The 130427-nt window shown below is 42.8% G+C and overlaps 4 protein-coding genes across 10 annotated transcripts; 1 reads left to right on the forward strand and 3 right to left on the reverse strand.

The window, feature by feature from the left end:
* Nucleotides 1–228: 228 nt before the first annotated feature.
* Nucleotides 229–5125, forward strand: NDUFAF3 (NADH:ubiquinone oxidoreductase complex assembly factor 3). 2 transcript variants are annotated; one of them, XM_081935969.1, is made up of 5 exons: nucleotides 229–348; nucleotides 2445–2643; nucleotides 3535–3601; nucleotides 3719–3819; nucleotides 4661–5125. In XM_081935969.1, exons 1-5 carry the CDS (start codon nucleotides 281–283, stop codon nucleotides 4754–4756), a joined length of 531 nt encoding a protein of 176 aa, XP_081792095.1. In that variant the 5' UTR covers nucleotides 229–280; the 3' UTR covers nucleotides 4757–5125. The 2 variants fall into 2 exon arrangements, with proteins under 2 accessions (XP_081792095.1, XP_081792096.1); XM_081935970.1 differs by having other exon boundaries at nucleotides 251–348; nucleotides 2451–2643.
* A 2999-nt stretch (nucleotides 5126–8124) lies between these two features.
* On the reverse strand, nucleotides 8125–36310 carry IMPDH2 (inosine monophosphate dehydrogenase 2). Of its 2 annotated transcripts, XM_081956750.1 has the most exons (15): nucleotides 36107–36310; nucleotides 31163–31211; nucleotides 30826–30927; nucleotides 27910–27984; nucleotides 26522–26728; nucleotides 23989–24076; nucleotides 20444–20643; nucleotides 20038–20128; nucleotides 18383–18478; nucleotides 17890–17961; nucleotides 11744–11887; nucleotides 10573–10717; nucleotides 9940–10083; nucleotides 9621–9704; nucleotides 8125–8406 (listed from the first exon to the last, which is right to left on the reverse strand). In XM_081956750.1, the coding sequence occupies exons 1-15, from the start codon at nucleotides 36202–36204 to the stop codon at nucleotides 8385–8387; spliced, it is 1617 nt and encodes a 538-aa protein (XP_081812876.1). In that variant the 5' UTR covers nucleotides 36205–36310; the 3' UTR covers nucleotides 8125–8384. The 2 variants fall into 2 exon arrangements, with proteins under 2 accessions (XP_081812876.1, XP_081812877.1); XM_081956751.1 differs by lacking the exon at nucleotides 17890–17961 and having other exon boundaries at nucleotides 36107–36308.
* A 6563-nt stretch (nucleotides 36311–42873) lies between these two features.
* QRICH1 (glutamine rich 1) lies at nucleotides 42874–70170 on the reverse strand. 5 transcript variants are annotated; one of them, XM_081938841.1, is made up of 10 exons: nucleotides 70047–70170; nucleotides 61142–61474; nucleotides 58656–59693; nucleotides 54796–54973; nucleotides 53665–53819; nucleotides 49788–49902; nucleotides 49476–49584; nucleotides 48521–48672; nucleotides 46634–46724; nucleotides 42874–45231 (listed from the first exon to the last, which is right to left on the reverse strand). In XM_081938841.1, the coding sequence occupies exons 2-10, from the start codon at nucleotides 61451–61453 to the stop codon at nucleotides 45039–45041; spliced, it is 2343 nt and encodes a 780-aa protein (XP_081794967.1). In that variant the 5' UTR covers nucleotides 61454–61474; nucleotides 70047–70170; the 3' UTR covers nucleotides 42874–45038. The 5 variants fall into 5 exon arrangements, with proteins under 5 accessions (XP_081794967.1, XP_081794966.1, XP_081794965.1 ...); XM_081938840.1 differs by having other exon boundaries at nucleotides 69963–70058; XM_081938839.1 differs by lacking the exon at nucleotides 70047–70170 and adding an exon at nucleotides 69857–69974.
* Nucleotides 70171–76471: 6301 nt separating this feature from the next.
* QARS1 (glutaminyl-tRNA synthetase 1) lies at nucleotides 76472–116731 on the reverse strand. The gene is made up of 24 exons (XM_081968849.1): nucleotides 116505–116731; nucleotides 112374–112521; nucleotides 110747–110856; nucleotides 109347–109422; nucleotides 107335–107399; nucleotides 106914–106967; nucleotides 103230–103287; nucleotides 101031–101102; nucleotides 98649–98734; nucleotides 95672–95758; nucleotides 93542–93641; nucleotides 92569–92647; nucleotides 92019–92127; nucleotides 90610–90740; nucleotides 89681–89773; nucleotides 88129–88266; nucleotides 87936–88023; nucleotides 84778–84924; nucleotides 84523–84627; nucleotides 81160–81252; nucleotides 79563–79690; nucleotides 78944–79010; nucleotides 78217–78342; nucleotides 76472–77033 (listed from the first exon to the last, which is right to left on the reverse strand). The coding sequence occupies exons 1-24, from the start codon at nucleotides 116646–116648 to the stop codon at nucleotides 76983–76985; spliced, it is 2355 nt and encodes a 784-aa protein (XP_081824975.1). The 5' UTR covers nucleotides 116649–116731; the 3' UTR covers nucleotides 76472–76982.
* Between the last annotated feature and the right edge of the window lie 13696 nt (nucleotides 116732–130427).

A 130427-nucleotide genomic window follows, 5' to 3' on the forward strand; every position in this document is an offset into this window, starting at 1 on the left:
GGACTATCCCTAAGTGTTGTATCTTCATTTATGCTTGATAAATCTATTTTATTCTCCTTATGTACACTGAGAGCATATACACCAAAGACAAATTCCTTGTGCGTCCAATCACACTTGGCCAATAAAATTCGATTCTATTCCTATTTCTATTCCAGCTCTATTCTGACTGACAGATTGACTGATTGGACAAATTGAGCGTGGCGGCATGGACAGCTGCGCGCCCTCGCTCCGCTAGAGGGCGGTCGTCTGCAAGGCCCCGCCCACTCTTCCCGCCGCTCTCATGGCTGCCCTCCGGTCGCTGGGCTCGTCACTCGTCTGGCGAGCAAGGCCGGCTTTTTTCGCCCGCAGGTCAGTGTAGCCCTGTGGCTGCAGCCGAATAGCGCCCGTCGCCCCTTCTTGCACCCGGGCGGCTGCGTTTCGGCTCGCGCTGGGGAGGCTCCGCTCCTCGCCTCTCCGCCCGGGATCCAGCCTGGTGCTGAGGTCCCCACCGTGCCCGCAAAAGAGACGCCCGGGGCTCTGTGCGTATGTGTGTGGCTCCGGGGTGCTGACCTTGGCTGAAGCTCAGCACGCCGGGTTTCTTTAGGGCCGCTCGGGAGAAGCCGCGTCGATCCTGGGAAGAGCGGAAGGAGCCTGTCCCGAGAAGGCGGGAGGGCACCTTTCCGTGCTTGACGGGGGCTGAGTAAACTCTTTGCACGTGTGGCTGTGAAATCCACCCCCATAGTAGAAGCTTGGCTTGCACGGGGAATCAAATCTCTCTTTTTTTCCTCTGGGGAGGTGCAGGGATCCCAAAAAAGAAAAAGGAAACTCGCTTGGTTTAGTTGCGGCTTAGAAAGTTGCCCGGCAACCGTTCTGGTTAGATTTGGACATTATGTTGGGAGTCTGAATTTAAATCGGATTTGATGCTGGAGATCTGCCGCCTGTCAGGATGCAAAGGAATCCACTGGGAAGGGAAAGGAAAGGCGCTTTCCTCGCCCAGTGCAGGAGTCAGTTGGGAGTTTGGGTGTGTGGGAGCGTTACACTTTTTTACCTGCACACACATTTTCAAAGCCATTTGTAATGACGGGTAGCCCTCAATTTACCACCACAATTGACACGGTTGCTAAGCGGGTACCATTTTTAAATGAGTTTTGCCCTGTTTTATGACTTCTCCTGCCATGGTTGTTAAGTGAATCAGCGCTGTTAGTAAATTAAGTGACACAGTTGTTTACTGAATCTGGCTTTCTCCCTTGACTTTGCTTGTCAGAAGGTTGCAAAAGGGGACCAAGTCACACACACACACACACACACACCCCGCCGGGACACTGCAGTTGTCATAAATTATGAACCCGTTGCCAAGCATCTGAATTTTGATCCCGTCATCCTGGGGATGCTGTCATGGTCGCAGGTGTGAAACCTGGTCATAAACCACATATGTCATTTTTTTTTCAGTGCTATAATTTTGAACAGTCACTAAATGAATTGTTGTAAGTTGAGGACTACCTGTACCTTGAAAAGCTAAAACCTTGCTTGATAGGTCCTTCGTGTCACTCGTTTCAAGAGCTTTAAACCCATTGAGAAACCAGGAGTATCAACCATAATAGGGTAGTTGAACCTTACAGAAGGGAGAGTGCCAAAATTATTTAATTATGCCATTCTGTCCAGAGGAGCATTTACCCTCATAAAAATTGGCTGGCGTATTCTGGCGGTTGAAGTCCACGCATTTTAAAATGGCTGAGGTTGGGAAAACTACAATAAAGGGATGTAAATTATTCTGGATTAAAATAAGAAGGCAAGGCGAATAATCTTCTGCCTACTGTACTTGAAATGCAATTTTTTCACACTGTCGCTAGAAGTACTGATAGTCCTCGACTTACAGCATTATTCGATTAGTGACCATTTGAAGTTACAATGGCACTAAAAGAAAGGTGACTTATGACCATCTTTCACACTTAACGACCATTGCAGCATCCCCAGGGTCACACGAGGACAATTCAGGCGCTTGGCAACTGACTCATATTTATGACGGTTCCAGTGTCCCGGGGTCACATGATCCTGTTTTGCAATCGCCTGACAAGCAAAGTCAATGGGGAAGCCTGATTTACTTAACAACTATGTTACTAACTTAACAGCTTCAATGGTTCAGTTAACAACTATGGTAAGAAAGGTCGTAAAATGGTGCAAAACTCAATGAATGTCACACTTAGCAACTGAAACTGGGCTCAATTATGGTTGCAAGTTGAGGACTACTTGTAACTGGGCCACAATTTTACTCCTCTATCAAGCACAGATCTTTAACCAATGTTCGAGGTTATTGTTTGGATATGGGTCAATCCCAGATGGCAGCCTTTCAGGTTTCCATTTAGTTAGAGTGGTTCATGTAACATCCAGTAAACGTGTATTGGTTAACTGGCGTCTTGACTTACTGGTCAGGCCTACTCCCATTATCTCACGCTCTCTGTGTTCAGTTTCAGGCAGCCTCAGCGAAATCATCGCCTCACACCTTCCGATGATGAGCAGCTCCAGAAAACAACACTCCATCGTTTGGAGAGAGACTCACCAAACACTCTGTTTATTGAAAATTACACTAATTATGGTTTCTCCATCAATGGGAACACAGTGGTAGGCCCTTGCGCTATTTTGCCACAAGCCATCCTTCAGTGGAATGTAAGTTTTTTGACTCCTTAATAGAGATACAGAATCTCTTCAGTTCAGGATGCACGTATTTTTTATAATTTTAATATATTTTTCCTCACATCCATTTACAGTGAGTCCTTGCTTAAGGATGGGAACTTGCATTACTAAGCAATATTTTTGTAATGGGCAATGTACATGATGACACCGCTTTGTGATGGCAGTTCCAGCAGTTCCGTCATTAAGCAAGAGGCTCATGAACTGACTTCCTGCTGGCTTCCCCAATGACTTTGCTTGTGGGAAGCTGCCAAGTATGTTCATGTGCTAGCGGGACACTGATAGTCAGAAATCTGGGCTGGTTGCTGAACACCTGGATCGTGATCATGTGACCACAAGGTCACTGCAACAATGAGATTTTCTACAATCAGTCATAGCTACCACTCATTTAGTGCCATCACAGGTTGCCGAATGAGTATTATTTAATAAGAAGCACCCATACATGCCAGTTTGCGATTCACATAAAATAATGTTTTTAATGGAAACTTGTCTGTATTTTAATGCATAAAACTCCCGCTCACCTTCAGAGATCATGTAGTCCATCTAAAACAGTGTTTCTTGTTGGATAATAGAGGTAGAGATTAGGGACTGTTATGTAAGCAAATTGATTCAGACAATGCATTGTTCACAAAGCACTTATGTATGTAAAGAGAAAATGTATAAATAAACTGTTAAAAAATAAATAAAGCAATGCTTCTCAATCTTGGCCACTTGAGATATGTGGACTTCAACACGCCGCTGGAGAATTCTGGCCATTGAAGTCCACACATCTTCAAGTGGTCAAGGTTGAGAAACACTGCTTTTTTGTTATGCTGTGTATTCCCAATCGGAAGAGTTTGTCTTTTATTATTTTGTTTCAAATTCCAGGTTGGCACGTACAAAGATATTATTTCGGACAGTCTTGCTCTGTTCTATATGCTGGAGCCCAAAATAGGTACAAAATAACTGTGAATCTTGGGCTGGGTTTTAAGAGGGTTTTTGTAAATTTCGGCCTTAAGGAGGAAACGTCATCTCACCATCCTTTCCTGCCTTCCCCTGTTGGTTGTCCTAGAAATTGTGGTCCTGGGAACTGGAGCCAAGGTAGAGAGGCTGGATCCTGATGTCCTGAAATGTTTGCAGCAACGCGGGATTGCTGTGGAAATACAAAGCACGGTAAGAGATGGTGTGGTTAAGGACAGGAAGAAGCAGATAGCAAAAGGATTCTTCTTCGCTCAGGCAGCATGAAATCTTGCTGCCTGCTGCAGTGTTCGGCATGCTTAGCATTCTAGTCCTCATGATTAGTTTCCTTAAAGTGCACACAAATGCACATGGAGCTTTTTTTTTTATCTCCAGAAGTCTTTGCTTGGATTGTATGCTCCAGAAAATTTGGCAGTGATGCCTTTGGCATTTTGCAATGGAACTTGTATTGCTCTTTTCTTTCCTGACAGTTAGAACAATTAATCAGTGGAACAACTTGTCTCCAACACGGGAAGTTTTTAAGAAGAGATTGGATAACCATTTGTCTGAAATAGCATAGAGTTTCCTGCCTAAGCAGCGGGTTAGATTAGAAGACCGCCAAGGTCTCTTTCAATTCTGTTATTCTATTCTATCCTATCCTATTTTCCTCCATATGCATTGGTTGATTCACTATGATTCCCTAAAGCATGAACTAGCAATAAAAATAGACTCTCATCTTTTTCTCCTCATTGGTTCCTTTGGTTGGCTTTGAACTTGGACCCAGGTGCTCAGCTGTATATATACCTCCTTATGGATGGAAACTAATCAAGGAAAGAACCAACCTAGAAATGAGAAATTTCCCGAGAGTTAGAACAATTAATCAATGGAAGGAGTTGCCTCCAGAGGTTCTTGGCGCTCCAACACTGGAGGTTTTGAAGAAGAGATTGGACAACCATATAGGGTTTCCTACTTGAGCAGTGGGTTGGAGTAGAAGACCTCCAAGGTTCTTTCCAACTGTGCTATTCTTTTATCCTTTCTCATCTCTTTGGCTCCACAGCCTAATGCTTGTGCTACTTTCAACTTCCTGGTAAGCGAACGACGTGTGACAGCTGCTGGACTCATACCTCCTCCTCCTGCTAGCATGTTTGAATAAGCCTTTAAGGGTAAGAAGAGACGAGAGGCATTCTAAACAGGCTAGAGAAAGAGACTCTACTGTCATGGCTGCCCGCCCCTTCAGGGATCTATCCGCTGCTTCTCCCAGTCACAGACAAGCATCGGCTGTTAAGACGTCGCCAAAAGAGCTGGATTTTCCCCCCCCAGGCTTACAGCTAGATCTGAGGCAGGCAGCTCTTCCTTGCAGTGCGGCATGAGCCCAGCGTGGAAAAGAAGGCCTGGAAATGATTACCATGCACCAGTCTTGTATCTAGTTGATATCTGAAACAACTGCAGGCTGCTAGCGAAGTTCTGTCCTCGGAGGAAACCTGTTGGGTGGACTGAAATAAAATGATTTGTCCAAAATTGATTTATAGTCTTTTGAGATGGAGTTTTTAAAGTGGGCTTCTCTACCCACTCTTGTGATTTAATTTCATATCTCTGCGTGTGTGCATGCGCGCACACATACATACATACCTCGGAAAGGTAGAAGTCAACCATGAGTCAGTCGGGACCGAATTCCAGCCCTTGGGCAGAATTAGCCTGCAATAACTGCATTCTAACTACATATTCTCTTCTGCCACCCTGCAGAACAAAGCGCTGGTATACCATATTGCTTAGCTGAAGCATATCCCAACCCCCAAAGTTTTAAGGAACATGTTATACGGGGTAGTCCTTGACTTACAACAGTTCATTTCGTGACTGCTCCCAAGTTACAATGGCAGTGAAATAAGTGACTTACAACAGTTTTTCATACAACTGTTGCAGCATCAAGATTCAGATGCTTGACAACTGATTCATAGTTATGACGGCTGCAGTGTCCAGGCTGGGGTCACATGATCAGCTTTTGCGACCTTCTGACAAGTAAAGTCAAAGGGAAATCCAGATTCAATTAACAACCGTGTTACTAACTTAATAAACTGCAGTGATTCACTTAACCACGTGTGGCAAGAAAGGTGGTAAAACGGGGCAAAATTCACTGAACAAATGTTTCAGTTAGCAACATATTTTGGGCTCTGTGGTCGTAAGCCAAGGACTACCCGTATTGCACACATGTGCCTCTGACAAAGCTGAGTGAACTCTGAACTTTTGAGGTGGTATTATTTAAACAAATGCACCAAGGACAGGGCTGCCCTTTGCCAGGACTCGTGGAAGAGTCAACAGACGAGACACGATATAGCTAAGCGGATCCCAAATATTTGACAGTAATGGAAACATTTAAGGGCTCCAGGAAAACTAACTGGTCTTTTAAACCTATTTCATAGCCTTATTACTGTGGACCTGTGTTTATTTCCATTGAGGAAAGATAGGAAATGGAGTTTTTACTGGAACAGTTTAGTTAAGGTAGTTTGATTGAAGACAAAAATGGCTGCACTTAGATGCGCAAACTGCAACTGTTTTAAAAACCAAATGTATATTTTTATAGGAATGCCCAGCAGAGGGCAGTCATGTGATACCAGAATACCTGTTTTAGGGAGTTGGGGACAGGTGCTGTGGCTACACAAGAGCCATTGCAAGTGTCTGGGCAGCTAATTTGTCTTTGAATGTGAGGTCATTTAAGTCCTATCGATTGGCATTTTGTGTACAATTACTTGTGTAAGTCAAGGAAACTGAACAAGTAACTAATGCATCTTTCCCAAAAATATTTTTTACAGAACGCTTCGCTATGATATGGCATAAACCAGTGATGGCGAATCTATGGCATGCATGCCACATGTGGCACGCGGAGCCATTTGTCAGGGCACGCGGCTGAGTTCACCCTTTTTTAAAGCCATTTTTCACCCTCCCTAGGCTCCAGAGGCTTTATAGGAGCCTGGGGAGGGTGAAAACAGCCTCCCCCCCCCCACCCAGAGGCCCTCTGGAGGCTTCATGAGCTTCATGGAAGCCTCCGGAGCGTAAAAAACCGGCCATATGGGCAAACCGGAAGTTTGAGAACAGGACCTTCAGGAGGCTTCCCTGACACCTTTGGAGCGCTCAAAACGACCTCCGAGAAAACCGGAAGTGACTTTCGGAAGAGAAAAGGGTCGTTTGAGCACTCCGAAGGCTTCAGGGAGCTTCAGGAGGCTTCCCTGAAGTCTTTGGAACGCTTAAAACGACCCTCCGAGCAAACCGGAAGTCACTTCCGGTTTGCTCGGAGGGTTGTTTTGAGCGCTCCAAAGGCGTCAGGGAAGCCTCCTGAAGGTCCCTGACCTTTTACCAACATTTGTGAAAGAATGGGTGGCTCTCAGGAGCTCAATGAATTCCAGCGTGGAACTGTGATAGGATGCCACCTGTGCAACAAATCCAGTCGTGAAATTTCCTCGCTCCTAAATATTCCACAGTCACCTGTCAGCTGTATTATAAGAACGTGGAGGAAGTGTTTGGGAACGACAGCAACTCAGCCACGAAGTGGTAGGCCACGTAAACCCGTCCAACATCAGTGTGTGACCTCACAAATGCTCTTCTGGAAGAATGGTCAAAAATTCCCATAAACACACTCCTGAACCTTGTGGACAGCCTTCCCAGAAGAGTTGAAGCTGTTATAGCTGTAAAGGGTGGACCCTATGGATTAGGAATGGGGTGTCACTTACAGTAAGTTCATATGCGAGTAAAGGCAGGTGAGCAAATACTTTTGGCAATATAGTGTATGTTTAAAAAAAAACCATATTCACACAATGTTAAGGAATGCTGTCCTGCATAACAACAATGATCTGCATAAATTGCATTTTAAAGTGTAAACATCACGTTTCCCTACAAAGGTTTCGTGCCCCTTGATGTCACGATTCCTAGTTATGTAAATTTGTAATTTTGCTAATGCTTCCTTGTTTATTTATACCTGCCAGTAGGCGTGTTTGAAGTTACATAAAAGTGTGAGATCTTACCCACACAAGCAGATAACTAGACCTATGAATGCAGCATAACCAACAATCCTCCCACTCATGTTGATCTTGGGTGATGGTAAATCTGTCTGTTTTGAAACTAGAAAAGAATTGTGTTCTACTTCAAACCTGAACATTGGGCTAGAGCACCAACAGATGCCTTTTTTCATGCAATTCTGAGTATCCACTAAGAATTAATTCTTTAAGACATAGTTTGGGGTGGATAAAACAATCTCTGGAAGCTGGGAACTCTTGCTTCCAAAAAATAATCTCTGAAATGAAGCAAAGCAACAGCCTGAAATGACTTTAAGAAGAATGTGACATTCTTCTTAAACATGTGTGCATGTTGCAACATTTGCACTGAGGATGGGTGAGGATCCTTTTTAGGAAGTAAAATGGATGGCTGTACGCATATGTGAATGTACGTTGGAGCGTAGCTGATCAAATTCTCCTTTAGAAGATGCCAACAGAAAAGACAAGCTGAACGGATCCCCAGATGTGTTGGAAAACATTAAGACTCGTTCCTCACGTTTTATTGTAAAAATAGTGCAAGAACACACATCTGCAAGGTTTCTGTCATACAGCATACAGCACCATCTCTGGAATTAAGTTCTCTTCAGCCTTGGTCAGAGCAGCTGATGATTTGGGAAATGGCACGTAGCTCTGAGCCTTTAGCAAAATGGCACTTCTGTGAAGGGAGCAGTTCATGATCGTGGCTGCACGAGCCCCACGAGACAAAAGAGGCTCTGGAAATGCACAAGGGACCCATCATCAGAAAAGACGCTTCTCATATCTAGGAAATGAAAGGAATTGTGTTAAGCAACAACAAAATGTGGTGGAGGGAGGGAGGGAGGGAGGGAAGGGAAAAAAGGAAAGGGAGGGGTGGAAGGAAAGGGAGGGAGGGATGGAAGGAAGGAAAAAAATGAAAGGGAGGGGAAGGAAGGAAGGAAAGGAAGGAAATAAGTGAAGTGACAGCTGACTACTTGGAAATCATCTATCTCTTGTCTTGTTAGTTCATATACAGTTTATATTGACTTTTCTAACCGAGCCTCCTTGGGCAGCAAGAGTTAGGGCTTAAAAAACCCCATGACGATGGAGAGTAAGTAGTCTTAATAGGGCGCCACCTCCTTTTTTTGGGGGGGGGAAGAGGGGGTGAAGAGTGGCTGGTAAGACTGAGGAGAGTGCTATGGAAGGTGACTACTACTAGTAATAGATGCCTGATGATGGTGGTTCCAGCACTTTTGTCCCCTGCGTGATGGGTGTTCACTCATCTTGGGCCTGAATCCAAACAAGGTGTGGGCTGACTGGGATTCCTGTAGATTTCCCTGGAGGTCTATTGGGAAGTGGAAGGCTGGTAGGGATATGGGAGGGAGCCAGCCAAGGAGATCCTACTGAACAGAAGCTGGGCTCTCGTTCCCTACAGTACTCATCTCTACTGCCTGCCCCAGAGAAACAGCAATGGCTGCCTCAGAATGAGGACTCAAAAAGGTAAGCTGGCTTAAGCCCTAGGCATCAGAGAAGGCTTCTGATTCATTTACAGCAGTGCATGGCTGCTGTCAGCTTGCGAGTCAGCCAAGAAAACCCACGGAGCTTATGTAACACAAAGACGCAGCAAAATAAACCACAACAAAAAGGAAACTTGGGGCTGTGCCATAATTAGGAAGAGTCCTTGGCAGATGGGCAGGCTTGCTTGCTCTTTGGAAGAAGACGAAGGAAGAAGGAAGAAGAAGAAGGAAGGAAGAAGAAAGAAGAAGAAGGAAGGAAGGAAGGAAGGAAGGAAGGAAGAAGAAGAAGAAGAAGAAGAAGAAGAAGAAGAAGAAGAAGAAGAAGAAGAAGAAGAAGAAGAAGAAGAAGAAGAAGAAGAAGAAGAAGAAGCCAGGAAAGGGAAAGGTGTTCTCTTCTGCCACAGACAGCAAGGCAAGAGCCTTTCTAAGTGCCGCTTCAGAACAATCGGAAGGGAGAGAGCTCCAGTTATTCAAAATGAAAGGTTGCACAAAACAAGCTTACGAGTGAAGGCCGTGAACCCCTCCTTCCACCTGAGCAGACGTTGTTCTCTTCTCGAATTTCAGCTCTCCGGAATACATCATGGCCCTGGCGGTCAAAGGGAAGTAAAAAGCAACATTCCCCACCTGCCACAGCACAGCACAGCACAGGCACTAAAACTGAGGAGTTGTACGAACGACCCAAATCAATCTTTACCAGGAATTGAAGTCTTGCTTCATAGATTTCCAAACACGCAGGCATACAGCCCATGGCAACAGCAGCTCCAAAACTGCCCTTGAGCTACAGATCAGGGTAATGACGGAAAAACTGTTCCTGCTCTCACCTCAGCTGTGTTAAACTCTTCGAACCGATATCTTGGCAGGAATGCTGGATGCCAGCAATCAGGTATGGCACAAACTTGTGGATGGAGCCCTTGTCCTGCACAGCCCCGGAGACCCCCTGGGCCACCTTAATTTTATCCGTCTCACTGAGAAGAAACAAATCATGGAGAAGCCTGTGAGAACTGCAGAACTGTGACCGTTCAATCCACTAATAGTCATGAAAAAAGAGGAGAAATGTTTGAAAGGAGAAAAAAAATATTAACTACCTGTCCAAAGGTATTAATCTATTCAGAATTGCCATCTAGAGGAAGGTAATCCTGATAAGGTGAAAAAGCCCTGAAACTTTACCTAAACGTTCTCTTTTTTTGCATGGATTTGTTTGTTGGCACACTATAGAGAGCCGAGGTGGCGCAGTGGTTAGAGTGTAGTACTGCAGGCTGCTTCAGCTGACTGCTAGCTGCAGTTTGGCAGTTCAAATCCCACCGGCTGAAGGTTGACTCAGCCTCCCATCCTTCCGAGGTGGGTAAAATGAGGAGCCAGATTGTTGGGGGCAATAGGGTAACTCTGTAAACCGCTTACAGAGGGCTGCAAAGCACTATGAAGCGTTATATAAGTCTAAGTGCTATTGTTCTTACCTGAAATATCTGTTCTGGCTGCCCAGGTTCTTGTCCATTGCATCAAGAGATCCCATGCCACGATATTTCTTCAGCCTGATCCCATCAGAGAAAAAATACTCCCCTGGGGCTTCTGAGGTAGCAGCTAGAAGGGACCCCATCATCACTAGAACCAGGGAAAACAAATGCAAGCATCAGTGTGTGAGGGGATGTGGAAAGAAACACAACAGGAAATAGGACAGGAATTTGGGGGAAGCAGGTTAAATCTGATATCAGTTACTTGGATGAAGCTAATTGCGTTCGTGTGCTGAATATGCCCATAAACTAACCAAGGAGAGAAATTCTAAGGAGGAATTTCCTGACAGGTAGAAGCATTAATTAGTGGAATGACTTGCCTCCATAAGTTATGGTGGCTCCATCACTGGAGATTTTTAAGAAGATGTTGGACAAGCATTTGTCTGAAATGGTATAGAGCTTCTTACCTGAGCAGGGGGTTGGACTAGAAGACCTCCAAGGTCTCTTCCAACTCTGACGCTATAATTATTCTGAAGCTATAATTATATACAAGTGCTTTCTATCTATCCTCTCTCCCTCCCTCCCACCCTCCCTCTATTATCTCTCTCTCTCTCTGTATATATATGTGTGTGTGTGTGTTGTATTTGTGCTGATAAATAAATAAAGGGAGACTAGTATAGATCTATTTCAAGTTATTTAGCTCTCATCGGCTTGAAATAGATCTACACTAATCTCCCTTTATTTATTTATCAACACAAATACAACACAAATATAACAAAGGCAACATTAAAAATATGGTTTTCTGCCTGGATGGTCTCCTGGAGTGAGCCGAAGGACAGAAAGGGGAAGCAGTGTGTTCCTTCCCATATTTGGGCATACCAGGGGTTGTGACACAATACATATGTATGTATGTATGTATGTATGTATGTATGTATGTATGTATGTATGTATGTATGTATGTATGTATCTGTATCTTAACTTCCTGGCAAGTTCCTCAATATAGGCATGGTTCCTAGCCATGCATTTGAGCCACAAACATGATATATACTACAATACAAGACATCTCTATGGTCTTATGTTAGCAAACAATTCCCTTCCAAAGGCTGTGCCTGGAAATGATCATGATCCCATGAGTCAAAAGTACGTGTTAGTAAGTCATTTGTGGTTCTAATCTCACCCGTGGAAGCGCCCAGGGCAAGGGCTTTGGCAATGTGTCCAACCGTCTGGATGCCTCCATCAGCAATCACTGGCACACCAAATCTTCGAGCATACTCAGACACTTTGTAGACGGCTGTGGCTTGGGGCCTGCCACACGCTAAGACTAAACGGGACAGACGAAGACAACAAGAAGCAAAAAAAGTAGTCAATGTTATTCTACGGCAGAACTCCTAACATATAAGGGTCCTCAAAGCGCATGGCATTTTCAGCATGAGACACCGCCCCCTCCAAAAAAAAAGCAAATCTATTTTCAGAAAAGGCATCCTTTTCAGCCATTTCTTCCCAGAGTGTATCAAGGGAGTTGCATGTCTTTCCAATTGCGGCAAACCTCAGAGGGGATCTTCCCCCAGAGGCATATATAAATCCATGCAAGTCTGATGATTAGTAGTTGGTTCCAGTCAACCTACTTGTGGGTAGCATTCTCCAGCCATAGTAACAGTCACTATCTGTAATTAAAAACTTGGTGTTTACTGGCTGATCAGAATCCAGCATCTCGCACTGAAGTTTTCATCAAGCTACTGTGTTTCCCTGAAAATAAGACCCAGTCTTTTTTTTTTTGCCTCCCAAAGAGGCATCAAGTCTTATTTTGGGGAGGGGGATGTCTTTTCCACTGTCTCACCTCACAGCGGTGGCACTGACTGCCCTGGCCAGCAGGAGCCCATGTGGCTGCTGCTGGCCTACTTCTGCGGTCACTTGCCGCTGCTCGCGCATGACACACCCCAGCCTCCGTTTTGCCATCAGAGGCAGGGGCCAGGGTGTGGGAGGCCTGGCTGCAACTGTCCTAAGGTAAGCGGGTGCGGGGCACGAGGGGGCAGTTCTCCCCCTTCCCCACCCTAGCTTGATTTTTACCCGTGGGTCTCATCCTACCTCGTGCAATGGTCTGGGCGGGGTCTTAACTAGGGCTTATTTTGGAGGTATGGCTTATACTGGGTGCATATATAAAAATCAATGTAGGTCTTATTTTCTAGATAGATCTTATTTTCAGGGAAACACGGTAGCTACCGCTGGAACACAGGGTGACTGAAACCAAAGCAAAATGTCATCTGCTTACAGCTCATAATGAGTCGGGAACTGAAACAAATATATCTCCAAAATATATCAACAAGGGGCTCTTTTATGCTTTGCATCAAATTGTGTGGCCTAGACCTGCAATTGATAGCCAAGGCCATGCACAGAGATTGACGTCAATAACACCCCTCCCTCCCACTAAATAGGACAATCTCCCCAATGGACTTTTAATTCAGAAATCTTTTTCACCATGAGTTAGAATAGGGATTCGGATTCGTTCAGAACCGTGCAAGATTAGAGTACAAACTTCCTGTTAAATGCAGAGTTTCAGTACTGTCTGCACTGCCCAAGTCAACTCAGTGCTTCTCCAAGAAACTGGTTCCCACACAAATCACTTTTACGCCAACTCAGCCGTTGTGTTTCCTTTCAATTTCTAGGACAGTGGTCGCGAACCTATGGCATGCATGCCAGAAGTAGCACTCGGAGCCCCCGCTGTGGGCATGTGCGCCGTCACCCCAGGTCAGCTCTACCATGTTTCTCCGTGGCGTTTCTCACCATTGTTTGCAGGGGAAACAGAAGCTCGTGAAAGAAAAAGATCTTGCCTCTTGTAGAGCTGCAGGTGTTGGAATGCCCCGCCTCCTGCCAGCCAGCTGGTCTTTAGGTCGCTGCTGCGCATGCGCGCGCCAGAGAGAGAGAGAGAGGCTTGCAGTTTGGGCACTCGGTCTCTAAAAGGTTCGCCATCACTGCTCTAGGGCCATGTACAGGCAACCCCACCAGTTTGAATTTAACTAACAGCAACTGCATTGAACTGGAATTCAAATCAACCATGAAATGGGCTGCCAGCGAAATCAAAAACAGCGTTAGTCCTAAAGAGATGGTCTCATGTCTGCAAAGAAAAACATCAAAGCTAAAACAGAAACGTTTTTTTTAAAAAAAAGGATTTTTCTATGTTAAGAACTTTAAAACCTATCGAGCGATGTGCACAAACCCACACTTCAAAAATGGTTTGGAAAAATGGCTTTGGGCCTTGCTTGAGGTTCAGCACACGCCTGCTATTCTCTAAACTTCGTTCAAGCTTCCATAAGAGCACGAAAAATGACCCAGCTGCTTGAATAAATAGCAGAGAGACATCAGGTCATGCAAGAGCCAAAACAGGTTTTTTTTTCCAAACAATTTTTAAAGCACGCAGTTCTGCTCTGAAATAGAAAAGCAATCTCCAAGTAGCTGAGTTTTGCAAGCTGATGCCTATACAATTGTACACTGAGACCAACCCTTTAAAGATTAGCATTTGGTGCCACAGAGTGAGAGAATTCAGTTCTCGGCTTCACGATTTCACACAGGTGGCATTGGGTTTTAAAGCAGGGTTTGAAATTTGCTATAGTAATTTGATAGGAAACTGTTTTAACCATTTTAACATTTCTAAAAATAAGAGATACAAAATAGGTAGATGTAGTATTTTATTGAACGTAGTTGTCTAAAAGGCGACAACATTCTCCTTTCAACGTGAGGTACAGCAATATGTAAATAGAACTTTGCTTAATTGGGAAAACAATGGCTTCAACACAACATTATTGTGTTCTTGGGTCTACACTCAAACCCTTGCTGGAAATTTAGCCATTTTAATAATGGGTGTGCAGATGTTTCATCCCAAAATATTCCAATCCTGTAATAGGGCTGCTCCAGCTGTTCTGGAAGTAGTCCATTTCTAATGGCCTGTTTTAATTTTGACATCTCCAAAACACCGGTAACAGCCATGCCAAGATGGTAATAGTTTATTTGGGGGTCAGAATTTTTAATAATATCTAAGGATGGAAGCACTTTCTGACACCAAGCAAGGTACTGCTACCCAAGTGACCCCCTTGGTTAGACTGGCAGTGATTTGCCAGGAATTCAGGAAAAATATTTTCCCCCACTCACTCTCATAACATTCAGGCCTATTCACAGATCATGCTGAACCGTAAAGTAATTAAGTGGCAGACATGTTATGCGTCGTTCACATGGCCTCCAGTTTCTCCCGAGAGAGGGTGACTGGACCAGATTCACCCAGCCAGCTTTCATGCCTAAAACGGGACTAGAACTCACAATCTCCTGGTTTACTAGGCCAGCACCTTAATCATTATACCAAACTGGCGCTCCAGTTTGAATAATGAATAATGAGCAATTATTATTGTAGAATGTAATGCTATGGCTCTGAAGCACAACTGAGGTACTGCTACCCAAGTCACCCCCTTGGTTGTCCAATAGAGACTGGCAGTGATTTGCCAGGAATTCAGGAAAAATATTTCCCCCCACTCTCATAACATTTAGGACTATCCACAGATCGTGCTGAACCGTAAAGTAATTAAGTGGCAAACATCTTATGCACGTGTCATTCACACGGCCTCCAGTTTCTCCTGCGCAAGCTTTTGCAATCCCAGTTTGTGGTTTGGCAATGATTAAATATGTAATCAGAACCCAAGATGATAGTACGTATAATGTAAAACAAATGTTTCAAACCAGAACAACTCCTGATTTGTGGCACGCTTCCTCTATTCCCGTTTAACCATTGTCAAAGCATGGCTAGAGGTTTGGAAACTGTCTCTCCACCCATTCGGAGGATGAGCCAATGGCCCTTCAGACGCAGAACACGTTAACTCAGTTTAAATCAGCGGTTTCGTAAATAAGGATAATATGTGCAGATAATTCAATGGGAGATGGTTGAGTCATACTTTGAATTTGTGGGATCTTTAGATACTATTAAGTAGAGCTTTGAAGTATGTGGGGGGGGGGGGATCTGGTACCTGCCTGCAACTTCTTAAACCAAACACATCCCAATTGGCTTAATATACATCTGACATTAAATTCAAAACTAAAAAAAAAATACAGTGCCAAGTTAAAGAAAAACAACCCAACTGCACCTATTTTACATCACAAGAATCTACAACATTAAAAAACAACTGAACAAGAGGAAGATACATAATTCAGCAATTTGAGAGTTCTTCCCTCCTTGAATTAATACTAGCATTCTTCAGGGTAGATTTCCAAAATCGGGGGAAAAAAATATGATGCCAGGGTTTAAGAGAAGCCATAATTTCAGCTGTCATCACTCAAACAACATCACAATCTTTCTACGTGTTTTTTTTTTTAATCTACAAACAGGCTGGGAAATTCTGGGAGTTGCAGTCCACACATGTGGACTGGATTTTTATTTAGAAAAATTTACATGAGTTAGTAGAGTCACTCAAGTTTGTCAATCAGAAGAAAAATGCCATATTTATCTGGGGAATATCTAGCAAACAGCTATCTCAGACAAAGGATCAGGAAGCCTTGGAGAAACAAGCGATTACTTCTTCGTTCAAGAAGTCATTGATCAATAAGAAACATCTAGGAGGTGATACAGTTCCACAGCAAAATATGCTGAAACCTTCTTTCACACTGGAAAATAATTTCTTCCAGGAAAAAGCATCCTGAATGGGCAACACAAATTACCGTATTTTTCAGACTATAAATCCGGTGCATAAGACGCACCAAGATTAAGAAAAGGTAAGTAAGAAAAAAAAGGCTTTCTCCTCCATGGCCCCCAGAAGCACACTGCAGGCTTCAGCAGGGCTGGGGGGAAAGCAAAAACACCATTTTTTCACCAAAATGGGGGCATTTTTCCCTTCCCCCAACCCTGCTGAACCCTGCAATGTGTTTCGGGAGGGGGGGGCAAAAACAGCCCATTTTTCACAAAAATGGGATGTGGGGGCGGGGCTTCAGGAGGACAAAAATGGCTGTATTCGGTGTATAAGAAGCATCAACATTTCCACGCTCTTTGAAGGGGGGGGGGAAAGGTGGGTCTTATACTCTGAAAAATCTGATATGTTTACAGCATTTCAAATCCCGAAGACACTGCCTACAAAGGATTACTTAACTGAATAAGTGCTCACTTTAAATTACACAGGTAGAGATTTAATTAAAACATTTAAATGACTTGCCTAGAGCTCGCGTGTCATAAGCGGGGCGAGTGCAGGTGGGTCATGCGCGGGCATGCCACACCCACAATGCAATGCGCGACCCCTCCTCAGCACGCATGCGTGCATGACAAGCACTTCCCCCCATTTTTGCATGCTTTTTTCGCCCTCCCTAGGCTCCAGGGGCTTTATAGCCCCCCCCCTCCAGGCCCTCCGGAGGCTTCAGGAGGCTTCCCTAAAGCCTCCGGAGGGCAAAAAAAACGACCCTATGAGCAAACCAGAAGTGACTTCTAGGTTGCTTGTAGGGCCGATTTTAGCCCTCCGGAGTGTTCAGGAGCCCTCAGGAGGCTTCCCTGAAGGCTCCAGAAAACAAAAAACGAAGTGACTTCCGGTTTGCTCCTAAGGTCATTTTTTGCCCTCCGGAGGCTTCAACGCCTCATGTGCCCTGACAATGGCTCCACATGCCACCTGTGGCATGCGTGCCATAGGTTCACCATCCCGGGCCTAGAGCAATCATTCATCAGAGTACAAATACCCTTCCTGGCAGGCATAAAACACCACCTGTATACATAGCTCTAAAAGAAATGGGGTCACTTTTTCCCTTTGGAACTGGCCTGCATTAACATAATACGTATCCAATAACCCTAACAGTATGTCTATAAATCACATTTTAAACCTAAACCTTAGTAGTTGGAGAATTTAGACCAACTCATACTATAGCCAAATTTAACATCTGAAAGAGAAAGCACATTACCTATTTTGCATTTCATACAATGAAAATTTAACCAATTTAACTTTTGGTGTTACAGAGATTCAAATTATAGCTTAACGGTGTGCAAGTAATTACAGAATTTGGGTCTATAAAGAAGAAAAGGAAGAGAGGAAAAAGGAGCCTTTTAAAATTTCAGTTACGGATTTGAGGAAGGGAAACCTTCATTTGATAGCAACAGCATTAGAACCCTGCTTTTGGAAAAACTCAGAAGACAACAACAACAACAACAACTCCGTTTTAACACCCCCGTGTCTAAAGCCGTAAAACCTCCAGTGTGTCTCTAACCAGATTATGCTCAAACAAGCAAGAGGGTAGGAGGAGATAATGGGCAGCCAATCAGAGCCGTCCTCCAAGCCACAGAATTAAGGGGCAGGGAAGGGGGCAATGACTTACTATAGGTGCCAGTGACCGCGGAAGGGCATTTGGGGCTGTGGGACTTTAGGTCTGGAGGGACCTTTGGAGCAGCTGAACAAGACAAAAACACACAACAGTTTAGAGATAAAAAGAGGGGAGGAACAAGCAATACTCTCCTGAAGAGTGACACTGGGCAGACAGGCCACACTCCAATCCCTGCAGGAAGCGGGGAGGAAACGCCTCCAGCTATGAAACTGCTCTGGCTTTAGGAAGCCACAAGCCTCTCTTTGTTGTTTTCGATGCTGATTCGATACACAACTCAACATGTTCACGGGATCTTCTGACCTCGGTTGCTCCAGAGTAACACCTCGGCCACTCCGCTCAGAATTTGGGACAGATCAAAAGGGATCTAATCACCCACTAGACTACCCTCCCCACCCCGCCCACTCCCTTCCCAAAATGCTGTATATATTTTTCTCCAGCAATCCACTGGGTCGAATCCGGCTGATGGCCATGCAACGCTACCCTTTACCTTCTTGTGTGATGCAGATAGAGCCGCTGCCCATGCCAACCCTCAGGGCGTCAGACCCAGCGTCAATCAGGTTCTTTGCCTGGGCCGCTGTCACCACTGAGAAAAGGGAGAAAAAAAAAGACGTGTCAGGAAACTGGACGCCCTTCACGCAGCGGCGGCTGTCGTCACTCCAACACAAAGGACGCGGCTCCTCCTTCCAAATCAACAGGACAGTTTTGTACAAGACCGTTTTTCAGGCTGCAGGTGGTTCCTTGACTTATGACTGCTCGTTTAACGACACTTCAAAGTTACGACAGCTTCAGAAAACGGGACTTACAACCTGGGCTTTCACTTACAATTTTTGCGGCTCCTCAGCGGTTAAAAGATTGCAAATTAGGTGCCTGGCAACCGGCTTACATCTACGACTGGTTGTCACATTCCCAGCGGTCACATTATTTGTAAATTATTATTTTTTTTGCCAATTTCCAGCAAAAAATCCCCAACAACCACCCATTGGGATAGTTGGATTCACTTAACAACCATGGTGATTTGCTTAACAACTGACCTAAAATTGTCATAAAGTCAAGTCCGGCTCAACTTACAACTGCAGTGACTTACATTCCAGTCTCCATTGTGGCCATAAGTTAAGGACTACTTGTACAGAGGAAGCCATTATATCATGAGTTGAAAATGTAGGGTCAAATTCCGATTCTTGCTGGACTGTGTTGGACAAATCTGCTCTGACCATTGAAAATTGGGGTGATTGTTACTGGGACAGAGAACTACAACACAGCCCAGAATTTTGGTCATCAGTCATTGGGGTACGCAATTTGAGGTGCCATGTGACCAGACCCGATTTTACAATGGTCATCAAGTCAGTTATTGCTGTTGTAAAGCAAACCTGCATGTCCTTAAGTAAATCCATTCTTCTAGAAACTGGCAAAAAAAAAATCAAAAACCATTGCAAATCGTGATCATGTGACTGTGGGACCCTGCAACTATTTATGAATGAAACCAGTAATCTAGGACCTGAAATGTGATCCCATGACCATGGGGGCGGGGGTTAGCAGTTGTAATTTCGAGAATGGGTCGTAAGCCGTTTATTAAAAAATCGCTTGTCACTTTGAATGGTTAAGCAACTGGTGGTAAGTGTAGGACTTCCTGTACACTAATGAAGAAGAAATAGTTGATCTTTATTACAGTTATCCCTCAAGATACTGCTAATTTCGATATTTCATTGATCACATTTGAGTGATTTTACGATATAAAGGGTATCAATGCACCTGTCTCCTCATCCATAGCACAGTGGTGGGTTGCAGGCGGTATGCCTCGGTATGGGTGTATTGGAGCCTGCCTGGAGCACCGGATACCGTTCCGGTATGGTGCTCCGGAGGGCCCCACCCACCCGCCCGAGCTCCTTACCGGTCTTTTAAGTCTTCGGTGCTTCAGCGCACGATGCATACAGCGCCTGCGCAATGCTCCGCTGAGCAGCTGGAGCATTACGGAGGCTCGTGGAGGCGCTAAGACACATGCGTGCACTGCGTATGTGTGCGTGCTGCACGCATCTATGAGGACGCCGCCGGACCCGGAACCCACCATTGCCATAGCACATTTTATGAACTCAGCCAAACGTTCATCAAACACATACCAGCTGCATTACAAAGCTGAATAGTTACCATTGCCTCCAATGACTTGCAGATGAGGATATTTCTCCTTGATGTATTTGATCATGTTGATTTGAAAAATGGAGTTGCCCTGAGATGAATCCTAAGAAGAAAAAGAAGATTCCTGTACTGCTCTTTAAAAAAAAAAAATTCAAACCATTTGAGTTGGAATCTAACATCCTGTAAAAGTCCTTGCCAAATTCTTCTTTCCAGCTACTCGTTGGTACTGAATTTAAACGGAAGCAACTCAATAGCTAATTGAATCGATCAGAAAGTTTCAACAATACGAGCCCTAATCCCTCAGAACGCCTTCAACAATTACAATTTCACCTAATTATCAAAGCATGTCTAGCATGAAGTTCAGCCATTATCTCCCTTGCTACTCTTCATGGGGGCTCCCATTGTCTCCAAGACTTACCAATACGATGACATCAACTCCAGCTTGTGCCAGCAGATCGAGACGGTACCTATCGTCTTCATGAGTCCCAATGGCTGCCCCACAGAGCAACTGTTTTTTGGCATCCTTTGATGCCAGAGGATAGTCCCGATTCTTCTTCAGATCTGTGCGAGCAATTATGGCCACCAACTCTCCCTTTTCATTAACAATTGGCAATTTTCCTTGAAATTAAAAAAACAAAACAAAAGTGTGCTGTTATTTACGAGGAACAATTTTGGCTCCCCCCCCCCCTCTTCATTATTTATATAGATGGAAAATTCCAGTTCCCTTTTCAGTTTAATTGGCTATATTAGCATTTTTGACAACATGGCAACTAAAGTTACACAGCCTAGTACCTTCATTACATAGAATTCCAAAGCATCTGATACCTAATTCAGCTAAGGCTACAGAAGATGAATAATTAACCAAGAGGGGAGGGGGTGGGTGGGAAAATAGGATATCTATTGGAAGCTGAGGTTGAGAATATTTCTCTTTCTTTATAATAGTATTCATAGGTGCAGTGCAACATCATTTATTCAGTGTGTTTTTGTTTTATTTTGACCTACAAGAACCCAACTGTTACGGCTTAAAGACATTACCTTACATTGGAAAAAAAATATGATGCCTTATTCAAATCTGGCTTAGCCAAGGGTATCAACCTACTAAAAGTGAGGATTTAACTAGGATTTGAGCACAGAAGCTAGATGGTTTCCCCCCCCCCCCAATGGATAATGGGGTTATTTATTTACTGTAGCTATTTGTATGTCACCAGACAATATATTTGAATGACTGAATCGTCTCACTTTAAACAATATGGTCCTATTCTAACAATCTAGAACTACACTAGAAAATGCTGATACTGTACAATGTCGCATATTTACTTAAGAGGTTAGCAGGATTCGTGAATATTAGAGTGAATATTAGAGTCACAGCAACAAATCCATAAAGTTAACAAGTAATAATAATAATAATAATAATAATAATAATAATAATAATAATAATAATAATAATAATAATTTAATTTGTTAGCCGCTCCCTCTCCACAAGGGACTCGGGGCGGCGTACAATAAAAACATACATAAATGCATATACATACACACATACACATACACATACATAGACATACACGGAGGAGGTAACAATTAAATACATCACAATAATGATAATAAAATTAGCCATTAAAATACCCCATAGTAAGATTACAAATTTAAAAAAGGACTGTCAGGAGGAATAGGATAAACTACGGCTGAGCCAGGCCAGATAATTGAAAAAGGTGTGTCTTGAGCTTTGCACGGAAGGAGCGGAGATCGGAAGTAATCCTGATGTCAAGGGGGAGGTCATTCCACAGGGCTGGGCCCATCACAGAGAAGGCCCTGCTCCTGGGTGTCGCCCCCCGACACTGTTTAGCGGACGGCACCCGGAGAAGTCCCTCTCTGTGTGAGCGAATTGGTCGTAGGGATGTATGGGGCAGGATGCGATCCCACAGGTAACTAGGTCCTGTGCCATGGAGCGCTTTGAAGATCGTGATCAAAACCTTGAAACGCACCCGATAGACCACAGGAAGCCAGTGCAGCTCGCGCAGGAGAGGTGTTACATGGGAGTACCTAGTACTCCCCATAATCATCCGCGCGGCCACATTCTGGACCAACTGCAGCCTCCGAGTGCATCTCAAGGGAAGCCCCATGTAGAGAGCATTGCAGTAGTCTAGGCGAGACGTCACCAGCGCATGGGTGACTGTGCGTAAGGCATCCCGGTCCAATAAGGGGCACAATTGGCGCACCAGGCGGACCTGGTGGAACGCCCCCCTTGCCACGGCTGTTACATGGTCATCCATGGACAGCCGGGCATCCAGGAGGACGCCCAAATTGCGCGCCCGCTCCATGGGGGCCAGATGCTCGCCCCCAATGGCCAGAGATGAAAGCAACTGGGGGGCCGGAAGCCACAGCCACTCCGTCTTGGAGGGGTTGAGTTTGAGTTGGTTGTCACCCATCCAGACCCGTACGGCTTCCAAGCACCGGGACATCATTTCGACGGCCTCGTTGGGGTGGTTCGGAGTGGAGATGTACAGCTGAGTGTCATCAGCGTACAGATGATATCCCACCCCAAAGCCATGGATGATCTCGCCCAGCGGTTTCATGTATGTGTTGAACAGGAGTGGCGAGAGGACCGACCCCTGTGGCACCCCACAAGTGAGGGGGCTCAGGGTCGATCTCTGCTCCCCTGTCAGCACACGTTGCGTCCGGCCGGAGAGGTAGGAGCCGAACCACTGTAAAACGGTGCCCCTAACTCCCAACCCCTCCAGCCGGTGCAACAGGATACCATGGTCGATGGTATCGAAAGCCGCCGAGAGATCTAATAGGACCAGGATAGAGGAGCAACCCCTATCTCTGGCCCTCCAGAGATCATCAACCAACGCGACCAAGGCCGTCTCCGTGCTGTGCCCGGGTCGGAAGCCGGACTGGCGCGGGTCTAGATAATCATTCTCCTCCAGGTGACGTGGAAACTGTTGGGCCACCACACTCTCTACAACCTTCGCTAAGAAGGGAAGGTTGGAGACTGGACGATAATTAGCTAGCTCCGTTGGGTCCAGGGAAGGCTTCTTGAGTAAGGGTCTCACAACCGACTCTTTCAAGGCGGCCGGCAGAGACCCCTCGCCCAACGAAGCATTCACTAGGCCCAGGAGCCAGTCGCGTGTAACCTCCCAGGATGCCAGTACAAGCCAGGAGGGACACGGGTCCAATAAACATGTGGTAGATCGCAGACGTCCACGTAACCTGTCCAAATCCTCGATGGCAACCGAGTCAAACTCCTCCCAGAATGGTCTCTCAAGACTCGCCTCGGGCGTCTCCACTAGCCCACTGAAAGGGACCCATTCCCTCCGGATTTGAGCGACTTTATCCTGCAGATATTTCCCAAATTCCTCTGCCCTCACCTGTAGAGGGGCTTCCCGCGGCCTCTGAAACAGAAGGGAGCGGGTTACCCGGAACAGGGCGGCAGGGCGGTTATCTGCGGACGCAATAAGAGCGGCACAATGTCGACGTTTGGCCGCTCTTAATGCCACAAGGTACGTCCTTAAGTAGGTTCGTACCTCTGCTCGGTCAAATTCGGAGCGGGAGGATCTCCAACGACTCTCTAGCCGTCTCTTGTGGCGTTTCATCACCCTTCATCACAACAAAGCCCTAAAGTTTAAGCGCAGGATTAATAGCAATAGCACTTAAACTTATATACCGCTTCACAGTGCTTTACAGACCTCTCTAAGCTGTTTAGAGTCAGCGTATTGCTCCCAACGATCTGGGTCCTCATTTTACCCACCTCGAAAGGAAGGAAGGCTGAGTCAACCTTGAGCCTGGTGAGATTTGAACTGCTAAATTACAGGCAACTGGCAGGCAGCAGAAGTAGCCTGCAGTACTGCACTCTAACCACTGCGCCACCGTGGCTCTTAAATGTACATTAAATACTTAAATACATGGAGAATGTAATAGTGTAATATTCAATACATAAACTATTTTGTAGCTATTCTCATATACCTTTTTTACTCCTCTGCAAGATTTCATTTGCTTCTTTTAATGTAACTCCTGCAGGAGCTACAACAAGATCTTCCCGTTTGGTCATGATCTACAAAAATAAAAAAACTAAAGTAAGACAAATGTCTTTTCCATTTTGGCTGAGAAAAGCAGCACTGTCTAATAGGGAAATATTTGTCAGTCCAGAGTAATCTAATGTAATATTTATTATTATGGAGAAGGAAAGACCTTTCAGTCAGACTTGATACAATTAGCTTAATGCGGAAAGGAGCAATTTACCATAATGGAAAGAAAGTAACTTAATGCCGGACATTATTACTGTTCACAAATCAGGAATTAACACAACTTAAAGTGATTGTTTCTATCTGGCTTCTCAACTAGTGGTAACCATCAGTTTTTAAAGATCCGTTTCAGACATAACTTCAGATTTAACAGTTCAGTTTCAAAACCACAAGTGAAATACTGTATTTTTCGGAGTATAAAACGCACCAAGATTTTGAAGAGGTAATTTTTTTAAAAAAAAAATTGCACTCTGCAGACCTCCCAAACCCTCTGCACGCCTCATTTTTTGTGAAAAACAGGGCGTGCAGAGAGTTTGAGAGGCTGCAAAGTGCTCCTGGGGGCTGGGGGGGGGCAAAAATGAGCAAAAAAGGCCCATTTTTCGCTCACTTTTGCCCTCCTCAGCCGCCAGGAGAACTTTGCAGGCCTCCCAAACCCTCTGCACGTCCATTTTTGTGAAAGCGGCAGGGTTTCGGAAGGCCAAAAATTCAGTGTATAAGACGCACCCAGATTTTCACCCTCTTTTTTTGGGGAAAAAAGGTGCATCTTCTACTCCAAAAAATACGGTCATTCTTAAAAATAAAAGAAAATCCATCAGTAATGTTTTTCACCTCCAATGTCTGTCCCAACCTTATGATTCCATGATTATAAACAATAACTGCAACGTTAGGAAAACTGAAACTAATGCTATTCTGTATTAATCGCTAACAAATCTTATAGCTTGGAACACTGTGGAGAGAAAGTGCTAGAATTATTTTTTCCCTCTGGAATCTAATTGTTGTAGATGGGCTGTATGTATTAAGTGTGTTAAATGGCGAAAGTTTAATCACAAGTGCCTCCAGCTACAAACGGAAGCAGTGTAGCCTAGACGCGGGCACTCATTCTCATTTGCCTACAGATTCAATGTCGAAGACTGAAGGATTAAGATGTCTGACCTCACAGAAATTCTATTTGGAGCCGTTTCACGGTAATCGGCTGTAGCTTTTCCTTCTCCCGTTTCCACTTTATTAGAAATCCTTTAGAAAAGTGTTACAGGCAATTTCTGTCTGAACTTTAAATCATGCCATTAGCTGATCTTGGTCAGCGCAAATCCAAAAATAGCACAGGGAATCAGAGCCAAGTGTAAGACAGGTTGGAATGCTGCAGTGCTAAAACCCCCACATCCAGTTACAGTCGTGACATGGATGCTCATTCCAAAAGGCTTTTTCCATCAGGCAATGGGAAGACAGCCGGCTGGCTGAACAGGGAAATAGTAACTTGCAAAAACAAAGGCTATGCTGCATGCTCTCTGGAAAAAAGGAGCAGGGCTTGGAACATGTTTTTAGAAAGCGGTTGCTGAGGGAAACAAAATACCGCAAAACTAAAAACACATATTTAATAGTAAAGCCTAGGTCCGTGATGGTGAACCTATGGCACGCCGGCCACAGGTGGTATGTGGAGCCATCTCTGCAGGCACGAGCCGTTGCCCTATGTCAGCTCCACCATGCATATGTGCGCACCGGCCGGCTGATTTTTGGCTGGCCCCGCCCACACCGCCCCTCCTAGGAGTCTCCGCGTGGCCTGTTGGGAATGCCAGGTAGGTAAACGGGCCTTCTGGAAATGGGCCGTTACTGGCCTCCGGAGGGCCGGGGGAGGCTGTTTTTGTCCTCCTGGAGGCTCCAGGAAAGCCTCCAGAGCCTGGGGAGAGCGAAAACAGGCCTACTGGAAGTCCGGAAATGGGCCGTTACCAACCTCTGGAGACTCCAGGGAGGCCTGCTAGGACCAAAACGGGGCATGTGGGGGTCACACGCACAAGTGCGGGGGGGGGGAGAGCATGGGGGAACCTGGGGAGGCATTGCTTTATGGGTGTGGGCACACGTGCGCACGCTATCGTACGCAGGCTTTTGGCACCTAAGGGAAAAAAGGGTAGCCACCACTGCCCTAGGTGCCTTAGCTCAAATGCAAACCTTCCTCAAAAGCAATTATCATAAAACATAGCATGGAATCATTAAAGACAACAGAGTAAAGCGTATCTTTTATATCAGGGGTCTTCAACCTTGGCACCTTTAAGGCTTGTGGGCCTCAACGGGGAGAATTCTGGGAGTTGAAGTCCACAAGCCTTAAATTTGCCAAGGATGGAGACCCCTGTTTTATATAGTCGATGCTGTTTTTTTTTAAAATCAATACATCATTAAGCAAATTTCTTTCTGACTCTGGTCGGCGTACAATAACGAGGGCCAAAGTGCTTTCTTTTCTTTCCGAGAATCCCTTCACCAACCTCATTAAGGGGCAGATCGTGCTCTTCCTCTTTCAGGAAATCAATGTCTCGGGATGAGATAATCCCCATGAGCCGGCTACCCATCTTCCCATTGTCTGTTATGGGGATGCCACAGAATCCATGACGGGCTTTCGCTTCAAAAACATCTCGGACGCGATCATTAGGGCTCAGCACCACCGGATCTGTGATAAATCCTTGTTCATATTTCTGGAATAGGACACATTAAAAAAGAAGAATGAGAGACTGAGACATGAAAAGAAGAGTCATATCATTCCTAGTAGGGTGCTCTCTATCTTTGCCAGATCCTTTGAGATTATTTATTTATCAGATGTTTAACTGCCTTTATTACTTCATAAGTAACTCAAGGAGGTAGATATATCCTTCCCCCTCTTTTTTTCCCCTCAGCAACAATCCTGTGAGGTAGGCTGAGTTGAGAGAGGGTGACTGGACCAGATTCACCCAGCCAGCTTTCATGCCTAAAACGGGACTAGAACTCACAACCTCCTGATTTACTAGGCCAGCACCTTGACCATTACACCAAACTGGCTCTCCAGTTTGAATATAGGATGATGAACAATTATTATTGTAGAATGTAATGCTATGGCTCTGAAGCACAACTGAGGATTCTCCAAAGTACCAAACACAGATGCACATGTAAGCAGTGTGCAAACAACATGCTATAATTTTAGCTACCTAGAATGGGAAACGTCTATCCCAGTGCATATGGAGGCATCAAAGAAATTATAGTCTGTAAATTGATTCTGGGCACTTTACAGCTAAAAAGTTACTGTAGAACAGGGGTGTCAAACTCGATTTCATTGAGGGCTGCATTAGGGTTGTGTTTGACCTTACGGGGGCGTGGCCAGAGTGGGATTGGCCAGCTCAACGTCACTCATGTCAGGGGCACCTGTAGTGACCTGAGCACCCTGCCAACGAAAATGGAGCTTGGGAGGGCTCCGCACAGCCCTACCGAGCTCCTTTTTTACTGCCAGAAGCACCACGGGCCAGTCCTTCCCTGTTCCTAGGCAATCCTACAGGCCAGATTTAAGCACCCCGTGGGCCACATCCCGCCCGCAGGCCTTGAGTTTGACATCCCCGCTGTAGAATGATAGAAATGTACTTCACTGTATAAATTAGTAACTGTAATGCCAAAATAATTAGAATCAGTTAAATATATCCTGTTTTAGGCCCCACCAGTTGCTGATCTTAACTCTGATCAGAAGACTTTAATTAAATGCAAGTACTAACTTTTGGAAGACATTAAATGTCATAAGACAAGGAATTTGGGAAGAAGAGAAGAGAAAGCATGCAATCACTTATCAAATCAACTTGTCACATGATCTTTCATTTCAGCTATAATAACTTGCACAGACATTTGTTGGTTTTACCTTAACTTTCCGTACTTCATTGGCCTGGAATTCTGGGGTACAGTTATGATGGATGAATCCTATTCCTCCTGTGAGCTGAACAAATACAGAAAAAGAAAACACCATGCTGAAACTAGAATAAGTTCCATCATTTCCCTCTGCCAAGAGGCAACGAGTTCAGCAGGAATGCTTCCCAGACTGATGCACTTATTTAAGGAGAAGATTCCATCTTGGAAGAACATAATGTTAAAAAAGACTGATAGGACAGAAATACAAACTTTGAAGAATATGTGTAAAACTCAGCTTTTTAGTTTTATATATACGAAAAACAGGAGGGAAGAAATGTTCAGGTCTACAGCATTAATGAAATCATGTGTTGTTGTTGTTTTTAAAAAAGGGGGGCATTTAAATTTTAATCGTGTAAAATACCGATGCTTCCTTTCTTTCCTTAGGACCTTTGTGTCCTGAATATTGAACTGCCTTTGAATATGCTCTCCGAAAACCAGGAGACAGCTTGACACAAGGAAAGTGACATGAAACCTGGACAATTGGGGAGCAGCAAAGGAATGTCATACCTAGAAAAACTTCATAAATAACAGAAAGTGATAGTCCGCCTCATTCTGCCATTAAGATTTATATAGCAGCGACTTCCGGTTCCGGCGGCTACGGCAACGGGCAAGTCTTTGCCCGCTCCCGCTCTCCCGGTGGGCTTCCCCCGCTTCTGGGGGGGCATAGGACGCCCCGAAGAGGCGTCCTGCCGAGGGAGCGGCTCGCGGAGGGCCCTGGCATCGGCGGCGGCTGGTGGGGGCTTCTCCGCTTTGCTCTAGGCACCGGGGAGCAGTTTCGGAGGGCGTGCCTGCGTCTCGCCCCATGCCGATCGGGCAGCGTAAAATTGAAGGAAGCAGCGGCGGTATGGTGAGGTGCTTCCTTTCTCCATTCCTTTTTTGTTGAATTGATGGACTTTTCAGCAAGGTTATAAGTTAAACTTTCGGAGCTTCGTTGGAGGTGCGGTTAGAGGGGGGGGATTTCCCCCCCCCCTTGGACAAGCGGCTTGAAAAAATTCTGCTTTTGCCCCTAGGAGGAAGGAGGAGGGGGGAGAGCCAACTAATGATGCCTCACCCCTGTAAAAGTGATTTTCACTGGACTTAGTTTTATAATTTGTTGATGACCTGAGAACTTTGTGAACTTTTGAAATTTTACTATGCCTCTGAGCCCAAAGCTGGCAGGGCAAGATGGCACACCTCCGTTGTCTTCATGAACTGTGAAACCTGACTCCACCTTTAAAACTCAGGCTTCCGGTCTTTGTCTCCGTACTACCCAGAGGAATCTCTTGTGGATTGCTATTTCCTGAACCTTCTGGAGAGGAAACCTTTTCTTAACGCTAGATTGACCAAAGAAACTCTCACTTGTTTGGATTTTCTGCCTCCTGGACTCATCTGCCTGCTCTACTTCTCCAGCTGTCCAGTCTCTACACTGACTGACTTCTCTGTTTTATAAACTATGTCTCCAAAAAGACCACCACCTGGAAAACCTGGCTTTGCTACTTCTGCACCGACATCTGCAACATCCAGCCCTGCCACACAGTCAAAGATTACAGAAATGATGCAACCTAAGAGCACAGAGTTGGATTTGCTGCAAATGCTTCAACAACTCATACAGGGCCAGGAAGAAATTAAGAAACAACTAAAGGAAATGAAGGAAGAAATTAAAGAGAATCAAGTCCAAATTTATAAGAACTCACAGAGACTGGACCTTGTGGAGGGTGGGGTGGCGGAGGCGAGGGGGGTGGTGGAAGTTTTACAGAAGAGTAACAAAGAACTTGATATTCAACAAATGAAAACAGAGTTTGAGAGAATGTCCTTTTATCTTAGATTTCAAAATGTCATAGAAACAGATGGGGAAAATATAAGGGACATTATGACCAACATCTTAGCTGAATACATACACAAAGACAAACAACAGATGGAGTGGGAGATAGACTTGGCCTATAGAGTGAATTCAGCATACGCTAGGACACACAATGTACCCAGGGAGGTTCATATTAAATTCCTTAGGAAAAGCACAAGAGACGCAATTCTGGGTGTACAAAGGGGGCAAACATTGACATACCACGATAGGGAGATAACCATCTTGAAGCAGATCCCAAAAAAAATTAGGGAGAAAAGGAAAAGCTATTCGCAATTGGCGAATAAATTATACCAGAAAGGGGTGTGGTTTAGATGGTTGATGCCTGAAGGGATGTTGATATTCTGGGAGGAGACAAGAATTAGAATTAATACACCCATAGAGGCTCAGGCCTTTATGGAAAAAAATAAAGCAAACCTAGAAAAAACAGAAGATCCTACAACGGTTATACAGGATACGGGAGGGGCCGGAGCTCTGCCAGCGGGGGGGGGGGGGGGGGGAAGGGGCAATACCAAGAAAGCTCAGATCACAAAAATGAATAAGAAAACCACATTGCTATAAACATACCGAAAGTAATAGTGAAATTATATTTAGAAAATATGTTATAATATATAAGTTGATTGAAAACTTTTATTTCTATATGCTGATTTTACATGATTATGTATTAATGTTTTATATCTAGATGTATACTATGAGTTTGGAGGGAGGGGGCGTCTGCCATACTTGCAACTGCCAAAATTTGTATATTATTCCACATACCCTTTTCCTAGTAAATGTTTTAAAAAAACCAATAAAAATTTTTGGAAAAAAAAAAAAATTTATATAGCAGCAATTCCAAAGTTTCTCTCCGCTAATGGGATTACTGGCACCATCTCTCGTATCTTTCATCAAAAACGAATTCTACTGTATTACACAAATCCTAAAGAGCAGCATTTAGGACCACAGTTCAAATGACAAAAAAAGAAAATACGCTCTGCAGTTAACCTATCAGATTACGCCAATCCTTCCCTCTCCCCACTTCTATTTACTTACTGCCATTGCAATAGCCATGTTGGCCTCTGTTACGGTGTCCATAGGGGAGGATACCAAGGGGGTTTTCAAGCTTATCTTCTTGGTTAGAGCAGAAGTCAAGTCCTTAAAATAAGCAGATTTATTCAGTAACAAAATGTGACATCCTTTCAAGATTCCAATTTTGCTAACGTGGGCACAAGGCCATTTTAAAAATGTCTAATTTAAAAAGAATTTTAGATTTTTTTAAAAAAAACTTCTATGGTTATGAAACTCTACATTAGTATTATTATAGAAGAAGAAAGCAGTTAATTCAGAACATTTCTCTAATATGCTACACAAACGCCAATCCCATACTCACCACTTGGTCTGCAGTAAAATCTATGTAGCCAGGGAGAATAAGGAAGTCACTGAATAACGAAGAAGGAAGAAAAATGTTATTGAGCTTGTTTGTGATACAAATACAGTTCTTGTTAACGTGTAAATATAGCTTCTATTTTGTGAATCTTTGTAAGCATGTTTGAGAAATTGCTTGTTATAATTCACATCCCAGAAACTCTGATGCTAAGGTCCAGACTCAAAATGCTGCAACTAGGCAGGTTATTGCTTAATAAGAACAATCTAACCCTCTTATTAATTACAGAACTTAATTCCATCCCTGCAAACCTTATTTCCTGATGATGTGTGTAGCTTATTTTCCTCTTCAATCCCAAGAGGGGTTTGTTTGTTTTTTGGCTGATTTTCAAAGAAGATAATTATGTCACTAATTGTAGTCACAGAACTTCAACATAATATGTAGCTTGAGCCTAAGAAATTTGCATGTGCATGCAAGGCCAAAACTGCCAGATCCAAAACATGTTAATCAGTCGTGAAATTCAATTTTTTTTACTACCGGTTCTGTGGCCGTGGCCTGGCGGGCGTAGTGTGGCTTGGTGCGCATGGCAGGAGAAGGATACCGCAACATCTCCATTCCCACCCACTCTGGGCCCAGCCAGAAATGGCATTTGCTGGTTCTCCAAACTACTCAAATTTTCCACTTCCGGTTCTCCAGAACCTGTCAGAACTTGCTGGATTTCACCCCTGACGTTAATGGTCAAAGCAGGTTTCATCAAATTTCATGCACATCTATGCAGCCATAACACTCGAGCCATGCTCCTACTCTAACACTGGTCTCAAAAGGGAAGGTAAAATGCAAGAACAAAAAAAATGAACAATTTATAAGGATTAAAAATAATTAGCAAAAGCAAAAATGTACCCTTAAGGCACAGATTCTAAGGAAAGCAATAGCAATATATTTCCCAAGAAAATCTCTCTGTGATTCAGATATGGCATTGTTGTTGTTTTTTTAAATTTTTTTCAACAGTAGAGTTCAGCCCACGGAATTGTTACATAACTAAAACCACTTTAAAAATATGCATGTCCAATTAATATAGACATGGGATGGCTTCGAGCCTGTTAAGACACAATAGGCTACCTTCGTTAACTCCAAGGGCTATTTCCAGAACTTTTTTGTGTGTTTTTGCCTTTTCAAAGGACAGAGTCTGTAATTATAACTAGCGTATATACATGGATGTCAGTCCTTGCTTTCTTGAGGAGCAGTGCTGACCAAGATTTCATCTCGAGACCCTGAAAATGACTATATTTAGTGATGCATTTTATTGGCTGTCCATCTTACCACAGGATAACCCGGGGCAACTTATAAAAAGGTAAAAACAATGCAAAGCTAAAAGCCATAAATAAAATACTATCAAGAACCAAATACCCTGGCCTAATTAAAAGATGGAGAGAGTGGGAGCAGGATGGGTGGGAGGAGGGATCTGTTGTTACTCTATCAATCACGTCCACCATGATGCTTCCTCATTGGAGCTTCCAGCTAACTGGCAGAGCCAAGTTTTTATATTCTCATGGAAGGTCAGGAGGGTTGGAGCTGACCTCACCCACTACTACCAATTAGAGTGAAAGTACTAAACTAGATACACCAGTTGTGACAGGAAATATGATCAAGATTTTCCAGTTATAGGGAAACACTTTCAGAAAATTATGGACATCGGGCAATTGAATTTTGCAAGCACCTTATCATACATCTATCTTATTGGAGTTTCCTTCTAATCTTTCTATTCCCCACTAATCAGTCAGAACTGATGAAGCTTTCTGGACGAGAAGCAAAATGTTTTCAGGGAAAAAAGCAAGAAAGTCCAGTTGCCTTTTGAAAAGCACCATTGGGACAACTGTGACATGAATGATTGAGAATCTCCACAGACATTCAAGAGGAAATGCTAGCTGATGTTTAACCAAACTATGAATCAAACTTGAAAATCTTCCAGTCCTAAAAAAACCTTCCATTGAACTTCTTATGCAAACAGATATCTAGGGTTATGCTGAAAACATGCAATAAATACTGAGAGATTTAACCTCTACACACTTTCGTAATCCCAATCTACCTTCTGTACTATTAATGCTTACAAATAACAATTTTATAATGTTGCCATTTTTACATATAATATTTGTATGAATTTCTGAATCTGACTGGAACCTGCCTTAACTATCTCTGTACAAACTTTGTGATAACTCTGACACTAAAATGTGTAATATAAAAGTCACGTTCTGCATTAATGCAATACAATGAATAGTGCTAACAGCTTGGTGAGAAAAATTGCTTGCTATTAGGATTTTACTGCATTTATCTGTAGATAGCAGCTGATACCTATTGGTTATAAAGAATCCGGTGTTTCAACTGCAAAGCGTATTGCACATAGATAACAATTATTTATAGATAGCAGTTTTGTAAGGCAGGTTATTATGGGAGTATTGCTGGTAAGAAAATACAATCAACTTACAGGATAGGAGTTATTTTCAAAACACTTTCTCAAATGATTTCCTAGACAAAGAAACTTACGTACGTATGTAAACATGCTCTATCACCAGGGGTGGGTTCCTGCCAGTTCTAACCTCTTCTATAGAATTGGTTCCACAAATCTACAGTGCTGTTTAGAACCGGTTCCAGCTCTCCCCCCACCCCCCGTCTGCACATCATCAAAATGAAGAGTGAGAGGAGAAATTCTAGGAGTTGAAGTCCACAAGTCTTAAAGCTGTCAAGTTTGAACACCCCTAGAGGTTTTTTTTTTCTAAAGGGTTAGGGGTGCAAGGGTCTTGTAACTTGACAGCTTTAAGACTTGCGTGCTTCAAATGCCAGTTTCTGAGCCAACATTTTGGTTGCTAAGCAAGAACATTGTTAAGTGAGTTTCACCACATTTTACAAGTTGGCCACTCCCACCCGGTCACATGGCTGGCAAGCCACTCCCACCCGGTCACATGGCTGGCAAGCCACTCCCACAAAACAAGCCACACCTACAGAAGAGGTTCTAAAAAAGTTTGAAACCCACCACTGTCTCTCACCAAGAGAATTGGAATCACATGAAACTCCATTTGCTAATGAAGGGGTGAGTATAGAAGACAGTGAATTGAAAAAAAAAAAGCAGTTGGACTTTCTGCCATGTAAGTGATATACAAGTCCTTATTCTTTTTGTTTTTTGGAAAACAATCTCAAACTTTCCAATAGCCATGCCTTATCACTTGAACTCCTTTAATATGATTTTGGCTATTCTCATGAATTTTAACAACTGAGTTGTTTTTTCTTTTACTGGTAACTTCCTTGAGTATGAATGGTAAGACATAAACTATAAAAATAAGTAGGTCTATAATAGAGTGCCTTATTAACCACCAGCACAAAATGCTCAGAATATGGTTGGAGTGCATTCGCTGTCCCTTCCAGTTTCTTATATAAAGATTATGACCTAAGGACTAAAATTGGTCACATGAAGCAACAGGTGGCTTAGTAATGCATATGCTGTGTCCAAACTTTGTAGAAATACATGTAACCTGAGAAACTATATTAAATGATTCCCTAGGATGGAACTACACCGCCCGCGCCCCCAAAGGAAAGCAATGAGCCCAGTGGCATAGATAGTTCATAGCAACATGTATATTTCACATTTGTGACCACAACATTTAAGAGACAGACACCATTACCTTACAAGCCTGCAAAGTGTAGAATGTTGAGATATGCAGAATATATGTCAACATTTAAACATTAAATTTAAACTCTCTCTTCCCACTTATGACTATAACCATGTGGCTTGTATCTTTAAAATTTATACTGTTTTATTCATTTCCTAATATAATTTGATTGCTTATTAGTAACCTATGACTAGGTGTTGTGTCTTATGATTCTTGATGAATGTATTCTATTTTATTTTTCTTTATGTACACTGAGAGTATATGCAACAAAGACAAATTCCTTGTGTGTCCAATCACACTTGGCCAATAAATAATTTTATTCTATTAAGGGGAAACAGAAAGGATAGCTAAAATGACCAGAAGATACTCCTCCTTGACCATCAATATGCAATGTAAAAAAGAATGATTCCACAAATGTTTATTTTGCTCTGAGTTCTAACCACCCAATGAAAGTAAAGCTACATATAGCTAGAAGAAGAGGTCTCTTTCACTACTGGTTAGGAAAGAAGCAAAGCCTATATTCTCAGGTATTCACACTAGTGGAATTATTACTACTATATTATTAGATTTACTATGTCAGGAACGTTTTGAGTTTAAAGGCTCCTTATTTCCTACCATCATCCATACACATCGTTCCAATCGTTTTTTTTAAATTCTACGCTATGCACAATTGCGCTTAAGTTATAAAAAATCCTCCACCAGGGGAAACTTAGGACATCCCTTTACAGAGTAACCGAGAAGGGACCAGCCTACACTAATAATCACGCGCGGCGGCGATCTTTAAGGGCGGCGGGGGGGGGGGGGGAAGCTGACTTTATCTCCAGCGGAAGACTCCGAGGGGCTCCTAAATTTTCCTTTCGGTCCTCCCCCCCCCCAAGCTGGCATTGTCCCCGTTGTTTCGATGTTTGGCAACTGGAACTGATTGTCCCAAAAGACGCCGGTCCTCCTGCACTTTCGGAGCACCTTGTCCGCAGAGACCCTGCCAACTTCCAACCCCCGTCCCGCCATGCCGACCAGAGCCGCCTCGCCCTCCTTGGACGCCCGCCCGGGTCCACCGTCTTCAACCCTTCAAACGGCGCGGCGGCCAGGCTACCTCGGAACGGTAAGTGTGAGTGGGGATCGCCGCCGGGGCGCTTGGAGAAACTCAAGCTCGGGATCATCCCCCAACCCTCGGGATCCGTCACCATCACCATCACTCCCCTCCCGCCTGACCGGGCACCGCATGGCAGATCAGCTGCCCTGCCGCTGCCACGCTCGTCCGCCTTCCCTTCTCTTCCCTCCTCCTCACTTGTAAGTCAGCCCGTCGCCACAGTTCAGCATCTGCTGCACCGTGAGCCCGTCGTCCGGCACGTAGCCGGTGCCGCCACTGATCAGGTAATCGGCCATAGCCCGTCGGGTCGACTCGTGGGGGCCGTCCGACTGCTTGAGCGCGCTGGATACGATTCGCGCGCCTCCTGGCCTCAGAAAGACCGGGACGTCACCGACGCGAGACAGAAAAGAAAGGAGCGCGCGGGGAGGCCCCGCCCCTCCGTAGACCCGGTGACGTCAGTGAAAAGCGGCTTTTTTCCCCTCAAGCTCCTTGGAGGCGGGGCTGCTCTTTTCCTCCCTCCCCCTCCCCCCGGCTCTTATTCGAAGCCGAGCTGAAAAGTGAGAAGGGGGCGTGTCCTTTGCCCTTCCCCTCGCTCCCTTTTTTTTTCTTTTGATGCGCCGAAATAAGCTAAGAGCGCTCTGGAGAGGCGTCCTTCTCTCGTTCTTTTAAACGTCTGTGGAGATTCTCAGTCATTCTAAGTCATAGTATAGCCTTTATTGTCATTGTACATCATGTACATATACCAAGACAACTAGACACAAGAACAGGTTTTTTTTTCATGCATATTACCTCGTTGCTATTTATGTGCACCCCTCAAGCCTCAGAAGCCCTTCTCTGAGCCTTGCTTCTTTGGCACCTCCGTAAGTGGGGCAAAGTGCTATCAACGGATTGTGACTGTGGGGCTGAAAAATAAATTCCCGCACAATAGTGACTGTCAAAACAGAGCCTATAACACGAAGTAAAAATATATATATTTGCAACTTAAGATATAACCTTCCCGTCAAGATTTCAGATTATGTTTTATATTTTGCTCCTGTTTTAACTGCAAGTGAATGTGCTACAGGATAAATAAAACGAACTAGTCTACTCGTGGGATACATGCGTTTGGTTCTCGGGAGACTTTTTCTACTTTTAAGCCCTTGCTTAGGACGAGTCAGGTCGATGGGTGCCCTGCAGCTCAACTAAAGAACAAGAGTCCCACAGGTGCTTTTTCAAGAGGCAACTGGACTTTCTGGTTTTTCTTTGAAGATGTTTTGCTTCTCATCCAAGAAGCTTCTTCAGCTCTGACTGGATGGTGGGGAATGGAAGGATTTACAATATATTCCTTGCAGTCATCTTGGTCATTAGCACTCATTAGCACCAGATAACTGCAAGGAATATAAATCCTTCCATTCCCCACCATTCAGTCAGAACTGGAGAAGCTTCTTGGATGAGAAGTGAAACGTCTTCAAAGAAAAACCAGAAAGTCCAGTTGCCTCTTGAAAAAAAACACCTTTGGGACAACCAGACAACCACAATCACTCCACGCACACGTGGAAATGACTAGTTTTTCTCCCCCCACTTTTCCCCCCTAATTACTTGCATAGGGATTATTCTTTATGCTATTTATGTTGTTTGTATTTTTTGGTTATGGATTGCACCAGTAAGGCTAAAACTAATTTCGTTGTATAGAATAGAATAGAATTGAATTCTTTATTGGCCAAGTGTGATTGGACACACAAGGAATTTGTCTTTGGTGCATATGCTCTCTGTGTACATAAAAAGACAAGATACATTCGTCAAGAATCATAAGGTACAGCACTTAATGATAGTCATAGGGTACAAATAAGCAATCTGGAAACAATATCAATATAAATCGTAAGGATACAAGCGACAAAGTTACAGTCCTGCAGTCATAAGATGGGCGATAGGAACAGTAATACTAATGTAGCCTTAGTGAACTGTTTGACGGTGGTGAAGGAATTACTTGTTTAGCAGAGTGATGGTGTTCAGGGAAGTATCTCTCCTCCTCTTTTCCTTAGGGTGACTGTATGTGATTCGCTCCTCCACCCTCCATTGATGGTATTGTTTCCAAAACTTTAAGGTCCCGGCATTTAAGGCTAGTTTACTGTGTAGTTTCTGTCTCCCTTATTTAGAGCCAGAAGGGGGCCTCAGAGTCAAACCTATTACTAAGGGAGTGTTTTATAATTATAACTTTACTGCAACGCTTTAAAAAGATCATAACCCTGGACTACTTTCAGTTGAAAGGAGAAATCAAGCCACCACTTCAGCTTTATAGCCAATGATTAAAGTGCTTATCCTTATTAACATTTTATTAAACCATACAGTCTTGATTTCAAAAGCTGCTGCCTAAGCAATTTAATATTTATTTTGGAAATTGTATATTGCTCGTTTTGCTTTTTAATTCTCCAACCAGTTAGCGCATTGCCAAATGAACACAGGATGTAAAGTATTAGGATTGTACAGTCATCCAGACATCCATAACATTTGCATCTTAAAAACAGCTACATATTTTCCTCGACTTATTGAAATGCAAACAGTACAGCTGCACCTGAATGTGATCTAAAATTGGATTTGTATTTCATTCCATAAATGGAAAGAAACAAGAATTCTTTAAGGCCTTAAAACAGTGAATGTTAAACTGAAAATGATAAGAGCCATATGTAATTATGTGTATGAGTTAAAGATCCCATTTGGGATGGCTACTGCCAAAACATTTGAGCAAAAGTGTTTTTGTGGAGATGACATTATTATCTCCTGCAAATCCCTTGGACTGCAAGGCGATCAAATCGCTCAGTCCTAGAGGAATTCAACCCCTGACTGCACTTTAGAAGGCCAGATCCTGAAGATGAAACTAAAATACTATGGCCACCTAATGAGAGGGAAGAACTCCCTGGAGAAGAGCCTAATGCTGGGAACGATTGAGGGGAAAGGAAGAAAGGAACGACAGAGAATGAGGTGGCTGGATGGAGTCACTGAAGCAGTCGGAGTGAGCTTAAATCAGTGGTAGTCAACCTTTTTCTACCTACCGCCCACTAATGGATCTTTCTTGATGGAAAAATTTCCTTACCGCCCACCAGTTTTTGCGCAAGTGCAGAATATTTTTTAGAAAGGAGGGTGTTTTAAAAAAAAAGAAATGTACATACATTTATCTTTTTATTTCTACTTTATGCATGTTTATGTTTTTAACTTTATAAAGTTTAATTAGAAAACAATAAAGTAAATTGAAATTAGCTTTACTAGTGATTAATGAGATCATTGAGGCTGATGCTGCGAGACTAAATATTTGATATCTGGTTTGATTTTCGTAAGGAACAAGCGAAGGTCTCCTCTTTCGGTGCTTTTCCTTTTTATCTCCTTTTTTTATCTTCCTTAGGGCTATGTACAAAAGTAAGGCTGAGCTAGTTAGCCCACTTATTATTATTAGCCAACAACAATTCTCTCCTGCCTTTTCTTTCTCCTATTTTGCAACTGCTCTGCTCCGCTTCTGCCTGTCCCTGCTATCAGTTTCTACTCGACTTCTCCTCCTCCTCCTTTCCCCACAACCCCACTCCCTTTTAGCAGTGATGATGTTACCTAGTTTGGTAATGAAATGTCTGTAAGAAAACCACCAAGCTCAGAAAGCAGCAAGGATCCCCTATCCCCCACCTCCTCTTTCTCTCTTTCATTCTCCTTTTTGTCTTTTCTGCTCCTTCCCCCCCACCCCCACCCCCTTCTAGCACTTCACCAGCTCAGGCACGACCGGAGAAGTTTCTCTTCTCAGAAATGTCTTCAGTGGAGCGGTGAGGAGCTGAGGAGACTTCTCCGGTCGCGCCTGAGCTGGTGAAGCGCAGGCAAGCGCCGTCCCATCGCCAGGGAAACAGTGAGTGAGGTGAATCACGTGGTTGCTCAGATCACACGGGCGCAGCCCGACCGGAGAAGTTTCTCTTCTCAGAAATGTCTTCTCGGGCTGCGCCTGTGTGATCTGAGCAACCACGTGATTCACCTCACTGTTTCCCTGGCGATGGGACGGCGCTTCTCGCGCCCGTTAGTTCAAAAGGTTTTAACCTCCGAAATCCCCACCGCCCACCTGGAATCCCAAAATGCCCACTAGTGGGCGGTAGGGACCAGGTTGACGACCCATGGCTTAAATGGACTCGAGGGGATGGTAGAGGACAGGAAGGCCTGGAGGAATGTTGTCCATGGGGTCGCGATGGGTCAGACATGACTTCGCAACTAACAACTACAAATGACATTATTCCACACTAGAAAAAAAGAGAAATTGGGTCAAACAATTTAATAATCATTGTCTTAAAAGTAAGGGATATTCTGTGTATCAAACTGACTCAAAAGTACTTAGATCCCTCATATTTTGTATTTTAAAGAGAACTTAGACAAGCTTTCATAAATAATTTACAAAAGAGCTGGGAGGACATTTTTGAGTAACTGAAAATATTAATCTATTTAAACATAGAAAGACATACATACATATTCCCTATAAGATGCATGTATGGATATGTGAAAAAGTACACACCTGTTGAAATGTTTTTCAACATAGTTCAACATGTAGCTAGCTGGTCTTCATTTCAACAATATTGTTAAAGAGGATAACCATTTACATTTTGTAATCCATTGTGTAATTTAAAGTCAGTAGTGCCTGATTATTGACTATTCAGTTACAATGGCACTGAAAAAAGTGACTTACAACTGGCCCTCGCACAACCACTGCAGTATCCCTATGGTCACATGATTATAATTCACATGTCTGGCAAGTACGGGTAATCCTTGAGTTATGACAGTTCACTTAATGACCGTTTAAAGTTACGTGATAATGCCAAGTGTTTACAACAAAGTTCTGAAATTAGGAACGTTGCAGCACAGCATTCATTCCCCCTTACAAACGACCAGAGGCATTGCAATGTTCAACCTATTCCCTTTCCCATTCCCTACAGCTGCTTCTCCCCTCCCATTCTGCTGCGCCAGACTCACCTTGCAAAGATCTGTCCCTTCTCTGCTGCTGTTTCTTTGCCTTTGAGGGAGAGGAGAGCAGGATTACTTTCCTTCTAGCATCCAATCGGCTTGCAAATGCTTTTCGCATCGAGTGAAATGTTCTGGGGGCTGTGATCTTGGGCGGCTTCAGGCACCCACTCTCTGCAAAAGCGAATGGGTACCTAAAGTCACATGAGATCACGGCCTCCATAAGATTTCATTCTCGGCACGAAAAGCGTTTGCAAGCTGACGGGACACTGGAAGGGAAATTGCCCTGCTCTCCTCTCCCTCAAAGGCAAAGAAACCGCACCAGAGAGGTGAGTCCGGCACAGCAGGATGGGAAGGGGGAAGCAAGAGGTATCTGTGGGTCAGGGAGACCTTGGGTGGCCTGTTCCCCCCCCCCCATGGCCTTTCCCACCCTGAGCTACCTCGTGTACATAAAGCCCGCATATTCGATTAGCGAATTCATGGGTGAAAGTAAGGAGCGATCACCTTCAAGTTACATGATTCCCTCCTATGAATTCTGGAGTTAAGAATGTAATTGCCAGGCTCCATTACATTTGTAACTCGAGAATTACCTGTATTTATGATAGTTGTAGCATCCGAGGGTAATGTGATCACCATTTGTAACCTTCCTAGCTTGCTTCCAATAAGCAAAGTCAAATGGGGGAAGCTGGGTTCACTTATACCGTGTGATTCACTTAACTGTCACAAGCAAGGTTATAAAATCAGGCGCAACTCTTTTAGCAACTGCCTTGCTTAGTAACAGATTCTGGTCCCAATTGCAATCATAAATCAAAGACTACCTGTAAACAAATTAAAATTTCATATACAGAAAAGTAAATGCATACCTACGATCACTATTCAAAGCTAAAGCTAAAGCTAAAATCAGGTGCAAATGATTAGATCAGAGAGAATCTGGTTGGAACCTGTCTTATTGGAATTATCAAACTACATCTACCTCAGAGATAGTTTGCTCTTTGTTGTTGAAGTGCGTACTGCTACCATGCCCAAATTGAAAACGTGCTCTGAGGCCTTCAGAAAGGTGCTTTAGAGCATGGGAAGAGGTTTTTAAAAATTGCCAATTAGACACCAATTATTCCACTGCTTGTAAGATAATCTATAATAGAGATTTCAAACTGTTAACTTGCCCAGGCCAGGCTATGCCATTAAGTTCAGTCCAAGAGCAGAATGCAAGCTGTTGAAAGATGTCTCTAGGGACTCCAGAATTTCACCACATGACCATCAGGTCACTCTTACCACTATTGTTGTTGAAGTGTGTGAGCCTATTGTTACAAAGCAGTTGCACAAATTAGATCTACGCAGGTGATGTACCAGGATGAAACTGTTGGAACACTTAGGCAAAGTTCAAGACTTCAGGTACAATGTGCTTTGGACAGATGAGGCAACAGGACCAGAAGACATGTTTTATAAAAACCAAAGAACCTGATGCCAACTATAAACCATGTTGGTGGAAATGTTATGGTTCGGGCTGCCTTGCTGCGTAACAGCCTGCACAGCTTGTCATCCCAGAAGATACTATGGGTTCTTCATTGTACTAGACCGTGCTTGAGGATAATGCGAGGCCATCTGTCAGAAAACTGAAGCCGAACAGAAAGTGGACCTCACAGCATGACGACTCTATAAACATTCCAGTTAATTAACCAAGGAATGGCTGAGAAAATAAATTAATGGGAGCGTTCTAAAATGGCCAACTCAAATCTGGGGTCCAAAACCCATCAAGATGCTATCAAGTGATTTTAAAACAGGCTATGTATGCAAGAAACTCCTCAAGCATTACACCTAGGCAAAGTCTGAAAAGCTGGAAAAAATTCTCCATGAAAGAGTGAGAAAAATTACTCTGTGGATGTCAGAAACTGGGAAATGGTTATATGAAATGCTTACTTGAGGTTGTTTCTGCCAAAGGAGACAATACCTGGGATAAGAACCAAGACTGTTGGTTGCCCCCCCCCCCCCCCCGAAAGAAATGGCATGTCTTATTTATTTAAATAATTGCCGAGTTTTACCATCTTTATTTTACTGGATTGTTGTATGCTGCCCAGACACTTCCTGTGAGACAGGCTGCTATATAAATTTGATTCATAAAAATAAAGTCAATTTTTCATGTTTTTGTTCAGTTACATCACCATTTATCTTTATGTATTGTTTGAATGAAGATAAACACTGGTATGTCCACAAATGTTAAAAAAGAAAAAAACTTTATATGGGGTGCACTTATTTTTTCACATGATTGTATAATATGTAGGCGTATGTCTGTGCATACACACACTCATGTAAGGAATACCCAAGTACCTATTTGGAACACAGTTACAGATTGTTATCTGGAGCAGTGTTAAGTTTCCTTGCCTGAGGAGGAGCACAACTTTTCCTGCAATTTTGCTCCTTTCTTTCTATGCAGAGCTACTTTTCTTCCTGAATAGGGATGTGTACAGATCGTAGCTTAAAAAAACAACAACCAAAAAATAGCACTCATTTCTCATGGATTTTTCAGGAAAGCAACAGGTAATTTTTCATAGATATCTAAGTTACTTGCTCTCTTCTATAATGTAGCTGTAACAGTAGGCTTAAATGCAGAAAAAATGTGTTTTTCAGAAAACCAATCAGAATTACGCAGACTTTAATTCCAATCTCAATCAAGCTGCTTTATGAGAAAGGGGGGAAAACCTGTAAAATTAATGCTGAACTGAACAATCACACCAGTGTTAAGTTCTAACTGGTAAAAATATGGTGGAAAATCTGAGGTTGTCATCACAATATTTTTAAGTAGACAATGGCCAAAATATAATAAGTAATGCATAAAAACAAAATACTGGGTTTGGTCCCAGCAAAACATAGTTCTTATAGTTCAGTTCTTCCATTAAAAAAACTTGTCAGTTCAAATAAAACAGATGTCAAATGGATGCAAAAATACAACTTAGAAAATTTTAAGGACTGCATGCTTTTCCTTTTCCTTTCTACAACCAATGTTATACCCAACTGCTGCCAGCTGAGGTAATGATGAAGGAAAGTTCTTAAATTCTGATGGATTAAAATCAGATGCCATAAAGTTATGATTCTATGCTCTCTAAATGCCAGTACTAATAAACATCTGCAGTAAATCTCAGACTTTCAGGTAAGTAGACTACCTGAAAAAATTAAAAAGAAAAATCCTGGCCCCTCAAATACCTGCGATCCCAATTCCAGATTCATTTAATTAAAAATTACAACAAAAGCAACAAGTTAGTATACTAATAAACAATTTCTTGCACGAATCCCATAGAATCAGGTAACCAGGGAAAAAAAAAACCTTGTTTAAATAGGCTAGCAAATTTGTATAGGAATATAGTATAGTAAGACATTCTGTATGTTACTAATTATGTCTTTTGCTCCCCCAATAAAGACACATTGTTCAACAGCATGTTCAAAAGACGTGCTTGTCATTCTTAATAAACAACTAGCATAAGAATACATAAGAGAAACAGGGTGGTATCTTTATATGATACACAAGTGTATGTTACAAGAATTCCATTAGGCACAGGAGCCTCAAGGATTTAAGGCCTCAACATCAGGCCAAAGGAGAGAGAAAGAAAGAGAGAGAGAAAGGAAAAAGAGAGAGAAGGAAGTGTGGTAGTTTGTACTTAACATCTAAAAATGTCACTTTTAAGGTCTTAATAGAAATTGATTTTCTTCTCCTTATAAATCATAATCGCAGGACATCCCCCTCTAGGACATGTTAGTGTCCAAGCACAAGGAAACTGCAAACCACCTTTTTTTTAAAGGTCAAGCAGATATCCACCGTTTTCTGCTTCCAAGTTCATGAGCTTGAATGTAGTGGCCCACCCAGGCCAAGTCCACCAATTAAATTTGTTTTCTTCACATCATAAAAAACCCCAAAGTCAACCTACGGAACCTCAGAGCTCCTAAAGAAAGAATGCAGCCTTCAATGTGTCCAGAAAGCTGATGCAAAAGGGTCAGATACACAATGGAAAGGGTCTTATTAACCAGAAGCCTAAAAGGGCTTCTTAACTACACCAATTTTAAAAAAAAGAAACTTAGGCATCTCCTTTAGTGTAAAAGGCTGTACAATTGATCCTGGCCTCGCTGCCACTCCACCCGGCCCAGTTACACCCAGCACCCTTTTCCTGAACTGGGAGGGATGCCTTTAGTGCATGGTGCTGACACTGGCCACCGCAATAGCTTCTTGAATTTCTCGTATCACCAGAATCCGGGTAAGCATTTGCTCCATTTGCTCTCGACTGATTGGCTGGATGGAATACCAGATAGGACTATTGGGAGCCACCACTGGTTCAGGAGTCAAATAGAATGTATCATTTCTGCCTTTCACAGTTTGCGGGCTAGAAAGAGAAGAAGAAACATTAGTGTTTGCTGCTTTGGAAATGCTATTAACACTATCTTAGGAACAAGGGCTGTTTCCTCTTCCTCTACATGAAATTCATATGCAAAATGAAATCTGAAAAGCGCAAATTAATCTGGTTTATTGTAGATTATGAAATTAGATTAAGATAATATGTAATTAGAATAAAATAATTCTTATCAATAGAAACTTTAAGCATATGCTACATCTTTCTTACTCTTACTCTTTTCCTTTTTTTTCTCCCTTCTATTTTTTGCAAAAAAGGGCCAGTTTTTTTGTCAAAAAAGGGCATTAGAAAGCTTATAAGAGTGCTCCTGGGGGCTGGGGGAAATTGAGCAAAAAACTGGCCCATTTTTTGCTCATTTCTGCCCTCCCCAGCCCCCAGGAGCTCTCTGAAAGCCTCCATAAGGCTATGCACTGCCAATTTGGTGAAGGGGGCGGGGTTTCAGGATGCAAAAAAATGCTGTATTCAGTGTATAAGATGCACCCAGATTTTCAGCCTCGTTTTTGAGAGAAAAAGGTGCATCTTATACTCCGAAAAATACGTTGATTAACAAAAGATCTACATAAATCAGTATGTCTCCCACATATAGTTTAGTACAGGACTGTAGGATATAAATTAAACCAAGAAAATAATTAAAGATTACAGGCTTGGGATTCCTATTTGCAAAGCCTTTAAGGTATATGAAGCTTGTTCAAAGACTGTTTATTTTATTTGTTCATTACATTTAGAAAACACTTGTCTCCTTCACAGAGGGACTCTGGATGGTGTACAAATAAAATAGGCCTTCACTAACCAGTCCCACAGCTGCATGCTCTTCTAGCAAGCAAGATGGCAAACCCAGTTCTTGAGCATTTTCCAAAGGCCAGGAGACTAGGGGCCCATCTCACCTAGATGGAGAATGTTCCAAAGGGTGAGGGCAACAACAGAGAAGGCTCTCTTGCTTCTGCAAGTTGGAATTCTTTAACTAACAGGATTTGCAACATACTTTACCTGCCTGACTTTTCTTCAGCCACATAATAAAATGTTATGAATCAAGCATTTCTGTGACTGCAGGTGGTTCTCACATAATGACAAGTGGGACTGGAACTACACAATTGTAAGTCTGATGTCACATGACTGCACTGCTTAGCAATGGAAATTCTGACATTCCCAATTGTCATCAAGTGAATAGCTATGCATCATTAAGTAAGGCTATCAAGTGTCACTACTTGTGACCTTCTGCCAAGTTCCCCACTTACTTTTCTTGTAGGAAGCCGGCAAAAAAAGTCATGATAGCTACATTTATCTGGATGCTGAAGGACAACCTGTACCAAACTACCTATAGACTGAAAGCCCTTGAAGATAATGTTCAATGGACAATTGTGATGGGAAAACTCACCATTTAAAGAGGTAGAAGTCATAAAGTTTTATAGGACACCTCAATGGGTTTTCAGGATTCTCTGTCTGCTCTGCATACATGTCATCTGTAACTGCAAATTAACCCCAAGAGATACAGAACCATGAAATACATTCTTATAGCAGATGAACAAATGTCAATGTTATTAATAGAAGAACATGTTTTTTGTAATCTCTGCTATCTTCGTTATTGCATATACTATCTTCCAAACAGTTCTTGAAAATAAATAGGAGCTTTCTTAATAAGGCATTGCATGTATAGAATACAATAGAATACAATAGTAGAGTTGGAAGGGACCTTGGAGGTCTTCTAGTCCAACCCCCTGCCTAGGCAGGAAACCCTATACCGTTTCAGACAAATAGCTATCCAACATCTTCTTAAAGACTTCCAGTGTTGGGGCATTCACAACTTCTGGAGGCAAGCTGTTCCACTGATTAATTGTTCTCACTGTCAGGAAATTTCTCCTCAGTTCTAAGTTGCTTCTCTCCTTGATTAGTTTCCACCCATTGCTTCTTGTTCTACCCTCAGGTGCTTTGGAGAATAGTTTGACTCCCTCTTCTTTGTGGCAACCTCTGAGATATTGGAATAATGCTATCATGTCTCCCCTAGTCCTTCTTTCTCTTAAGCTAAACATACCCAGTTCCTGCAACCGTTCTTCATATGTTTTAGTCTCCAGTCCCCTAATCATCTTTGTTGCTCTTCTCTGCACTCTTTCTAGAGTCTCCACATCTTTTTTACATCGTGGCGACCAGAACTGAATGCAGTATTCCAAGTGTGGCCTTACCAAGGCATTATAAAGTGGTATTAACACTTCACGTGATCTTGATTCTATCCCTCTGTTGATGCAGCCTAGAACTGTGTTGGCTTTTTTGGCAGCTGCTGCACACTGCTGGCTCATATTTAAATGGTTGTCCACTAGGACTCCAAGATCCCTTTCACAGTTACTACTACTGAGTAAGGTATCACCTATACTGTACCTGTGCATTCCGTTTTTGTTGCCTAAATGTAGAACCTTACTCTTTTCACCATTGAATTTCATTTTATTAGATAGTGCCCAATGTTCAAGTTTGTCAAGATCCTTCTGTATCTTAAGCCTATCTTCTGGAGTGTTGGCTATTCCTGCCAGCTTGGTATCATCTGCAAATTTGATGAGTTCCCCATTTATTCCCTCATCCAAATCATTGATGAAGATGTTGAAGAGTACTGGGCCTAAAACAGAGCCTTGGGGTACTCCACTGCATACTTCCCTCCATGTAGATGCAGTTCCATTGAGAACTACACGTTGAGTGCGGTTGGTCAGCCAGTTACCAATCCATCTGGTGGTGATGCTGTCTAACCCACATTCTTCTACTTTATCTAGTAGTAGGTTATGGTCTACCTTATCAAAAGCCTTACTGAAGTCCAAGTAAACTATATCAACGGCATTCCTCTGGTCCACTAATTTTGTCACATTATCAAAGAATGCAATAAGATTAGTCTGGCATGATCTGTTTTTGACAAATCCATGTTGGCTTTTGGCTATTACTTTGTTTGCTTCTAGGTGTTCGCAAATTCGTTGCTTGATTATTTTTTCCAGAATCTTTCCTGGTATTGAGGTTAGGCTGATAGGTCTGTAGTTTCCTGGATCTAATTTTTTCCCTTTTTTGAAGAGTAGTAGAAATGTAATTTATCAAAGGCTTGATGAATGACTACCAGAAGCAGCAACTTCACACATAGCAAGGGGGATATTCAGATTTCTAACAGATGACATTCATGTGGTCTTTACCAGACAATTTATGTTCTATTTATTGCACAAAGTCTATGCAATAGACCTTAAAAAGCTCTGCAAAATGAACATAGCTAAGTATTAGAAATTTTCATTCTTTCTACCTTTCTGGCCTGCCTGGTGGATGCCAAGAGCCTTCAGATACCGAATGCTTGTACTCTTATCTTTAGGATTAGAAGGGTTCTTCTTAGTCTGCCTCAAGACTTTTGAAAAGGCCAGTTTCATATGTTGATCTACTGTTTTCAACAGGAAATATCTGTAGACACAGGAAAAGTACCCATTGAATTATATTCTCTGTCCCAAATCCAGAAAAAACCCACCAATGTCCCCCATATCCATCAATGATGAAACATTTATGGACTATGGACCTAAGCATGGAGTATAGACTTCAACAATCAAGGATGTGTGTGTGCGTGTGTGCGTGCATGTGCATAAAAATGTGGTTAAACTTAAACAAAAGATTGCTGCCTTACTATTTCTACTTGCCCTACTATTCATTTTCAGAGAAAAATATTCATTATCAGAGCAATTTGCTTCAACGAGGGAAAGCTCCATGTTCAAAATAAGGAATAAAGTGCCTTCCAAATGATATAGAAATACTATAGTAAAAAAATCTATTCTTAAAGTATTAGGATGGAATTTTCAGAAAACAGAAGGCTGGACTGCAGCCAACATTTCTGAAACATGTGAAGTTAGTTGCCATAAAGAACAAACTTGCATTTCTTACAACTATTGACTACAGGCTGATCATTCTGCAGACAGAGTTAAAACCACTTATGGTTAATGATGAAAGCAGAATTTAAACCAGAAAATTATTGGTCCATAATTTCTTTGTAAATGTACTATAACAGCTGTAGATTTATATTTAGTCTGCATGTTTGTTTGCTTATTTATTAAAATTTTATGCTGCCCATCTCCCCTACAAGATGACTCTTCTACATTTTGCTGGAAATTTGATTTGACCTTACTAATTCAAAATTATTGGAAAAAAACAGGATTCTGTCTATTTTAAAATAACTGGAATGGTTTTATTTAGGTAATGCTTCCATTGGTACATACTTTGTATTAAAAAACATGAGAGTGGTTAGCAAGGTAGCAGGAGAGTGAGCACCGAGCTGTTTACACTCCCATAACATCTCTTCTGTCACATGGCTGGGAAGAACATATCCTGTGCAGATAAAAAGAAAGCATCAATACAGAGATACCAAACTGATGCTCCTCCTAAGAAAAGATACAAACATTGCATTTCTCAATATTGTAACATTGAGAGCAAAAAATGATGTTTCTTGTTATAACAAATTCAACCAATTGTTCAGTTATTGTTAAATATTTACATACTTCACTCAACTGTCTGTTTGAAGATTCTCTTACCCAAAGAAGTGATCCTAGGCTGCACATCCTTGAGAACTTCGTGTAACCATTCGGTGAACCGTATGTAATAGAGATCTGAGAAAATGTCATCAACTCGCCCATTTTCAAATAAGTACTGCAAGAAACAATAACACAGGGGAGGGAAAAAAACGTACCGTGATGTTCATTAATGAAATGAAATGACAGGCTGTATATTTAATTTCATATTCAAAATCCCTACCAGCCTGAAGTAAAAAGTGAAAGCATTTTAATACAAGTTCAAATAAGCTAATTTCAGAAAAATGGACTCAACAAATACATGCCCTTTATTTTCCTCAGACATCCAAAGATTTATGTTTAATGTACCTTTCAAAGTATAAGACGCTCCGAAGTTTAAGATGCACCTAGCTTTTGGGGAGGAAAACAAGGGGGGGGGGGAATTTACCTCTGCCTCCCAGCAATTTGCTTCCTTGCAGCCCCCCAACAATCTGCTGTTTCAGGCACCCCATTTTTTGCCTCCACATCCTGTTTTCAGCCTCTGCATGCCCTGCTTTCAGCCTCCGTGCGTCCCATTTTCTGCCCGTCCTGGGCGGTGTGGATCGGAATGGGTGGAAAACGGGGCATGCAGAGGCCAAAACTGTGATGTGAAGGCCGAAAGTGGGGCGTGCAGAGGCAGCAATAGGCAATGGCAATCCCTGTAGCCTGAAACAGCTGATGGTTGGGAGGCTGATCCAACTGACAATCAGCTGCTTGTGCTAATCAGGCTGTGCTGAAGCTGAAACTGCTTGCTGTTTGTTGCAAGGAGGCAAATTGCTGTGAGGCAGAGGCCAAAGGGTGGGGGCTGGCAGGTGTATAAGATGCACCCACCTTTTCACCCTCTTTTAGGGGGGGGGGGAAGTATGTCTTATATTCCAAAGAATATGGTATATACGGTAATTTTAACCAGGTTTTTTTTCCAAAAAAACCTATCATATGAAATCAAAAGTATTATCCTCACATTCATCCAAGCAGCCTGCAAGTCTTAGACATTACTTGTCTCAAGCTTGAATTAAACAGGGCTAATACTTATTCAGCTAAATTTTCAAAATTACATTCACAGCTATTAAAACCAGCAGTTGTAGTAATGAAAATTGCCAACATTTTGGTATTCACTCAAATATATAGGGAGTCCTCAATTTACAACCACAATTGGGAATGAAATTTCATCATAGATCAGTAAAGCGGGTCATCATGTGAGCAGACCCAATTTACGACCATTTGTATTATGGTGGTTAAATGAATCACGTGAATCATGTAAATCAGACAATACAAGGGTAGTAATTTTGCAAAGTTTTTTGGGTTTCTCTGAACTGTTTGAAATATCAGTACCCTCTTAACTTTTACTTTCTGTAAAAGTACAGAAGAACAAGTTGTAAAATACTAACAAAATTTCAGTAGAATGAAATTCTGATATAACAAATGCTATTTCGCTTCTAAAACCTAGGTATGTTTAAATTTCAGAGTATATCAGTAAAATGCTTCTTTATAATAAGGCATACATCTAGAAAGCAACTTTGTTTCTTTTTCTTTTTTTTATAAAGGTTTTTTTAAAATTTTTGAATAAACACAGAAAACAAACACACACAAAAAACCCACAAAACCATCTTCCATTACAAATTGTAGAAAGTGTGTCGATTAGTTACAAAAACCTCCATGCATCTCTTCCACAGTCATAACCTACAATTCATATCAAATTATATATTTTAAATCAAATATATATATATATATATATTATCATCATTCCTCAACCTTCATTTGACTACAATTGTTTTTACGTCCTTTTATATAAAATATTCCAGATTTAAAGCAAAACCCCATAATAGCATTCCATTAGCTCTTGCCAATATCATCCAGTAACATTACATCTTTATAACATATTCTAAATAAAAATTGGTTATATTTAATAACAGAGTTTCTAAAACTTTCGTAGTCACCATTTGCAATTTATATCAAATTTCCTCTTATCAAACCAATGCATATATATGCATTATCATTATCAATTTATTAAATGTATCCATTATCACTTCATTTTATACATAATGCTCTAAATTTAACTAAATTTGATTTAATTTTTTATTATAAGCTTTCATTACATCAACCTGTGTCTTTCCAGTAATAGTGCAGTCTTACGTCTCTTGCCATTTGTGGCATTAGTATTCTGGTTATTTCCTTAGTAAGTTTTGTATGGACTTCCCTTCGCAGCTTATTGCATATCTTGTATAAGCTCGAAACCCTCCATCTGTTTCTTCGATCAGCTTATCTTTGGTTATCACCAGTGCTTCTGACAAAATTTATCTCCTTAGTTCCATCAATTCTTCTCTCTTTTCTTCTTCTATACTTTGAAATCTGGGGTAGAGCTCCAGTCCATCTATCTTCTCTTTCCATATTCCACTCTTTCCATTTCCAACCATGCTCAATTCACTGTCAGTATCAACAATTTTCTTGTCTGTTTATTTTTTCCTTCAGGTTTTGAAACTCTGACCTCCACTTTCTTCATTTGATGAACATCCTCAATTTTTCCATCAAATTTTACTGTTCTACGATCTATGTTCTCCAATCTCTTCTCAATTTTCTCTGTTACTTCTAATAATTTTTGAATTTCAAACATAATCTTTTGCAATGTTTCTTTTTCTTGTTGCGCCATTCTTCCAACTTGTAAACACTGCCACTCTGGCATTCAAAACTTTTTATTAAATTTAAAGCAAGTTCATTTATAATCTTTCAAGACAAGGCTTTGTTTTCACTCCACTCCAGCTGCCAATAAAGTTCCCGAAGAGCACCTGTATAAACAACCCATGCTCTTCTCACTATCACTCTCTGTAAACAAGCTGAGGAACCTTGAAATGCAAAGTCAAATGATCAAAGAGAAAAAAGAAAATACAATATTTCCAAGCCTTCCACGCCTCCAGGTGGCAGTGTTACTTCCTTTCCCTCTGTTATTACAGCCCTCTTTGTATTCCTTTTATATCTTCTTTATATTCCAGGCTTAAAGAAAACAAAATTCTTAAATGGAGCAAAAAAAAACCACCATCCAATCCAGCATTATAAAAATAAGGAAAAATATTTTAATCCATATGTATAAAAAAAAGAATATAAAAAGTAGAAGAAGAAAAACTAATCCGTTCAATTTAAAGAATAGGAAAGATTTGCAAAAGTTCCATCCGTAAAAGAAAAATTTTAAAAAAGGATAACACACTGTCTAGTGTATCTTAATTTCACTGCTTTTGTTCTCTTCTGTTTTCAAATTTAATTTAGTTTTAATTTTTTGCGGGGTAGTCTCTTTTATAATAATAATATTTCCCCACCAGATGGACACATTTTCTCTTCCCGTTTTCCTCCCGTTCCAAAGCTGTCCCAACTTCAGCAGCTTCAATGGCGTCCCTGAGATCAGCAGGACATACTCTTCCCTGTCACTGTCTCTTTGGAATGGTTTAGGTCCAAAAGGACCGGCCAGAGGCAAAAGTATCGACTACGATCTTGGAGCTCCAAGATCGCATGTCATGTTGTTGTGACGTCAGCTCCTCCTTTCCAAAACTTTGTTTCTTTTTCTTATCTCATTGGCATGCATTTGAAAACTTGGGATTGTGGAATTCTTTCTCTCCCCCAGAAAGATTTAATAAAAATGGTATTATGGGAGGGTTTTTTTCTGTAAACCTTACTAGCAAAGTTAGATGTTAGGTAAGTATTTTGTAATTGTATTATTTTTTAAAAAAGAAAATATAATAAATACATGGAAAATATTTGGTTTTATTTATTTTGTGTAATTTTTGTGTAAGTCTTAGTTTTTCCACTCCAAACATGTCTAAAATTATTTGCAGTATTAAAACTAATTATAGCAAGACTTTCCATGATGGCACACCTTTTGAATGCAGAGAAAGATATAGTAAAGAACATCAGGATCATAGGGCTCGCCTTCATTATTGCGAGCTTCACGAGTCATTAAGCACAATCCGTAATTTAATTCTGCTACAGCTGAAGATATGAGATCTTCTTGGAATCTCAATAACTGGCGCCCTGCAAATGAGAAGATAAGATCATCAAATGACCTTTAAAATCCCTATTTAAATCTCATTTTTCTTGACCGTTTAAATCAACCCACTCTGCTACAAAATCACAACCTCTTCCCTCCTTCAGTATACTTATTGATGAATAAGTAACCAATGCATATTTTAAATCTTAATATTGAATATACAGCCTGTGCTCATAAAAATTTTGTGGAAGTCATCTAGAACCCTTCCAAAATTTGCTGCTAATTGTAACGTTTAGTCTGACAGAATATAAAACTTCATGATAACATCAGTAACACTGTTAGCTATAGTTAATAATTCATTAAGTTACCAAATTTAGTTTTTGTCTTGCCCCCATCAAGTTTTGGAATATAGGCCAAGGGAGGTAATCCTTTACTTACAACCAAAACTGGGACCAGAACACCTGTCACCAAGCAATGCAGTTAAGTGAGTTGCATCCACAATTTCACCACCTTTTTTTGATGTGGTCACTAAGTGAATCACATCGTGTTAACTGAACCCAGCTTCCTCCATTGCTTGTTGAAACCCGACAGGAAGGTTGCCAATGGTGACCACGATTCCACAAAGCTGCAACTGTTGTAAATACATGTCAGTTGCCAAGCACCTGAATTTTGATCATGTGACAGTGGGGAAAATGCAATCGTTTTAAGTGGAAGGATTGGCTGTAAATTACTTTTTGCACTGCTGCCATAACTTCAACTGGTCCTAAAATAAATATTTGTAAGTCAAGGACTACCTCTATCTCATGTAAAACACCCAGTATGGCCCCCATCCCAAAATACACCCATAATATATAGTTTTTTGAAACAGCATTTAGATTTTTTTTTTAAAGTGGTAAGGCTCATTTTATAATGCAAGTCTAACAAATATAATGAAGGTTTATTATGCTACAAAATTTTTTTCACCAAAATCAATGCAATGCAATTGAGGACATGGTCAACTGGAAAGCCTAAGGAACTTACTACCAATAGGTGCAAGCCGGTTCTGTGATTCTTTTTCCATCTCTGCATTTTTAGTCTGTGCCCAGCTCTTCCATACTTCTAGTCCTTCCTCTGGCTTGAGAGACTGCGGAAGGAGAAGTTCGGGGGAAGGCTGAGGCTGTGGTTGCTGTTCTACTTCAGCTACCTGAACAGTTTGTGCCTGTGGAAGAAAGTCATTTTAGCAATTCCTGCTGGAGTTTCTTTAAAGTAAAAAAAAAAACTTCTTCACAAGTTTGGTCTCTGTTTTATATGGTTATGCTTACGAACACATTGGTAATTTCTGCAAAGAATTTCTTACTTCCACAAATGATTAGGCAGATATCACTGAGAAACTCCTATTTGCTCTATAATCAAAAAACGAAAATGCAGTAAACTTCTTTATTGCAAGAGGCATTCAAGGTATTTTCAAGTCCAACACAGAAACTGACACTTCACATAATTATGCTCCAAAGTAAAATTGATTCCCAGTTCCATTAATATAAATTTTACTTCCATTTAGGTGCCAGCTAACCCCAAAATTACTCTGGCCAGTTGGCAATATTATAAATAATATAATAATAAAAACAGTATAAAGCAAGATGACATGCAAAGAAGAGCAACGAAGATGATTAGGGGACTAGAGGCTAAAACATATGAAGACCGGTTGCTGGAATTGGGTATGTCTAATTTAATGAAAAGAAGGACTAGGAGTGACATGATAGCGGTGTTCCAATATAGAAGAGAAAGGTCAACCTATTCTCCAAAGCACCTGAAGGCAGGACAAGAAGCAATGGATGGAAACTAATCAAGGAGAGAAGCAACCTAGAACTAAAGAGAAATTTCCTGATAGAACAATTAATAAATGGAATGACTTGCCTCCAGAAGTTGTGAATGCCCCAACACTGGAAGTTTTTAAGAAGAGACTGGATAACCATTTGTCTGAAATGATATAGGGTTTCCTACTTAAGCAGGAGGCTGGACTAGAAGCAAGGCTGCTTCCAACTGTGTTATTCTGTTGCATGCACTCACTCTATGCAAAGGCATAGAAAAAAAGCAGATTCACAAGGGGCTCTATCCATCTTAACCTAAGACTTAGGAAAACAACCAAGTTTTCAAGGTCTTACAGAACCCTAACAGTGATAACAGCATAAATCACACTTGCAGGCATACTGCACAATTCATGAAGCAGAGATGTCACATAATCATACAAAGAATGCCTGTTGTTGCCAATGTTAACGGCATTTTAACCAAGTGTCTTTCAAGGGCAACCCCATACATTACTATAGTCAAGGCTACTCCAGGAAGGGATCTAACTAGTAGGTATATTAGGTAGAATTATGTGTGCAAAGGATCCCTTGGTCACAACTGCTTTTTAAAGTTTCAAACAGGAGTTGGGATTACACAAGGATTATGCATGTTTTTTTTTAATGGAGAAGCACTACTCCATCCAAGAATATGGGTGAAAAATATTTGGCTCCAGGAGGCCCTAATATTAACAGCCATTCAGTTCCGATAGGATTGTGTGGAGTTTATTACTCCCTACCCAGTAGTACTTACCTACCCTTTATTAAAACAGACGGACTCAGAAGTAACAGTACAGTAAGCACTATGGTGAAGAAACCTACTAAATCAGAAAGAATCTGAAGTATGAAAAATGCACAAAATGTAAAAGGCTATAACCCAGCAGTATGTGGGAGGCCACAAGTTCTCAACCATTATTGTAATGTAGAAACTTTTCAAATGTTAAATATTAGCAAGAAGAGCAGACAGCATTTGGAATGTGGCCTTCTAAAAGTCAGAGACATACAAACAACCAAATGGTAGTACAAAAAACTTTGAGATTATTCTGCTCAAGCCAGGAAGCTTCTCTAAATCTAAAACAAACTGTAGGTGTGTAATTTTTCTATGTGAGGACTCTATAATTTTGGTTATAGTCACTGTAGGAACATTCTGAAGGTAAACAAGGAAGTAAGTTTCCATAAATTAACACTAGCCAGAATTTGTAACTACGTTTCCTTCAACAAATTATAGTTGGCACACATATCAATGGCTTAGTGTGGTATATGTGCCTACCATGGTTGTTAAAGAAAATTTGGACAGCACCAAGTTTTCATCATGCTAAAGGAGTAATTCACCATTAGTATACATGCGTTTTATACATTCAACCTATAGTTTAGAACTAGAAAGGGTCATTTAAGCAACCAAATCCAATTCAGTGATAGGAGCAAGAATCCAAATTAAAGCTGTAATAAATGGCAGTCCAGTCTCTGAATATACTGAGTAAACAGCAGGCTACCACCTGTCTTGATAATTGATTCCATTGTCAAATTTTGCTTACTATTATAAATTTTTAGAAAGCTTCTATTTTCAAACCATTAATTTAACACCCTTTTCACGGAATAAGCTAGCAGTCTGATAGCATAGATAACTTTCATTCATGTATTCATTATTTTGGATCCTTTTTAACATTTCAACAGTGCAGCTACAAATAGCATAAACAGTAGGTACTACCCATGATAATATAGAACATGGCATAGAAAAAAGCAATGTTTCCAATGTTTATAAAAATATAAACATTGGAAACACTGCTTTTTTCTATGCCATGTTCTTCAAACAAAACCGAAGAATTAATATTGCATCCCAGCTTCTTAGTGCAGCATTTTTGTTACTTTATCATCTAAAAGAAGCATATTTTATGTCTTTACTTGACAGCAATAAAAAAACAAGAATGTTATACAAATGAAAAATTGTTTAACTTCTGCAATTATACAAAATTGGATCTAACAATCTAGATTACAAAAATCTTTGTATAGTAATAGTAACAATAAGACAGCTTATTTTACTATAGCTAATGTTTCTGCAGAATTCATTGTCAAAAAAAAAGAAGAACCAGGTAATTTATTATCTTTGGCTAACTGATTTTATGTTCTTGACATTCTCATCTTATATCAGCTTTTCCATCCAAGGAAACTAAACTGTGTGAGAACACAGCAATAACTGATTCAGAACAAAGTGTACAATCCAGATAAATTCATAAACCATACTGACTCATATCTGATAGATCATTCAAATTCCCAAAACACACTTACAATCTAAGGAGAAAACTCACCAGGAAGAAGCAAATGATGGGGTAAATGGGTTCTCTCAGCTTACTCCTTTCTTATCTTTCTTAGGTCCTTTACAGTTGGAAAACTTGAAAGACCAGGTTTAGGACAGAGAGTCATAGAGAAAATCTATCTACTATGTAACCACTAAGAGTTGACAATGACCTGATTGCACATAATCAATCAATCAATCAATCAATCAATCAATCAATCAATCAATGCTATCTAAATTGGCTGTCACTGTTAAAGCTTCTGACCCTGAATGCATTGGATATATGTATGTGGTATGAAATTGCACTTCCATCTATCTGCCCTAAATCTCTCACCATTTAGCTTCATTGGATGATCAAGCATTATAAGTGGGCAATTACACACACACACACCATCAATTTCCTTCAAATCATGAACAATGGTATATGCTTCAGAAATTTTCCCTCATTTTCCCAAGGCAAAGATTCTCAATTATTGCAACCTTTCCAATATACTCCAATTCCTTATTAATTTTGATGTTATTTCCTTCCTGCAGTATTCCAAGCATGGCTGCACTAACAATTTGAACAAAAGCATTTCAATAATTATATTCCCATTGACATTCCTGGAGATAAAAATATATTTAAAAGCACAGAATATAAGTATTCAGAACACAGTAAGTAGAGTGTCTTTCTTTTAAAACTGTTATCTTTTACAGAGATGACAATCCTGCCCATATTCAATTATTCAACCCTACAGAGGCTTGCCTCATAAAGATAGCTTACTTACAGAGCAAGTAACTTGCAATTGTTGCTGCTGCTGTTGCTGCTGCTGCTGCTGCTGCTGTGCCTGCTCTTGTGACGTGGACTGCTGCTGCTGTGGGTCCCATATATGAACCGTCTGTGCTGTATTCTGGTAGGTCCCTGCCACTGCTTGCACTGCCACTGGAATGTGGATATTGCCATTCATAAACTGTGCTGGGAAAAGGGAATTGGCAAGAGTTTGCACTACTTCCTCATGAGAGTTTTTCACTACCGAGGCACCTCCCACCATCTTATCCTTGTCATCTTCTAGCTTCACGGTGGCCAAAGTTGTTGGGGAGCCACTAACATGGACGGCATTGTAGGCCTCCTGAGGAATGGCAATATGGGTAATGTTTTGCTGCTGTAGGTCACCGCGTGGTTGGGCAGAATAAACAGGGATTGTCCAAGTCTCCCCAGTGGGACTAGTTATGGTCCCGGTGGCACTGTACAGGTGGGCACTATCCACCGTTAACAAGTCCGGCCTTAAGGACACATAACTCTGCTGCTGGCCCTGGGGGATGGTCAGAACTGTAGCCACCGGTTGCCCTGAAATAGCATAGGACACAGTAATAGGCATATCCACTTTGCGTTTCTTTACTGGCTGAAGGACGCTGGCGGTGCTGATCCTTCGTTCGCCTTCCCGTGGTGAGCCCTGCTGAGATGGAGGAGGGGAAAGTGCCCCAACTGTCTGGATTTGGATTTGCTGTCCTCCAGCAATTGCCTGCCCTGCCACGAGCTGGGCCTGGATCTGCTGATGCTGTATGTGCTCCTCCTGTATTTCTGCAGCCTGGATTTGCTGAGCAGTCTGCACATGCTGCACCTGGATCTGAGCCGCCTGCAACTGAGAAGGGCTGGGGCTCTGAAGGGCCTGACCCTGTATTGTCTGGGATGCTTGCTGCTGTGTTTGGCCTTGGATCTGCACCTGGACTTGTATTGGCTGCTCTGAAGCTTGGTGAACAGTGAGCTGAGGAGAGAGCTGCTGGGTGGACACCGGCTGAGGGGACTGCTGAACCTGAACTTGCACCTGCAAAAACAACACATGAGCAGTTAGTGTATCAACTCCAAAATCCCTGAAACATTTTGAGGGTCAGAAGCATATCAAGTTAAATAAATGAATAAACGAGGATTAGGACTTAAATATAATAGGCATCAAATCAGCTGAGCAACTACATGACAGTATCCATAAAGAAAAAAAAATAGTTAATACTTCTTGGTAGAATCACAAGCAAAAAAAAAAAAGTATTACAAGTCTACCACCAGCTGCTGCATGAATGATGGGCCAGCCACAGTGGTGGTTTCCAGATCCCGTTGCAACCAGTACGCTGCAACGGGGCCGGGCATCCCCCACATGTACGTGTGTATGCGCACCCACTGCCCATGACGTTCCAGCTGTTCAGCGGAGTGTCATGCAGGCGCCGTACGTTTTGTGCACATGCGCAAATGGCCCGGTTGGGTCAAATACAGGTAAGGAGGGCGGGTGGGCCTTCCAGAGCACCATAAAACAACGGTACCTGGTGCTCCCAGCAGGCACCGGTACGCCCGTACTGAGGCATACGGGCCGTAACCCACCACTGGCCAGTCAGTGTGTGCAACTTACATGAGCAGTGGACTGGCATGCATGCTCGTGAATGCCTGCAAGCCCACAGCTTGTGCGAGTTGTGTGCGTGTGCACATGCCAGCCACTCACATGGCCCAATTCCAAGTCCGCCTCGGCCGGGCAATGGGCTGCAGCAGCCCAGGGGTTGAGGACCCCTGATCTATGGCCACTGACAACAAAAGCCAGTTGTCAACTATCAACCTATATGGACCGTCCTTATATCCAGTTTGCCACTGCCTCCAAATATAATCTTTACTACTTTTCTTTGTACTGTATTATACAGTATTGTACAGGGAAAAAACATATATTACTATTATAAATGCTACACAGAAGCCACTTTTCTGGTAATTAAGCAGTATACAAACAAGGCAGCACAACTAAAATCAGAATTCTCTGTAGTATTGTAAGAATACATGCAGTGCTATGCCTAGGTATTGTTGGTTTTAAGTAAATGTCAAGGGCACCTACATATTCTGTGATTTCTATTTCTATTGCAAATGCCCTTTGCGATTTCTATTGTAAATGGCCTTTGAAGCAAATTAAATGAAAGAAGTTTTAACACTACTTGGGCAGAACAACATATTTTCTAATTACAATTCTTATCACTAGCAAACAGAATATTGTCCAACTTATTCGTATGTTTTACACACAATGGAATCTTACAATTTAAAAACCATCAGAGGTTAGATCACAAAATGTTGCCTTATGTTTCTGTACTTCTCTTTCTCTCTGAAGAACTGGGGAAGCATCTTGGATGAGAAGTGAAATCTTAAGGAAAAACCCAAGAAAATCCAGTTGCTTTTTGAAAAGCATCTTTGGGACAATCATGACTTGGATGGCTGAGAATCTTCATAGACATGCAATGTAAACATTACCTGGACTTGTTGGGGTTGTTGCACTTGTATTTGTTGCTCTTGTTGAGCTTGTTGCTGGACACTAGTTGTAACAGGGCAGGCAAGTTCAAGCAAAGATCCAGCCACTTCCGTGCTATCTGTATAAATGCAGTTGCCTCCTTGCTGATATACCATGGTTGTGGTAGCAGCAGTCTGCTGAAATTCCTGTAGGGCTTCAGGGCCCTTGGAGGCAAGGGAGTCCAGGAATTCCTTCATCCTATGTTGGGGGATTGTTCGTGCTTTCACACGGATGTATTCTTCAAAGGAAATTGTGTTCTCCAAAGAATTATTCATATTGCAAAGCCCTCAGGGTTCCTTAGAAGAAAAAGGCAATAATTTATTAATTCTGAGTTTAAACTCTAGACCACTGGCTTCATATCTGTCGTCTTTATAAACCAGTTAAATCTTTCTTCAAATCAGTCCCATACAGCTATTCACTATTAGCTATCAAGAAACCTATTGAAATAATTATGCATAATATATGAAGTTAACCGTAACCTGAAATCTGTCATCACTATATTGCTTCTTTTCAAAACTGCATGAATAAAACTAAGTCAAATCAGGCAATTTTAAAAACTGCAACTATTTGAGGTGGTCTCTTTAAAACTTCAAAAAAGCTGCACAAGTAATTAACTAATTTTAATAACTATAGCAAAATAGCACCTCAGAGTTAAATGCCTTGGAAAACAATGGTAAACGGCTGTAAAAGGAACTTGCTACATTTCTTTCATACTTTAATTATTCCAAATTCAAAGAGATAAATGTTCTTGACTGTCAATGCAATTCTGATTCAGAAAACAGAAAAAGTGTAAAACATTACTTAAATCAAGGGATTTTATTTATGGGAATTTCTAGGAGTGAGTCATTGACTTTTATTTATTATTCAAATGTATATATCGCCCATCACACTAAATGATTGAGGGATTTACAAATAAAAAAATTCATACAAAAGTAGACAGTTAAACAGACAAACTTAAAAAGATGAAGCAAACACAGCCAACCAAACTGCATTGCAATGGTTACTGGTGTGTTTTGACGTGCAGTTCAAGGTGCTGGTGGTTACTACAAGCCCAATATGGCTCTGGACTGGGATCCCCTTTCCCAAGAGTCTCTACCTGTCCAACTAGCCAAAGAGAATGGGCGTGCTGCAGATCCCATCAGCCAAAGAATGTTGGCTGATGAGGATCAGAAGGCGAGTGGGCCTGTTCTATAGAACATCCTCCCTTTGGAGATCAGAATGGCCCCAACCCTGTTAGCCTTTCGTAAGGTCCTAAATATCTGGCTATGTATCCAACCCTGGCCTGGGCATCGATTGTGTCAAAGGCTCCATTTCGGGTCTATATTATTAACTGGCCAAATATCTTGCTCTTGTGTGCACTGAACTGGATGTTTTTTTTAAATGTTTTCGTTGGTTTTATTCTTTTTGTTTTAAATGTTTTAATCATATTTTCTGAATTGTAAACCACACAGAGTCATTGACTGAGATGGGTCGCCATAGAAATTGAACACATAAATAAATAAACCACCCCCAGGGTCCCACCCACACCACCCACTGGATCTCCAGGCTAGTTGACAGAGTCAGAAGACCCCGAGAAGAGTGAGAGTTTGCCTCACTCTAGGGGACAAGACTAACCATACATACATATTAGCGACACAATTAAAAAAGTTTGAGAACCATTTATATGACTTCTGTGCAATAATTCATTTTTCTGATAATTAAGCTTCTATTAAAATACATATGAACACACCATTTAATCCTTTGAAAGAGCAGGAAAGGGAGCACCCAGAAAAGCTCATTTAATGGATGAGTAGGACTTCACTGTTCTATCTACTTTCATCTTCCTCATTAGGACTAGTAGAACTGTAGAAAGTTAAATTAAGCAAATTAATTAACCTACACTGTTTAAACCATTGAATATTCTTCTATGTGGATTACATCCAGGCCTTAAAAATGCAATTACATGCAAGAAGTTGCTTGGCCACTGTCAATCAAAACAAAGTTGTAGTAAAGTTATAGTTATCTACATTTAGGCAACAAAAACGAAATGCACAGGTACAGTATAGGTGGTACCTTGCTCAACAGTAGTAACTGTGAAAGGGATCTTGGAGTCCTAGTGGACAACCATTTAAATATGAGCCAGCAGTGTGCAGCAGCTGCCAAAAAAGCCAACACAGTTCTAGGCTGCCTCAACAAGAGGGATAGAATCAAGATCACGTGAAGTGTTAATACCACTTTATAATGCCTTGGTAAGGCCACACTTGGAATACTGCATTCAGTTTTGTTTGCCACGATGTAGAAAAGATGTGGAGACTCTAGAAAGAGTGCAGAGAAGAGCAACAAAGATGATTAGGGGACTGGAGACTAAAACATATGAAGAACGGTTGCAGGAACCGTGTATGTTTAGTAGTTTAATGGAAAGAAGGACTAGGGGAGACATGACAGCAGTGTTCCAATATCTCAGGGGTTGCCACAAAGAAGAGGGAGTCAAACTATTTTCCAAAGCACCTGAGGGTAGAACAAGAAGCAATGGGTGGAAACTAATTAAGGAGAGAAGCAACTTAGAACTGAGGATAAACTTCCTGACAGTTAGAACAATTAATCAGTGGAACAGCTTGCCTCCAGAAGTTGTGAATGCCCTAACACTGGAAGTCTTTAAGAAGATGCTGGATAGCTATTTGTCTGAAATGGTATAGGGTTTCCTGCCTAGGCAGGGGGTTGGACTAGAAGACCTCCAAGGTCCCTTCCAACTCTGCTATTGTATTGTATTGTATTAAATATAGCCTTTTCTGAAAATTCTAATGAAGGTGAATGCATGCATTCTGTGAATGCATGTTCACAGAAGTTTCTTCTGTGACTTTGACAATAATCAGGTAATAAAAAGGATAGAAAGGTTACAACCATTAGTGTGCAGAAGTGATCATGAAACACGTACACATACAAATCAGGATCTAACCCATTACATTAAATTTAGTAATCTGCTATTACAGCCTACTCCTAGTATATATATATGAACAATCTACTACAATACTTAACAGTTTGATTTGTTTCTGATACCATTTTAATGTATCGAGGCATTACTGAATATTGTTATATCTCATATGTAGAGAAAATGTGAGTCACATTAACCACAGTTTAACCTTTTAAATAATGCCAACCTTTTCATTTAGATTTGTATCAGGAATATTAAGGGAATCAATGAATCATCAGATTAAAATATTACTTTATAGGTAACTCATATATGATTCACTCTATAAAGCAGTAAATCAAATACCAGTTCTATATTTCAGCTGCACGTATTAAAATTAAAATGTTTAATTAAAAAAAAAAACTTCAAATGACAGTTTCAGTTGATAAAGCTTTCTCTTGCAAGACAAAACTAATGATTTTATTCCCCTAGCTGCTGACCCAGTAAGCACAATTTCCCAAGAGGAATGAAGATTAAGTGTACCATCTACACTTTTGCTTAGAAAAAAATAGTGTGTCAAAGGGAAGAGTTGGCAACCCTAACTAAAAACCAACCAACCAATAGTTTTTAAAATATATTTTGACAAATGTATGATGATTCCTCCAAATAAAAATATATTTAAGTTTAGAAGAAAGCTATAATATTTTGAATTGGAATATTTATGAATATGAATAGTTAATGTATGCCGTCCAAAGTTACTTTTTTGTGAACTAAAAAGGTAAAAGTTCCCCTTGCACCTATGTGCTAGTCAACTCTAGGGGGTGGTGCTCATCTCCATTTCAAAGCCGAAGAGCCAGCGCTGTCCGAAGACGTCTCCGTGGTCATGTGGCCGGCATGACTAAATGCCAAAGGTGCATATAACGCTGTTACCTTCCCACCAAAGGTGGTTCCTATTTTTCTACTTGCATTTTTTACATGCTTTCGAACTGATAGGTTGGCAGAAGCTGGGACAAGCTAACGGCAGCTCACTCTGTTACATGGCACTAGGGATTCGAACTGCAGAACTTCCTGATCGACAAGCTCAGCGTCTTAGCCACTGAGCCACGTGTCCCATCTTTTATGAGATAGGTGTTGGATAGGTAATAGGGGTTGGACTAGATGACCTACAAGGTCCCTTCCAAATCTGTTAATCTGTTAATTCATTTAGTCACTCTAATGTTAAAGTCAATTTTAGTTTTAAAAATCAGGAGTAAATATAGTAAATAAATATTACCAATACATATTTCAAGCATAGGTATAGTTTTGGAGAAACCTAACATTTATCCATCTTCTCTTAATATGTATGAGTTATAAGGGCCATCCCTACAAATCTATTTACTAATTATTTTAAAATTGGGTGAATTTCATGTAATAGATGAGTTTTTGGGAAAAGGAAGGTGTTTTTTTTAACTTTACTTGAACTGCAAGTTGAAGAAATAAGAAGCATACGATTATCCAAAAGAAGATTGTGAATATTTGTCAATACAAGTACTATAAAGGCTTATATACAGCCTCCAAATCATTGCCCAGGGGACTTTTAATATGCCTTACTTGTCGAATAAACAAATCACTGTGGAACTGAGAAAAAGTAGTAAGTATTGGGATAGTATTTTGTCCTTGAAAACTGTGCAACTTAGTCTTAATTCTGAAAAATGAAAAGAAATGAAGAATACACTGCAGAATTGGGAGAAAATAAAACATAGTGCTGTATTTCTAGGGAATAAACCTAATGGTTACTTCATATGTTATATGAAAACATAAGAAATCCAAATAAAATTATTGTACTAGGATCACTTATAAATAAAAACATTATCCAAGAAAATAACTTTTAACATTTCATGTGTTCCCTTTAAAATACAAAGAAAGTAAAACAAAGACAAGTCATATACAATGAAACACACACACTACATAGAAATAAACTCTTAACCTCCCTCTTCCCTCGTACAAATCTCCCCACATTGTAAGGAACCTATTTAGGCAGATTCTGAAAAACGAATCAAACCATAGCCAGAATTAAAATAGAGCTTTTTATCTCAACCAAGGAGAATAAGAACATTACTGAACTAAAATAAAAATCTAGGCTAGCATTACAATATTGCTATCTTTTTCTCCCTCCAATCAAAAATCTATAATTTAGTTAACAAAAGCATTAATAAATTATAATGCAGGTTTAAACTATCAGCTAATTTATAACAGAGATATAGAATTTTTGGACTTAACTGAATTCTAGCAATTGCAGTCAGCCTTTCTTATATTCCTCAAAAGTGCTAAGATCTGTGATTCAGGAGTATGAGGAGAGCCATCACATCTCCAATCACTAGCTTATGATCCATCATAGCAAAGAATTAGACCATATCATGTCTTGAACTATCACATAACAATATTAATTGGGAGCATTTTGACAATTTTATTATTTATTTATTTAATTTATATTGCCACCTATTTGCCCATGGCAACTCAATTTGTTTTACATTTTTTCAAGTTATCTGCTAGATAATAACTAATGTTTATGTTTATATTCCCTTCTATAATCCTGTAGAGATTTGGGGCATGGAATTATACTTATTCTTACATTAATAATAATTAACGCAATTATAATTATTCTTACATTAAGAACAGAAGATTTAAAAATAAACTACTTTGAATCAAATTATTGCAGTGCTGAAACGATAAACAAGGAGAGGAGTAGCTTAGTTAGATTAAACTGTATGATCAAGTTTTGCTAGGGCATTTTTGTAGAAACATACCCATCTGATAATTCAAGATTATCTAACCTAAGCAATTTTATCTTCTTGACATCTTCCATTGACCTTTTATCCATTAAAGCCTCCAGATAATAGAAAGTTAAGGCAGCCTATTTCACCCTATCCCAATCTGGTACCATTGTATCTAGATATATGTTACATTTCCGATACTACAGGTAGTCCTTAACCTACAACAATTGAGCCCAAAAATTATGTTGTTATGTAAGACATTTGTTAAGTGAATTTTGCCTCATTTTATGACATTTTTTGCCACAGCTGTTAGGTGAATCACTGCAGTTGTTAAGTTAGTAACCTGGTTGTTAAATGAATCTGGCTTCCCCATTGACTTTGCTAGTCAGAAGATTGCAAAAAGTGATCACATGATCCTAGGACGCTGCAATAGTCGTAAGTATGAACCAGTTGCCAAGCATCTGAATTTTGATCACATGCTCATGGGGATGCTGCAAAGATTGTAACTATGAAAAATGGTCATAAGTCATTCTTTTCAGTGCCATTATAACTTTGAATGATCATTAAATTAATTTTTGTAAGTCGAGGACTACCTGTATTGTAACTAGATAAATGTTACATTTATCAGCATTTCTAATTGTCACAGATTAAAATGAAAACCCCAACATATCTGGAGGTCTATTCAGCAGTCTCCAAACTTGGCAATTTTAAGATTTGTGGGCTTCAACTCCCAGAATTTCCCAGTCAGCATGGCTGGCTGAGGAACTAGATATATAACATTAGGGTGGGTAGAAAAAAGTAGATTAGCAAGCAGTTAAATCAGTAAATTTTAGACATTAATAAAGTCAGACACACATGAAGTATATGGGCAATATAGTCTAGCCAGACACCATACTGTACATATTTCTGATATTCATGTCCTAAACTATTTATGACTTATTTACATTATGGACAGAGTTCATTATGGTCCAGAGCTCCCAGTTCGGCTCAAATTGGGTGAACCAGCAGTAGCAGTGGGAGACTCCGCCCACCCGCCTGGTCGCACAAACACGCCCAAACCGGTAGTAAAAAAATTGGTAATCCACCACTGATTACAGAGAAGACAGAACAAAAAAAATACACCTACATATGTAATATTAAAAATACAGTTATGTTACAAAATACATTATTTAAATAGACAGAAAAGAATCTAGAGATTCTTTTCCCCAGCATGAAGTTTCTGAATGAGTAGTAAAATTTGTACTGTAATAAAATGAACTAAATATAATACATCCAAAGTCATGGTCTTTGTGAGGGAATATAGAAAAATATAATAAAATCATTCTGTAGAAATAAATGGGTCCACTCAATTTCTGGATGACTTCCCAAAGCTTGAGAAACCTATGCAATATGGTTTTACTTCAATGATAGAAAATATTATATGGCTATATAACTTTACACATTTATACACTAAATTGCAAGATTTCTGGAACTTTGAATAAGCCAACAATAACATACAATAGTACTTTCTACAGTATTGCTCTTCTAGTTAGTTACCGTACTTGGATAACTAAAACAGGTCACAGATCCATCTGAGCCAACTCCTTATCTAATTCATTTATCAAGACATTTTGTGAAACAAAGCAGAAGGCAATGTGGTACAGTGTTTGTGTACTATATAGTGCATTGTACACCAAATATATCTTACCCTCTAACCAAAGGGTTGACAGCAGTGGTGGGTTGCAAATCCCGTTCCAACCGGTAAGGCAGGCACTGTATGCACCATGCGCCTGTGCGGAAGCACAAAAGCCTTTAAACTCCGGTAAGGAGCTCAGGCAGGCAGGTGGGCCCTTCGGAGCACGGTACCAGAACGGTATCCGGTGCTGTGGGCTGGCTCCGGTACGCGCATACTGGGGTGTGCCGCCTGCAACCCACCATTGGTTGACAGGATAAAAGTCCATTAAGTTGGCACCAGTTTATAAAACTGAGCACCAACACATCTATCTCCCCTTCAAAGTTACACAAGAGGGAGCAATGCCAAAGATACAGGCCTACAGAGTGAAATCAAGCAAAAAAGCCACCCTTCAGCCAGTTCTTTCGCAGGTCTATTATTGCCCATAATAAACAAAATACGTTTAAATTATGTCCTATTTTGGAGGAGTTGCCTACCACTTTATATATCCTCTCCGGGACCGAAAGAGTTACTGAAAATACTGTAACTAGTAGGTTATAGTGAATTAAAGGAGACCATAATACAGAACTTGGAACCTGGAACAAATGGTTTTTTGGGGGGATGACAGAGATAAAAGTTAATTAGATGTTGAGAATCCCACTTGCTTATTTTAAGGCTTTCTTCCATAATACAAATTAGCTCATTGTATAACATTTAATACAGCAGTTTAAAGCTCCTGATAAATGCTATTGGTTCTTGAACAAGGCCCGGACCTCAAGGGCCCCGCCTCGCCTTCGTTTTTGCAGCCTCCAGGCCGAGGGTGGAGAGGTAAGCACGCCACAGCCAGCGCGATGACCGGCGGCAAGGAAATTTGGCTCCAGCCGGCACGACAACCTTGAGGCTCACCCCCCCTCCACCCGCCCCGTCTCTCCCCGGGGGTTCTACCCCACCAGGGCCTACCGGCCTCATCCTGGGATTCCGCCTGCTCCGGAGACAGCGCCCGGGCGGCAGAAATCGCGCCCACTCACGCGTCGGCAAATCCTCCGCCGCGGCTTCCCCCGGCGCGTTTACAGGCGGCGAGAAGGAGCCCTCCTCCCTTCCCACCTCAGGTGCCAGTGGGCGGGGGCGCGAAGGAAGGCTTGGGGAACGCAAGGCGGGGCCCTGCCCGGGGAAACGGCGCAGGCCTCGAGTGGATCCCGCCCTGTCAGCCGCCAATCTCTCCAACGCGTGCACGCGCTGGCGGCGGCGCTACACAACAGCCAGGGCCGGTGTCGCGGGAGCGCGCTCCCGTGCCCGCTCTTGCTCCCCTCCCCCTCCACTTCTATGCCGCTACCGCCACCTCCTCCCGTCGCCGTCCTCCCCCCCCCCCCCACATACACACACATACACACTTCACCAAACCAAACGTTGCGCCTCCCTCCGGAATACCGCGCTTCACGTTCCCGTTTAAAGGCGGCTCGGCATCCCCACAACTGAGTTCAGCTCCGCCTCACCCCGGCCCCTCTGCCGCCTCGCGCCGTCACCACCTCAGGCCCCGCGTCTTTTCCCCCCTCACAGATCCCTGGGCGCCATCTTACATTCAACCCGCCGCAACCAATCGGCGGCCGGCTTGAAGCTCGCGACAGCACCGCCTCCAAGCCGCGCGAGACCTACAGACCGAGCCACGCCCCTTGCCTTAAAGTGGACGAGCGCCTGCGGTGGGAGGAGGAGGGGGGCGGGTTTGCGGGACGCGCAACGAGGAGAGGTGGGAGTAAGTTTAAAGGACAAAAAGGTTTTGCGGGAAGCTGATTGTAGCCCCTCTGTCATTAAGGCTTATTGGTTCCTCTCGTTTCCTCCTCTCTCCTCGTAAGTCCTAGATTTGCGAGTATTTTACTTCTCGATGTGGTCATTCTATTCTGCCCTAGATAGGTGTCCTTTTCGTGATTACTCCATGTATTACAACATTTTCTCGTATGCATTGTGAACACTCCTAAAAATAAAATACTACCTCTCGCACAAAAAAATCCACCTGTAGTATAAGTGGCCCTGGGGTTTTTCGCTTTTTCCAGTCCGTGTAACATCAAATTGTAATACTAAGAATTTTGCAGAAAGTTTCTACAAAACACTTTCTCAAATACCCACTTGCCACCATGGAAGTTAATAATAAAAATTCTATAACGTGTTTAAAGTCGAGTGATTGGAAGAATCATAGAAAGAATTTCTCCCCTCTGGAGGGGCTAAACACTCTACACTGCCTATTACAATTTAATAGTGGAATTAGATTTCTTATGAAAGAGCACTTGGCCTCAGCATCCTGTTCCAGCAACCTACAATTTCTGGAGTTAAGTTCTAACACCTCTACTAAAGGCTCATATGTTTTATCTGTGTCATACTCAATATTTCGAATATTTCTATTGATTTGCCATCCAAGAAAAGCTCCACATTTGTAATCTATGAGCAAGATACTATATGCATATTAATATTGGTAATGTAATTGCAGAGCAGAGTGATGCCTTTAAGATGAATTACAATTTGGGAGTGAAGGAAATAGTAAGGAATTAAAGCCTGCTGTTTCCTCTCTGGCAAATTACCTTCCAATCAGCAATTTTCACTGAAGTTGTGTCTGTTCTGAAGCATTATACTGAAGGTAATGGATTTCAGCAGCACTAAGAAAATAATCTACAGGAGTTCAAAGAGAAGTTCTGTTTAGGAAAATTTACACAGTCAAAAGTTCTTATCCCCCCCCCCCTTTATAGTGCTAAAATCTGATAACTCAAAGATTTGTGGTTGTTTCAGACATAATTGATGTGATACCTTCGTTGTGATTATAATGTGGGAACCTACATTTACAGAGGTAACCATCAGGCCTATCCCCATTTATCAAAAAAAAAGTAAGCCAGAATAAATGGACATCATTGATGGGATAAAACTCACTGGGAGTAGAGAGGGAGCAAAAACTTTCTAGTAGGCAAAAAATGAACAGCCTTGTCAAAAGATTTAGAAATATAGTTCTCATGTTTGAGAAACATTCCATTAGGTAATTACTAATTGGAGCAACATATATAGAGGCATCTGTAGAAGGGCTATCTCACTAGGCCACATTGTAACTGACTCAGAAATGAAAGGATACCTGTACCAAAAAAGGAAAACTTTATTTTACAGTCTTTGGGGAGCCTTTATAATGCTACATTTCTCCTAAGTGAATGTTTAACACAACCTGTCCTCAGGCTCAACAGAATATATCAATTAATAGGTTAAAAGAGTGCGTGTTCAGCTTTATTTACATACAATTTAAAATGTTCCTCCCTTTTCCCAATATTATTAGCAATTACAGGAAGCCTGGTTGCTCATTTGAAATGCATGCTAATTAAAAAAAACATCCAGATGTAGGATGCAGCTCATGTTAAATACAAAATACAATTTACAAAACATCTGGAAAGTGGGTAGGTAGGATTACAGTCTTGCCATAGTACCATTTCTAATTGCCTTAATATGGGAATGGGGAAATTTGCAAGGTAGCAAAATAAATTCTACATCACAAAGGAGAAATTAGCACAGAATTTCTAAGCATTTCTTCTCCCTTTTTTCTTGCAGAGAAAAACTTCCCCCTCAGCAAACTTACCTCAGGGAATCTCCCATGTGAGCCTAATTGAGCCATTTGTGCTATTAAATTGTAACATTTTTTTAATCTCAGAAATTTGGGCAGCAGTAAGGGCATTGTAGAGAGCTTTGAACCAACTGTAGAAAACCAAATCATTAGTAATCCCCAAAAGACTCAAGCTGTCAAATGCAGGAACGCAACCTTATTAAGAAGTACATATATTCCATATCCCAAAAGCTGCAGTTCAGATACATAATTCCACTGCAGCTGTCTTTCTAGAAACATCTTCCTTAAGCAAAATCCAGTGATTGACCACAGAAAAGACATCTGATACCAGCACTGAGAAATTAATAAGCCTAAGCAAAGGTTGGCCTTTCCATTTAAAAACAAAAATTGTTTAGCCAGAGAATGCAAACTCCCTTTTTTGGGGGGATTAATTTATTAGCCTATTGGGCAGAACATTAAAGGGAGATGGATAATAAGGTATTTTGGAGGGATGGCATATACTCAAAATTACTTTTCATGCATGCTGCCTTCTACATTCAGCTCTTTCCCCGACTTTGCTATGAATATCCTATCAGTGCTGTTAGAAGACACAATAAAGAATTTGCATACTGCAGATTCTACTCTTAAAGACAAAGTGGTAAAAAAGAAGAGTAGGTACCTGCTCTGCAGCACACATTCAAAAACTGTGGGAGAAGATGATGCTGGCACAGGCTGATATCTCTGGCAGGAATTGTTTCAGTATCCTGGCCCACCAGATTTCTTCAGGACAAAAGCGGAGGTATGCCAGCTATACATTTTGCCCCCTGGCAGCAGATGTTCATTGTATACAACAAGAGCATTCCTGCTAGTGAGGAAAACCCCTTCAAGGAAGGGGTCCCTCGTCTCTTGCCCCCAAGAGACCAGCCTAGCTAAAGGCAATACCAGGCTGCTTTAAAATCCCCATGTGCTCGCTAACAACCTCCCACTTCACAGCACCAACAACTGCTCCTTAAGGTGGCCCATGATGCCATCCTTAACAGGTGATGCTTCACAGGTCGCACCACTCAAAGACTCTGCTTCAGTCCTCTGCCCACAGCACCACCGGAGCCTGAGTGAGATTTTGCGAGAGATGCGGAGTCTACTTTGGCTAGTAGCTTCGGTGGTGCCAAGACAGCCCGGCCCTTTCAGCCCGCTGGCTAAGCAACCCTGTCCAGTCCACCTTAAATAGGGCCCAGAGTTACTAACTTTCCGTCTAGACTTTGGTGTTTGTACACAGCAGAAAATGTGCAAGGCGTTAAAGGTGCAGTGACCCGGGCTGGAGCATTCCTGGGAGAAGAGGAGGAGGGCGGGCGAGAGGAGCGCGAACGAGCAAAAGAACCAGTTCAACTCTGGGCCCCGCCGCTTCGCGAAAGGGTAAAGGTTAGCGGCGGAAGGACAGGTCCTGGCGGCGATCCAGCTTGGGAGAACAGCCGCTGAAGACGTGCAGATGAGCCGCCGGGTGTTGTCGCTCATTTCCCTTACCGCTTCCACCCTTCTCTGTCGGAGAAAAAAGGTCACTCCGCGTTTCTCCCAGGGGGAGCCGCGCCACCTGATCGCTTCTGCGTGCATACACAAAAGGAAGCAGCAAGGAGAGCGAAATTTGGGGCACTCGCGCATCGATTATGCCTGTCTGAGGCATTCCTACGAGTAGGATCTAGGCCTACTATTGTTGCTTGTGCATTTGATCGCTGGTTAGAGGTGCTTTTGTTTCGTCCACACGACTTACACCGCCGCCTTCCTTACTTCCCACCGTCCTCGTTTCATTAGCTTGGGCAGGTTTCCCGATCTGCTTGGCCCCTTGGGGGATCCTTGGCTTTGTTTATAAGATGTACACACACCGCAGCAGTCGTCTTTTTGTCTCTCGGTAGTAGCTATGGTATATGAGAAGTCCCCTCCCCCCCATATTTTTTTACACTAGAGGAAACGGCCAGGTTTGTCGGTTGTGGGTTTGTTTGTTTTTTAACAACTTATTTAACAACTTAGTGTTAATACCACTTTATAATGCCTTGATAAGGCCACACTTGGAATACTGCATTCAGTTCTGGTCGCCACAATGTAAAAAAGATGTGGAGACTCTAGAAAGAGTGCAGAGAAGAGCAACAAAGATGATTAGGGGACTGGAGACTAAAACAGAACGGTTGCAGGAACTGGGTATGTCTAGCTTAAGAGAAAGAAGGACTAGGGGAGACATGATAGCAGTGTTCCAATATCTCAGGGGTTGCCACAAAGAAGAGGGAGTCAAACTATTCTCCAAGGCACCTGAGGGTAGAACAAGAAGCAATGGGTGGAAACTAATCAAGGAGAGAAGCAACTTAGAACTGAGGAGAAACTTCCTGACAGTTAGAACAATTAATCAGTGAACAGCTTGCCACCAGAAGTTGTGAATGCCCCAACACTGGAAGTCTTTAAGAAGATGCTGGATAGCCATCTGTCTGAAACAGTATAGGGTTTCCTGCCTAGGCAGGGGGTTGGACTAGAAGACCTCCAAGGTCCCTTCCAACTCTACTATTGTATTGTATTGTATTTTATTGAGGTAACGAACAGGCAGCATTGTCAATGATCTTTTGTTAAGAGCCAGGAAGAGCGGGGTGCAATTGCTCTGGTCCTCCCAGATGCTTTGATGGTTTCATCACTGATTGGGGTATCCTTTTGATTTGGCTGTAGGGCAGGGGCTGACCTGAAACCGTCAGAGCCATTTGGACCTGTTTTCCACAGAAAACATTGGGAGCCACTGTTCTCACGCCTGTTTCCCCAGTGCCCACAAAGCTAGCCTATGTATTTGAATTAAAGGTTCTGTTTTCTTCTGAAACTTTCCTTGGATTTATCCATGGTTGGCTCGCTGGGGGTCGAAAATAAATTGCGTGATGGCGGGTGTCGCACATTGGCGGTTCTGACACATATTTTGAGCAACAGGGAGCCGCAGCAGAAGGATGAAAGGTTGTTGACACTGTAAGGGTATAGAGGTGGGGTGGACAAGTACTGTTGTGGTAGTTCTCCTTTCTGGGCAGATGGTTCAGATCAATGTTTACAGGAGGGGAGAGGTCCAACTGAGAACCCCTGGGGGGGTGTCTGATAGCATCACTCCTCTTTAATGTCTATTTGAGGCCATGAGGCTATTGGGAAGGCTATCCATTAGTTTGGGGATAGGTATCAGTAAGCTGATAATACAGGTAGATCTTGAATTATGACAATTGAGCTCAAAATCAAGAGTTAAGTGAGCCATGCCCCATTTTATGATCCTTTCCCACTGTTGTTAAGCAAATCTCTAGTTATTAACCGGATCATGTAGTTGTTAAGTGAATCTGACTCTTCCCCACATACCCCCATTGACTCTGCTTCCCAGAAGCTCCCAAGGAAGGTTCCAAATGACAATCCTGGGAGCTCAGGACATTGCAACCATTGTAAATTCATGTCGGTTGCCAAGCACCCAAAGTTTGATCATGTGACTCTGAGGATGCCGCAACAATCCTAAATGTGAACTACAGAAATTCTGACTTATTGGAATCCCTTCATTGTATCAAGTGCTCTTTTGGGGGGGCATAACATTGTAGTCGCACAAGAGATGTCAATTTAATTAGAAGAACAGATACTGGTAGAACTGAGGAGAAACTTCCTGACAATTAGAACAATCAATCAGTGGAACAGCTTGCCTCCAGAAGTTGTGAATGCCCCAACACTGGAAGTCTTTAAGAAGATGTTGGATAACCATTTGTCTGAAACCGTATAGGGTTTCCTGCCTAGGCAGGGGGTTGGACTAGAAGACCTCCAAGGTCCCTTCCAACTCTGCTATTGTATTGTATTGTATAGTCCTTATGACTACAACTGAGCTCAAAATTTCTGTTGTTAACTAAGTTAAGTTTGCCCTATTTTACGATCTTGCCTCAGTTGTTAAGTTGGTAACCCGGTTTTAAGTGAATTTGGCTTCCCTAGAAGGAGAAGCAACCTAGAACTAAGGATAAATTTCCTGACAGAACAATTAATCAGTGGAACAAGTTGCCTCCAGAAGTTGTGGGTGTTCCAACACTGAAAGCTTTTAAGAAGAGTTTGGACAACCATTTATCTGAAATGGTATAGGGTTCCTGCCTGAGCAGGGGGTTGGACTAGAGGATCTCCAAGGTCCCCTTCAACTCTGTTATTCTGTTCTTTTCTTTTCTATTCTATATTAAAAACTTTAAGAAGACATTGAAGAAAGAAATGGATGAATGGGTGCTGTTGTCCATTGCTGTTTCTAAAGATCCTTTTAAAATGTGGAATTTCCCCTCTACATTTTAATGATATAATTTCCAACATTGCCAGTTTCTAATTCTTGAATTTAAGTAGTTGGTCCTGTATGGTGAGAAAGTGGACAGAGAGAGAAGATAAAGAGTATCGAAAGAAAGAGAATAATATATCACATCATACTATATGAGAACTATTTTTAATAAAAACATGTAAAAATAGATTATTAGAAAATGTGAGAATGGGCTTAATCAAACTCAGTGTTAAAACTGGCTGGCGGCTTTGCAAGAGGTGAATGGTTTCCTCCTTACCTGAAGGTAAGAACAAACTCCTTTTTGCCAGACCCCTGTATAGTATAAATGCTCTTTTTTATATATTTCTGCCATGGGAAAGTTGAACATGCAAAGGAGAACTTCAAAGGCTGTCGGAATGATCTTGACTGCGATCCCATTGCACCCACAATCTCCCATCCCATCATCATCAACACAGAATTTCTCCAAGCTCATTTTTATTATGATGATTATTGGTGCAATCGATTGTGTATTCAGGGTGTGCATTAAGGCAACAGTAGCATCATAGTAGAAAAATTGGCCTTGGGCTGTATGCCGCCCCCACTCTCCCTCCAGAGAAAGAGGGAGAAATGACATCCAAGCAATTTTGTCTATGTTGAGAAATTGTTAGGGAAACGCCATCATGCTTTCCCTGGATCCTCTTTCAAAGTCACTGTCCGATTGAACACCAGCTGTAGAAGAAACAAGAAGCCATCAGTATCCTCTCCTCCATCTTCATGTCCATTTTAGAGAATGACCCTTCGTTTCTGTTCCTAAAACTTTGTAAATGGGGGGGGGGGGTCAGCAACCTACAGCCCATGGGCCAAAATTGGCCTATAATCCATATCAATCTGCCCTGTGGTCCCAAAAAGAAATGTACTGTAATAACCTGGCCCACAAGAATGAGGGAGAGATGGCTTCACTGGCTGCCTCAGTGTGGGTGGAACAAGAGCTCTGCCTGGTACTGGTGGGAGCGAGCCATTAGGCCCAGGCAAAAATGATAGTGGCAGCACAGTTTAAAACTGTAGAAATGATAGTAGATTTTAGGAGCAGCCCTCCTGCACTACCACCACTCACAATACTAGACAACACAGTAGCAACAGTAGAGACCTTCAAGTTTCTAGGTTCTGTCATATCTCAAGACTTAAAATGGACACCTAACATTAAAAACGTCATCAAAAAAGCACAACAAAGAATGTTCTTCCTGTGCCAACTCAGAAAGCTCAGGCTGCTCAAGGGGCTGCTGATTCTGTTCTACAGAGGAATTATTGAGTCTGACATCATCTGCACCTCTATAACTGTCTGGTTTGGTTCTGCAACCAATCAAGACAGACACAGACTTCAGAGGATAATCAGAACTGCAGAAAAAACAATTGCTACCAATCTGCCTTCCTTTGAGGACCTGTATATTGCACAAGCCACAAAGAGGGGTGTGAAAATATCTACAGACCCCATGCATCCTGGACGTAAACAGTTTAAACTTCTACCCTCAAAATGATGCTACAGGGCACTGCCCTGCCCTGTGTCTAGTTGTTCTAACTAGACAGAAAGACAGTCCCCCCCATGCCATCACTTTGCTAAACAACTAATTCCCACAACATTGTCAAACTATCTAAAAAGTCAGTATTACCATCATTATTCTCATCTTCTCTATTACCTATCTCCTTATGTTCTTAGGACTATAACTGTTGCTTTTCACTATTGTATGCACACTGAGAGCTTACGCATCGGAAAGAAATTCCTTGTGTGTCTAATCACCCTTGGCCAATAAAGAATTCCAGTTCTAATTCTGGTTCTAGTTTCTGGCTTCTACACAGCCAGAAGTTGCTTTATCAGAAAAGTCTCCTCCAGCTCTTGCAACTTTGTGGAACCTACCTTTGCATTTGTGCTGTCAGGATCTAGTGAAAAGTACCCTAGCCGCTCAAATTGGAATTTGGTGAACGGCTTGGCTCCATATACAGATCGATCCACCAGAGCCTCTTCAATCACATGAAGGGAGTCCTGGAGTGGAAGGAAAAAGGAAGACAACGCTGAAGTTAAAATAACTTCTTTTTCTTCACTGGCAGATTTGCTTAATGCTCCTCATCCCAACAAGTTAAAATCCCCAACTTCTTCAAAGCCTTAACTCTTCATATCAAGATTCTGGCATGTCTTCACTAGTATTGGTGTGTCTGACTTCTCAAGAAATACACTTTAAATTAAAGACGGGCGTAGGAGCAATCAGACTCATTTTGATTAGCACACTCCAATTCATAAATATTTCCAAACTCTACGGTATATTCCTAGAATGGTTGCTGGCACTCAGTAAGATTCGAATTGAATTTTTCTTCTCTTCTGATTGGAGCCTGCATTCTTTGGAATTTTCTTGAGTGTTATTTTTTTAAAATCAACTCTTTTCGTCTCTACTTTTATACTTGAATCTCCTTTATTACAAACATAGACTCCCTTGTTTTTCAATTGTTGCAATGTTTACAAACAATGTTTGACAAAAATCATACTTCCTTACTATCTTCTTCACACTGAGGAAAAGCAATCTAGCTTTAATTTAAGTCTGCCCATTCTAGCCCTAGGTGTTAACAATTGTTCTTGGCCCAGAACTCACAGGATTGATGTCACTCAGGAACCCTCCTGGCACTTCTGTGGAGTCTTCTGGATTCTTATGCAGGAACCTGTCAGTCAAAAAGTTAGATCACTATTAGTATGGAATTAGGAAAAGAGAGCCAATTTAATGGTGAAGGCATTAGGCTAGAAACCAAGATGCAGTGAGTTCGCTTTAGCCATGAAAGCCAACGGGGTGACTTTGGGCTAGTCACTCTTTCTCAGTCCAACCCATCTCACAGGGTGGTGGTTGTGGAGAAAATAGGAGGAGGAATGTGTGTTGGATATGTTCACCCATCTTATTTGTAAAAATAATAAAGGCAATATACAAATAAATAAAAATAAAACTATTTTTTTTAAAAAAGAAGAGACTTCTAAGCGACTACTACTTGCATGTGACAATCCTAAGCTTCTGGAGAACAACTGGGAAATATATGTAGTTAATTTGGGAAAGAGAAAGACCCAAATTCAGACAGAAAAGTTGGCTGCTGTGTCATTAGAATCTTCAAGGGCAAAATTCAGATAGACTTTGCACACCATAAGGAAGAGGCTAACATGATGCCCCCCCCCCCCCACACACACACAATAAGAACAATTTAACAATCCTCTACTGTAATACTCACAGTTGCTCATACTGGCGAACCTCACACACAAGAGGATCTGACACCCAGTGGATAAAGGCCTTGGGCTTCTCTGCAGCTTCTGACTTCGTGCAAGTCACTTCTACCTCTTTGACCTGTCCACTGGTATCCTGGGCATAAACATGGAAGTTGCGATATTCTTATTTTCATCTGGGGCTTCACAATCTCTCTCTTCCCCTATGCCAGGTGTGTGTATGTGTGTGGGAGAAACAATGTCCCTTTTATGACTTGTGGACTTCAACTCCCAGAATTCCCTGGCTCAGGAATTCTGGGAGTTGAAGTCCACAAGTCAAGAAGGGGTCATCATTCCCTACCTCTGCCCTATGCTTTTGCTACATTCAGCTCTGCCTGTTTTTACTCTGATGCAGAAGTTACATTTCTTGACTTTATTCAGCCATTTATGTATCGTTCGGCGTTCTCCTTGTTACCAGCCTAAGGCCTGAATTCACATTTATGACTTGTCACGTGACCAACCTGATTTGATAAGCTTTTTTGTGGCAGTCATTACACCTATCACCATGGTTGTTAACTTGTGGTCATTAAGTGAACACCAAGGTCGTTAAGCGAATTAATTATTCATTATGAGGTGTTTTGCCAAAAACTGGAAGTAAATGCTGGTTTTCAGCAAAAACATTGTAAATTGGGATCATGTAATAGCAGGACGTTGCGAATGGCGGTAAATGCAGGCTGGTTATTCAGCAGCTAAAATGTAGTCATATGACCATGAGGGTGGGGATGGGGAAAAGGTCATAATTACCTTTGGGAGAGGGGAGGTCTATCATTACTTTGAACAGTCATTAAACGATTGGTCATAAGTCAAGAATTACCTGTAAAAAGCATCTAAGCATCCAGAAACCCATACATTAGGCCAGTGTTTTTCAACCTTGGCAACTTGAAGATGTCTGGACTTCAACTCCCAGAATTCCCCAGCGAGCGAATGCTGGCTGGGGAATTCTTGGAGTTGAAGTCCAGACATCTTCAAGTTGCCAAGGTTGAAAAACACTGCATTAGGCAACCAGGATTAGTTTATGTCATTCACATGGATATAAGCTGCAGTGGGGCAGTGGTTAGAGTGCAGTACTGCAGGCTACTTCTGCTGATCACTGGCTGCCAGCAGTTTGGCAGTTCAAATCTCACCAGGCTCCAGGTTGACTCATCCTTCCATCCTTCCAAAGTGGGTAAAATGAGGACCCAGATTGTTGGGGGCAATAGGCTGACTCTATAAACCACTTAGAGAGGGCTGTAAAAGCACTGTGAAGTCTAATAATTAGACTGTGAAGTCTAATAATTCTTGACTTATGACCAATCGTTTAATGACTGTTCAAAGTAATGATAGACTCCCTTCCCCAAAGGTAATTATGACCTTTTCCCCATCCCCACCCTCATGGTCACATGACTACATTTTAGCTGCTCAATAACCAGCCTGCATTTACCGCCATAAGTCTGAGCGCTATTGCTGTTGCTATATGCACCCTCTGATCCATTAATGGCCTTCAGGTCAGGAAAAACTGACCACTCTGTCCTAGTCTTCAGAAATGGGGCTGGTGGTCTTTTAGAAGATGCTGTGACCTCTACTCACCTTAATGATATTCTGAACAGCAATGACGTAGCCAGTGTGCCTCAAACCCACTGGCTGACCCAGTGCTAACCGCTTGTAGCCTTTATCAGGAACCTGTCAGAGAGAAAATATGAACATCAACAGGGATCAAATGAAGATGCCTGGGCCAGAGGAAAGCCTCCCAGTTCACTTCAATTACTCAGGGGAGAGCGGATGGTTTAACCATGTGATGGCGAACTTTTTCGGCACCGAGTGCCCAAACCAGAACGCACATTCCGGAGTGCCGGAAACTCAAAGACCAGCTAGCTGGTGCGTATGCATATGCCGACCACCTGTTCTTTGCGCATGTGCCAGCTGGTCTTGGGGTTTCTGGGGCTCCGGCACATGCAAAGATCAGCTGGCCAGTGCACATGCGCATGGTGGAAACCAGAAGAGCAGCAGGCGATGGCACACGTGCCCACAGATAGGGCTCTGCGTGCCACCTCTGGCAAACGTGCCGTAGGTTCGCCATCACTGGTTTAACCAGTTCAACCACCAGCTGTGGTTATTTCTGATAGCAACTGACGGAAGTGAATACGGTTAATATGATGGCAGAATACCTGGATGTTCCCTTAGCATGATTAAGAATTTATACAAGTCTGTATACTCCAGCTAATACAGCATGCAGTTGTCTCCAGTTTCAAAGGTAGACAGGTGCATTGATATCGTGGGTTTTTTTTTCTTTTTGAACGGAAGTTAGAAAGAAGGGGGGGGGGGAGAGACTTCCAGAGAAAGAAGCCTAAAAGGGAAGGGAGTGAGAAATGGGGGAGGCATCTTTTTAAATATGTTCTTATACTAAAGTCACATTTAAAAGTGCCAAGCCACTTTTAAAATAAGAGGCTGCAAGACCCCAATTTATTCTGCAGCTCATTAACAGTGTGGCATAAGGGCCTCAACAGAGTTGTGTTTGATCTCGGGGGGGGGGGGGAAGGGGGCGGTGAGTGGGTCGGGGGGGGGGAATGTGGCCAGGGTGGGCATGGCCAGCTTAATGTAACGTGTGTCGGGGGTGCTTATGGTGGTCTGAGCACTCTGCCAGCGAAAACAGGCTCCCGATCTCCATTTTCAGCTGGCCGCTCCCGATCTCCATTTTTAGCTGGCCCCTCCCGAGCTCCATTTTCGCTGGCAGAGGCACTGTGGGTTGGTAATTCGCTGTTTACAGGAAGCCCCAGGAGCCAGATCTAAGCACTCTTGAGTTTGAAACATCTAGTCTAGAATGACTTTGGTAAAAGAAAACCCAAAGAAGCTACAGTATATTCAGCAAGCTTTTTTTGTTGTGTTTATATGCATAACTATATATGCATATATATATGCACATATAAATATTGTGGCTTTTTTTGTTGTGGTTATATGCTGTTCTGACCCCCTCTCCACACCTGTGAATAAACCAGAACACAGGCTTGGCTGTTTACCACTGTTTAATCACTGAGATGATCAGTGATCCTTTGGCTGAGGGCCCAGACAACTCACATTCAAGAAAACAACCCAGATAATTCGAATGAAGCACCGCAGATAGTCCCAATGAGCAGACACGGCTAGAATACACAGATTTTCTTAACTACTAATTCAAACAGTTGTTTCCTGCAAATGTCCCCTCCTAACACCTCACCTATAAGCTCTCTTGGGAGGGGCCAATCCACAACCACCTGTGCTTAATCATCTTCTGTGAGTCTGCCTACGAAGTTCCGTTTCTCAGCCCTTCTCAATCTAGCATCAGGGACAAACTGCCTTTGATCCTCCCCACTGCTCCATGCCTCAGGCACCTCCTGGGTGCCAACCAGCCTCTCTGGTCCCTGCTCTGAATCTGAACCCTGCACAGGGTCCTCCATATCGTCCAGGGCAGACTCGTATGGTTCCTCGCTATCCGAGTCCATCAGCAGCTCAAACGGATCCTGCTGGACCACAACATATGCATACCTCTCACTAAAAGGCAAATAAATAAATAAATAGTGAGAATAAGTTGAGTCAGAGCCTCAACAAAAGTGATTTCCCAGGAGACTTAAAAGCAGCTAGGAGAACCATCTGTTGAAGATGCTCTAGATCTAAACTCTTGCGTCAAGCAGGAAGCGGTCCAACAAGGCTTCTTAGAACTCTTTGATTCTGTCATTCAAATAATAACCTTGCTGTTCTGGCATCATAAACACAATCATGAGTCTCTTTCAAATATCTGAAAATGGAAACCCGCCGGGGCCAGAACCAAAGTACACTGCAAATCGTAAGAGCCAACATTTCATCAAGGAGAAATGAATTAATCCGCAGTGCGGGCATGGCTCTTATCCAGGTACTGCACAAACTACATGCAATATCAGGCAAGAAACAACAAAGGGGATGGCAAACAACTGATAAATGGCTTTTTAGACCTTCTTCAGAATACAGAAGAGACTATGTGTGCTAGTACTGTCCCCCTGCATTCTCCAAGCATCCCCCTCCTTACACACCATTTCGGTCTTTGAAATCAGAATGAAATTCTACTCATGCTCCTCACATAAAACTGTGTCTGTGGTTATGTGGGAAGCACTGCTTTTATTCAGCCGAAGGCCAGTTGAAATTCCTCTGCTGCTTAAACAGGGCAAGGTTTGTAAAATGAAAGCACACAGATGAGGGCATTTAAGTAGAGCCGTCTCTCCTTTGAGACCTTAGGACAGTGGTAGCTAACCTTTATGTCACTGCGTGCCAACCTGCGTGCCAGAAATGGCATGCAGAACCATCCCATCTGGAACGCGCAGCCTTGCTGGTCTTCGTGCGTGCCAAGAGCACCAAAACCTGGAAGAGCAGTGTTCCAGCGCACATGTGCACACTGGCACCCAAACGTCCGGTTTCCAGCATGGGTGCATGCCCGACGAACAGCTGGCTGTCGCGCATGCATGCGACGGAAACCCAGACTTTCGGGTACTGCCGTGTGCATGCGTGATGGCCAGCCGGCCGGTGTGCATACATGCACAGGGACATGGAAGAGGAGCCAGCGAGGCCACACATCCCAGGTGAAATGTCTCTATGTGCCACTTCTGGCACGCATGTCATAGGTTCACCAACACGGCCTTAGGAGCTCCAAGAATGCCTGCATGAAGAGGCTATGAATAAGCTGTGAATGATGACTATTTAAAATACACATTTTTTTTTAGCTTTCAGGTGGCATGTGAAGAGCCATTCTTAAAACAGGAGTGGATAAGATACGGACTTGGGCAGGACCAAAGTAAGCCACTGATCAAATCCAGCTTCTAGCCAAGTAATGGGTGCTGAGCTGGTGAACATGCCTTCCATTTTGCCGTAGCTCCCCGTTCCCAATTCTAAATTAAAAACAAACACCCTCTTCTTCCATAACTTGTCGTGTCTTTCTATTGGGCTCACCTCTCGGAAATCACTCTGCTCAATATAGAGGGTTGGCTGGAATGGGACTTCATGGAAGCCTCTGGTCTCGTCAGCAGGGAAATTGGGCACACGGATGATTACGTTCTAGCAGGAAGACAGAAGCACTCCAGTGGGTTCCATAGCCATGAAGGTTAAACCCCAGAACCCCCCACCCACCCAAGAGGCGAGCAGGACAGATGGTCCATCTTTTGTTTTGTCCATGCCGTCCCACCCCATCGGATCACTTTGACTTACTTTGTGTGGTGCTGGAAAATTAGTGATGGTCACCCGTAGTGGTTCCAGGACAGCCATGACACGAGGCGCCTGTTCGTTCAGCACTTCCCGTACACAAGCTTCCAGCATATGAGGCTCCGTGGTGCACTGGGCAACCGTTACACCCACCTGTTGGGAAGGCGGAGTCAGCCAAAGAAGCTTCAGGAGTGTTATGTTAGCTTCAGGAAATGTACCAACAAGCAGCTTGGAGGAGGTTTCCGGGAGCTACATTTGCAACATGTTCTTGTCATGTGTTACTGTGGCGTATCCCCCTTGCCCTTGCTTAAGGACAATTGGGAAGAGGACATTAGGATTGAAGCGGACAAGGAGAGATCCAGTGTTTCTCAGGCCAAGCAGAACTGTTTTTTAGAAATCTGTTGTGGCCCACCAGCAGCTAGCGGATCTGGTGGCAGATTCAGACAGTATGGAGGTTGGGGAGGAACATGGGCCAGTGCTGGAGTCTGGGGAAGGCTCTGATGAGGGCTCTGTGTCAGAGGCAGAGAGGGAGCCAGGGCCGTCTGACAGTTATCAGCTGCCTTCGGAGGCGGAGATCAGTGAGGCAGAAGAACAGCTGGAGCCTGTTCCTGATGTGTGCATGTGCAGAGCTGCCAGGAGAAAGGAACAGCTAAGGAACAAGGGCCAACTTGGGAGTAAAGGCACAGGTAGATGGTGAATGGCCCCTCCCATAGGGAATAAAGAGAAGCAAAAGGGGAGGGGAGTGTGCAGGAGACAATTTGTTCATTTAATTAGTGTGAAGTTTTGTTCGTGACTCTCAGAGACTCCTTGCCAAGTATATTCTTGTACAGCACCTCTCCAAGCCTGATCAGGTCTGTGGTTGTACATTCACCCTTGAAAGACTGTTTGCTGGGACTGGGACTTTGCTGGATGTGAAAGAGGGGAATTCACATTAGCTTAATAAATTGGGGCTTAGTCGGGACAAGGAGTCTGCTTCCTGATTTTGTGAAGCCTGGGTCAGAACAAAATCCAAAGCAGATGTTGTCCGATTTCAAGCTGGAAACAGCACGCCGAAATTCTCATTGTTTTAAAACAGTGAGAGAAAAAGGCCTAGGATTTAGTCATGGAAGCAGACATACAGTATCTCGAAACAACCTGATTTCCAAGCTCTTCAAGTGGGGAGAATTTGTAAGTAGATATGGCTTTTATTTTCTCTGCAATAAAGCAACTAATCTGTCCATATCATATCATATCATATCTGTTTGCTGGAAGTAAGTTCCCGAGTATGTGATTCAATGTCTGGAGAGTCAATATTTATGACTGGCAGAAGTGGAATAGAGAAAGAAAGAAAGAAAAAGTGCCCCTTGGGGTTGCTTAGTAACTTTCAACTGTATTAATCAGTTCCAACTTCTAAGGCAGGTGTTGTTGTTTTTCCTCTCTCTCTCTCCCTCCCTCCCTTTTTCTAGAATCACACTGCCTTGGACAATTGTTCCTAACCTAGTATCATTGGCTATGATGGCCATGGTTGAAGGAACAATATTCTAGAACAGTGAGGGCTAATCTTTTTGTTGTCAAATGCCGAAAGTTTGCGTGTGCATGCCCACACCCATAATGCAATGCACACACCCCATTTTGGGCCTAGCAGGCTTCCCTGAAGCCTCCTGGGACCAAAAACAGTGCCCCAGGGTGGGGGGGGACACACACACACTGCCCCTGCTTCGCTCTCCCGCCCATGCGTGTGCGACCCCCCCCCAGGACGCATGCGTGCGCATCTCCCGCATGCGTCCCACCTCCTGCACATGCATAGCAGAGACCCGAAAATCAGCTGGCTGGCAGGAAGGGGCGCAGTGGAGCTGAGCTGGGGTGACGGTTCGCATGCCTGCACTCTGAGTGCCACCTGTGGCACGCGTGCCATAGGTTCACCATCACGGTTCTAGAAGATCTGGCATGCACTAGTTGGAAAAGGCTGACTATAGAAAGAATTTGTTGAAGGTCATAAGCTGGGGATGTGGAGTCATAGTTTACAGAGGGCATGGACATCACTTCCCTCTTTTCTTCTCCAAGTAGGACACCCCGAAGTGGCACACAGTTCTATTATCAGAAGAAATTTCTCTTCAATTCAGATTGGCTACTTGAAGAAGATTCTAGAAATCAGACTACAGAATGCCCTCCCTGCCCCCCCCCCCCCGGTTCCAATGCCATCTACTTTTGTGACATCTAAAAGTAGGAACGTTTTCAATGCATCCTGCTGTTCACACTGTATCCCAGTACAACTGGGTCCCTAGAAGGCAATGAAAGAAGGGGCCTACAAAAGACAAATATGCTAAATACCATCACTGATGACGTAGTTGTGGGTCTTCAAGAACTCTGTTAGGGATCGATAATCCAGATTAAAATGATGCCCATTAATTAACACCACTCCTGCGCGAGCTGCACTGGCTGCCTGTGGTTTTTCGGGTGCGTTTCAAGGTTTTGATCACCATCTTCAAAGCGCTCCATGGCACAGGACCTAGCTACCTGCGGGATCGCATCTCTCCACACACATCCCTGCGGCCAATTCGCTCTCACAGGGAGGGACTTCTCCTAGTGCCGTCCACTAGGCAATGCCAACGGGCGGCGCCAAGGAGTAGGGCCTTCTCTGTGATGGGCCCAACCCTCTGGAATGACCTCCCCCCCGACATTAGAACCACCACCGACTTCCGCTCCTTCCGACAAAAATTGAAGACACACCTGTTCCGATTGGCTGGCCTGGCATAATCATAACTGCTACCTCCTGGCAAACATATTTCTTAACTGGTTTTTAGGGGAATTGTTTTTTAAATTTAATTCTATGGGATATTTGTTGGGGTTTTAAATTATTTACTCAGCTGTACAGTTCTTTAAACCTTTTTTATCCTCCTTCGTATTTATCTATTTATTTAATAATTTTAATTGTTTAATTTTATAGTTATTTATATGATGTATTTCCGATATGGACTGTACACCGCCCCGAGTCCCTTGCGGGAGAGGGGGCGGTCTATAAGCGCTCAGTAAATAAAATAAATAAATAAAAAGAGGAAAATGAATTAAGTTCATGAAGGAAATGTACAACTGTAAGGATTGAGATCAGGGTCTCTCTCTCTGTTAATATCCCAGCCCACAGTTAAGACATCTGACAGACCACTGGCTGAACATAGGATCTTTACCTTTGCACAGAAGTTGTTGATCGCCTCCGGTGGAAAGCCTCGGCGGCGAAGAGCAGTCAAAGTAAAAAGTCTTGGGTCGTCCCAGTCCCTGGAATGCCAACAAACAACAAATGTCATGACTGAACCTTCTTAATTCTGCTGAACTCTGCCCTCGCCAAAACACACACAAACACAGTCAAACCTGCCCTCTCACCTGACAGCCCCTGCCTCAACCAGGCGGATGATTTTACGTTTCGAGACCACCGTGTAAACGAGATTGAGGCGTCCGTATTCCCACTGCACTGGGCAATACACATCCAAGGCGTTGCAGAGCCAGAAATAGGAAGAACGTCTAACAGGAAAGAGGAAAATGACTTATATAAGAGGTCACATTCAAGAAGTAGATTTCAGTCTTGTGAATTTTGCCAAGGCTTCTATGGTACAGACACTTCCCGGGTTAAGAAAATCAGCTTCTATTTACTGCCTACCTACCTACTCGCACAGGCTGCCTGTTGTTAAAAATGGTGGATGGCGCTGTCCTTCCTTGAGCCAATGAACTGCTGAAGCTACGCAATGTTTTTACGGACTGCTGAAGCCATGCATATTTAATATGCAGCCTGTTTTCAATGGTTCGTGGAAACACTGAGTAATTTGTTGGCTCGAGGAAGGAGAACATCGTCCACCATTTTTAGTAATTGGCACTGCATTCGTATTTACAAGTTCCAACTTACATATAAATCTGAGTTGAAGAGAGTTAGGATTGGAACTCATTCTTAACCTGGGGACTGTCTGCGTATGTTTTCAAGTAAGAGATCTTTGTTTTGAGGGGCCCAGGAGCAAGAACACGAATGAGGGAAATTGAGACCTAGACAATTGTTTAAGGTTCATTAAAGCTAAGAAATAGAATTCTCTGGATAAGAAACATTAAATGGTAAATTCTGCTTATGCTCACGGAACTCAAAAGATTCTATATGCATAAGTGGAAACCTCCTAAATCTTTGGCAGTACTTCTGTCTATAGGACAGTGATGGGTAATCTTTTTTTAAAGGGGTGCCAAAACTGGGTGCGTGTGCGCTATTGGGCACGTGCGTGCCTACCCCTCTGTGCATGCTTGAGAGACCTCCACGCAGGGGGGAATTTTCACCCTCTCCAGGCTCCGGAGGCTTTCCTGAAGCCTGGGGAGGGCGAAAACAGCCTCCCCCGGCCTTCCCACAGGTGGCACGCAGAGCCATATTTGCTGGTACGGCAGCCCTTGGCAGCGATCAGCTCCGGCGTGCATGCACCCGCTGGCTAGCTGATTTTCAGCCTTCTGGAGGGCTGGGGAAGGCCATTTTCACCCTCCCTGGGCTTCAGGAAAGCCTCCGGAGCCCAGAGAGGGTGAAAAACAGGCCCAATGGACGAACCGGAAGTTCATTTCCGAACTTCCGGTTGGGATGTTGGACCTGTTTTTCACCCTCTCTAGGCTCCGGAGGCTTTCCTGAAGCCCAGGGAGGGCGAAAACGGCCTCCGCCAGCCCTCCGGAAGGCTGAAAATCAGCTGGCCAGCGGGTGCATGCACGCGGGAGTTGAGAGCAGCCTTGCCAGCAAATATGGCTCTGCGTGCCACCGGTTCACCACCATGGCTATAGGAAAAGGCAGGAAAGAAGAGAAGTGACTGAAGGACCACCACTCTTTTCGTCCTTCACCACGAGCCATGGACAATATTTGAAGGGAATTAGATTCCCCCACCCTTGAGATAAAGGGTCCTTTCGAAGAGCATAGTCTTACCTGGCTTGAAATTCTTTGGTGCAGAGCGAGTGAGTAATGTTCTCCAGTGAGTCACAAAGGCAATGCGTATAGTCATAGGTAGGATAAATGCACCTGTGAAGCCAGAGAAAACCAAAAGCTCACTTCCAAAGCTCTCAGTGGCTTCTGCAAAACAATCATCAGATCCTCCTAGGAATACTTCTTTAGCATTGTTGGTCATTACAGATAGTCCTCAACTGACAACCATTCATTTAGGGACAATTCAAAGTTACAACACAACAGTTACTTATGTCCATTTTTCACACTTACGACCTTTGCAAGCATCCCCACAGTCACGCAATCAAAATTCAGGAGTTGGGCAACTGGTTCCTATTTATGACGGTTGGACTGTCCCGGGGTGATGTCATCACCTTTTGCAGCCTTCTGACAAGCAAAGTCAGTGGGGAAGCCAGATTGACTTAACAACTGTAATTTACCAACTGCAGTGATTCACTTAGCAACTGTGGCAAGAAAGGTTGTAAAATGGGGCAAAACCCAATTAACAATGCTTAACAACATAAATTTTTAGCTCAGCTGTGGTTGTAATTTGAGGACTACCTGCATTATCCTTAAAATGCTTCCATAGCATTTTCCTTTCTACAATTTTAATTTAATTTTTTTTGGTGCAAAAATTGTATTTATCCTGTAAGTGGTGGGAGGCAATGCTCCCATCAGAGGAGTCCCAAAGACGTTGGGAGCAGGGGGCAACTTGTTCCGCAAATTCCAGACTCCACCAATAACACCAAAGGCTTAATACCTCTGAAGCCAGAGCCCAAAAATTAAGCACTGGAGCGGATCCAACCCAATGAGAACAAGGACAACTACCTCACTTTACTAGTCAGAAAGAAAACTTCCACACTATCCAATCCCAGTCCCAAAAATGACCACACTAGACATCTATCCCCACATACCATTTGTCACCACTGCGGTGGTGTGGTGTATATTTAATGCGATAAGCAACAGGATCAATTTTTCCATCCTCCATCACCATCTTCATGCGCAACGTGGCCTCTCCCTCTCCAAACTTTCCTTTGCGCATGTCCTGAAGAAGCATAACACATACCAGAGTTTCAAATCACTCAGACGGGAAAACCTCTTATAGAGCGTTATCGCGATGATCTAGAGAATCATCTTCTCTAGAAGAAGCTATGATAGACAGATCTCTAATGAGGGTGGCAAAAGGTGCCACAAAACAGGAGGTTGGGCAAAATACTTTATATTTTAGCTTTTATTTTTTTTTAAAAAAAGTACAATCATAGCCCCACCCAGAGTTATCCTGTGGTAGGATGGATGGATGGATGGATGGATGGATGTATAGATAAAGTAATTTGTCATCAAATGTCAGTGATGTGTTCTCGAAAGATTCTGAGGGCCACCAAAACTGAATGCTCCAAACACCTCAGGGGCTATAATTTCCTCTGATCTGATCTGTGTAATCAACTTCCAAAATATACACCACACTGTGAATGGAATCAGTAGCATGCAACCAAAATGAATATAAGTTGATACATTTGATGGCAGTGCTAGAAAGTGTTGCTTCAAAGAATATGACACTTTGGGGCAAGGAAAGAGGACTGGCAGAAGGACACATGATAAAGGGGGCCACTAAAAATACCAGGGCAGTAAGTACGATCACAGAAAGGAGAAAAGAACATGTACATAACAATGCTATTGACTTCTGAAAGCACTTCTACATTTTTTTCGGAGTCTTCATCAGATAGTACAGGATAATGGTTGTGAAAAATAGTTGTGAAGCAGCGTTCCTTCCAATATCATAACTCCAAATTGTGAAGATTCCCCAACTAAGAGCCAGTTTGGCCTGGTGGTTAAGGAACCAGGCTACAAACCAGGAGACCAAGAGTTCTAGTCCTGACTTAGGCATGAAAGTTGACAGGGTGACTTTGGGCCAATCACTAGGAGACTATGAGTTCTTAGGCATTAGCCTTAGCCTTAGGCATGAAAGCTGGCTGAGTGATTTTCAGCCAGTCCTTCCCTCTTAGCACAACTCACCTAAGAGAGGTGTTGTTGTGTGGAAAATAGAAGAATAAGTATATTCGCTATCTTGAGTTTACAAAAAAATAATAAAGAGGATAATAAAAAATGAAAAACAAAGAGGTTGATAAGCCAGCCCTAACTCCTGCAAACAATATTGACCCATCTTAGAGTCATTCTGAGAAGCCCTGGACATTCAGGACACTGGGTTTAGAATAACTGAGTTGGAAGGAACCTTGTAGGTCATCTAGTTCAACCCTCTGCTCAAGCAGGAGACCCATGCTTTTTCTTGATGGACAGGCCATCTTAGTGGATGCACACACTGTACCTCAAAAAGAAGGAGAGACTCTTCAATCGGCCGGTCTCGCCATGGAGAAGGGGGTGGGTTGTGTCCTTTGATTTCTTCCACCTTCTGGTGGCAAACATAAGCATGGCCTCTGGGAAGGAGGAAAAAAGACATCAACTACAGAGACAAGGAGTAGGATCTGGGCAGTAAGGAATGACCATGCATTACAGCGGTGGTAGTCAACCTGGTCCCTACCGCCCACTAGTGGGCATTCCAGCTTTCATGGTGGGCGGTAGGGCTTTGCTGTAACTCTGCTTTATAAATTTTATAAAGTAAAGTTACTTCCCTACTTTATAAATCACCATTACTGTGGAACCGGTGGGCAGTTAGAAAAATTTACTACTAACAGAGATACAAAAGTGGGCGGTAGGTATAAAAAGGTTGACTACCCCTGCATTACAGTAAGATTTTCCATACTCCCCTCTGTTAAAAAAAAAAAGGAAGATTAGAACAAAGGACACTTTGGGGGAAGTACATGAACAAATTAGATGGGCAATTTTCCAGCATTTTTATGCTACTTGGGCCTCCTCACCTTCTAACGAGATCCACTGCCAAGGCATACAACTCATCAAAGTAGTCAGAGGCATGCGTCACTGCATACGGAGTGTATCCTAAAGGAAAACAATACTAAAATGTGATAAGGCCTTGTTTGATCAGTCACATTATAACAGAAAAGGCAAATTCAAGGCTTTTCAAGAAATTGCTACCCCCCAGACACACACAAAAAAGACTCCCATGAAAAGGCCACCAATACAAAGTAGCCACCCCTCAATTGCTGCCCATAAGCCTGAAAGGCTGGGGTAAAACAGGGGTAGGGAACTATGGCTCTTTTATGACTTTTGTGGACTTTAACTCCCAGAATTCCTGAGCCAGCATGGGGCCATAGTTCCCTACTTCTGGTGTAAAGTATGGCAGCCTTCCATAGCCTCTGGAAAAGCCAAGAGGTTTTTGTCAGAGTGTGCACAGTGTGACTACTATTTTGAGATAACCCAGGAACAAAATATAGTACACAGACACACACACACAAACACACACAGCAAAGCCAGGCAATCAATCAATCTTCAACCATAACACAGAAGCACACACAGAGAGAGTAACCACCCTCACAGGGCCTCTCTTTATATAGATAGCTTCTTAAAGTGGCAGTAACCCTGCTGACTCATTCTAATTTCATCATCTCGGTTTACAGCTTTACAGCAGCTGGTCCGCTATTAAATCATCATTACTTTAACACTCCTCCCATTTAAAGCTGAACAGCGGAATGCTTTATCATATTCAGGATGCTTTCTTTTTCCATTATATCCCTGTCTTCTGCTTCGGTTCCTACTCTCATTGCTACAAACACTACTAGTACCATTACTACTATTGCTGCTGGAACTCCACCTATTTCCATTATCTATTGACTATGTACACCTTAACAGTTTTCTTGCCATTTCAACCTTAGGCCCATACAGCAAATAAAGCTTTTTTCTCCCACTGAGCACCTTTTCCCTGAGCATGCATACCTAGCCACTCCACTATGTCTAGGATGCCCGTAAAATACTTCTCCTCTTCTTTTTCAGGGTTTGTGTCATCATAACGCAGGAAGCAAATTCCACCGTTTGCCTGGTTTTGGGGGGGGGGGGGGGAGAAAGGAATTAAACAGCACACTTAATCCCCTAGTTCATCAAAAAACTTCTTTTTTCCCCAAATGACAGCAAGATTAGAGCATCACCGGAAAAACAATACCTCAATAAAATCACCAAACAAATAAATTTGCCATAAAATATGGGGCCATTTTCCCAGTAGCCAAAAACATAAATTTAAAATCCATTCAGTCTTCTGGGAAAACCACCAACTACTATTTCTTCAAGCAACTGTATCTCTTCCAAGACATTTTACTGTCATGGAGTTGAACTTTTGTGAGCCCAAAGAAAGTAAATTCATCTCTTTCCCCCATTGCACATAATTGGGGAAAAAAGTTACCCAACATCCAACCTTTGTTTTATGTTTCCTGCATTCTGGTTGTGTAATTGTTAACTATGAATTAGGAGAAAGTCTTGTGCTTTAATTATACAAGCAAAACAATCCAGGATTTTTTATTAGCATTTCAAATGGGAATGGAGAAAAGGTAAATTAAAATTGGTAACCTTTTCTCCCAGACAAAAAAAGGACGCGTATAAGGACCAGACTTCTTATCCGCTTATCAATGTAACAGTAAAGCCTTGCTTACCTTTATATGTAAATTTTTATTTATTATATAATTATTACATTTATATGTCACCCATCTCATTGTTACAGCAACTGTAGGCATCTTCATGTAATTTATCTGAAATCTTTAGATTTAATAAGTCTCTTTTAGCAACTATATAATACAGTGGAGCCCAAAAACTGGTACATCTATTTACATGTAAGACCTGTCAAATTCAATAAGCCTTTTTAAAAAAAATTGCAACCAACTTGCCTTTGTTTTTTAAAAAAATAAAATTGGAAATTCGGGCAAATGCTCAAAATACAGTCATACATATAAATTATTGAATTCAATAATTCAATCATGTTTGACACATGATGCAGAACACAAGCGTAAATATGTTATATATATTTATACATTAAATTGCATAACTGTGTATTAAAGATGCAACAGAAGCATCGATTAATCAGCTGCACTGGAAGCACTATTGGTCAGAGTCACTTGAGATGTATATCCTGGGAAAACATTCTGTTTTGGGAAGAAACAGGTTTGAAGCATAAAAGCTGGACATGTGAAAAAAATCCACATTAGACTTTGGGTACAAAGCAAGTAATTTCTACAAAGATAACTGTTGTACTCAGTTCCCTCTAACAGTCTTCAAAGTCTTAAGTCTGATTCTTTGGGGGTATTTTCCCAGTGGAGATATCATGGATTTAAGTATTGTAGCCCGCCAGCGGAGCTGGCAGCAGATGCGGACAGTGAGGAGGTTGGGGAGGAACATGGGCCAGTCCTGGAGTCTGGGGAAGGCTCTGATGAGGGCTCTGTGTCGGAGGCCGAGAGGAGGGCAGAGCCGTATGCTAGTTATCAGCTGCCTTCTGAGTCAGACATCAGTGAGGCTCACGAACGAAAGCCCATTCCCAGCGTGCGCATGCACAGAGTTGCCAGACGAAGACAACAGCTAAAGAACAGGGATCGATTTGGGAGTAAGGCCACAGGTGGATGATGAATGGCCCCTCCAATAGGGAATAAAAGAGGAGTGAAAGGGGCGTGGAATTTGCAGGAGACAATCAGTTTGCTTAATTGGTTCGTGACTCTTCGAGACTCCTTGTCAGGTTTTGCAGATATCGGCCTGGCAGCTCTCCAAGCCAGATAAGGTCTGTGACTGCAAATCCACCCTCAAAAGTCTTTGTTGGATGTGAATGAGCAGAATTCACAATAAATTAATAAAAGGGTTTTTTTGTCGGGACAAGAAGTTTGCTTCATGCTCTTGGGAAGCCTCAGTCAGTACATTAACTTGGATTTACATCCAGCAAAGATTACCTTCTATGACTGAGCTATGATTTGCTCACACTTCTGGGAGAGTTACATTACATCAATGAGGTGGTCATGAGCCTCTGTCCGGATAAATCCCACCCTCCCAACTCAATAAGAAGAGGAATATTCCAAAGAGGATCAAGTGTCTCACCTTGGCAAAGCCAAAATTGAAATTGATAGCCTTGGCGTGACCGATGTGCAGAATGCCATTGGGTTCAGGAGGGAATCGTGTACGGACCTAAGCAAACACATTTAGATTATGTCAATAAAGATTCAAAGATTTATAACTACAGAATCTCTACACGAATCCCACCTTAATAAACTATTGGCATTACTCTATACCACTCTTCACAATTTATTTTAAATGTGTGTGCAGATGTTTGTGTGCTCCTTTCAATCCGTTTTTTTTTTACTCCCAGCACCTTTGTGGACAACTCCCTAAAGTTTTTTGGCAAGGCTTTTTTTGGAAGTGGTTTGCTCTAGCCTCGTTCCTAGAACTAAGAGTGAATGACTGGCCAAAGGTCACGCAGTTGGCTTTGTGATTACGGTGGGAATAGACCTCACATTTTCCCAGTTTCTAGCCTGATTCTTAACCACTACAACAAAGTGGGTCTTTAGTTGGGGAATCTTCATGGTTTGGGGCCATATTTGAAGGAACATTGCTTCACAACCATTCTTCCTCTCCAAACCTAACAGTCAATTCAGCTGCTATTCCCCCCTGCTGAGACATGGAAAGGTGCTGCCTAGGGATGGGTTCCTGCCAGTTCTAACCTCTTCTATAGAAGGTTTCACAAATCTACAGTGCCATTTAGAAATGGTTCCAGCTCTCCCCCCCACCCCCGTCCGCACATCATCAAGATGAAGAGCGAGAGGAGGAATTCTGGGAGTTGAAGTCCACAAGTCTTAAAGCTGTCAAGTTTGAACACCCCTGGGTTTTTTTTTTCTAAAGGGTTAGGGGTGCAAGGGTCTTGTAACTTGACAACTTTAAGAATTGCGTGCTTCAAATGCCAGAATTTCTGAGCCAACATTTTGGTTGCTAAGCAAGAGCGCTGTTAAGTGAGTTTCACCACATTTTAGAAGTTGGCCACACCCACCCAGTCACATGACTGCCAAGCCACTCCCAGCCGGTCACATGGCTGACAAGCCACTCCCACAAAGCAAGCCACACCTACAGAAGAGGTTTAAATTTTTTTTGAAACCCATCACTGGTGCTGCCCTTCCCTTCTCCCAAAAGCTTAATCTGAGGAAGTACACCAGTACATTTATTCCTTTTAGTCTTCTCTGTCCAATCATCTTAGGGCAGTGGTCGGCAAGCCGCGGCTCGCGAGCCACATGCGGCTCTTTACACACTTTAATGTGGCTCTTCTGTGTGCCGGGCGCCCGCTCCCCTCCCTCCTCTCGGGCACTTCAAAACAAGCGCCCCTTTCCCTTTTTTCTTTTCGACCCACAATGATTAGGGAGGATCCTGAAGTCGGGCGGGGATGAGAAGCGAGGAGGCAGAAAAAGAAATGGAGGCTAAGGAGCTTCCCCCCCGCCCCTTCCCGCAAAAATCTAACCGGGGAGCCGGGCGGGCAGTAGCAAATTAGCCGATCACGCTGCGTGATCAGCTAATTTGCTACTGCCCGCCGGCTCTCTGATAAGATTTTTGCGGGGGGGGGGGGGGGGAGAAGCTCCTTGTCTCCGTCTTTTTTTCTCCCTCCTCGCTTCTTGGGGCTCCACCAATGGGGGAGCAAGGCCCGCCCAGTGCCAGCTTTGGGCTAACACAGAGGTCTGCAAAGTTGGCTGTTTTAAGACTGGTGGACTTCAACTCTCAGAATTCTGGGAGTTGAAGTCCACCAGTCTTAAGAGCCAATTTTGCAGATCCCTGGGCTAATATGATTGATGCCCTTGGTGGACTTCAATTCTCAGAATTCTGGGAGTTGAAGTCCACAAGTCTTCAAGCTGTCAGGTTTGAAGACCCTGGGTTTTTTTTCTAAAGGGTTAGGGGTGCAAGGGTCTTGCAACTTGACAGCTTTAAGACTTGCATGCTTCAATGCCAGAGTTTCTGAGCCAACATGACTGGAGGAGGAATTCTGGGAGTTGAAGTCCACAAGTCTTCAAGCTGTCAGGTTTGAAGACCCCTTGGGGGTTTTTTCCTAAAGGGTTAGGGATGCAAGGATCTTGTAACTTGACAGCTTTAAGACTTGCGTGCTTCAAATGCCAGAGTTTATTGAAACTAAAAACAGTGTACCATCCTATGTATTTTCGGTTTTAAAAATGTGGCTCTCAAAATAAATTTCAATCGTGGTTTTGGCGAGATTTGGCTCAGTTGAAAAAAAAGGTTGCCCACCACTGTCTTAGGGGAAGGGGAGTCATCTTAAATCTAGGATTGCCTTCTGTTTGATTAAATATAGCTTATTAATATGTAACTCATTATCTGCAATGGAGCTATTTAATTGATACTAGCTAATAATCCGGTGTTGCCAGGGTATTTATTTTTCCTAATCCTGTATTAGACAGGAAAAGAAATGAATTATATCTATAGTGTCGTGTAACAAACACACCTCGTATGACCTCCACCCCCGTGCATGCGTGCATGACATCCCCCCGTGCCCTATTTTGGACCTAGTAGGCCTCCCTGCAACCTCCAGGGAGCAAAAATGGGTTATGGGGGGGGCGCTTGTGCTGCACCCCCCTGCGCTCCCCCCTGTCTCCCGTGCATGCACGGCAGAGACCCGAAAATCAGCTGGCCGGCGAGGAGAGCTGGGATGTGTGCCACCTGCATGCCAGAACATACACACACATACACACACCGAGGGGTGTTAGGGGTGTCTTACCCCCACAGTATTTTTCTCCAGAGAGTATGTTATCTGTGTAACAGGTTTGGTTGAAATTGCTCGAGGTGTTCCAGAATTATGCTGAACACACACACACACACACACACACACACACACACACTGCCATTTTTATATATAGATTTTAATGATTTTACTTTAAAGCACTTAGAATTAACACTTTTTACATGCTAAAACATTTCGCTCCTTTTTTAAAACTTCCGTTTTTAGACTGGTAGTTTAAGTTACACAGGTCAGTGATTGCACGAAATCAGGCTCTCCAGTTTAGAGGATCTCTGCCTGCCTCTCACTCACCTGTCCACCGGTGATCTCTAAATGCTTCTTCAATAGATTCATGGTATTAGGTGTAACGATGTAGCCTTCAGTTTTATAGTTCTCACCTGGAAAGGCAAGAGAACACACTTGAACTCAGAAGAGTTAAACATGGTCAGTGAATGCAGGATTTCTTTGCAATAAATGCAACTGTGCCCTAATAAACGCAGCTGGGACAATTTTGTACCAAACTACCTGTCCAATGTCCATATTTAATCCACTCAAATTCTTGGCTGAAGGCTTGACAGTGACTAAATGTCAATCTTTCAAGGTAGTCCTGGCAGGAAACCAAAACCATAAATACCAACACTGCTTGTATTGTAAGATTAAGAGTAACAAAATCTTGCCACGTCTGTAAGCACTCCCACCCCTTCCCTGTCTTTACTTTCCAGAGAACTAGGGAGGGTCTCTTGAGACTTTCTCCAGTCCATCCCTCCTCTGGACTCAGATTTCTCCTATCAGAGTGCTGTCTAGGCTGTGGCTCTTCCTCCCATCTCCCAAGGTTTTTCTCACAACCCATTACATCAGGGCTTCTTAAATCAGCTTTTCCCACATCCTGTCTGATGGAGCCCTGTGTTACAAGAGGATATCTAGTACAGGGGTCACCAACCTTTCGGATCTCAGAGACCACTAAATTCGTAATTTTAAATCCCTCAGACTACTAATATGATCTGCTTAATGACCATCTGGGTGAGCGTGGCTATGTGACTGAGTGGGTGTGGCCAATTCAATGTTACTCACATCGAGGGGCACCTCAATGGCCTTTACTTGCCCTTCCCCTCCCAGCCACTCCTCGCCTCTCCGCCCGGGCTCCTTAGGAAGCAGTTGTTGGGAGCTAAGCAGCCACCACGAGAAAGAGTTGGTAAAACAGCTGGCTAGTTCAAATTAGATCTGACCGAAAAGGAGGCTCAGCAGAAGCACCTCACTGAGGACTAGGAACATAGGCTTTCCAAGCAGGGGGAAGACCTGCGAGAGTGCAAGGCCAGGTACCGGCGCCTGGAGGCTCAGCGGGCTGAGATGGTCAGCCAGTTCCAGGCAATGATGCAGTCCCACTGAAACGAGGCCCTCCAGCTCTTCGCCACTAGCGGCACTTCCCTCCAGCCTTCGCCCAAAGCCCCACACCAAGAGGCTGAAGCAGACCCCGAGTCAGAATTTCTTCCCCCCTCCGACCCACACAAAAAGACCCCAAAGCGGGAGACTCTCTGCAGCAACACATCCACTGCACGTATCCGGCCCAGGGGCCGTAGTTTGAGGACCCCTGATTTAGTGCAATATAAAAAATGCAAATAATTTTTCTGCGGACCACCAAAATTTTCTCGCGGACCACCAGTTGGTGACTGCTGATCTAGTAGCAACAGGAGTGAACTCAGCGTACAAAATAGCATCGGTATCTGATGGGCTGGGCAATCTTTTCCATCCTATGGCCCACAGAGGGATTTAGTGCCCAACCTATGACATCAGCAAAATGTACAGGTAGAGTTCTTTTTTTAAAAAAATGTTTCAAAGGGGGTGTATATTAATGGGTATGCAACAGTAAAAGTGCTGTAAGTCCTAGTCCTTAAATTGGTCCACATCAGGGAAAAGTGGCTTGGTTTCACCAGGATTTGAATGATATAAAGGGTGGTTTATTAGATGCCTTTAAGGCAGGGGTGTCCAAACTTGGGAACTTTAAGACTTGTGGACTTCAACTCCCAGAATTCCCCAGCTGGCTGGGGAATTCTGGGAGTTGAAGTCCACAAGTCTTAAAGTTCCCAAGTTTGGACACCCCTGCTTTAAGGCATCAGCATTGAGAATTTAGATCTCCCAACCAACAAATGGACTGAACATGCACTTTGTTGGGAAGCAATTCTACTGAGCCATTACTGAAATGCTGGAAGCTGACTGTGACCTCCTGGTTGCCTATCATATGTGCTAAGTGCTAACATTTAGGCCAGGGGTCAGCAGCCCGCAGCTCTGGAGCTGCATGTGGCTCTTTCATCCCTCTGCTGCAGCTCCCTGTCAGCACCACAATTTTGAGAGGAGCTTCTGGTTTGGGGGGGCAAGGGAAGCACAGCACGCCAGGAAGAGACTCTATGGCAAGGGGTGGGTTTTCTGGTCAGCTCCACAATTGATAGGGCTTTCGGTTAGGACAGGTAGAGGAAAAAGGACGCTGCTCTAGGAGGAGACTCTATGGTAGGGGAACTGGACTTCCGGTCGGCTCCAGAATTGAACGGGGGGGCTTTCGGTTAGGACCTTTGTGGTTCTTTGAATGTTTTAAGGTTGCCGACCCCTGATTTAGGCCATCAAGGATGAAATGCAGAGCCTTCTCTGATCGATCTCTAATTTATCCAAATGTAGATTGCAAGAACTCCCAAGGCAGCTTACCTGGCTTGTGGAATTTGAGTGCTTCCCCTCTCAGCTGCTCCAGGAGCGATTTTGTCTCTTGGTGTGGTTCCCCTAAAGAGCATTGGTTTGGATATTGTTTTTTTTTTTATTAATTAAATTATTATGCCACACATCTCATTATCCAAAGCAACTCTGGCATAAAAGCCAGAGAATTAAATATCAGGCATTCCGAAGCATTTCCACCTGCAAGGGCCACTAGAGATATTCTCCCCCGCCCACTATGGTGACCTTCTTTCCTGGTTGTCTTTCTATATATATTTTATCTATATCTAGCCTCAATCAGGATTTCTTCTTACTTGTATTTTACTTGTAACACAAAGGGCTGTCTACCATTATGATACATAGTTAGTATGAATAAGAGTAGCAGAAGAAGCAATATTAAACATTGCAGAAAATTCATCGCAAGAAGCTGCTGCTAGAACTAAAGAACTTCTAGTGGGGATGGGAGATGGAAAACCCAGTTTTCTGTTCATCATTACAAGCCATAATCTGGATATAGTCTCAATTTGTAGGAATCCAAATGCTTGGCAGCCCTAGCCAACATGGCCAACAGTTTTAATGCAACCAACAGTAGATCAGCACTGTTTGGAGGACCAGATATTATATAGGCATGTTTTAGACTGGAATTTTGAAGGCATACAAGTCATTAAATTGAATCTTTTCAATTTAGATTCAGCTTGTCACTACGTTATTTTGGTTTGTCAATTGAGCTTCTATTATGAGTTATACTGTAGAGAAGTTTTTCTTATCTGACAATGATTTACTGCGCATGCTTCTTAACACCTTTCTTAATACGTCACATTTTCTTGAACTTTCCTTCTGATCTTCGTCTGCCTACCGGAGAAGGTGGGCAGCAATTGCTCTTGCCAGAATGTAACAGTTAGATAGATCTGTTTTATTTTATTTTTCATATTAAAGTTTGTTTTTCATTAGAACATGTTATCGGGTTTTATTTCTTATCTGGAGATCTGCTGGAAGGAGGGGCGACGATTCACACCTCGTTAATTGGAGGTGGGAGGGAAACTTCCCATCCTTCACACAGCTGAACCTTTTTCAGGCTCAAATAGAATGGACCTCACTGTTGCCCTACACAAACCATGACAATAGTCTTTAACTAGCTGGTTCTATTCAAACTGGATGCAATTCTCCAGGATTTCGGACTGCACCCCTTCCTAATACTCGTAGAAGTAGGATAAAGGCTGATGTCAGACCTGGAAGCCATCTTTTACATTTGGGCCTTCAGGCCTGCCACATTTTCTACCGTGGGAAAATGAGAGGGGGGATTATACGGAATATGGGTGATATATAGTCAAAATAACATTCTTTTCTCAGAGAATCAAGGACATCTTGCCCTGCAGCTGCGATGGTATGACTGGGAGGCATCTCCAGTTTTGGACGGCGCCTGATTGGATCATGCGATGGACTTGTGGGTGCTGGGCTTGAACTTTCTTTTGGGTGGGGAAAACCTGGAAACTTTCAGAATTGGGTTTTTCCAGATGTGCCGATATGACATCTCTAATAAAATAGAACTTTGGGGAAACTCGGAGTCTTCTTTCGTTGAGGGTGTTACTTAGAACTCTGACAGTAACCCGAATCTGACAGCTGAATCTAGAATCTCCTATATAACAAGAATGTACATAATTCTGAGTGGCAGCTTTTCCCGAGAAAGCCTTTGCATCATGCACAGCTGCGCAGCCTCAGATGTTGGTTGTGGCTCAGTTTCCTTCACAGACATTGAATGAAAACTCCCAGAATTCCCATCCAGTGTTCGGTTAGGATAGGATGCCTAAGAATTTTGGTTTGAAGGTGGAGTTCCAGATCGTTCTGGAGAACTCCAAATTGGAAGAAATTCTCAATGGTTAATTGAGAGACCATTGTTCTCCAAGAGTGCACTAGAGGGCAGCCCTGATTTCAGCAGAAGCCGAAGACTTCTTGGCTGGCAGAAATAATTTTCCAAAGTAGATTTAAAAAAAAAAAAAAAGCAAGCACTGTGGATGCCTACTGCGTTAATTCTTTCTGTCCTTTACTGAGAGGGCAAGTGGATGTTGAAAGGCTGAAAATTCCTGCGGCTACAAGGGCCAGAGAAAGGCCATCATGGATACAGAGTACTACAGAACTTAATTGCAGTTTACAGCCAGACACTTACAAAGCAAAGCGCCCACTCAAAAAAGGCCTTACCATTTTCCACCACCATTGATTTCCCCTGCTCTGGCTCAGTATTACGGCCCTTCTGGGTCTGTCAAGACAAACAATAAACACTGGGTGTCATCCAATCTGGCCTCAGTAGTTAACAGAAGACAAGCTCCGAACAGGACCACTATAGGCAGAAATCTAGCAGCTAAAGTTTTCTCCCGGAATAAGGAGGGGATGTTGTGGCTTGCCAGTGGCCAGCAGAGCTGATAGCAGAGTCGGACAATGAGGAGGTTGGGGAGGAACATGGGCCAGTCCTGGAGGCTGGGGAAGGCTCGGACAAGGGCTCTGCGTCAGAGGCAGAGACGGGGCAAAGGCTGTCTGGCAGTAATCAGGTGCCTATGGAGCTAGACAGCAGTGAGGCAGAGGAACAGCTGGAGCCTGTTCCCAGTGTGCGCATGCGCAGAGCTGCCAGAAGAAAAGAACAACTCAGAAATCAGGGTAGACTTAGAGGAGTAAAGTCATAACTGGAAGGTGGAAGGTGATTGGCCCCCCTCCCATAAATAAAAGAGGAACGAAAGGGGGGTGGGCTTTTGTAGGAAACCATTCGTTCGTTCGGTCATTAGATTCATTTCAGGAGTGTGAAAACCTGTCCGTCAATCTAAAATACATTAGGTCTGTAGTCACAAATATTCCTTTGAAAGACTGTTTGCCAGGCCTTGCTGAATGTGAATGAGAGGAATTCACATTCGTTTAATAAAAGTGGTTTTGTCAGGACCGGGACTCTGCCTCGTGCTTTTTGGGGAAGCCTAGGTCAGAACAGAGGATGCTGGGAAAACTTTCCTGCCTACTGGCAAGGAAACAAACAGGGGAAGGCAGCTACATTTCCAACTAAGGGAGGATGGCATTCTGATAGACGCCAGCAACCAAAGGCTTTTTAAACAGTCAGTTTTATCAGAAAGAGTTTCACTGGCCCTTTAGATCCCTCCCTAAGCACTTTTAAGAAGGGCCTGGCCCCAGAACATTATTAACCTTTGGAGAAGCTCTAAAAGCCCAGCTTTTCAAATATGCCCAAGGCCAGGGCGATTTGTGATCTCAACTGGTAGCGGATGGATGATTTGGTAGTTATGTATATTTTTCTCTCCCATGTGCTGAATTTGCCTATGTGGCTTTATAGAATTCTGATACCATAGGGTGCCTAGAGTTTTTGGATTAGGGGGCCTAAATGATAAATTAATATTAACATTTATTAGGCATATTTATTCATACTTAAATAATAAGTATACCCAGTGGTGGGATCCTGCCAGTTTAACAACTGGTTTGGTGATCACGTGCGCAATTTAAACAAAACGTACGTTCCACGTTACTTCTGGGGAGTAACACAACTGAGGCGCAACAATCTGCTCTGCTGCGCAAATCAGCTAAGAGGATATCAGTAAGTAAAGCACAGGGGCGGGGGGGGGAGCACCTGATCATCGGAGTGAACTGGTTCGCTCCCAGCTGATCGTCGGAGCTACCAGTTTGCCTGAGAATATCTGCAGAACAAAGTCGCTCAGATCCGGAGCGGATGGGCCCCCTCCAGTGGTCTGGACGGGCCGTCAGCAGTGAGTCTTGTGAGTCCACTCTGGGAGGAGTTTGACTCTGTTGCCCCCGAGGATTTAGACAGGTTGCGTGGAAGGCTGCGACCCACCACATGTTCAATGGACCCGTGTCCCTCCTGGCTGGTACTGGCATCCTGGGAGGTGACACGAGGCTGGCTTCTGGGCCTGGTGAAAGCCTCGTTGGGTGAGGGATCCTTACCTACCGTCTTGAAAGAGGCGGTGGTGAGGCCCTTACTCAAGAGGCCTTCACTCGACCAAATGGAGCTAGCTAATTATCGTCCAGTCTCCAACCTCCCTTTTTTGGCGAAGGTTGTTGAGAATGTGGTGGCACAGCAGTTTCCGCGTCACCTCGATGAATCCGATTATCTAGACCCACGCCAGTCCGGCTTTCGACCCGGGCACAGCACTGAGACAGCCTTGGTCGCGTTGGTTGATGATCTCTGGAGGGCCAGAGATAGAGGTTGTTCCTCTATCCTGGTCCTATTAGATCTCTCAGCAGCTTTTGATACCATCGACCATGGTATCCTTCTGCGCCGGCTGGAGGGGATGGGAGTCGGAGGCACCGTGTTACGGTGGTTCGACTCTTACCTCTCCGGCCGGATGCAATATGTGTTGACAGGGGGGCAGAGATCGACCCCGAGGCCACTCTCTTGTGGGGTGCCGCAGGGGTCGGTTCTCTCGCCCCTTCTGTTCAATGCATACGTGAAGCCGCTGGGCGAGATCATCCGTGGTTTTGGGGTTGAATACCATCTGTACGCTGATGATACGCAGCTGTACATTTCAGCCCCAAACCACCCCAACGAGGCTGTTGCAGTGATGTCCCGGTGTCTGGAAGCCGTCGGGGTCTGGATGGGGGACAACAGACTCAAACTCAACCCCTCCAAGACTGAGTGGCTGTGGCTTCCGGCACCTCGGTTCAGCCAGCTGACTCCATCGCTGGCCATAGGGGACGAGCTACTGCCCCCTGTGGAACGGGCGTGCAATTTGGGCGTCCTCCTAGATGCCCAGCTGTCAATGGATGACCATGTGGCAGCCGTGGCAAGGGGGGCGTTCCACCAGGTTCGCCTGGTGCGCCAATTGCGCCCCCTACTGGACCGAGATGCCCTACGCACAGTCACTCATGCGCTGGTGACGTCTCGCCTAGATTACTGTAATGCTCTCTACATGGGGCTTCCCTTGGGACGCGCCCGGAGACTGCAGCTAGTTCAGAATGCGGCCGCGCGGGTTATCATGGGGAGGTCTAGATACTCCCACATAACACCGCTCCTGCGCGAGCTGCACTGGCTACCTGTGGTTTTTCGGGTGCGTTTCAAGGTCCTGATTACTATCTTTAAAGCGCTCCATGGCTCAGGACCTAGTTACTTGCGGGATCGCATCCTCCCACATACATCCCTGCGGCCAATCCGCTCTCACAGAGAGGGCCTTCTCCAGGTGCCGTCCACTAGGCAATGCCAGCGGGCGGCGCCGAGGAGTAGAGCCTTCTCTGTGATGGGCCCAACCCTCTGGAATGACCTCCCCCCCGACATTAGAACCACCTCGGACTTCCGCTCCTTCCGTCAAAAATTGAAGACTCACCTGTTCCGACTAGCTGGCCTGGCATGATTATAAATGTTACATCTATGAACTCCTGGTAGTATATTCTCATCTGGTTATTTTAAGGGTAATGTTTTAGTTTTAATTGTTTTTAGGGCTTTTAGCCTCATATTTATTTATTCTTCTGTACAGGACTCTTAATTTTAACCTCCTCCACATACATACATACATATATTTATAGCCCTATTTATATTTGTATTTTATCTATGATTTATTGTGGACTGTACACCGCCCCGAGTCCCTTTTTGGGAGAGGGGGCGGTTTAGAAATGTGAATAAAAAAATAAATAATGAACCGGTCCGAACCAGCTGAATCCCACCCCTGAACTGTATACCTCAATGAAGAGTGTAGGTCAGAGAGCATCATATCCTCCCTCCCTAGCAACTATTCCAGCCTCCCTAGGAACGACCCTCTGTGGCAAATCATCCCTCTATCCCTCATCCCTCATCCCTACAGAGATGACAAATGTACATGGATCACAAATCTAAGCACACCAATAAATGTGTGCTAAGGGGAGGAAACAAGACAGCTAAACTACCTTGGATTTCTTTTCCAGGTCAGCTTCTGTCTTTGGGCCTAGTAAGTTTAGAACCTGCATGAGAAAGACAGACACGATGTTAGAATATAGGGAAAGGTATTGGATCGTTTATAGCAAGTTAAACTTCATTTCTTCAGCCAACAGGTAAAACTCCTATTTTCAGCTGCATCAAGGAAGGGTCCTTCTGACACAAGAACAGGGGTCCCCAATTCCTGAGCCGAAGCCCCACTATCAGGCCTTGAGCCATTTGGAACTGGACCGCAGAAATGGCAGGCAAAAGGACAACCACAATTATCTGCAAGAGCAGCTCCCATTTGGAATTAGTAGTTTTAAATGCATATCCTTCATTTTTAGCCAATCCTCTTGTATATATCTTTGCATATCAAGTACACGATCCAAAATGGTAGATCCAACTAGGTACCTGTAGGTCCACTTCGTTTTTAATTATTTTGCCATCTGCCCATTTCAACTTGCTCCGGGCCTCACCTGCAAGAAAATAAAAGAACTTAAGGACCGCTGCGGCCTTTTTTTAAAAAAACTGGTACTTAAGACAGACTCTTACTGTCTTCGGACTCTTACAGGGGTTGGTGCTGGCAGTCACTACCGCCGGTTCGTTCATAGCCGTGCCCCCCGTGTGCATGCGCAGTGCAATAAAAATCGCTCTGCACATGCACAGAACCAAAAACCAAGATAAGTGGCACCGAGAGAACCAGTTTGGGGGCGTTGCAGGCCCGGGTTGTTGCTGGTTCCAGTGACCAGAGGCTACCAAACCACTACCGGTTGAGCTGAACCGGTAGGAACCCACTACTGGACTCCTATATATCTGGGACACTTACTATAACTAGAGAATTAATTCCTGGGAAAAAACAGCGGAAAAGAATTACACGTAGTCCTCGACTTGCAACAGTTCATTTAGTGACTATCCAAAGTGACACAGCACTGAAAAAAGTGACATCTGACAGTTTTTCACTTACAACTTGGTCACCTGATCAAAATTCAGATGCTTGGCAACTGGTTCATATTTATGACAGCTGCAGTGTCCCAGGGTCATGTGATCAGCTTTTGGGACCTTCTGACCCCCCCAAAAAAAACATCAGTGGGGAAGCCAGATTCACTTAACAAACGTGTTACTAACTTAGCAACTGGAGTGATTCGCTTAACAATCTGTAGCCAGAAAGGTCATAAAATGGGGCAAAACTCACTTAACAAACGTCTCATTTAACAACAAAAATATTGGATTCCTTTGTGGTTGTAAGTTGAGGACTACCTTATTGCAGGGCGAAAGCTTCACCAGATTTTTCAGGTGTTGGGTACCCGTTATTTATTTAAAAACAAATAAAAACCTCATAAGGTTTTCAAGATTTCAGTGAGTTTAAAACAGGATCAGGAGTAGCAAAATATTTTGAATCTAAAAAAAAGCCTCTTCAATTGAAATACACAGTTCTGATCATCCCAGCAGTGCTCTGGGCTTGAGGCAATCCCTTTGACCTTAGAATACCTGTTTCAAACTCAAAACACATCAATTTCAAGCTCAAACGGTTGGGACAGATTGTTTCAAACTAAGTCTTATCAATTTCAAAACTCTGTGAATTCCAAACATCCCTTTTACACCTTCATCTGAAGTCCATCTGATTTCATGCAGGAATGGCATAATTGTGCAAACATTGGTGAGAGTCTGGCTTTTTAAAAAGCATTTTTTAAAACATTATGTGGATTGTAAGTAAAAACTCACAGGAAAACTGATTTACTTCCTCAGTTCCACTTTACTGTACGAAACAGACAGGGGTGAGCTTCAAAAATCTCAGCAATGCGTTCTCTGCCCAGCTGCTGGGTGGGTGTGGCCATGGCTGTGGTAGGTGTGGCCATGGTGGGCGTGGCCTAATCAATCTCCTGCGTCCTGGTGGTGGAGCATTTTCACCTTCCCCAGGCTCTGGATGCTTTCTTTGAGCCTCTGGGAGGGTGAAAATTGCCCATTTCTCTGCTTTCCAAAATTTCCGGGAGGTCCGTTTTCCCCCCTCCCCGAGTCTTCGGACAGATCCTGTACTTACCTTGCATCCAAAACGGGCCATGTGGAGACTCTGGGGAGGGGTGGGTGGTGGGTGGGAGGGGCAGGGCGGGGCCAGCCAGGGATGGGATTTGGATGTTCTCCAAATCAGCCATAAAGTTAGCTACGGGTTCTCCTGAACCCGGGCAAACCCGTAGCAGCTCACCCCTGGAAACAGAACATTGGAAAAGGCAGAGCTCTTGTTATGCTTCGCATTTATTCCTCCACTGAATTTGCTGGTGACATTTTCAGGGGCGGGAAACAAGGAGAAAAGAGCTGAGCTTGAAAAGGGCACGCGACAAGGACAAGAGCAGCGCCATTAAGGAGAGGTCCCACCACGGCAATGAATGTGAAGAAGCCTCCCTGGAACATTGCCACATTCCACTCACCCATCAGAACCCCCATATTAAAATGGTAGCGCTCTGAAAGGAGCCGGGCTCTGTGTTTGCAGATGGCAGCTTCCACCTAGACATAAAGAGAGGAAGAAAAAAATCTGGTTTAAGAAAAGGAGAAAGGATTCAGAATGACTTCCAGGCAAAGCTGAACATAAGATGCTATAAGCACTTCGATGTAGAAGATTGCAAGACTAGGAGATAGGTGCAAAACAGTGTGTGTGTGTGTGTGTGTGTGTGTGTGTGTGTGTGTGTGTAAGGAGAGAAAGAGACAAGATTCAGCCGTCTTTGTTTTGTAAAATATAAAAAATTACATATGCATTGTCCTCAATTCAAATGATGGCAATGTGGAGAAATGGGCTAGTAGGGAACTATATACAGACAACTATCGCATTCAATGTGGTTGTTTTTAAGGGCCTAAAATGGCCAGGTGTTCATTGAAAAGGAAATATTAAATGGATCTATGATCAATCGTTACTTGCAAGCCAGAATTCTTGCATGGCATGAAAAGAGCATGTCTGTTAAGCTGCTCTTTCCAGGGTCCACTCATGATATGTTTAGCATTACAGGCAGTCCTCCACTAACCAACAGAATTGGGGCCAGAATTTCCACTGCTACACAAGGCAGTTGGTTAAGTCAGGGGTGTCCAAACTTGGCAACTTTAAGACTTGTGGACTTCAACTCCCAGAATTCCCCAGCCACCTGGACACCCCTGGGTTAAGTAAATCACACAGGGGTTAAGTGAATCTGGCTTCCCTCATTGACTTTGCTTGACAGAAGCCAGCTGGGAAGGTTGCAAATGAAGATTACATGAGACACACACACACACCGCAGATGCTGCAACTGTTGTAAATATAGGCTGTTTGCCAAGTGCCCAAATATTGATCACGTGACCATAGGGATGCTGTGACAGCCATAAGTGCAAGGACCGGATTTAAGTCACTTTTTCCAGTGCCGCTATAATTTTGAACGGCCACTAAATGAATGGTTGTAAGTCGAGGATTATCTGTACCTTACACCAGGAGCCTTGGCTTATTCCTTGCTTGCCATGTCAGAAGCATATGGCAGGGTTTGTTAGGAATGGCCCTGTTAGAAATAGCAATAGCACTTATAGACTTATATACCGCTTCACAATGCTTTCCAGCCCTCTCTAAGCGGTTTACAGAATCAGCCTATTGCCACCACAATCTGGGTCTTCAGTTTACCGACCTCGGAAGGATGGAAGGCTGAGTCAACCTTGAGCCTGGTGAGAATCAAACTGCCAAACTGCTGGCAACTGGCAGTCAGCAAAAGTAGTCTGCAGTGCTGGATTCTAATCACTGTGCCACCACGGCTCTGTGGAATTATTCACCTGGAGATTGTTTTATTTTTGGCCTCCGTATAGGACTGAAACTTACTGCTTCTTCAATCTGTTCCGGTGTGACGACTACGCCAATGCCACATTCTCTGTCGAAGTCTGCTGTATTAATGGGATCCACAGGGTGACTTTTAAGGTATTCCAGAGCAGCTGCAGATATAAAGAATACGGGTGGGTTAGAAAGGGGGATGTGCTTCAGTGGGTGATGTGTTTCACCAGGATCTGGATGATTTCGATTCAAATCTTCACCCAGCTATAAATCCAGCTGCTGAGCCTACAACTGTCATTAGATTCTCATCTCCCTCACAAATTGAAAGAGGCATAATCTACAAATGTGTTTCTCACTCTTGGCAGTTTGAAGATGTGTGGGACTTCAACTCCCAGAGTTCCTCAGCCAGTTATGCTAGCTGGGGAATTTTGGGAGTTGAAGTCCACACATCTTCAAACTGTCAAGGGTGGGAAAGACTCAAAGCCATTTGATACACCATGAAAAATGGGAAGATAAAAATAAATCAGAGGGACGACAGAGGACAATTTCAAAAACAAATAGGCCATGTTCCTGTAAAGCTTTTCAGAGCAGAACCCATGGCGTTTTCCGGATGTCTCAGGATAAAGCTTTGTTACCATGTTACCACGGGGCTGAACTGTGCTGTGCCCTCTAACCACTTGCCATGAAAACTCACAACACTTGTGACCCTCCTGTAACTATTATCTGGGTGATTCTTTAAATGCCATTTCCTTTTGTGGTCTCTGAAACATACTATTCCTCTCAAAGGCATAGTCAAAACGTCCTCTGCTCAAAAAAGGCTCTTCCCTTATCATAGCATTGCCAACTCATACATCTATATGTGTGTGTGTGTGTGTGTATGTTCCAGCATAACTCTGGAACACCTCAAGCAATTGCAACCAAACTTGGTACACAGATGACTTACTCTCTGGAAACAAATACTGTGGGAGTAAGCCACCCCTAAAACCCCTCCGGAGTGTGTGTGTATTGTGTTAAGATACAGCCTGTTGTGCCTTAAAATGGCTTCTACTGTACAGCGCAGTGGATTTGCCATGGTAATGGCTTCACAGTACTCCACAAGGGGGCTCCCTCTGGTAAGGGGGAAAATCCAACATTAGAAATTATATTTTGTCCGGACGTTTTCCATACAGTGGTATCAATTTTCTTGACTCTTCTGGGGGAACAGGGAAAACATTTTTAACTAATTTAATTGTCGCCGAAATCAGAGCGCAGGGAGAAGTTGCTCTTGCCATTGCCTCTTGGAAGGAGGGAGGACAGCCCATTCCACATTTACATTGCCACATAATTCATTCCTTTTCCTGTCTAATATAGGATTGGGATAAATAAATATCCGGGAAACACCGGGTTATCAGCTAGTCCCATATAATGTTTACGAATTCAAATTGGCAAGGAACAAGTGTCAATCTAGATATATTCCATCCACCCTAAATGCCTCTCTTACCACAGAGACAACCTTGAGCAGGAAGGTTCCTGTAGTGGAAAAGCTTCCTGTTTCTCAAGCTCTGATCATTTATTTCATCCGGTCCACTGTGGTGTAAGAGGACATGCAACAAGGCCTTTGGGGCCAAATCCAATCATCAGTGATCAAAAAGAACAGGTGGATTCTTGGCTCCAACCTGTGAAATTCCCAAATATGTACCACTGAGCTGCAGATCCGTGATGATCTTTTTGGTAGCAATGTACTCAACAAGGTCACCAAGACGCTTTGAGTCCTTCAGCCGGGAAGCCACATTGTACAACAGGGTGCCGACTGTCTTGTCAATCACTGGACCCAGGATTCCTTGTGCCTGAAGAGTAAGAGGAGTCAAAGGGGGAAACTGTAAGTCAGGATAACAGCAAGAGTGTATATTAGGAAGAGGTGATAAGTCTCTTAAAAATTGAGAGCCTTTTCTAGCTTCTCTCTCTCAGACAACAGAAAGCCATGTCACTACCAGGTAAAACCAGACAGATTTTCCACCCTGATCTTTCCAACTAGAGAACAAACATTACAGAATTGTTCCAACCCAACAATCCAATGACTAGCACTCATGCAGGTAATCTTCAACTTACAACTGTAATGGAGCCTTCCCGTTCGTAGATTGTTATGTCGTAAAGTCAAAAATTGTTATGGTCATAATGCGGGTCAATTTCACAACCTGTTTTGGAGTGGCTGTAAAACAAACACTGAGCTCATTAAGCAAACCCCATTGTTTGCTATGGGGGCTTTCTTGCAGAAAAGCAGAAGTAAACTCCAGTTTTTAGCAAAAAGGATGTAAATCACACTCATTGGAGAAGAGCCTAATGCTGGGGAAGATTGAGGGCAAAAGAAGAAAGGGACGGCAGAGAATGAGGTGGCTGGATGGAGTCACCGAAGCAGTAGGTGTGAGCTTAAATGACTCCAGAGGATGGTAGAGGACAGGAAGGCCTGGAGGAACATTGTCCATGGGGTCTCGATGAGTTGGACATGACTTTGCAACTAACAATAACAGTCATGTGACCACGGGAGGCTGCAAATGGCCATAAATGCAGGCTGTTTGCTGAGTGTCCAAAATGTCGCTATGTGACCTTGGGGGGGGGGGGGCGGGGGGAGAAGATTGCTGTCAGAACTTTGAACCCAACTGTAAGTATCTTTGGGGAAGAGTCCATTGGAACTTTGAACAGTTGCTAAATGATTGGTGGTAAGTCAATGAGTCCTTCTAATTCATTTTAGCTGTTGTATTTTCATGTATGAATATAAATAAAGTCCAAACTGATGATGATGATGATGATGATGATGATGATGATGATGATGATGATGATGATTGCATCTAAACCTCAGGAAATTCAGTTGTTATTCCTCAGGAAACTCAGTTGTTATTCTTTAAATCTATATGACAACTTTTAGATTTGTCTGTTATGAAGCTGGGCTAATCACATGATTTGGGAGAATTATAATGTCAAAGGCCTCTTTCTTAACAATAGAAGAATACATGTTAAATCTGTCCCACCCAATGACTTCACCCTCTTCAAAAAAAAAAGCAAAACATACATTGAAAAACAATAGCCTGGTTTCTTTTTCATTTGCTGTTTATATTCTCTGTAGAGTCACACTTTCACTTCTAGAGAGATACACAAAGGAAGGAAATTCCAATGCAGAAAAATGGTTTGGGAGATACAGTAATTGTCTGCATTAAGATATGAGCTTTAATACCTTAGAGACATTTCAACAGGCTTTTTATGACAGCAGTATTGAAACTTGGAGGAGTTTATCTTAATATGTTTGAACTCAGCTAATGTCAGCACTGAAATAGGTATTTGGTGAACATCTTCAATGTGAATCAAACATAGTTAACATTTCTTCAGACATTATCACAATTTGCAGCTTTAGGTAAAGGTTCCCCTCAGACATATGTGCTAGTCATTCCCTGCTCTAGGGGTACTAATCTGCATTTCAAAGCCAAAGAGCCAGCGCTGTCCGAAGACGTCTCCGTGGTCATGTGGCTGGCATGACTAAACGCCAAAGACGCACGGAATACTGTTATCTTCCCATCAAAGATGGTTCCTATTTTTTCTACTTGCATTTTTACGTGCTTTCGAACTGCTAGGTTGGCAGAACCTGGGCCAAGTAACGGGAGCTCATTCCGTTATGTGGCACTAGGGATTCAAACCGCCAAACTGCTGTTCTTTCTGATTGACAAGCTCAGCGTCTTAGCCACGGAGCCACCACATCCCTTCCTTTTCTAAATCTTTCCTATTTGTATTTATACTAGAACAGAAGACAGGAATCAAATAAAATTTGCAAGCAGTCTACAAGAGACACTGATCTATCGCTATGAAGATTCCAGGGGATCTTATATCTGAGCCTCTTTCAGTTTAGCAGCCTAAGAATCACCTCCATTAACCATTGGCATTCCTACCGTAGAATGATGGTACTTGGTAGGGCCAAAAAAAAACCAATTTCTTACTCAACATATAGTAAGTGTTAGACATACAGGTGAAACTCGAAAAATTAGAATATCGTGCAAAGTTCATTTATTTCAGTAATGCAACTTAAAAGGTGAAACTAATATATGAGATAAGACTCATTACATGAAAAGCAAGATAATTCAAGCCGTGATTTGTCATAATTGTGATGATTATGGCATACAGCTCATGAAAACCCCAAATCCACCATCTCAGAAAATTAGAATATTACATGCAATCAATAAAACAAGGATTGTACATAGAACAATATTGGACCTCTGAAAAGTATAAGCGTGCATATGTACTCAGTACTTGGTTTGGGCCCCTTTTGCAGCAATTACTGCCTCAATGCGGCGTGGCATGGAAGCTATCAGCCTGTGGCACTGCTGAGGTGTTATGGAAGACCAGGATGCTTCAATAGCGGCCTTCAGCTCTTCTGCATTGTTCAGTCTCATGTCTCTCATCTTTCTCTTGGCAATGCCCCATAGATTAAGTTGCATTACTTAAATAAATGAACTTTTGCACGATATTCTAATTTTTTGAGTTTCACCTGTATCTTAGGAACTTAATTATACTTATTTAAATTATTTTAGATTTAAGGCAGCATGATTAACATGTTCCATTGATCTCAACATGACTAAGTCTAATCCAGCCCACTGACACATTTTAGGATTGTTTAAATTACAGGTATAACTAGTTTCAACATTCACTGGAAGAATAAACTGAGCAGAATCTACCCAGAACAAGACAGAAATGGACAGCAAAATATATTAGGAAAAGCAAGGAACAGATTTCCAAGTACCTATCTACACAGTAGCAGTTTCTTTTTTCCAATGGAATTTACACCCATGGATAGGTTTGTATGAAAACTATCAGACTAATTGAAATTTGACAAACCTCTCTAAAATTTCATGATGTTATAAAAGCAGAATCTATATCTGGGAACTAGCCTCCTTTACAATTTCCTAAAATCCAGTGCAATACCTTTTGTTTAAAATCAACACATCTTTTTAGCAGTTATTTATTTATTTAATTTTATTATATTTAGTTCAAAATATTTTATTTAGTTTTATTTTATTTTATCTCAAACATGTACGAGATAACAGTATAGGTATAAACATAGACATGAACACAGGAAATGGGTACAAATAAATGGGATAACAGGGCAGGGACGGTAGGCACGCTGGTGCGCTTATGCACGCTCCCTTACAGACCTCTTAGGAAAGGGGTGAGGTCCATACTAGATTGTGTTCACACAATACGCCAAGCTGTATTTTGCTCACTCATGGTATAAAACCACAGTTGGGCTAGATTCCCATATTAAATTGCTATTTTTTTAAAAAATATATCATACATTTTATTGTCTTTAATCTATTCTATTTTACCCAGCCAGAGAGTCACATATGTGAGAAGGCTGGCTATCTAAAACAAGATAAGATTACCACATTAGTCTCACATACAAGGCATTAGACAGATTATTAGCCTTAGTACATTATATAAATCCAACTATGAATTGCTCGGTAGGACCCATTGAAACCCTGAGTAGGAAAGCGAGAGACAAATATCTGGAAGTGAATGAATAGCACAAAAGTGGTTGAGAAACGTGGGACAGTTTCCCACGTTTTACAGAAAAAGTAGTTTTCTGATGAGCAGAAACAGCTCTCTTATTATTATTATTATTTTTGGAAACATTAAGTTGGAAACTGAAGGACGGAGAAAGCTTTTCGCCCTTTCAGTTTCTTCTTTAAAGGGCAGGGTCACTACCGGAAGGGGGGGCAGAAAACGTGGCAAGGCTACCCCCGGGACAGCGAACGGGGCTACAGACGAAAAGAAGGGCGGCTACTGAGACCTGTACGACTGCCTCGCGGAGCAATGCGGTGAGCGCCTCGTTCCGAAGGGTCTCGCGAGCCTTGCTCTCGCTCAGCCCGATGCTCACGAAGAGCCGCAGCGGATCCGATTCATCAGCCGCCATGCTGCCGCCTGCCCCTGCCATCACGCCTAACTTCCGCCCGCAGTAGGGCACGGGCTTCTCCACGCCACTGAGTGCGGTGATGAAACGCAAAGCCAATCCGAATCTGCGGTCCTCCCCGTGACCAATGAGAAACACTTTCACAAAGGCACGCCTTCCCCGGTTCTCCGACAAATCGGAACGAAGCAACCTGACAGGAGGTGGGGCTATAATTGCAGCAGGTTGCATTAATCAGAGAGAATATATTTAAACTCTGTGCTAAGAAATTGTGTAGGCAGGTCCCTTTTTTTCTTATGTTTATAATAGTGCGATTTAACGCACGCGATTTAAAATTCCGTTATGAACTGCCATATTGTACCCTGGAGGATCTCCTGGAAAATTCCAAGACTTGGTTTAACTTTTTGCTTGGTGTGCGGAAGAAAGGAATGGTAAAACGTTTGGGCTGTTTATAAAAAAAAAAGAAACTTTACCAGATCATCTTTGCAAGAATGCTGTAAAATATATATTCTTATCAAAATATAGTATGTAAACACTAGTAAAATTGTATAAACAGAGGCATAGAATCAAAATCACGTGAAGCATTAGTATCGCTTTATAAAGCCTTAGTAAGACCTTATCTGGAATATTGCATCCACTTTTGGCCACCACATTAACAAAAAAGGTGTTGAGACTTTGGGAAAAGTGCAAAGCAGATCAACTAAGATATTAAAGGCCTGAAGACAAAAACATATGAAGACCGGTTGCAGGATTTGGGTTTGGCTAGCCTAGAGAAAAGAATGACTAGCGGGACATGATAGTAGTATTTCCAGCATTTGAGAGGCTGCCACAAAGAGGAGTGGGTCAAAGCACCAGAGGGGAGGACAAGAAAGTATGGATGAAAACTAATCAAGGGGAAAAGCAACCTGGAATTGAGGAGAAACTTCCTAACAATGAGGACAATTAACCAGTGGAACAGCTTGCCTTCAAACGTTGTGTGGGTGCTTCCTCACTGGAGGTTTTTAAAAAGAGACTGGAGAGTCACTTGTCTGAAATGGTATAGGACAGGGGTGTCCAAACTTGGGAACTTTAAGACTTGTGGACTTCAACTCCCAGAATTCCTCAGCCAGCATGGCTGGCTGGGGAATTCTGGGAGTTGAAGTCCACAAGTCTTAAAGTTCTCAAGTTTGGACACCCCTGGTATAGGATCTCCTGCTTGAGCAGAGAGCTGGACTGGAAGATCTCCAAGGTCCCTTCCAGTTCGATTCTGATTCTCTTAGGACTTCATTTGTAACTTTTTCTAGGCTGAATGCAGCTCACCAATGATTCAGTAAAGCTAATTTTGTTGCAAGATCAAAACACTAAATCCGGGTGGGGCCACAAAATGTAAGTGGGTTGTCAAAAAAAGACACTGCTGTAATCTGCATGCTTTCCTGGAAGTAAACATCTTTGAATGCACTGAGACTTTCTTCCAAATAGGCCAGCAAGATGATTCACAGTTAAATCATAAACCAGAGAGAATATAATGTGGGTCACTATGCATTACAGATAGTGCTTACCTTACAAACCTTTGTTCAGTGGCTATTTGGAGTTACAACGGGGCTGAACATATGATGACCTGTCCTGACACCTATGACAGTCACAGCATCCCCACAATCACATGATTAAAATTCAGGCACTTGACAATTGGTATGAGTAGGAAGTTAAAACCCACCCCTCTCCTAGACAATTGAAATATCCTGGGAAATATTGAAAAGGCAGAATATTATATTTCCCTGGATGTGAAATGGAGAAACATGTTTTTGGCAGGAAACAGGCTCACTCTTAATAGCCCCCACCTTTGTCAATGAACCATTAATGCCTGAGTTAGTTTATTCCACATAACAAAGGTAGGATTGGCCTTCTACAGAAATTCACCACAAGGAACCTGGGAAAATTACATCAGCCAGCAAGGCAACCAAACTTGGACTCAAAGCACAGCCTACAGAGTTGCCCCTGCATGGCCCCATGGGAGTCTGACAACCAATCAGAATACAAGCTCAGTTTCAAAGCCCAGAGGGGGCATAAAACCAGCTACTTTCAGCATCTCGACAATTTTTCTTCTTGACCCAACAACTTGAAGTGTGTGATCCCCTTTTTCTGTTCAGGAGCTCAAGCCATGTGATCCTGTCCACCTTTAAACCATCTTTCAAAGCAGCCTCCATGTTTCCAGTGTCCTTTTCCGCACTTGGAACTGAACCCAGAAGGACATTTCTTCCAACATATGTATTTACAATGGTTGCAGCATCCTGCAGATCCCATATTTCCCAGATGGCTTCCGACAAGCAAAGTCAATGGGGGAAGCAGGAGTTTGCTTAACCACCCCTTGATTCATTTAACAACTGCAGTGATTCATTTAACAACTGTGGCAAATAGGTCGTAAAATTGCATGTGGCTCACTTAACAGCTGCCTATGGTTAACAATGAGAATTCTGGTGTGGTCATAAGTTAAGGGATGCCTGTATTATGTACTATAGGAAGTATGGAAACAATGAAACATTTACTAAACTTTGTGAAATCAGATAAAGCATTTACCGTAAATTAAGCTGGGATAAATTTTGCAGGAGTTTTCTGATCAAGAAGGATACATACCTAAGCTATTATATAAAATTCTAAGTAATTTTGGAATCAATGATGAGTAAGCCTAATTCTACTGAAATATGTGTAAATCGAGGAGTATAGGCAGTCCTCGATTTACGACCACAACTGAGTCCAAAATTTATGTCGCTAAGTGAAACATTTGTTAAGAAAGTTTTGCCCCATTTTACGACCTTTCTTTCCACACTTGTTAAGTGAATCACTGCAGTTAAGCTAGTAACAAGATTGTTAAGTGAATCTGGTTTTACCATAGACTTTGCATGTAAGAAGGTCACAGAAACTGATCACATGGCCCCAAGGCACTGCAACCGTCATAAACATGAGTCAGTTTGCCAAGCATCAGAATTTTTATCACTTAACCATAGGGATGCTGCAACAGTAGTAAATATGAAAAATAATCATAAGTCACTTTTTTCAGTGCCATTGTAATTTTGAATGGTCACTAAATGAACTATTGTAAGTCAAGGCCTATAGTACCTGTTCTGTTATACTCCAAAATATAGAGACTGTGATAAGAACAACCATGGAACACTTATGATATATATCCATGTGTATGTTATGCATTGACAGGAGGTCCCATCTGTGCAAATCAATATTGCAAATACTGCACATCTCACAATTAGCTGTCATCTACACAGTTCACCCCATTTAGTAGTTCACATATATGGCTAATAAATTAGATGCTCAGAAAGCAAAACAGATTATCCGATTAACAAGTAATTCAGGTTAGGTTATTGCACCCAACGCCACTGGACTAATTTTACAATTCATTTTCACAAACACTGACATATAAATACGTATGTATTTATTCTGGTACCTTTCTCTGCAAAAAAATTCAGAGTCAGCTGTGTTTATCTGTCATTGCCTAATATCTGTATAAAACCCAGGATATTTTGAGAAACCCTGATCAGTTAGCAAAATAGCTTTTGAGGCAAATTAAAAACCCACATTTTCTGAAGGATTTGATATCTGATGAAGTTATTTTGATGGGAACAGATTCTTTAAATCACTGTTTCTTAACTTTGGCAATGCTAAGGTGTGTAAATGTCAAGTTCACACTTGGTTGTGTCAGGATTGAGAGACACTGCTTTAAAAACACCAAGGCATTATATAGAGCTGATCAGGAAGTATTGTGTATTTGATGATGTGCCATCAAGTTGTTGTCAATTCTTGGCAACCCCATGATAGTTTTTCTCCCGCATGATCTGTCCCAAACCTGGTCCTTCTGGCCTTCTAACAGTGTGCTTGTCACCTCTGTAATTGGCTCCATCCACTTGGTGGTAGATATTCTCTCATTCTTTTTCTTTCCACTTTGTCCATTCCTAGGTGAACGCAGTTCATGGAATGTCATATGGAAAACTATTGTCTGTATCATTTTGATTTTTGTAAGTTTAGACACATCCTGGCATTTGAATATCTTTTCTATGGCTTTCATTGCTATCTTACAATCATTGGTTTCTGGTACATATCTGATATGTATCCTTTACTCTTGGTAATCAGTTGTAAAAGGCAAATGCTACCTACTTCTATATCTACCGCTGTCAATTCTAAAACATTAATATAGGGGCTTCTGTTTGCTTCCAGTGTTGCTATATCAGTTGAGCCTTGTTATGGTATGCGATTTGAAGTTAATTGAAGTTAATGGGTGGGGTTTTAAAATAACAAATTAATCATGTTTTATGTCATTTTGTAAGAGTGCTAATTATAATAATTGAATGCCTAAAGCAAAGCACTGAACAGAACATATTGACTTGAACAGAACATATTGGGCATTGCTTAAATAGTTCATAAACAAATACAACCTAATTAAAACCTGAACGTTTGCTGGATTGCAGAAGACTACAATAGAATAGAATGGAATTCTTTATTGGCCAAGTATAATTGGACACACAAGGTGACTATGCTCTCAGTGTACACAAAAGAAAAGGTACATTCGTCAAGAGTCATAAGATGCAACACTTAATGATAGTCATAGGGTACAAATAAGCAATCAATATCAATATAAATTGTAAGGATGTAAGCAACAAAGTTACAGTCGTACAGTCATAAGTGGGAGGAGATGGATGATAGGAAAAATGAGAAGATTAATAGTAGTGCAGACTTAGTAAATAGTTTGACAGTATTGAGGGAATTATTTGTTTAGCAGAGTGATGGCGTTCCGGAAAAAAACTGTTCTTGTGTCTAGTTGTTCTGGTGAGTCTATAATATCGTTTTGAGGGTAGGAGTTGAAACAGTTTATGTCCAGTATGCGAGGGGTCTGTAAATCTTTTTACAGCCCTCTTTTTGACTCATGCAGTATATAGGTCCTTAATGGAAGGCAGGTTGGTAGGAATTGTTTTTTGACGACTGTTCTTTGATGACTTAGAAATGCCTGTGTTTAAGTTACAAAAACTACTGTTTCAATGCAATATTCAATATCATATTTTAATGATATAATAATGATTGATACCATAATGATTATGATACCACAATGATTATGGTATCAATAATCAGCCCTGTGATTGGCTTGTTCTGTGTTGGCAATTGTTTCTGAGTGTTTAGACTCTAAATTATTCACGTTGCTGAAGTTTTGTTCTGGTTCCTAGTTTCTGATTTGCACAAAACTTTGAACAAGCTCTCATTCAGTATGAGGTTGCAGCTAAATCAAATCAAATCAAACCTTTATTGTCAATGCACAGCATGTGTACAATGAAATTGAATAAACTTAAGAATAGAGGTTTCCCATGTTATACGTCCCTCTAACAAGGATACTGTACACCTTCAAGGGAAGCAGTAATGTCTGTTTAAATAAAACCATAATATTTGCCTAAAAGAAGTAACCCAGTTAATCCTATACACATCATGCAATACAGGGAAGCACTAGCAACTTCAACCTTATGTCTGAGCAATTACTTTCCATGAAAAGATATCAAATTGCCTAATAACTCTCCTAGGCTTACAGTGAATTACCCTAACACTATTTGCATAAATGTGCATATGAAAGAAGGAGGTCATCCAAGACTGAGTACATTTAGAAAATATCACAGGAGTACCTTAGTTTTTGGTTTATTTAATGGGACACAACTCATAGAAGGAGGTGACTCTCAGCTTAACTTGGGTAACTAAAGTTAAACAACAACAATCTAAGCCTGGTGAGACTGGGTTGTATTGATTTGGTACTAGTTCTGGACACCACTAAGAAATCTCAGGGATATAACCCAGACTGGGAAGTTGAAAAAAACTTTCTGAAAAAAAAAAGTCAATGACAAACAATTTAAGTAATTGATTCAAGACTATCATTATCTTTAATACTCATGAAATTAAGGTCAATAATTTAAAATAAATAAGGAAAAGATTGAAATCTGAAACATTTAACTACTGGACTCTAGAAAGAGTGCAGAGAAGAGCAACAAAGATGATTAGGGGACTGGAGACTAAAACATCTGAAGAACGGTTGCAGGAACTGGGTATGTCTAGCTTAAGAGAAAGAAGGACTAGGGGAGACATGATAGCAGTGTTCCAATATCTCAGGGGTTGCCACAAAGAAGAGGGAGTCAAACTATTCTCCAAGGCACCTGAGGGTAGAACAAGAAGCAATGGGTGGAAACTAATCAAGGAAAGAAGCAACTTAGAACTGAGGAGAAATTTCCTGACAGTTAGAACAACTAATCAGTGGAACAGCTTGCCTCCAGAAGTTGTGAATGCCCCAACACTGGAAGTCTTTAAGAAGATGTTGGATAGCTATTTGTCTGAAATGGTATAGGGTTTCCTGCCTAGGCAGGGGGTTGGACTAGAAGACCTCCAAGGTCCCTTCCAACTCTACTATTGTAGTGTATTGTATTGGATTGGATGGTGCTTCATTGGCAGGCTTTGGTGTGGCATGCTAGCTGTCGTTTTCTGGTTTGCTGATTTAAAATTATTAATGTAAACATTAAACAGCCTTTCTGTAGCTTTGTGACACAGAACAATACCTTGCACTTTAATCAAGGATTTGGCGATCCTGATCCCGTTGTAGATGTCTGGCTCATCCTCTTTTTTGGGGTTAGTTATTTTTAGATTCCTGCTCCCACCCTGCCACCTCTCCTCTTTTTGTTGATTTTCTTTGCTTGATTTGTTAGACTGAACCTTAGCATTAGGTAAAAGGTGCATTTGACCTCTTCACAATTTGACAAGCTTTGGCAAGCTTTTTTTTTTGCGTGCCTAATTGGTTTCCAAACAGATAATCTCCATGAGAAATGGGGAGGGGGGGCATTAACCTTTTCCCTGCAGCTGTAATTTTTGTGAAATTCTCCCCCATCGTTTCCTCGGCAGATGGCAGCAGCTCACAACCTTGGTAGCACAAAATTCTGACTGCAGCAAAATTGCACCTGGTTAATATTTGCATGGAATACTGCACTCTGGAAAATACAGAACGGGTGGCTAGAAAGGACTGCTTGCATAATGCCTTCCCCCAAAATCAATTCCACTGCCAGAAGCTGTCAACATTCCCTTTATACCTTTTTAATTACATGTTACAGTTTGCTTTTGGGAGAAGAAAAAAAAACAAGAATTGCCAGATTGGAAAGTGGTCAGTGATGAAACACTGAAGGTTCAACAACCTGGATGCAGCCCTTAGGACAGCGATTCTCTGTTCATGTTATTCCTTTTCTATATTTACATTTATTTTTGCAAGTTCTATATCCAGGGGAATTATAATGGGTTGGAAACAGAGGTGGCATTCAGCCAGTTCTCTCCGGTTCGGGCGAACCAGTAGCAGTGGCTGCAGGAGGCTCTGCCCACCCGCCTTGACGTAATGCGTGAGCACTGCGCATGGACAAAAGGCAATGCACATGCACAGATGAGGCACGTGTGACAGGGGTGGGTTTCTGTACCGATTGGTACTGGTTCGCTTCACTCTCGCATGCGCCATGTGCTGCTCACACATGCACAGTTGACTGTTAATTGTTCTGCCCATGCCAGCAACGGCAGGAGAGACCGGGGAACCAAGTCTGGGGCGTGGTCAGCCTGGGTTGCTGCCAGTTCTGGGACCCAGGCCAAATCACCTCTACCAGTTCAGCTGAACCAGGCCGAACCGGGAGCAATTTACCTCGGTCGTGTGAGCGAAGTGAGCGTGCGTGCGTGCATGCACGCTCACATTTGCAAACCAGTAGGGAAGATAAGTAAATCCCACTCTGGTTGGAATGATAAATATGGCAATAGATAACCATCAAGATGATTTAAAAAACCACAACAGTAATAACAAATCGACCCTTCGCTGCTGATGTGTATACTAATTAAATTTAGCTGGAGGACTGGAAGAATTAAAATTGCCTCTAGCTTCTGAAAACCATCAGAGAAGGAGGGAAGGATGCAGAATCTTTGATAGTTAAAAAGTATCCAACATTTGTTAGGGAGGGTGAAGATGCAAATCACAAATGGGGAATGGCTATATTTTAGGGAGTGTTACAGATAGTCCTCAATTTATGACCAGTTGCTTAGGCATTTACTTCCAATTTTCAACAAGAGGCCCGGAACAAAGCATTGGTTCGCTTTTCAACTGCCGTCTTTGCTTAATGACCACCACAAAAAAAGGTTGGAAAATCTTTTTTTTACAGTTGTAAAAACCTGCTTTACAACTGTCATGGATTACGGCCGTGATGGGCAAGCTCCATTACTGTCATCAGCTGAGGATTACTAGTATCTTGTCTTTGCTTTTTAAGTGTGATATTTATTTGTATCCTGCCTTTATTTTTTACAAATAACTCAAGGTAGCAAACATATCCAGCACACCTCCTTTCTCCTGCTTTCCCCATAAAAACATCCCTGCAAGATGGGTTGGACTGAGAAATGAACTATTTCAGTGCTTGCAGGATCATTTTCATGGGTTTCTCACTTTAAAATATCAGTAAACTTGGCTGTCAACTTTCAACAATCATAGCTTTTGTCGCTTTTAAGTACTGCTGTAAAGACCCACTGAGACCAGATTGCCTAGCCCAGTGGTGGGCAACCTTTTTTTTCAACTGAGCCAAATCTCGCCAAAACCACGATTGAAATTTATTTTGAGAGCCACATTTTTAAAACCGAAAATACATAGGATGGTACACTGTTTTTAGTTTCAATAAACTCTGGCATTTGAAGCACGCAAGTCTTAAAGCTGTCAAGTTACAAGATCCTTGCATCCCTAACCCTTTAGGAAAAAAACCCCAAGGGGTCTTCAAACCTGACAGCTTTAAGACTTGTGGACTTCAACTCCCAGAATTCCTCCTCCAGTCATGTTGGCTCAGAAACTCTGGCATTGAAGCATGCAAGTCTTAAAGCTGTCAAGTTGCAAGACCCTTGCACCCCTAACCCTTTAGAAAAAAAAACCCAGGGGTCTTCAAACCTGACAGCTTTAAGACTTGTGGACTTCAACTCCCAGAATTCCTCCTCCAGTCATGTTGGCTCAGGAATTCTGGCCTTGAAGTGTGCAAGTCTTAAAGCTGTCAAGTTACAAGACCCTTGCACCACTAACCCTTTAGAAAAAAAAACCAGGGTCTTCAAACCTGACAGCTTGAAGACTTGTGGACTTCAACTCCCAGAATTCTGAGAATTGAAGTCCACCAAGGGCATCAATCATATTAACCCAGGGATCTGCAAAATTGGCTCTTAAGACTGGTGGACTTCAACTCCCAGAATTCTGAGAATTGAAGTCCACCAGTCTTAAAACAGCCAACTTTGCAGACCTCTGTGTTAGCCCAAAGCCTGGCACTGGGTGGGCCTTGCTCCCCCATTGGTGGAGCCCCAAGAAGCGAGGAGGCAGAAAAAGAAACGGAGGCCAAGGAGCTTCCCCCCGCCCCCTCCCAGCAAAAATCTAACTGGGGAGCCGGGCGGGCAGTAGCAAATTAGCCGATCACGCCGCGTGGGCAGTAGCAAATTAACCGATCATGCAGCGTGATCGGCTAATTTGCTACTGCCCGCCCGGCTCCCCAGTTAGATTTTTGCTGAGAGGGGGCGGGGGGGTAGCTCCTTGGCCTCAGTTTCTTTTTCTGCCTCCTCGCTTCTCGTCCCTGCCCGACTTCAGGATCCTCCCTAATCATTGTGGGTCGAAAAAAGGGAAAGGGACGCTTGTTTTGAAGTGCCCGAGAGGAGGGAGGGGAGCGGGTGCCCGGCACACAGAAGAGCCGCATTAAAGTGTGTAAAGAGCCGCATGTGGCTTGCGAGCCGCGGGTTGCCGACCACTGGCCTAGCCCAAGGCAGTGGTGGGATTCAAATTTTTTTACTACCGGCTTTGTGGATGTGGCAGGGAAAGGATACTGCAAAATCCCCATTCCCTCCGCATCCCTCTAACCTGCTTCCCAACTCTGTTCTCCTGTTCAGGGCAACAAAAGAAGATCAGCTGGGAGGCTGGGAGGCAGCAGGGGCAGGGCCAGCCTATTTGCCGGTTCTCCGAACTACTCAAAATTTCTGCTACGGATTCTCCAGAACTGATCAGAACTGGCTGAATACCACCTCCGGCTCAGGGCTGTCAAACTCAAGACCCGGGGGCGGGATCCGATCCATAGGGTGCTTAGATCTGGCCCATGAGGCCACCCTAGCCCATGGGGCCCCTGCCAGCGAAAACAGAGCTTGGGAGCATGTTTTCTCTGGCAGAGGACTCGTGTCACCACTAGCGCCCCTGACATGAGCGATGTTGAGTTGGCCATGCCCACTCTGGCCACGCCCATTCCAGTCCCCTGAGGTCAAACCCAACCTGATGCGGCTCTCAATGAAATTGACACCCCAGATCATCCATTAGACCTGGTCTTGTCTCTCCCAGATCATCCATTAGACCTGGTCTTGTCTCTCCCAGATCATCCATTAGACCTGGTCTTGTTTCTCCCAGATCATCCATTAGACCTGGTCTTGTCTCTTCCAGATCATCCATTAGACCTGGTCTTGTCTCTCCCAGATCATCCATTAGACCTGGTCTTGTCTCTCCCAGATCATCCATTAGACCTGGTCTTGTCTCTTCCAGATCATCCATTAGACCTGGTCTTGTCTCTCCCAGATCATCCATTAGACCTGGTCTTGTCTCTCCCAGATCATCCATTAGACCTGGTCTTGTCTCTTCCAGATCATCCATTAGACCTGGTCTTGTCTCTTCCAGGTCAGGTCTATGACAACTCATTACAGCCAAATTGCCATGTCCAATTCACCGCAGGACAACTCGCCATGGCCAACTTGATGCAGGTCAGCTTGCTGCAAGGACAAGAGTTACACTAATATCAAAGAAATGGTGGAATAGAATAATTAAAGAAAGGGTGCAAAAGGAGGGACAGAACGAAATGTGAATGACAAAAATTCAAATATTTTTAAACTTATTTTAAATAAATAGAATTGTGAAATTGTCCCACAGCGAATTGGCCATGGTAAGTTGTCCTGCAGGGAATTGGCCATGGTAGTTGGCTGCGGTGAGTTGGCCATGGCAAGTTGGCCGTGGCGAGTTGGCCGCAGCGACTTGGCCATTCCATCCAGATTTTAGGTGGTGCTTTGCTTTTCCTTTCTCATCCCTTCCCTTCTCAACCCATCATCCATGGTCAATTGTGTTTCTTTCTTAAAGACATTGGATGTATTATGTGCGAAGCTGTTTTGAGGCATATGCAATTACTTAAAGGCGGCTTTGAGAAGGCCCTCCTAAAAGTCAGAGTTTAAAAGGCAAGAATTTGATTTAATGAAAAGGATTTCAAACGATCCGGCCACTAGTAAAAAGGCCCCACCTCTCAAAATGCATTGTTCATGCTGACTTAAAGATTAAATATGCATTTTGAGGTCTCTTTAGCAGCCCCTTAATGCTCAGTGTTATTCATTTATTGTTAAATTGTATGCCATCTGACTCAATGATTTTGAGTGCTAATGCAAATATAATAAATTCAAATAAATCAACAATAGTAAAATCCACAGGTTTTACTTAAAGTAGAAGGCTCGAATAGAAGACATCATAAAAGAGTTCTGCCGTCTAGGTGAGTTTTCACAATCTGGAGATGTGCTACCTTCCAACTCCTCAAATCCCTACTTAGCGTAGCCAATGTTTGTGCTAGGTAGGGAGCAGGAGTTGGTTCAACAGATCTAGCAGGTATCAGATTAAAGAATGATCTAGGACACGGGTCAGCAAACCGCGGCTCTGGAGCCGCATGTGGCTCTTTCATCCCTCTGCTGCGGCTCCCTGTCACTCAAAATATGTGTCACAACCGCCAATGTGCAGCACACAATTTATTGAGCTGTTTGACCCCCAGCGGGCCAACCATGGATAAATCCAAGAAAAAAAAAAGTTTCAGAAGAAATCAGAACCTTTAATTCAAATACATAGGCTAGTTTTGTGGGCGCTCAGGAAACAGTCAGGCACGGGGACAGTTTTGTGGTTCCCGGTCTTTTCTTTTCCGTGGGAAACGGGTCCAAATGGCTCTTTGAGTGTTTAAGGTTTCCAACCCCTGATCTAGGGCTTAATTATGACTACATTGATGGAAACAACCCTTCAAAATATTCTGGGGGGGGGGAGAATTTAGATATCTGGAGAGAGGATCAAAAAGACAACCGTGATTGTTGCTTCATATTTCAACCCACTATCTTGGCTCTTTTTAAATTGTCTTCCGCAGACGAACCTGAACCTGGACAGACAGCGTCTTCCCTTAGCGTTGCTTTTGACATACTATTTTCCCCCATCCCCATCATCTGATTAATTGATACAATACAATACAATACAATACAATACAATACAATAAAATACAATACAATAGCAGAGTTGGAAGGGACCTTGGAGGTCTTCTAGTCCAACCCCCTGCCTAGGCAGGAAACCCTATACTGTTTCAGACAAATGGTTATCCAACATCTTCTTAAAGACTTCCAGTGTTAGAGAATTCACAACTTCTGGAGGCAAGCTGTTCCACTGACTAATTGCTCTGTCAGGAAGTTTCTCCTCAGGTTTAAGTTGCTTCTCTCCTTGATTAGTTCCCACCCATTGCTTCTTGTTCTACCCTCAGGTGCCTTGGAGAATAGTTTGACTCCCTCTTCTTTGTGGCAACCCCTGAGATATTGGAACACTGCTATCATATCTATAGGTGAGCTTCAACCCATTTCCTTGCAGGTACATATTTGCCCATTCTTTCTAGTCAATTCAGAAGACCTCGGTGCTTCTCCCCCACACTAGTAAACATCAGCTTGGCTTGGGACAAAAGTCCTAGCGCCCACCTCACCACAGAAGCTTTAATTACACACCCTCTTGGGATCAAAGGGCTGTTCCGGAACATTTAACTGGGTAAAAGGTTCCAACTCTGACAAGTCGGGGGAATCAGTGACCGATAGCCCTGAGTCACCCCATGGTGAGTCAAAGCAGGTCCAAAGACCATTTTCGGAGCCACCATTTCCTACTCCCTCTCCCTGCTCATTTAATAGATAACTCAAGAGCTACAAGGAAGAGGATTCTGAACAGCAAGGACCTTTTTGCCCCAATGGTAGCTTTACAGTCGTGTGTTAACAGCTCTGCAGTTTGGAAATCGGTATGATGCAATTAATTGCAATCCCAGAATGGTCACACTGTACATTAGCAAGAGGCAAGCCGAAGGTCAAGAGAAGCCAAGAGGCTATCCAGAGAAGGGGCCATCAGGATGTCCGCCAAAGCAAGAATCCCTACGTCTGCACTTGACCTCACTAGGCTGCCAAGCACAGTCGCACAATGTACTCTTACGTTGGGGTTCTTGTCAGTAGCAATGGGACACTAGTCATAAAGCAAGGACTGCGTGACTTTGTTGAGCTAACTGCCTCATTTGGCCTTTGAAAGGCACCCGGTGATTCAACTGGGATTATCTGCGAAGAAGCATGATTCAAATCGAAACTGATATATATATATAATTCATATATATGAATTATTCCCCTTTATGTTCTCTTACAAAATATAATTGGGCAGCAATTTTTGGAAGGGCTCTCTGTTCTCACTCACAGCTTGAACTGGCTGCGTGTGGCCCTGCCAATCGAATTACAATATGTGCCTGCAAGTAGGTTTTAACAGTAATTTGCCTGGTTTTGTGACCTTGGGTCTTATGTGTGTTTTAAATGGGGCTGTGAACTAGCTTGTTTAATTTATAGTTCAGTTTAGCGTATGTACCCAGAAACTGGTGAATTCAATAACTAAATTGAGATGGCTATGCGTTAGATATACAGCGCTCTGATTGCACAGCCAAGCCCCCTACCAATCAGAATACACCTCCTCCCAATCAGAAT

This window comes from Natrix helvetica (assembly GCF_964273705.1).
Source record: "Natrix helvetica genome assembly, chromosome: 1".
Classification (NCBI taxonomy): Eukaryota; Metazoa; Chordata; class Lepidosauria; order Squamata; family Natricidae; genus Natrix; species Natrix helvetica.

Excerpts from the sequence above, each read along its gene's own strand:
- IMPDH2 (XM_081956750.1), bottom strand. The coding sequence starts at position 36,204 with ATGGCCGATTACCTGATCAGTGGCGGCACCGGCTACGTGCCGGACGAC. Across the intron at positions 26,729-27,909 it reads ATGAAGTACGGAAAGTTAAG|AAATATGAACAAGGATTTAT; the intron begins GTAAAACCAACA and ends GTCCTATTCCAG. Across the intron at positions 11,888-17,889 it reads CGCGGTCACTGGCACCTATA|TCTTAGCGTGTGGCAGGCCC; the intron begins GTAAGTCATTGC and ends TGTCCCGTTTAG.
- QRICH1 (XM_081938841.1), bottom strand. The coding sequence starts at position 61,453 with ATGAATAATTCTTTGGAGAACACAATTTCCTTTGAAGAATACATCCGT. Across the intron at positions 54,974-58,655 it reads AATTGCAAGTTACTTGCTCT|GCACAAACTGTTCAGGTAGC; the intron begins GTAAGTAAGCTA and ends TTTCTTCCACAG. Across the intron at positions 53,820-54,795 it reads CCGGCTTGCACCTATTGGTA|GGCGCCAGTTATTGAGATTC; the intron begins GTAAGTTCCTTA and ends TCTCATTTGCAG.
- NDUFAF3 (XM_081935969.1), top strand. The coding sequence starts at position 281 with ATGGCTGCCCTCCGGTCGCTGGGCTCGTCACTCGTCTGGCGAGCAAGG. Across the intron at positions 2,644-3,534 it reads AAGCCATCCTTCAGTGGAAT|GTTGGCACGTACAAAGATAT; the intron begins GTAAGTTTTTTG and ends TTCAAATTCCAG. Across the intron at positions 3,820-4,660 it reads CTGTGGAAATACAAAGCACG|CCTAATGCTTGTGCTACTTT; the intron begins GTAAGAGATGGT and ends TTGGCTCCACAG.
- QARS1 (XM_081968849.1), bottom strand. The coding sequence starts at position 116,648 with ATGGCAGGGGCAGGCGGCAGCATGGCGGCTGATGAATCGGATCCGCTG. Across the intron at positions 79,011-79,562 it reads GTTCGCCAGTATGAGCAACT|GTTCCTGCATAAGAATCCAG; the intron begins GTGAGTATTACA and ends TTTGACTGACAG. Across the intron at positions 78,343-78,943 it reads TCCTGAGTGACATCAATCCT|GACTCCCTTCATGTGATTGA; the intron begins GTGAGTTCTGGG and ends CTTCCACTCCAG.